General features: G+C 44.7%; 2 protein-coding genes across 7 annotated transcripts in view; both read right to left on the bottom strand.

Annotated features, from left to right (window-relative positions):
* Nucleotides 1–17902, bottom strand: part of LOC311147358 (plexin-D1-like) — a 79799-nt gene extending 61897 nt beyond the window's left edge. The window contains 4 exon segments of the mRNA XM_084184044.1: nt 7956–8056; nt 8743–8874; nt 12812–12988; nt 16566–17902. Of these exon segments, the coding sequence (XP_084040170.1) occupies nt 7956–8056; nt 8743–8874; nt 12812–12988; nt 16566–17795 (1640 nt within the window). The 5' untranslated portion in view covers nt 17796–17902.
* A 13593-nt stretch (nt 17903–31495) lies between these two features.
* LOC311147269 (transmembrane and coiled-coil domains protein 1-like) lies at nt 31496–94332 on the bottom strand. 6 transcript variants are annotated; one of them, XM_084183941.1, is made up of 7 exons: nt 94267–94332; nt 80553–80600; nt 79443–80220; nt 43804–44061; nt 40420–41117; nt 36093–36228; nt 31496–35411 (listed from the first exon to the last, which is right to left on the bottom strand). In XM_084183941.1, exons 2-7 carry the CDS (start codon nt 80585–80587, stop codon nt 35097–35099), a joined length of 2220 nt encoding a protein of 739 aa, XP_084040067.1. In that variant the 5' UTR covers nt 80588–80600; nt 94267–94332; the 3' UTR covers nt 31496–35096. The 6 variants fall into 6 exon arrangements, with proteins under 6 accessions (XP_084040067.1, XP_084040071.1, XP_084040069.1 ...); XM_084183945.1 differs by having other exon boundaries at nt 79443–79759; nt 80557–80600; XM_084183943.1 differs by having other exon boundaries at nt 79443–80320; nt 80557–80600; nt 94267–94312.
* Nucleotides 94333–144179: the final 49847 nt, after the last annotated feature.

The following is a 144179-nucleotide window of genomic DNA, read 5'->3' as shown; positions in this document are numbered from 1 at the left end:
CCTAATCTCATCTTGTTACCTGTATAAAAGACACCTGTCCACAGAAGCAATCAATCAATTAGATTCCAAACTCTCCACCATGGCCAAGACCAAATAGCTCTCCAAGGATGTCAGGGACAAGATTGTAGACCTACACAAGGCTGGAATGGGCTACAAGACCATCGCCAAGCAGCTTGGTGAGAAGGTGACAACAGTTGGTGCGATTATTCGCAAATGGAAGAAACACAAAATAACTGTCAATCTCCCTCGGCCTGGGGCTCCATGCAAAATCTCACCTCGTGGAGTTGCAATGATCATGAGAACGGTGAGGAATCAGCCCAGAACTACACGGGAGGATCTTGTCAATGATCTCAAGGCAGCTGGGACCATAGTCACCAAGAAAACAATTGGTAATACACTATGCCGTGAAGGACTGAAATCCTGCAGCGCCCGGAGTTCCCCCTGCTCAAGAAAGCACATATACAGGCCCGTCTGAAGTTTGCCAATGAACATCTGAATGATTCAGAGGAGAACTGGGTGAAAGTGTTGTGGTCAGATGAGACCAAAATCGAGCTCTTTGGCATCAACTCAACTCGCCGTGTTTGGAGGAGGAGGAATGCTGCCTATGACCCCAAGAACACCATCCCCACCGTCAAACATGGAGGTGGAAACATTATGCTTTGGAGGTGTTTTTCTGCTAAGGGAACAGGACAACTTCACCGCATCAAAGGGACGATGGACGGCGCCATGTACCGTCAAATCTTGGGTGAGAACCTCCTTCCCTCAGCCAGGGCATTGAAAATGGGTTGTGGATGGGTATTCCAGCATGACAATGGCCCAAAATACACAGCCAAGGCAACAAAGGAGTGACTCAAGAAGAGGCACATTAAGGTCCTGGAGTGGCCTAGCCAGTCTCCAGACCTTAATCCCATAGAAAATCTGTGGAGGGAGCTGAAGGTTCGAGTTGCCAAACGTCAGGCTCGAAACCTTAATGACTTGGAGAAGATCTGCAAAGAGGAGTGGAACAAAATCCCTCCTGAGATGTGTGCAAACCTGGTGGCCAACTACAAGAAACGTCTGACCTCTGTGATTGCCAACAAGTGTTTGCCACCAAGTTTTAAGTCATGTTTTGCAGAGGGGTCAAATACGTATATCCCTCATTAAAATGCAAATCAATTTATAACATTTTTGACATGCGTTTTTCTGAATTTCTTTGTTGCTATTCTGTCTCTCACTGTTCAAATAAGCCTACCATTAAAATTATAGACTGATCATGTCTTTGTCAGTGGGCAAACGTACAAAATCAGCAGGGGATCAAATACTTTTTTCCCTCACTGTAGAGTGTATGGAAATGAGATATTTCTGTATTTCATTTTCAATAAATTCGAAAAATGTCTTAAAACATGTTGTCACTGTCATAATGGGGTATTGTGTGTAGAAGGGTGAGAGCGAAAAATCAATTGAATCAATTTTTTATTCATGCTGTAATACAATGAAATGTGGAATAAGTCAAGGGTTATGAATAATTTCAGAATGCACTGTTCTTGTGAAAATTGCACCAAAGTGATTGAGTAAAACTGTAAGCTAAACTGAGTTAACAAAAGCAGCCAAAATATGAGCTGAGTAGAGAAGCTCATTCCTCACCAAGTGTCTGTGTGTCTGGCAGGTGAAAAGGAAGATAAGTTCTGATAAGAAGAATGTTAAACATCTTAAAACATAGATCTCTCTCACACATAGACAGATACAGTATACAGAGAGACCCACACACACAGACAGACAGACAGACAGACAGACACAGACCCACAGACAGCAAAAACCCAACACCCAAGTACAGATACAGACACTAAGACACATGCATACACACAAACATTTGAACACACACACACTCACAGAGACATACAGTAGACAAAGAACGCATAATCACAGGCAGAATAACACACATACCTACTATAAAACACAGACACTTACAGAGAGAAAGCCACATGATACAAAGGCATATAGACAGAGTGCTGATACACACACAGACAGGAGCAGATTCTACAGTGATGAGATAATTCTCCAGCACCCATTATGTTTGAGTGTGTGTGTATCAGAGAGGTGACGGAGAGGACCATCCACCCCCAGACACCGACCCCTGATGCCCTATGAACAGCCCCCCTTCCTGGGTACATCTGCCCTCCAGCCCTGGGCCCTGGGCCATACCACCAGCAGCAGTCCAGAGTGACCGCCCAAACACACCACTACACACAAACCTAGGACTCTCACACAAACGCACGCACGCACACACACACACAGTCACTCACTCATTCACTCACTCACTCACTCACTCACTCACTTACTCACTCACTCACTCACACAGACACACACACGAACACAGACAAAGACAATCACACATACAAAGAGACACACAGAAAAGCGCACACACACACACACACACACTCAGACTCAAAGAGACACAGGCACGCACATATGCATACACACACAAACACAGGCACAAAGTCACACTGACATGTGCACAGATACACACTTTGACATTTTCTTGTCAAAGGAGCCAGTGTGCACTCTCCCTCCCACCACCATTATCATCACAATCAACGCGCTTTTGTAGAGAGAGAGAGAGAGAGAGAGAGAGAGAGAGAGAGAGAGAGAGAGAGAGAGAGAGAGAGAGAGAGAGAGAGAGAGAGAGAGAGAGAGAGAGAGAGAGAGAGAGAGAGAGAGAGAGAGAGAGAGAGAGAGAGAGAGAGAGAGAGAGAGAGAGAGAGGACAGAACAGCAAGGGAAGAAGACAGAACCCAAAGAGACAAAGAGAGGAGAAGGGAAACCAAAAAGAGAGAAGGATGACTAGAGCCAGAGAGAGATGAGAGAATGAGAGTAAATGAGACAAAAAGAAAAGCGTAACTAACAGTTACTAAATAAAAAAGGAATGACTGACAGGGAGAGAGAGAGATAAATCGGAATGTTGTGATGCGAAAATCCTTGCGAAATGCATAGCACATAGAATAAAAAAGTTTTTACCAAATATTCTTCATCCTAATCAGACAGTTTTTTTTACATGGATGATACACTGGGAGATCATATACGACAATTACTTGAAACAATTGAACATTATGAAACATCAAAGATACCAGGCCTGATCTTCATGGCAGATTTTGAAAAGGCGTTTGATAAAGTACGACTAGAATATATATATATATATATATATATATATATATATATATATATAAAAATGCCTGGATTACTTTAATTTCGGTTAATCTCATATACAATGGGTTAAAGTTATGAACAGCAACCCTAGGTGTAAAACAGTAAATAATGGTTACTTCTCAGAAAGTATTGAGCTTTTAAGAGGAGTATAACAAGGCTGTCCGTTGTCTCCATATCTATTTATTATGGCCATAGAAATGCTAGCTATTAAAATCAGATCCAACAAGATCATCCAGGGGTTAGAAATCCAGGGGATAAAAACTAAAGTGTTAATGTATGCCAATGACTCAAGTTTTTCTTAAGTCCACAATCTGGATCCTTGCACAGTCTCATTGAAGACCTTGATCACTTTTCTAACCTCTCTGGACTAAAACCCAATTATGACAAGTGTACCATATTACGTATTGGATCGTTAAAAGACACAGTGTTTACACTACCTTGTAGTTTACCAATAAAATTGGCGAATGGTGAAGTAGACATACTTGGTATTCATATCTCAAAAATCAAATTAATTTACCACAATCAATTTCAATAGAAAATTTGCAAAAATAGATAAGATTCTGCAACCATGGAGAGGTAAATAATTGTCTATTTATGGAAAAATCACATTGATTAACTCTTTGGTCCTATCACAGTTTACTTACTTACTAGTGGCACTGCCTACTCCAGACGACTCGTTTGTCTGCCATATATTAAAGATACAAATTGGCTGAAAGGAATTGGCATAAATAGAAAAATATACCAGTTTCATTTGAGGACAAAAATGTTGACAGCTGCACCAAACAGGTTGCAAAATAAACAGGAAGAGATTTTCGATGTAGCAATTCCATGGCACATGGTTTATGAACTGGTACAAAAAACAAACCCTTGATTCAATACTTTGAGTTTTTCAATTTAAATTATTATATAAAATTCTTGCCACCAACAGAATGCTATATACAGTGGGAAGAACAAGTATTTGATACACTGCCGATTTTGCAGGTGTTCCTACTTACAAAGCATGTAGAGGTCTGTAATTTTTATCATAGGTACACTTCAACTGTGAGAGACGGAATCTAAAACAAAAATCCAGAAAATCACATTGTATGATTTTAAGTAATTAATTTGCATTTTATTGCATGACATAAGTATTTGATACATCAGAAAAGCAGAACTTAATATTTGGTACAGAAACCTTTGTTTGCAATTACAGAGATCATATGTTTCCTGTAGGTCTTGACCAGGTTTGCACACACTGCAGCAGGGATTTTGGCCCACTCCTCCATACAGACCTTCTCCAGATCCTTTAGATTTCGGGGCTGTCGCTGGACAATACGGACTTTCAGCTCCCTCCAAAGATTTTCTATTGGGTTCAGGTCTGGAGACTGGCTAGGCCACTCCAGGACCTTGAGATGCTTCTTACGGAGCCACTCCTTAGTTGCCCTGGCTGTGTGTTTTGGGTCGTTGTCATGCTGGAAGACCCAGCCACGACCCATCTTCAATGCTCTTACTGAGGGAAGGAGGTTGTTGGCCAAGATCTTGCGATACATGGCCCCATCCATCCTCCCCTCAATACGCTGCAGTCATCCTGTCCCCTTTGCAGAAAAGCATCCCCAAAGAATGATGTTTCCACCTCCATGCTTCACGGTTGGGATGGTGTTCTTGGGGTATACTAATCCTTCTTCCTCCAAACACGGCGAGTGGAGTTTAGACCAAAAAGCTCTATTTTTGTCTCATCAGACCACATGACCTTCTCCCATTCCTCCTCTGGATCATCCAGATGGTCATTGGCAAACTTCAGAGGGGCCTGGACATGCGCTGGCTTGAGCAGGAGGACCTTGCGTGCGCTGCAGGATTTTAATCCATGACGGCGTAGTGTGTTACTAATGGTTTTCTTTGAGACTGTGGTCCCAGCTCTCTTCAGGTCATTGACCAGGTCCTGCCATGTAGTTCTGGGCTGATCCCTCACCTTCCTCATGATCATTGATGCCCCACGAGATGAGATCTTGCATAGAGCCCCAGACCGAGGGTGATTGACCGTCATCTTGAACTTCTTCCATTTTCTAATAATTGCGCCAACAGTTGTTGCCTTCTCACCAAGCTGCTTGCCTATTGTCCTGTAGCCCATCCCAGCCTTGTGCAGGTCTACAATTTTATCCCTGATGTCCTTACACAGCTCTCTGGTTTTGGCCATTGTGGAGAGGTTGGAGTCTGTTTGATTGAGTGTGTGGACAGGTGTCTTTTATACAGGTAACGAGTTCAAACAGGTGCAGTTAATACAGGTAATGAGTGGAGAACAGGAGGGCTTCTTAAAGAAAAACTAACAGGTCTGTGAGAGCCGGAATTCTTACTGGTTTGTAGGTGATCAAATACATATGTCATGCAATAAAATGCAAATTAATTACTTAAAAATCATACAATGTGATTTTCTGGATTTTTGTTTTAGATTCCGTCTCTCACAGTTGAAGTGTACCTATGATAAAAATTACAGACCTCTACATCCTCCGAAGAGGATGGTTAATAAAAAAAATATATATATAATTAAAATATATATAATTAAAAAATATATATAAAAAATAAAAAGAGGTGAGAGAGAGATTAAAGATAGACAGACAGCGTTAGTCTGTCACATAAATCTCTCCTCAGTCCTCAAACAACAGTCTCCCTCCCTCTCTCTCCCCCTCGGTGCCCCCTGGCCATGTTAGCCCTGCCAGAGCCCCAGTCAGCCAGCGCAGCCCAACACATCACTAACCCCCATCTCATCTGTTGATCTGCTTTTTTCACCCAGCCATAACCAACACAGCCCTCAGACACAGAGATAATAGAGAGAGACAGATAGAGAGAGAGAGAGATACCCACATCACTGACAGACCCACATTCTTAATACTATATTCTCACTCCTTTCACAGCAATTACCATGATCTATAATGGCTTGCGAAAGTATTCACCCCCCTTGGCATTTTTCCTATTTTGTTGCCTTACAACATCGAATTAAAATGGATTTTGGGGGGGTTTGTATCATTTGATTTATAAAACATACCTACCACTCTGAAGATGCAAAATATTTTTTCTTGTGAAACAAACAAGAAATAAGACAAAAAAACTGAAAACTTGAGCTTGCCTAACTATTCACCCCCCCCCCCCCCCCAAAGTAAATACTTTGTAGAGCCACCTTTTGCAGCAATTACAGCTGCAAGTCTCTTGGGGTATCTCTCTATAAGCTTGGCACATCTAGCCACTGGGATTTTTGCCCATTCTTCAAGGCAAAACTGCTCCAGCTCCTTTAAGTCATACCACAGATTCTCAATTGGATTGAGGTCTGGGCTTTGACTAGGCCATTCCAAGACATTTACATGTTTCCCCTTAAACCGCTCGAGTGTTGCTTTAGCAGTATGCTTAGGGTCATTGTCCTGCTGGAAGGTGAACCTCCGTCCCAGTCTCAAATCTCTGGAAGACTGAAACAGGTTTCCGTCAAGAATTTCCCTGTATTTAGTGCCATCCATCATTCCTTCAATTCTGACCAGTTTCCCAGTCCCTGCCGATGAAAATCATCCCCACAGCATGATGTTGCCACCACCATGCTTCACTGTTGGGATGGTGTTCTCAGGATGATGAGAGGTGTTGGGTTTGCGCCAGACATAGCGTTTTCCTTGATGGCCAAAAAACTCAATTTTAGTCTCATCTGACCAGAGTACCTTCTTCCATATGTTTGGGGAGTCTCGCACATGCCTTTTGGCAAACACCAAACGTGTTTGCTTATTTTTTTCTTTAAGCAATGGCTTTTTTCTGGCCACTCTTCCGTAAAGCCCAGCTCTGTGGAGTGTACGGCTTAAAGTGGTCCTATGGACAGATACTCCAATCTCCACTGTGGAGCTTTGCAGCTCCTTCAGGGTTATCTTTGGTCTCTTTGTTGCCCCTCTGATTAATGCCCTCCTTGCCTGGTCCATGCATTTTGGTGGTCGGCCCTCTCTTGGCAGGATTGTTGTGGTGCCATATTCTTTCAATTTTTTAATAATGGATTTGATGGTGGGATGTTCAAATTTTCAAATGTTCAGATCTTTTTTTATAACCCAATCCTGATCTGTACTTGTCCACAACTTTTTCCCTGACCTGTTTGGAGAGCTCCTTGGTCTTCATGGTGCCGCTTGCTTGGTAGTGCCCCTTGCTTAGTGATGTTGCAGACTCTGGAGCCTTTCAGAACAGTTGTATATATACTGAGATCATGTGACAGATCATGTGACACTTAGATTGCACATAGCTGGACTTTATTTAACTAATTATGTGACTTCTGAAGGTAATTGGTTGCACCAGATCTTATTTAGGGGCTTCATAGCAAAGGGGGTGAATACATATGCGCGCACCACTTTTCCGTTATTAATTTTTTTGATTTCTTAGAAGTTATTTTTTTCATTTCACTTCACCAATTTGAACTATTTTGTGTGTGTCCATTACATGAAATCCAAATAAAAATCAATTTAAATTACAGGTTGTAATGCAACAAAATACGAAAAAACGCCATGGGGGATGGATACTTTTGCAAGGCACTGTACTCCAACACCACTTTTTACAGTAATCTTACAGTAAAGTACACAGTCACTCCTCATTAAACTCCTCACTTCTCCAACATCAATAATCAGCTCTCTCACAGTCCCTCTTCTCTCAGTCTCCTAAAACTCCTTATTTCACTAGTATAACATGTTATACTACTACACGACTGCACCTCACTAAAGTGAGGATTGATTGATTGGTTGGTTGGTCGGTTGATTGGTTTACATGGGTGGCCGTAGTTCTTACCTGCTCTCCAGTGTGCACCAGCCACAGTGAGCGTCGCTGGCCCCCAGACAATCACTGCAGGTTCTGTACTGTCCACATGCTGCTACCTTTACCCTCAGGAGCTATGGACAGAACCACACATACAGACACTCAACAAACTGTACATAATACAGTATATTATATATAGTATATTATATATAGTATATTATACACACTTCCTTTTCTCTTTTAGTATGTTGTGTACATTTGCACACTGTCATACACACTGACCACACATGGTCTTATCACGTTTATTACGCGAAACATGTCGCTTGGCTTTCAGACACATGCCAAGTGTCTCACACTCTTTGTCTAACATATTCTGATGTTGAATAGGCATGCCTTTGTGCATTGTTGAACGTACAACATCTTGAGACAAGGTGCCACCACATCCTCCTAAAACATCCGACAAGGCTATGCATATTTGCTCATCTAGCATTATTTGGTTTGTCAAATCAAAAACAGAAAGCAGACTGCTGAAATCTCCTCTTGAAAGTTGTTATCTATCTAAAAAAATATGTGCATTTATTTATCTGATGTGAAGTGCATGGATCTAATATAACTTATTCAGAAACTTGTAATAACTGCTAAATAATATCTGTTTTTCATTTAAAAAATATGACCACTCACTAGGCAAAACCAGAAAAATGCATTAACGAAAGGCATGATGAATGTCAAACAAACTAAACCAATGCCATTGTCATGGAGAACATGAATCAGTCTAACTGAGTCTAGTTGATGGATGAGAGTATTGATCCCACAGCCTTACATGGTGAGAAGTCATAAGGTAGAGGTAGTTCCTGTCTATGGGGTCAAAGGTCATAATGTGGTGCACAGATTCGCCGGCTGGGAGCTTCAGAGCCCACTGATTGGCCACAGTCAGGTTCTTCAGGAGGGTCAGCTGTGGGAGACAGGCAGAGTGCTTAGTACACACAAAGACACGTAACAAGTTAAGTAACAATTTAGGTCATGATTACCAGTGATTTAAGTTTTTTATTTGATGGATTTCATTCGTAAGAAGATTCATTAACTAGGCCATCTCACAGTTTCACTGGGCTGTGATTTAGCAAACATGCACTTCAGTCCACTCCTGCACAACTCACCCTCCATACTTTGAAAATACTAAAATGATATTAAGGCCTTTAACAAAGCGCTTCTTGAGGAAAGGCACAGTCGAAAAGATTACTGTAAGATGTACACAAGAGTACACAAAATTCTTTACAAAAATGATAAAGTCTTTGGAATCTTGCACATACATACTCCCATATACACACAGTGATCCATAGACCACAGACAAATCAATGCTACGGATGTGACTTCCTGTCACACAGACAGTGAGAGAGCTTGTTGTTGTGAATCGTTGCGGTTTCTGTCTCAGCTCTATGGACATCCTGCCATCCTGAGGAAACCAGCCAGAGACTGTTCTGGTGACAGTTACAGACTCGGCTGCTTTTCTAGTGACTAAACACAACACAACACAACACAACACAAGAACACACACACACAAACACATATGCACACAGGCACGTGCGCGCACACACACACACACACACACACACACACACACACACACACACACACACACACAGGCATGCCAATAAAGATCAAACATACAGGGTCACAATAGAGCCACCCAATAGCACACACCTGGGCAGATAGCAGGGAGCTATGGAGGGGTGGAGATGGGTTGGACACAGCTAGGTCAAACAACAAAACACCTGCTGTATACTGGCAGGTCACTCACTGCCTCTCTCTCCCTCTCCTCTGTCTGTCTACCCCAACATGAAAGACTCTATTCAACTCAGGAGTACTCAGCTGCTCCAAGCTCTCTCTCTCTGTGTGTGTGTGTGTGTGGTGGTGGTGGGGGGGGGGGGGGGGGGGGGGAGAGAATAGTGTGTGTGTGTGTTTGTTTACAATATAATCAAAGGACCCTTTTTATGGTTGAGATAGTGGACTGAGAGACAGAGAGGGAGAGGGACAATGAAAGACAAACTGAGATGGGAGGAGGTGGAGTGAGAGGGAAATAAATGAGAGACAGAGAAAGAGAGAGGGAGCAAGAAAGAGACAGAGACGGATACAGAAAGAGGAAAACAGAGAGACAGAGATAGAGACATAGAGAGACTGAGAGTAAAATAGAGAGACAGTGCTGAGAGACTTCGTTAAAAATGTCTGTAATTACTTCATTGAGGGTCTTCTACCCCCAGTAGCAGAGGCCTAACTCAATCTCTACCACTGTTCCCATGTGCTCTGTACTACTCAGCCTGAGCCAAGCTCACAGACAGAATCACATTACACACACTAACAGCACCATTACCCTCTGTTACAGTGCGGCCCCCAGGGCAAACACAAACACACACACAAATGTGCACACGCACGCACCCACACACAGCATAAAACACACAGACATGATACGTGTGCCCCAGGCACATACAACATGCTCTATATTGACACACACACACACACATCAGGGTTTCCTTTAGGAAAGTGTGGCGCAGGCAGCATTTTAATTTACCTGACATTTGAGAAATTTACCGGACCCATATGCATTGGGTGTGGAACCTGATTAGGGCGTCCACCCACGGTGCTCAGAATGACAGAAATCACATTGAGATTATGTCATTCACATTAACAGAACATGCAAGTCAAGGATGCAAAGATGTGCACTTTAAAGATGTTAGAACAAATGTCCACATTTACTTTTCCTTAGCCAACAAGACGTGTAACAAACAGCAAAATCACTAGCCTATCCCACATAGTAGAAAAATTTACCTATTCTATTGGTCAGCTTGTTGAGAAAGAAATAGCCTATTCCAAACCGACTCTGGGACAGTTGTGGGTGATAGATACCAAATCCATACAACTAGTAAGGCTACATTTAAAAAAGTTAAAAAGCAGTGAGTCTGATGCAACAGATCAGAACGTTTAGTTTAAAATGTTGATAAACTATTATTTCTTCACATTATAAGTGCAGCAATTCGCATAAGGCAGTAGGCTACGTGCGAATGTTCCTTCCATAATGCAATTAGAGGGGAAACATCACTGTCAAAAGCAAACCGCACTTGGGAGCGGTTTCATGTGACAGAGATGAAAATATCTGTTAGAAATTCTGAAAGAGGGGAGATCTAATATGAAACAACTAGAATGGGTTGCTAATATGACTAGGATTGTGCCTTTGGCTACTAGACAATGAAAGAAAATGTATTTAAAATAATTGCCTACAAGGATATGGTCTGATATTGGCTAGGCTACTTTGAAGCAAGTTAGAACATGCCTCATAATATGTAGTAAAATGTTCAGGTTTCAAACAATTAAGTAAAAGTTTTCAAAATGCATACTGCGTCCAGCTCATTGCAAAGGGGTGTTTGAGGAGCTGATGAACCCTGCTGATGAAGCCTGCCTTCCGTTCCCTTCTATTTGCTGTTTGAGATGCTGTGGCAGCAGCTCGCGCGCTGTCTGATAGATTTTCCGCTCAAAGGCTCTGTATCTGTATGCTGTATGGCGTGATAAATAAGTTATATAACGAATATAGCCTAGCCTACTGTACACACCCGCTCATTTAATTCCACTAAATTATACAAATTAATCTATAGACCGATAAGCATGACCAGTCAAATGTATTTCCATCGACTGGTATTTCCATCAATGAATAAGCTAAAAAGCATTATTTCACAATGGGATTTTTTCCATTGGCAGGGGCCAATTTTATTGATCAGCTTTTCAATTTTTTTATTGGCAGAAAAACAGCTATTACTGGCTAACCGAAACCCTGGTAGGTGAAGGTTCAGGTTAAAGATAAAGTGATGAACTATGAATCCACCTCAGCCATAGTGAATGAAAAAGTCTGTTTTTATTTTAAGTAATTTTTTTATGTGTCCAGATGTGGTCATAGGGGGGGACATGAGGCATCTGTCCAAAGCATCTGCTTTCCTATGTATTTTTTTTGTTGCATTAGACTGGTACCTTTTACAACATTAGAAATATGTTGCTGGAGGGTGTCTTGTTTTAGGCCTTGTAAAAGAGCTTTCTGTTGGCTTGCCGAGATGAATGGACTTTTTTTTGTTTATGCCGGATGTATGGTAGTGGTTAAGGTGGTTTGTTTGTGTGTGTCCAAATTGTCTGGCCTGATTGCATATTTAGGTTTTGGATGTGTTTTGGGTTGTCTGCCTGTGTCGTTATGCCACTGAGTGAAAGTGGTTTGGTGTTTACCCAGTGTGCATACCCCATACCCCATGATTATGTGCTGTGTGTGTGTTCTCACAGCATGTGTGTATATGTCTGTCTGTCTGTCTGTGTGTGTGTGTGTGTGTGTGTCACCCACATAAAAACAAATATTCTCTTGACTCTGTACACTTTCCCTCACTCTACTCAGATGCTCTCGCCTTGTCCTGCATAGCATTTTGTCATATGAGAACATTCATTTTTACTGTGCCTTGCATTTTAAATCTGCCATTCTTTACAATGAATGTCAGCACCCTTTTAGACCTACAGTACTTCTACGTTATTTTCTCATGTTAACAATGTCTCATCTTTATTTGTTACCTCCAAAATGCACTTTTCCCTGCAGTTCAATCTATCGGAATTTACACCTGACACTTCTCTGTTACTTCTTTTATAATTTCAATTAAGTTCCAGAAATAAAGAATGGCTGAATATCTCTGGCCCATTAAGTTTGCTCTTAAATTTATGCAGCATAGTTAGACTGTGAGGTAGTAGGCTTAGCAGTTGTATATTTCTTCCTTTACAAGAAAAAAGGATAACAACTAAAACTGCTCTCTCTACTTTGGAAATGTGAATATTCCTGAAAGAAAAATGGATGTCAATAAAGCAGTTCCTCTGACCTTGCGCAGTCGTCCGGTGCTGGTGCCCAGAAACACCACGGTGTGGTCATGTACATTGTCCACGACAACAGAGCTGAGGCCCAGGGACTCAAACAGGGGTGTGGCCCTCAAGGGCCTTCGTAGGGCCAGTGGGTGCTGCAGGTGGGCCGCTCCACAGTCCAGCTGCTCCGGTTGCAGCTGACAGATGGAAATAAAGAGACAAATAGCCAATGATCAAACTTTGAGTCAGTTTAAAATATCTCAATAAACAGGAAGCGAGACAGGCAGGCAATTATGATAAAAATATATATTTTGGACACAAGAAAATCAATTACGGGTCAACATCTAAATATTGCTCCCAGCGTTGTTCAAAATTCTTATATTCTTGAGTATACATGTGTATATATTTATCATTGGTTCTAATCGCGCCTGCCTTTTGCGAACAAGTGGAACCATGAACGGTGGTTTGTTCGTTATGTTTGCCTGTGTCCCCTGGATTTGCAACAGGATTTGCCTTTTTATCAGCACATTCACCAGTCTCTCAAACGTCTAACCCGAGGGTCTGAGACGTGAAACGAACTGCCCCAGCTCGGAGTCGGCTCAAGTAGGGAACTAGCGGCGCTGTTGACAGTGTGTTAGCAAGATGCCGGACAAAAGTCAATTGTAAAACCGTCCCGTGTCTCCTGTCAGGTCTACGCGCCGATGACGTGGATGTCCATTAATGCAGCCTCCCGCACCTCTCTTATTCAGAAGTGTTGGGTTAAATGCGGAAGACACTTTTCGGCTGAATGAATTCAGTTTTGCAACTGACTAGGTATCCTCTTTCCCTTTTCCCAGACATCCCCCAAACAATCATACACTGACTCTCAGAAAATGAGTGCACAACTGGTAAATAGTCGCTTAGATATGTCAGTCAGTCAGGTGGCTAGCTGCCGGCAGCAACTTCTATTGCAGTAATGTTGAAGGGCTCTGGCTAGTAGGCCTATTACTTAGCCAGCTAGAAGGATGAAGTAAGAAGCTAACGTTAAATGGAGACGCCTCAGCAGGAGCAAAAAATAGGCTACTAAGTTCTCAAAATAACTTTGCTTTACAGGCTTCTGAGAAAGACAGTGATGTGGCGCTCAGTGTTGAGGCTGAGGCAGGCTTCAATGCATGCAGGAGCAAGCAGAAGAGACAGAGAGAGGGAGGAAGCAGGCAGAGAGTGAGGTTAGTACAGTGGGGTCATATTAGTTTGTAGCCCAAACTGTTTGGACGCTACAGACAGAAGTTGGCACATCTGCGGTACCGACTTCAGACGAGTCCCGTGGGGCTTGTGGGGATCATAGAGCAAAACGGCGAACACCATCGTGCTCCTGCGAGTCTCATCTTTCCATAGAGTGGTCATATTAGTTAGTAGGCCTTTCGGACGCTACAAATGTTTTGTGAGAAGACTGATTTTCGAGATGTCTCCTGGTCTGACAAACAGCGATGTAGCTATGCCACTTTCCACCACAGATGCGGTGGATTGAGACACAGCCCATGCAACACAAAACATATATATCTCAAGCTTAAACTGATAGATTTTTATGTTTTTTTTTTTGCATTATGTTAATTAGATTGACAAACAGGTGAGTCATTAGACTCTTATGGATTTTGAAGCCAAATGAAGTCGGTTAAGATGGCGTCTCATAGAGACATAACATATGCAGTTTGAGCTACTCCAGGAAGTGACGTTGCAGGTTAGGATAAGTGCTGCCCTTCTCATTGAGTAACTGAAGTTGAAGGCCGACCACTGCAGGCTGACATCTTCTTCTGTGTGCGATTTTAAAATAATCAGTTCAAGTACATACATCTGGTGTATTACAAGTAATTATTGGCAGCATGATTGTCTTCAAAAAAAAAAAAAAAACATACACAAAGATTGCCCTTTTTCCATTCACTATAATGGGGGAATCCTGTTTTCTGATAACAATGCCTGCAGTACCACGGTCGGCTTTGAACTCTCGTGGCTTCAATGAGAGGGGGCAGTCGTTCTCCACTGGTTTTAAAACTGTTAGGTGTAAAGCCTTATTTGCATATTTTTTTCCAGGGTGCCTTTCGAGGGAATTTTAGAGGTACCAGTACCACCCATGACTGGGTTTGCTAGTGACAGAGACATTATTGTTGCATTTGATGGCTTTCAGTCATATAACCTTCACCAAGTTCATATTTTATCATAAAAATTACATTATTTATGACATTATATTACTTTTTTTGACAATACCATACTCCGACAGCCTAGTTTTACCCTAACACAGTGGTCTGAAACTCCGGGTTTGCAGGCCACATAGGCATGTCATATGATTCTGGCTTGCAAGGAATCCAGCAAGTTAGGATAGCCAACAGTTGGAACTTTTTTAATCACACACAACGGCAGTTAGAATGACTGCCAATGTGGGAAGATTAATAAATGAGACTACCTAAACCATCTAAACTGGAACAACCACTTACAAATTGGCTTAGTTTAGAATAATGTATATTATTTATCTTTGTGTGGTAGGCTATAAGACCAATTAATCAATCAATGTGCATGCAGAAACATAGATATTAAAACTAACTATTCTAAAAAGCAACCTGCAGCAAAGCATACTGGGAAATATGGTAATGAGCCCCTCCCATGTCTTTTTAACTCAGAGAGTTCATGGAAATTAACTCAACACAGTCAAGTAACAACAACACCACAAGGTGATGATTCAACTGTGATTCAGTGATTCAACTGATTCAAATAACACTTCATTTATTCACTGCAGGTGGTGTAAATTTCACTCACAACATTTTTTACCTCAACACCGAGATTTGAACACCCGCAAATGTGCTGTGTAGCATCTTTACGACCTGACTGACAACGCAATGGTCTCGAAAAGACCGGAGACCTGCCTCACCACAATGAGAGGATGGAATTTCACAGCATTCCTCAAAAGCGGCGAGAGGCATAAAGACATTTTATGAGACACTTTGTTTGAGTAATAGGGGTCCTTTAAATAATGAGAGGGGATTTAGTGTGAAAGTCATAGCCTTTATAGATATGACCTATAAGGTAATAAGTAGACACTTTTCTTCTTGAATTATGTACGTAAAAATGTGTTTCCTTCTTAAAAAATAAAATAGGCCTAATCTAAGAGCATGTGTTATGTTATTTGACACAATAAACACATTGTATACTGATTAACCTCGATTATGATTATGGCCTATGATACTACCATTTCGTAGAGAACGAATCAGTTTGCCCAGTGGAAAAATAATAATGTTACCCTACATTTAATTAAAAAAGTTGTTGAGTATTGACGATAAACGAATGTTTACTTTAAAAAACCAAAAGTCCATTCTATGTCTCCAGTAGAGGCCGAAAGCTTGAATGCACTGGCGTGGATGAGAGTTTAACAGAAGTAGCCTACCCCGCACGGTTCCCATAACCAGATCCTTCACACAATCACGGACCTGGGCGCGCTCCTGACAAGGGAACTTTTCCCACAGAAATGATACGGGGTGATTCATTATTAAAACTGTCTGTTGCCAAAATCAACATATTTTGAAGATGTATTTATTCAGGCCTGTAGTAGCAAGTCCAATAAACCCACATATTTCGGATTATTTTTTTTACAGCGCGTTCCATGCATAAGTGTAGCTCCTAAATTTATCTAAATCAAATAATATTAAATAAAATGAGTTCCCACCAAGTCTCACAAATATGAATAGTCCTACAAATCTCACTGAAGTTTAAAACAAAATGCAATGATAGTTTTCATCCTTGACTTACCACCAGAATCCCTTTGTGTATGCACGCTGCGCCCGAGCCCTGGATGACGCTGTCCAGTACCTGCACCTCGCTGCTGTGGGAATTGGAGCAGTTCCTCCGGCCCTGACGGATCTCCTCCTCAATGTCTGAGAACCGAAACGCACACAGTGCAGACTTTCTGTCTGATTTGGTGAATACTCCGAACAGGTACGACTCCAGCCCCTCTCCGGTCCCCGAGTGGATCTCCGCGGGGTGAACGGAGACGAGCCGGTTGTAGATGTTCCCGTTATATCCACACTGGAGCGGCATCTGGATGAAGGACTCAGTGAGTTTACGGCTCTCTGAGGTGGATTTTCGGGGGGTCTCGGTGTCCAGGCATATCCTGGCCAGGATGCTGTTCGGCTGGCTCTCCTTGTGTCCCATATTCGCGTCATTGTTGATAGCAATATAAGAGTAGGTCTTCTGAATGAAGGCATGGACGAAGTTTAGTTTATTCTTCTGCTTCACCTCCTGTTTGATCTTGAAGACGTTATCCTCGGACGGGTTGATGTCATAGGTGAACAGCCTAGATAAATCATTGATGTTCAGGGACCGAATAGCGATTTCGGGAGTGTTCTCGAAGCGCAGGTCCTCCTTGCTGTGGTTCTTGGGGAAAAACGGGGTCCCAGCGCCGGTGTAAGTGGCCCCGACGAGGAGTCGGGTGTTCCCCCCATGGCTCCTGAAGATGAGCCCCACGGTGGAAGCGTTGGGGTGGTTCGCGGCGATATTCAGCATGCTGGGGAACACGGTCTTCTCGCCCTGAGCGGGAAACTCCACCGCTATCTGAGAGATGTTCTCCATCTTCCTGAGCTCACAGAAGCCCTGGTACACCGAGCCGCATACCACCAGCACCCCCTGCTCCCGGTCCAGCTCGAGCAGCTTGTTGAAGTTGTCGGTGAGGGATTTGGGGTGCTCGCAGGGCGCTTGGGGCAGCTGCGGCGCATGGCACAACAGGTTGTCCTCCACCGGCCCCGTTCTCTTCTCCACCTCCACGCTCAGGGTCCCGTTAAGCTGGTAGACCATGTTTACCGTAGCCAGGTAGACTTTTCTACTCACCTCATCCACCACAAAGTTATTGGTCTGGTTTGGTGAGGCGAACGCCTGTTGGATCTGTAGCGCGCTGGCAAGCCACGGGCTGTGCTGGGCATTCCAGGACGATTCCAGCACCAGAACGCCAAGAATCAGAACAGCTATCTTCTCCGAAGGAGGCATTTTTCCTTCTGGCCGGTTTCCGCGTGTTCTGTGCTGAGGGGTGCATTGAGTAAGGAAAAAATATCGTGTTTGTTCCTACTGCGACAATCCAAGAGGAAAGGCTGTTTCCTGCTCAACGCCTAAACACAGAGTGACGTGATAAGAGAGTCGTGCTTCCTTTTCTCAGCGCAGCGCACATCAGAGCACAGCAGAGGAGGGCTGAGAGCGCAGAGCTGTCTTCTGCTGCTGCCCCTCTCTCTGCCCACTCCACTCCACTCCACCCCGCAGCCCCGTGCCCAGCGGCCGCACTCCTCAATCCTCCCCATTCATTCTTCTCCATATTATACGCCTTGGAATTTCATCATGTGAGATTTTTTTCCAGTCAAAGTTGATTGGAGTGGTTAGGGTAGGCTAATTGTAGGCTATTTGCGTAATGGACATCCACACACCAAGGCAGAACAATAATGGTGTAATTACTGTTAATTAGTTATCTATCTATAAAACGATGACAAAATAATCCCAAAATGATCAAAATAAAATTATAATTTGAGGGGGAATAATAATGTGAGAAGAAAATATAGCCTAGGCCTATTTTCTAAAATAAAAACCTATAACAGGCTACTACATTTAGATGGCCCAGTTGATCAGTGCTCTGCTCCTCTTAGGGTTGATGGTGGTGGCTGCTCTCACCTCCTGCGGCCAGTGGCCCCTTCCCACTGGGCAAAAACATGTTGAATCTACTTTTTTCCACGTAATTTCAACCCCAAAATAAATGTGATGACGTTGAATCAGTGTGAAAAACTGATTGGATTTAAAAGGGCATTTCATGTATTTTTTCCACCCAACTTTTAACCAAAATCCATTGACATGGTGACATTTGTTGTTTATTTCATGTTGAATTCACGTTAGTTGACAACTCAACCAAATGTAAATCAAAACTAGACGTGCAGATACGCAGAAGGCTCCATCTGCGCTCTGTGCACATATGGTGGGGTAAGCACCGTGAAAGTGCTACCAGATGGGTGTGCCCACCTTTCCGTTTTTTGACATTCACATCTATTTAGCTTTTGGATCTGCGCCTCATAAATATTCAAACGCAACACATGTGCACCTCCCAAAAATGTATGTCGCTTAAACATCCCGTTGAAATGAAGTGCTTCTTGTTCACAGCTCTGCAATGAGAAAACATGGGACATCTCAGTTGGATATCTATACAAAAAGTGGCAACAACAAACTGGGAGTGCGTCTTTTTGGATTACCCACGGACTTTTTCTCTCAAGGGCAGTTTAGATAGGCCAACATAATATAAATAAAATTACCCAAAGACAGCTCAGAAAGGTGGAAGAGAGATTAATCTCTGGAGTGAGTGAGAAACACGCCAATTTGATAGCCATCGTTCTATTTCAACGCATTCCAACCCGTGCGTCATGCCAGTTTGTGCACTAAAGCCCTGCTGGATCTGTTCTATCTCTCGCGGCCGGCGGTCACAGGGGACCTGTTATGTCCCACTTAGTTCCGTGCGCGCCTCCCATCACCACTTGGTGCTGTTATTTGCGCTGATAAGCACCGCCGGGGCCTATGCGTGTTTACCTTGGCCCCCAAACACGCGCATCTAATCGGACAGTGTGGAGGGGCAGGAAAGAGGTATGATAAGGAACCAGCTGACTGATCGCCAGGAGCAAGACTCCACCACACACACATATAGACTACACACACCCCCCAACACACCCACTAAAACCTCGCGTCTCTATTAAGAGTGAGAGGGATGCGAAGGGACTGAGGAGAGAAGGGGTATCACGGGTCACGGCTGTCAAGGATCAGATATTACTGAAGAGGTGTGACGGAGTGCTGCGCTCTGGTTAGACTCGATTTTTCGTGACACTTCACGGAAGTGTGGTGTGGTGTGGTGTGGTGTGGTCTGTCTGTCTGTCTGTCTGTCTGTCTGTGACTCAAGTAAAGGTGAAAGTCACCCAATAAAATACTACTTCTAAAAGTATCTGGTTTTAAATGCACTTCAGTAGCCTAAGGTGGTGGAAAAAGTACTAAAACTCATACTTGAGTAAAAGTAAAAAGTAGGCTAAAAGTAAATGCTATACATCAAATACCTTACATTAAGCAAACCAGATGGCACGATTTTCTTGTGCCACACTCCAACACTCAGCATAATTTACAAAAGCAGCATTTGCGTTTAGTGAGTCCGACAGATTAGAGGAAGTAGTGATAGGTGGGTGAATGGACCATATTGCTGTCCTGCCTGAGCATTCGTAACGGATACTTTTGGGAGTCAGGAAAAGTCTATGGGAGTAAAAAGTACATATTTTCTTTAGGAATGTAGTGGAGCAAAAGCAAAAGTGGTTAAAAATATAAATAGTAAAGTGCAGATGCTGGAAAAAACTACTTAAGTAGTACTTCAAAGTATTTTTACTTAAGTAGCCTACTTTACACCACTGTAAAAGGTGCAGTGAAATGCTTACTTGCAAGCTCCCTCAACAATGCAGTACAAATAGGCCTATCAATATAAATAATATTCAAAAGTCAAATAAGAAGAAGTAGAAGAAAGTCTTATACAAAGTCATAAAACTGATATGTACTCAATAGGATATACAGTATACATTTTGAATGTGCGGTCAAGTATGACAGTAATTACAATATGAAGTGGATAGTGTATTGGTCAAGCAATTTAAATAGTAGGCCTAAATGGAACAGCAGCGTAGACTGAGTGTGTGTACAGTGCTTTCAAAATCTATTCATACCCCTTGAATTATTCCACATTTTGTTGTGTTACAGCCTGAATTCAAAATGGAATAAATATATATTTTTTGTCACCCATCTACACACAATACCCAATATCACAAAGTGAAAATGTGTTTTTAGAATTGTCCTTAGAGCTCCGATACAGGATTGTTCCAAGGCACAGATCTGGGGAAGGGTACCAAAAAATGTCTGCAGCATTGAAGGTCCCCAAGAACACAGTGCTCTCCATAATTCTTAAATGGAAGAAGTTTGGAACCAACAAGACTCTTCCTAGAGCTGGCCGCCCGGCCAAACTGAGCAATCGGGGGAGAAGGGCCTTGGTCAGGGAGGTGACCAAGAACCCGATGGTCACTCTGACAGAGCTCCAGAGTTCCTCTGTGGAGATGGGAGAACCTTCCAGAAGGACAACCATCTCTGCAGCACTCCACCACTCCTCAGTAAGGCACATGACAGCCCGCTTGGAGTTTGCCAAAAGGCACCTAAAGGACTCTCAGACCATGAGAAACAAGATTCTCTGGTCTGATGAAACCAACATTGAACTCTTTGGCCTGAATGCCAAGCATCTAATCTGGAGGAAACCTGGTAACATCCCTATGGTGGTGGCAGCGACATGCTGTGGGGATGTTTTTCAGAGGCAGGGACCGGGAGACTAGTCAGATTTGAGGGAAAGATGAACAGAGCAAAGTACAGAGAGATCCTTGATGAAATCCTGCTCCAGAGCACTCAGGAAATCAGACTGCAGCGAACATTCACCTTCCAACAGGATAACGACCCTAAGCACAGAGTCAAGACAATGCTGGAGTGGCTTCAGGACAAGTCTCTGAATGTCCTTGAGTGAACCAGCCAGAGCCCGGACTTGAACCCGATCGAACATCTCTGGAGAGACCTGAAAATAGCTGTGCAGTGACGCTCCCCATCCAACCTGACAGAGCTTGAGAGGATCTGCAGAGAAGAAAGGAAGAAATACCCCAAATACAGGTGTGCCAAGCTTGTAACCAAGAAGACTCGAGGCTGTAATTGTCACGGACAGAAGAGGACCCAAGAGCGCAAGTTCAAATTCAGAGTTCTTTATTGAAGGTTTCAGGCGGGAAGAGGAGTGCCAGGGGTGTCAGGGGTTCCAGGGGTGCTTGGGGCTCTGGGGTTTTACAGGGTCCTGTGGGTACCTGTGCTCCGGGGGTCACCAAATGTCCGGGGGTGTCCAGTCCAAGTGCTTAGTGTGTGTGTTCCCCAGTGATGGAGCGGCGTATCGGGCTGAGGGTGGTGAAGCGTCTGGGCACGCTCATCTGGTGGTCGGAGACCGGAGGGGCTGAAGATCGGAGAGTAGTCGAGGTCCAGAAGGCAGGTCGGGATAGACGGGGCAGTAGAACAAGGAGGCAGTCAAGAAAGGATCGGTATCACAAACAGGAGTCAGAGCGCAGACAGGCAGGTTACTGGTCCGGGTTTGAAGACGATCTGACAGGGCTTGGCTGAAAAACAGGGCTTGATATACTGGGAGAGGTTAGTGGGGAAATGCAGTTCAGCTGGCAGAGTAATTAGAACAGAGTGAGGCAAGGTGAGGATGGTGAGTGGGAAATGCAGTGCAGCTGGCCAGGTAACAAGAGCAGAGCAGGGCGGAGCCAGGTGGAGCTCGTTAGGCAGAGTAGGGAGAGAGTGAGCAGAGTGGCAGAGAATTGAATGCAATTAATGTTGCTACCAGGGAGAGAGAGTGCTCATGACAGGACCCCCCCTCCAAGGGACAGCCCCAGAAGTCCCAAGAACAACATCATGCCGGGAGGGTGGAGGGGAGCAGGCGGCGGGTCAGAACTCCTCCGAGCGGTCCGAGTGAATCTCCTCATCCTCAGAAGGAGCTGGAGGGTCACGGTCGGGAGACAGGACAGGCACTGAGACAGGAGCAGGGTCAGGCACAGGACAGGAAGCAGGGCGGGCAGGACGGCTAGGAACCCCTCTTGGACGGCCCCTACGGATTGCAGGCTGATCAGGATGTAGTCGGTGGAAGTCAGTGATAAGGGTCCGGTCCACTATCCTCCTGGCCGGGATCCAGGTCCTCTCCTCTGGACCATATCCCTCCCAGTCAACGAGGTACTGGAGACCCCTACCCCTTCGCCTAGAGCGGAGCAGCCGCCGGACGGTGAAGACAGGACCGCCATCTACGAGGCGCGGAGGAGGTGGCGCCGGAGCTGCAGGGACCAGGGGACTTTCATGGACCGGCTTGACCTTGGAGACGTGGAAGGTGGGGTGGACCCGCATGGAAGCGGGCAACTGAAGTCGGACCGCCGTTGGACTGATGACTTTCTGCACAAGAAAAGGACCAATGAAGCGAGGGGCCAGCTTTCGTGATTCAACCCGCAGCGGCAGATCCCGGGCAGACAGCCAGACCTTCTGACCAACCCGGTAAGTAGGTGCTGGGGTCCTCCGTCGGTTGGCACCGACGGCGTAGCTGGTTCCAGACTTCAGGAGCACAGTGCGAGCCTGGGCCCAAGTGCGGCGGCAGCGGCGGGCATACGCAAGAGCAGACGGACAGGTAGCATCCGCCTCCTGGCTGGCAAACAGTGGAGGTTGATACCCGTAGACACACTGAAAGGGGGAGAGCCCGGTGGAGGAACTGGTGAGTGAATTATGGGCATATTCCACCCAGAGCAGGTGTTGAGCCCAGGCCCGGGGATTTTGGGAAGCCACACACCTCAGTGCCTTCTCCAGCTCCTGGTTCATGCGTTCAGTCTGGCCGTTTGACTGCGGGTGGAATCCAGACGATAGGCTGGCGGTGGCCCCAAGGAGATGACAGAACTCCTTCCAAAAGGTTGCTGAGAATTGCGGGCCCCGGTCTGACACTATATCCTGGGGTAGGCCATGGATACGAAACACATGTTCCAGGACCACCTGGGAGGTCTCTTTAGCAGAGGGTAGTTTGGGAAGGGGCACGAAGTGGGTCATATTACTAAAGCGGTCAACAATGGTAAGGATGACTGTGTGTCCGTCAGAGGGCGGAAGGCCCGTAACAAAGTCCAGTGAAACGTGGGACCAGGGCCTCTTGGGTATGAGTAGGGGTTGCAGCAACCCAGCAGGAGGCTGGTTGGGGGTCTTGTTTCGGTTACAAGTGGGACAAGCTCGGATGAATTCTCGGACATCCCGTCTCATCCGCCGCCACCAGAACCGCTGGCGGACCAGATGAAGGGTGCGAGTGATGCCGGGATGACAGGCCAGACGGGATTCGTGCCCCCACTGAATCACAGGTGACCTGAGATTTGCTGGAACAAACAGACGGTTGGGGGGCGCTGGTGCTTGGACCTGGCTGGTCCCGAAGAGCCTCCATGACCTGCTTCTCGATCTCCCAGGTGAGGGCCGCTACGACCAAGTGGCTGGGAAGAATGGGGGCTGTCATGGCGGTGGTCTCGTCCTTCTGAAACATCCGGGAAAGAGCATCAGGTTTGATGTTGCGAGATCCCGGGCGGTAGGAGAGCGTGAAATTGAAGCGCGTAAAGAACAGAGACCACCGCTGTTGACGGGAGTTCAGCCTCCTGGCTGTTTGGATATACTCCAGGTTCTTGTGGTCTGTCCACACTACGAATGGTTCCTTTGACCCCTCTAACCAGTGCCGCCATTCTTCAAGGGCGAGCTTGACAGCCAACAGCTCGCGGTTCCCAATGTCGTAGTTGCATTCGGCAGGGGTTAGCCGACGGGAGTAGAAGGCACAGGGGTGCATCTTGCCATCCTCAGCTGCTCTTTGAGAAAGCACTGCACCCACTCCCACGTCCGAAGCATCTACCTCCACCACAAACTGCCTTGCTGCATCTGGCATCTGGAGGATGGGAGCAGAAGTGAAACATGTCTTGAGGATATTGAAGGCCTTATCAGCAGCTGATGTCCATTGGTACGGTTGTTTAGTGCTGGTTAGCGCCGTGAGGGGTGCAGCCACTGTGCTATAGTTTCTGATGAATCTCCTATAAAAGTTGGCAAAGCCCAGGAACTGTTGCAACTTTTTCCGAGACTCAGGAACTGGCCAGGAAGTGACAGCCGACACCTTCGTGAGATCCATCTGAATGCTGCCCTCGGTCACCACATACCCCAGGAATGAAACGGTTTTGGCATGGAACTCGCACTTCTCTGCCTTCACGAAAAGAGAGTTCTCCAGCAGGCGGCGCAGGACCAACTGGACGTGGTGCGTGTGTTCTGACAGAGTCTTTGAGAATATTAAAATATCGTCAAGGTACACAAATACGAACGTATTTAGCATGTCCCTGAGGATATCATTCACTAGGGCTTGAAAAACTGCTGGGGCATTGGTGAGGCCGAAGGGCATGACGAGATATTCATAGTGGCCGGTTGGTGTGTTGAACGCTGTCTTCCATTCGTCTCCCTCCCTCATCCGCACCAGATGGTAGGCATTGCGAAGGTCCAGCTTTGTGAATACAGTGGCTCCCTGCAGCAGTTCGAAGGCAGACGAAAGTAAGGGCAGTGGGTAGCGATTCTTAACCGTGATGTCGTTCAGACCCCGGTAATCTATGCATGGACGAAGAGAACCGTCCTTCTTGCCGACAAAGAAGAATCCCGCTCCTGCGGGGGAAGATGACGGTCTAATTATCCCGGCGGCAAGAGAGTCATTAATGTAGTCCTCCATGGCCTTTCTTTCCGGGGCTGACAGTGAATACAGACGACCCTTGGGAGGTGCTGTGCCAGGCAGGAGATCAATCGCGCAGTCATAGGGTCTGTGTGGGGGTAGAGATGTCGCCTTGGATTTGTTGAACACCTCTTTCAGGCTGTGGTAACAGGCCGGAACATTGGATATGTCGGGGGTAGCGCTAGATCTTTCCCGGTGAACGGGCAGGGTGGCCCCCCTTAAACAGGTCTGGTGACAACTCCTTCCCCACTCACGGACTGTTCCTGTCTCCCAGTCGATGTGGGGGTTGTGCTGACGGAGCCACGGGTATCCAAGAATGAGTGGTTGGCCAGGTGAGTGTAGGAGGTGAAACTGGATGGACTCCTGGTGGTTTCCTGACAGCAGGATTGTCACAGGGGCGGAGATATGAGTGACAGTGCCAAGATGATGCCCATCCAGGGCTCGTGCAGGAATGGGTTGTGTCAGTTGATGATGGTTCACGCCCAGTTGCTGTGCAAGCTCAGGGTCCATGATGTTTGCTTCGGCTCCGGAATCCACAAGGGCGGCCAATGTATGAGTCTTGTCAGAAAGCTGAAGGCGGAGATGAAGCAGGGTCTTTCGGATGGAGGGAGACTGAAGGCTTGTTGAGCTCACCCGGATCTCCCCTACACCTGGTGAGCTGCGGCTTTTGCCGGACAAGTGGCGACACGGTGATTTTCGCCACCACAGTAGAGGCAAAGGTTGGAGCTTAGACGGCGCCGACGCTCCTCGGGAGTCAGAGAGGCACGGCCAATCTCCATGGGCTCAGGCTGATTGAGTTGGCTATGGGACTTGACAGGCAGGGGCTGGACAGAAGCGGTATCGACCCGAGTGCGGATGGCAGGTTGACTGAGACGGCCCTTCTCCCTCCTCCGGGTCTGTATACGGCGGTCAATGCGGACGGCAAGGTCAATGGCGGCATCAAGCGTTGAGGGCGGGTCATGGGAAACAAGCTCGTCTTTGATATAGTCCGCCAGGCTATGGAGGAAGGCTTGCACCAGTGCCTCTGGGTTAAACGAGCCTTGACTGGCCAGGGTACGAAAGTCAATGGAGAAGTCTGCCACTGTCCGATTGCCCTGACGGATGGTGAGCAGAGCTTGTGACGCTTCGGCTGTTGGCGAGCCTAGGTCAAAGACCTTTAACATCTCCTCCTCAAAGGCACTGAAGGAGGCACAGGCTGGGGTTTGCCGGTCGAATTCCGCCGTTCCCCACAACCGAGCTCGACCGGTGAGATGTGTGATGACATACCCCACCTTGGCTCCCTCTGTTGAGAAAGTCCTGGGCTGTAGTGCAAACTGGATTCGGCAGCTGCTCAAGAATGGTCTTACTTGCTTCTGGTTGCCATCAAAACGTTCCGGGTTCCCAATCTTTGGTTCAGGAGCGTGGGGATCTGGTGGCAGCACTGCCGGGCCTGCAGCATTGGGACCTCCAGCGGGGGGATGAAGGAGTGTCGGTGGTACAGGAACAGAAGGACCAGGGGGGGGTGCAGGTGGAGTAGCCGGGTTTGAGAGTAGTTGCAGGGCTTGGGCTAGCTGTTGTTGCTGCAGTTGGAACTGTTGTTGCTGCTGGTTGAATAGCTGGAGAAGGGAAGCGATGTCGCCAGCCATCCGATTTATGTCTCCCTCAGAGCGTTCCAGTCGCTGTAGGGCAGTCATCTCTGGCTCTTCCTCCATCGTGGTCAGGGAGTGCGCTGGGTCCATGATGGTCAGATCGTTCTGTCACGGACAGAAGAGGACCCAAGAGCGCAAGTTCAAATTCAGAGTTCTTTATTGAAGGTTTCAGGCGGGAAGAGGAGTGCCAGGGGTGTCAGGGGTTCCAGGGGTGCTTGGGGCTCTGGGGTTTTACAGGGTCCTGTGGGTACCTGTGCTCCGGGGGTCACCAAATGTCCGGGGGTGTCCAGTCCAAGTGCTTAGTGTGTGTGTTCCCCAGTGATGGAGCGGCGTATCGGGCTGAGGGTGGTGAAGCGTCTGGGCACGCTCATCTGGTGGTCGGAGACCGGAGGGGCTGAAGATCGGAGAGTAGTCGAGGTCCAGAAGGCAGGTCGGGATAGACGGGGCAGTAGAACAAGGAGGCAGTCAAGAAAGGATCGGTATCACAAACAGGAGTCAGAGCGCAGACAGGCAGGTTACTGGTCCGGGTTTGAAGACGATCTGACAGGGCTTGGCTGAAAAACAGGGCTTGATATACTGGGAGAGGTTAGTGGGGAAATGCAGTTCAGCTGGCAGAGTAATTAGAACAGAGTGAGGCAAGGTGAGGATGGTGAGTGGGAAATGCAGTGCAGCTGGCCAGGTAACAAGAGCAGAGCAGGGCGGAGCCAGGTGGAGCTCGTTAGGCAGAGTAGGGAGAGAGTGAGCAGAGTGGCAGAGAATTGAATGCAATTAATGTTGCTACCAGGGAGAGAGAGTGCTCATGACAGTAATCGCTGCCAAAGGTGCTTCAACAAAGTACTGAGTAAAGGATCTGAATACTTACGTAAATGTGATATTTCCAGTTGTTTTTTATTATACATTTGCAGAACTTTCTAAAAACCTGTTTTTGCTTTGTCATTATGGGGTATTGTGTGTAGATTATTGAGGGGAATTTTTTTTTTTAAATACATTTTAAAATAAGGCCGTAACGTAACAAAATGTGGAAAAAGTCAAGGGGTCTGAATAGTTTCCGAAGGCACTGTATGTATATTCTAATGAAGTTAGATTTATACACTTTTTCATATACAGTACCAGTCAAAAGTTTGGACACACCTACTCATTGAATGGTTTTTCTTTATTTTTACTATTTTCTACATTGTAGAATAATAGTGAAGACATCAGAACAATGAAATAACACATATGGAATCATGCAGTAACCAAACAAGTGTTAAACAAATCAAAATATATTTTATATTTGAGATTCTTCAAATAGCCACCCTTTGCCTTGATGACAGCTTTGCACATTCTTGGCATTCTCTCAACAAGCTTCCTGAGGTAGTCACCTGGAATGCATTTCAAATAACAGGTGTATTTTGTGGAATTTCTTTCCTTCTTAATGCATTTGAGCCAATCAGTTGTGTTGTGACAAGGTAGGGGGGGTATACAGAAGATAGCCCTATTTGGTAAAAGACCAAGTCCATATTATGGCAAGAACAGCTCAAATAAGCAAAGAGAAACGACAGTCCATCATTACTTTAAGACATGAAGGTCAGTCAATAGGGAACATTTCATGAACTTTGAACGTTTCTTCAAGTGCAGTCGCAAAAACCATAAAAAACATTAAAACTCTTCTGGAAGCAACGTCAGCACAATAACTGTTCGTCGGGAGCTTCATGAAATAGGTTTCCATGGCCGAGCAGCAGCACACAAGCCTAAGATCACCATGCGCAATGCCAAGCGTCGCTGGAGTGGTGTAGGTCCCCTGTAGCTCAGTTTGTAGAGCATGGCGCTTGCAACGCCAGGATTGTGGGTTCGATTCCCACGGGGGGCCAGTGTGAAAAATGTATGCACTCACTAACTGTAAGTTGCTCTGGATAAGAGCGTCTGCTAAATGACTAAAATGTAAAATGTGTAAAGCTCCCGCCATTGGACTATGGAGCAGTGGAAACACATTCTCTGGAGTGATGCTTCACCATCTGGCAGTCCGACGGACAAATCTGGGTTTGGCGGATGCCAGGAGAACGCTACCTGCCCCAATGCATAGTGCCAACTGTAAAGTTAGGTGGAGGAGGAATAATGGTCTGGGGCTGTTTTTCATGGTTTGGGCTAGGCCCCTTAGTTCCAGGGAAGGGAAATCTTAACGCTACAGCATACAATGGCATTCTAGACGATTCTGTGCTTCCAACTTTGTGGCAACAGTTTGGGGAAGGCCCTTTCCTGTTTCAGCATGACAATGCCCCCATGCACAAAGTGAAGTTCATACAGAAATGGTTAGTCAAGATCGGTGTGGAAGAACTTGACTGGCCTGCACAGAGCCCTGACCTCAACCCCATCGAACACTTTTGGGATGAATTGGAACGCCGACTGCGAGCCAGGCCTAATCGCCCAACATCAGTGCCCGACCTCACTAGTGCTCTTCTGGCTGAATGGAAGCAAGTCCCCGCAGCAATGTTCCAACATCTAGTGGAAAGAAGAGTGGAGGCTGTTATAGCAACAAAGGGAGGACCAACTCCATATGAATGCCCATGTTTTTGGAATGAGGTGTTTGACGAGCAGGTGTCCACATACTTTTGGTAATGTAATGTGTGCTTGTGTGTGTGTGTGTGTGCTTGTGTATGTGTGTGTGTGTGTGTGTTTCTGTGTGAGTGAGTGTGTGTGTGCTTGTGCAAAGGTTGGAAGTGTGAGGGTCTCTAAGTTGCAGGTCTGAGCAGGTAGACAGGAGCCTGTTGGTCCGAGACCCGATACTCCGATACCGTTTGCCAGATGGTAACGGAGTGAACAGTCCGTGGCTCGGGTGACTGGATTCCTTGACAATCTTGTGGGCCTTCCTCAGACACCACCTGGTGTAAATGTCCTGTAGGGCAGGGAGCTCGCCCAAGGTGATGTATTGGGCCGTCCGCACCACCCTCTGTAGTGGGCGGTGCAGTTGCCATACCAGGCGGTGATGCAGCCTGACTAGATGCTCTCAATGGTACAGCTATAGAAGTTCTTGAAAATCTGAGGGGCCATGCCAAATTTCTTCAGTTACCTGAGGTTGAAGAGGCGCTGTTGCGCCTTCTTCACCACGGTGTCGATATGAAGGGTCCACGTCAGGTCCTCGTGATGTGCACACCGAGGAACTTGGAAGCTTTTGACCCTCTCCACTGTAGCCCGATCGATGCAGATGGGGGTGTGCCCCCCCTTTCCTGTAGTTCACGATAAGCTTCTTGGTTTTGCTGACGTTTAGGGAGAGGTTGTTGTCCTGGCACCACTTTTCCAGGGTTCTAACCTCCTCCCTGTAGGCTGTCTTGTCGTCGTCGGTGATCAGGCCTACCACCGTCGTGTCGTCGGCAAACTGATGGTGCTGGAGTCGTGCGTAGACACGCAGTCGTGGGTGAACAGGGAGTACAGGAGGGGGATGAACACACACCTGAGGGGCCCCCGTGTTGAGGGTCAGCGTGACAGAGGTGTTGTTGCCTTCCTTCACCACCTGGGGGCGGCCCGTCAGGAAGTCCAGGATCCAGTTGCAGAGGGAGGTGTTCAGACCCAGGGCCCTGAGCTTAATGACGAGCTTGGAGGGGACTATGTTGTTGAAAGATGAGCTGTAGTCAATGAACATCATTCTCATATAGGTATTCCTCTTGTCCATGTGGGATAGGGCAGTGTGTAATGCAATGGTGATTGCGTCGTCCATAGATCTGTTTGGGTGGTATGGAAATTGTAGTGGGTCCAGGGTGGTAAGGTGGAGCTGATGTGTTCCTTGACCAGCCACTCAAAGCACTTCATGATGACAGAAGTGAGTGCTACAGGGCGATTGTCATGCATGGGTCACATAATATGTGCAATGTGGTGCATCATGAAAAGGTATTTAAACAATATTGGTGTGTGTGTGAGAGAGTGAGAGAACATACACTCCACTCACCAGGCAGCCTGAGCCTTCTCTGGGCAGTAGGGAAAGGGTGTCTGGCGGGAGAGACTGCTATTTTCTCTGAGGTCCAGGGACTGGGACTGTGCGCTGCCCACCAACCTGTTTCCTGCCAGATAAGAAACAACCCCTCCACAGGGACAGCGTCAGCACTCCACTGCCTCTCCACCCCATATGGACTGACATTCTGACATTAACAGCTAGGGAATATGAATGGAAAATAAATCAATGTTTAACACACACACTACATAAAGGACAAGGACACACACACACATTTCTAACCCACTGTAAAGACTGTGTTTCAAGGCTCAATTTGAGCATACAGATCATCTGTGGGTCATGTCAGGCAACTAAGGAGCTATAAATAGGAGAGGACCGCCATCTAGTGGCTCAATATGTGAACTTCAACAGGACTGATTCATTCTATAATCAATTCACATTAAACACTATAAAACACTAACAGTGCTTAGGCCTACTTTGTTCCTCAGTTAAACATTTCAAATGTATCTCATCCAGACAAAGTTTGGCCCAGGCTGTTTAAGAATCTCTTAATTCATTAATCTGTTTAACAACATGACTTTGCTTTAAATAATTGCCCTTCCTCAACCTGAAACAGGGGTTGGCCAGCATGGAGGAGATGATTGCTTACCAATCCTACGAGAGAACCAGAGACAGACAGACAGACAGACAGACACACATACACACACAAGCAAGACTATGAGTGTGCGTCTAGGTACAGGTACAAGAACACACACACAGAAACGCGCACACGCATGCACACACAAAGTCAGAGAGCCAGGAGTTAGTCAGGAATGCACTTTTATTGTCCCACACTTAGAAAAGGACATCAGAAGGCACTGGAGTGGTTTAGCCCACAACCCTATCCTACGCTACATCAGAGAGGTCACGGCAAGGTCACACCAAGATCAGAAGTCAACTCAGGAGCCATTCAATTCACCTGGGGCACGTTCAAGATCAAAACAATGAACAGTATCTTTAAACTGATTGGTGTGCAACAATGTCCATTGAATTTCATTAATTCCTATTTCTAGATGAGATTGACACAAATTCAGTGCAGTTTTTGGTTTAAATCTGTTTCAATGATCCGGAATCTAAGCCTAAACCGCCAGAGGGGCTATGTACAGTTGTGGTCAAAGGTTTTGAGAATTACACAAGTATTGGTCTTCACAAAGTTCGCTGCTTCAGTGTTATATATAATATAATATTTTTGTCAGATGTTACTATGGTATACTGAAGTATAATTACAAGCATTCCATAAGTGTCAAAGGCTTTTATTGACAATTACATTAAGTTCATGCAAAGAGTAAATATTTGCAGAGTTGACCATTCTTTTTCAAGACCTCTGCAATCCGCCCTGGCATGCTGTCAATTAACTTCTGGGCCACATCCTGACTGATGGCAGCCCATTCTTGCATAATCAATGCTTGGAGTTTGTCAGAATTTGTGGGTTTATGTTTGTCCACCCGCCTCTTGAGGATCGACCACAAGTTCTCAATGGGATTAAGGTCTGGGGAGTTTCACTTTTGCCTTATGGCAAGGTGCTCCATCATGCTGGAAAAGGCATTGGTCGTCACAAAACTGTTCTTGGATGGTTGGGAGAAGTTGCTCTCGAAGGATGTGTTGGTACCATTCTTTATTCATGGCTGTGTTCTTAGGCAAAATTGTCTCAGGATGCTTTACTGTTGGCATGATAAAGGACTGATGGTAGCACTCACCTTGTCTTCTCTGGACAAGGTGTTTTCCGGATGCCTCAACCAATCGGAAAGGGGATTCATCAGAGAAAATGACTTTACCCCAGTCCTCAGCAGTCCAATCCCTGTACCTTTTGCAGAATATCAGTCTGTCCCTGATGTTTTTCCTGGAGAGAAGTGGCTTCTTTGCTGCCCTTCTTGACACCAGGCCATCCTCCAAAAGTATTCGCCTCACTGTGCGTGCAGATGCACTCACACCTGCCTGCTGCCATTCCTGAGCAAGCTCTGCACTGGTGGTGCCCCGATCCCGCAGCTGAATCAACTTTAGGAGACGGTCCTGGCGCTTGCTGGCCTTTCTTGGGCGCCCTGACGCCAATTGAACCTCTCTCCTTGAAGTTCTTGATGATCCGATAAATGGTTGATTTAGGTGCAATCTTACTAGCAGCAATATCCTTGCCTGTGAAGCCCTTTTTGTGCAAAGCAGTGATGACGGCACGTGTTTCCTTGCAGGTAACCATGGTTAACAGAGGAAGAACAATGATTTCAAGCACCACCCTCCTTTTAAAGCTTCCAGTCTGTTATTCTAACTCAATCAGCATGACAGAGTGATCTCCAGCCTTGTCCTCGTCAACACTCTCACCTGTGTTAACGAGAGAATCCCTGACATGATGGCAGCTGGTCCTTTTGTGGCAGGGATGAAATGCAGTGGAAATGTTTTTTTGGGGATTAAGTTCATTTTCATGGCAAAGAGTGACTTTGCAATTCATTGCAATTCATCTAATCACTCTTCATGACATTCTGGAGTATATGCCATCATCAAAACTGAGGCAGCAGACTTTGTGAAAATTAGTATTTGTGTCATTCTCAAAGTGTACAAAGTGTTTCACAATCCTGGTCCCAGAACACTTGTCTCCAGTTCCCACTATCAGTTATTATCTTAAAACAAGCTCCTAATGGAGCTGCAGAATGGACTTTAGATGGACTCATTCATGTCAGCTAGCTCGACTGAAGGTCCTTGAGGAGATGAACGGGAGGATAAAAAGGCATATTCAGCAGAAATCAAGGACCCGGATTAGGAAACACACATCAGATCATTAGCAGAGTGTCTCAGAGCAATTACCCAGAAGTGGCCTTGTTAAGGTATATTCTGTTAGCCTGGTCCCATATCAGTTTGTGCTTTGTTCAGTAAATCCATCTGCAATGTCATGACCATGTGTCAGAGGAGTTGGCTAATAAAGCACAAAGTGATGATGATTTGTCATACACCTCAAATCCAAGCTGAGACATACAAGTAGGCCGTATGTACAATTGGCTGATCATCGAAGAGAACTATATGCTGGCACACTATTCTCTATTATACACAGTAAAAGTAGTGCACTACAAAGGGAATAGGGTGTAATTGACATTTTGCCTATGACCATCTGCTCTGCCCTCTCATCCCCACAAGGCTATATGACCTGCTCTGGGTCTTTTCTCTGTACATATCAAAGCAAGAAAGAAAATAAAAACGTCCCTATTTCTACACCAGGTGCAACAGGAGAGTTTTGGCACATAGGACAGAATGTTGGAGGAAACAGGGGGATGAAATGAGAGTGAAAGGGAGAGAGAGAACAGTAAGTGATGGAGTGAGTCACATTCGTAATACAGGCAGCGCATTGAACAACAGTAGCATGGCAGTGGATACAGTTGTCTATGTCTGGCAAAAGCAGCATTCCTTTTCAACATGGACTTCAGCTGACACAATGGGTGGGCATCAGTGAAAGCAGTATCATGGCAACTCCACATTTCCTGCAAAGTGGCCTTATTTGTACCTATGGTCTCTGGTGGCTCTGTGGTGAGTGGTCCTAACTGTTAAACCCTCCCTCTTGTCTAAGCTGATTCCACACTCTAGAAGTCATTATATCACCTCTCCTAATTAAAAATATGTATTCTCTCTTTCTATTTAAAAAAAATAAAACTTTATAAGGATGTAAATTATCGCTAGTAGAAACAGTACGGAAGCCCGAGGAGTCTCTAGATGTGACACTCAAAGTATTGTCCGGGAAACAATGATAATCAGTGGAAAAGGTTCCTTCTGATCTCAGAATCAACCCATCGTGGTGGGAAAAGTGCTAGGGCATTCATTCATCTTTTTATATTCTACCAATAACAGCCAGGTAGAGCACTTTCTTCCTGAAAGGCAGACAATCAGAGTAGCATTTCTCTGCAGAGGGCCTGAGCATCTGAGGTAAACGTCCAATCAGTTTCCTGACAAGCTTCTCTTTGTGCAGAGTGGGAGGAGCTTAATGCTACACGGTACTGAATAAAACAAATATGTATTAAAAATAATATTAGAAATAATAATAACGACAATAATATACTTGATTAACTCCTAGGAAATAAAAACAGTATGAGGATGCAACCTGTGAAAGAAAGAAAACACTATTTCTGATCTCCAAAAATGTAAACAAAGTCTAATTCTTCCTAAACGAAAGTCATAACTGAGTGGTATTCTCATCTTTCCTCCTACCCGGACTTTCTCCTCAGTCCAAATACCGCCTCACTGAGCTCAACCGATAGGCTCATTCCTCAGCGTCCGTCAAGACAACCCCCACATCCCATTGTCAGTTAGGCTCTTCCTGCTTCCTGTGTGTGCGTGTGGCCAGAGTTCCACCCCTACGCGTAGTCATAGAAACACACGTGGCCAAGCGGTCATCTGGGTGGCTGCAGGGCGCGGTGCGTGCAGCCCGACAGCGCGTCCCAGTTCCTCCAGAGGAAGGCGAAGAGGAGGATGAGGAGGAGGGTGGAGAAGGAGCGGGAGCGGGTCTTCATCAGGGGGACCACACAGTTGGCCACGGTGGAGACGAACACCAGGAGCACGGCCATGAGGGCCAGGAGGACGTTGATGAGTTTCCCCAGCAGGGTCCGGGCCGTGGCGTTCTCCAGGCCTTCTAGCTGGACCACCTGCTGCTGCTGCTGTTGCAGCTCCATCTTAGAGATACGTGTCTGGCACGCCTCCAGGGCTTCCTATAGGATAGGTCAAGAGAAAAGGGTTACACCTAGTAGTACACAGTACTACTACACGCAGTAAAGTAAAGACAGTAGCGTCTGACAAATAACAAAGATCATTACAATTAAAACTCTACATCCAAGAGAGGGACGTGTAGGTTAAAGACAAGGCAACGTTATGCACCCACACCCTCATGCAGGACAAAAGGAGATGTGTGTAACAGACACGGAAATGCTCTGTTTACAGATAAACAACCCACTGAGGTTATGGTACACAGACATGGTTTTCAGTTATTTTACAGTCCTGTTTTAGCTGGTAATGCCCTGGTATTTAATAAGAAATTACATTGAAACAAGGGTTACTTTTCTGGCACTGATCTGAACGAACTCAACACAATATCTAACTATCTGGTACATTATGAGGCTGGTTCTTATGGATTCCAATGAAACATAATATAAATATTAAGCCATTATCATGTATTATTATCATCCAATTTAAATACCAGGTAAATTGTGAACTGTAAAATAAACTGGTCCTCTCACACACAGAAGACAGATTATTGGCTTTTTTTTTTTTTTTTTTTTTTTTTTTTACTTCAGATGAAATTGTGTTTGTGAAATTAATCACAATCATACAATTGTCTGGCTATTTAGTTTGTATGTGTACAGTGTGTGTGTGTGGTTGTGTGTGTGACTGACCTGTGTGTCTCTGGCTCTCTCGTAGGACTGGTAGGCTATCTTCTCCTCCATGCTGGCCAGCTCCTGCTTCAGGTTTAGGATCTCATTCTGATGGAGCTCTGTCAGATCATTCAGCTGCTCCTCCAGACGCTCACACCTAGACATACCCAAATATAGACACCAATGTTAGTCTAATTGCTCACACAGACATAGACACAGACAGAAATACAGACACAGAGACAGATAGGCGGACAGTCACACACACACACACAGACAAACACACGCACTCGTGTGTGCCCCTTTAGAGAAACACAGGTCCCAGGTTTTCCTGGAAAAATAACCTAAAGAGCTTTCAGGTCAAATGAGGGCGGCAGGTAGCTTAGTGGTTAAGAGCGTTGTGGTTAAGAGCGTTCTAATCCCCGAGCCAACTAGGTGAAACATCTGTCGATGTGCCCTTGAGCAAAGCACTTAATCCAAATTGCTCCTGTAAGTCGCTCTGGATAAGAGCGTCTGCTAAATGACTAAGAAAATAAAATAAATAAATAAATGACAACTGACTGGACTGATGGCTATCTGTGAGCTGATTAGCACATGCTTACTCGTCTGCCGATAAGACTGACCAATGGCAGATAATCAGCAGGATGACACTGATCAATCACATACTCTCAGCAGGAGGGAGGAGACCAGAAAGATGGTATGGGTGTCATTAGTAGTGGAAAGAAACTGAACAGGTAAAAAAGAGAGCTGTATATGTCCGTGAGTATTTTTGAATATGTACAAAATGTGTCTCAGGAAATACGTGAATAAATGCACAATGTGCTTGTCTATGCATGCATGTGCGTGTGTGATTAGGTGAATCACACCAGCAGTCTGATCTCATTATGTCTCACCTAACCTGTTTAAGAGTCACATTTCAATAAGATCTACAACTCTTGCCTCTGGTACCACACCGGCACGCACACACACAACAGATACCCACATGCTCTGGTGGTTTAATGCAACAATAAAAAGATACAAGCACAACAGGTGAGTCAGAGAGAGGGGGAGGAGGAGCAACCGTTGAACATGCTGTACCATCCTAATACTGCTGACTGCACAGAACCTTTTAAGCAGGGTTACCCAACAGGTGGCCCGCGGGTCGTTTTATTTGTTGGACATAAAGAAAACACAAAAACACCAGGAAATCAGCTCCAAGTGATTTGAATTCAAGAAATCTGTTCCAAAGTATTACCACGCATAATAGAGATACGTGATCGTATACAAATGTAAACAAGGTTTGAAATGATTATGTTTCAGTCAAATATTATATCTGTTCGGGCTTCTTGCGGTCAATTTGCAATCCACAAATTATTTGTAATTATGTTCCGGCCCCCCGACCATCCGCTCAAGAAAAGAAATCGGTCCGCGGCTGAATCTAGTTGATGATCCCTGCGATAAAGTTTCCTCTAGGAGTTATTATACAGGTAGCAGTCTCAACACAGGAACTGTGTGAAATAACCAGTGGACTTAGTTCATTGGAAGTCATGAAAAGATCAAGACAAAGTCTTCAGTCCAGGCTGTATTCTCATTCATTCATTCATCCATTTCTTCATTAGTTATGCTTCAGACTCTTAGCAAATGTCAAACACAGTGGTTTAACCATAGCTGTGTGTTTAATTGCCAGAACATAGTCACCAGCAGACATGCTCAAACCTCATTAGGGTCCTTCAGTTTTGATGCTCCTTATTTTTTGTCTGAAACACACAGACTCTGGTAAACACATTTTAGAAGAATATATACAGTGGGGGAAAAAAGTATTTAGTCAGCCACCAATTGTGCAAGTTCTCCCACTTAAAAAGATGAGAGAGGCCTGTAATTTTCATCATAGTTACACGTCAACTATGACAGACAAAATGAGATTTTTTTTCTCCAGAAAATCACATTGTAGGATTTTTAATGAATTTATTTGCAAATTATGGTGGAAAATAAGTATTTGGTCAACAACAAAAGTTTCTCAATACTTTGTTATATAACCTTTGTTGGCAATGACACAGGTCAAACGTTTTCTGTAAGTCTTCACAAGGTTTTCACACACTGTTGCTGGTATTTTGGCCCATTCCTCCATGCATATCTCCTCTAGAGCAGTGATGTTTTGGGGCTGTCGCTGGGCAACACGGACTTTCAACTCCCTCCAAAGATTTTCTATGGGGTTGAGATCTTGAGACTGGCTAGGCCACTCCAGGACCTTGAAATGCTTCTTACGAAGCCACTCCTTCGTTGCCCGGGCGGTGTGTTTGGGATCATTGTCATGCTGAAAGACCCAGCCACGTTTCATCTTCAATGCCCTTGCTGATGGAAGGAGGTTTTCACTCAAAATCTCACGATATATGGCCCCATTCATTCTTTCCTTTACACGGATCAGTCGTCCTGGTCCCTTTGCAGAAAAACAGCCCCAAAGCATGATGTTTCCACCCCCATGCTTCACAGTAGGTATGGTGTTCTTTGGATGCAACTCAGCATTCTTTGTCCTCCAAACACGACGAGTTGAGTTTTGACCAAAAAGTTCTATTTTGGTTTCATCTGACCATATGACATTCTCCCAATCCTCTTCTGGATCATCCAAATGCACTCTAGCAAACTTCAGACGGGCCTGGACATGTACTGGCTTAAGCAGGGGGACACGTCTGGCACTGCAGGATTTGAGTCCCTGGCGGCATAGTGTGTTACTGATGGTAGGCTTTGTTACTTTGGTCCCAGCTCTCTGCAGGTCATTCACTAGGTCCCCCCGTGTGGTTCTGGGATTTTTTTCTTGTGATAATTTTGACCCCACGGGGTGAGACCTTGCGTGGAGCCCCAGATCGAGGGAGATTATCAGTGGTCTTGTATGTCTTCCATTTCCTAATAATTGCTCCCACAGTTGATTTCTTCAAACCAAGCTGCTTACCTAATGCAGATTCAGTCTTCCCAGCCTGGTGCAGGTCTACAATTTTGTTTCTGGTGTCCTTTGACAGCTCTTTGGTCTTGGCCATAGTGGAGTTTGGAGTGTGACTGTTTGAGGTTGTGGACAGGTGTCTTTTATACTGATAACAAGTTCAAACAGGTGCCATTAATACAGGTAACGAGTGGAGGACAGAAGAGCCTCTTAAAGAATAAGTTACAGGTCTGTGAGAGCCAGAAATCTTGCTTGTTTGTGGGTGACCAAATACTTATTTTCCACCATAATTTGCAAATAAATTCATTAAAAATCCTACAATGTGATTTTCTGGATTTTTTTTCCTCAATTTGTCTGTCATAGTTGACGTGTACCTATGATGAAAATTACAGGCCTCTCTCATCTTTTTAAGTGGGAGAACATGCACAATTGGTGGCTGACTAAATACTTTTTTCCCCCACTGTATATATTTCTCTCTCTCTCTTGTGTCTGTGTTAATTTGCCTGTCCTTTTCCTCATTCACTGAGTTTAAGCTTCAAATGCAAAACTTTCTAGCATCAAGAAGTTTATTGTCCTTCTACATCCTCCATCTAAACCTTCTCCATCTGATTGCCTTGTGAGGGTTAAGTGCATATTAATCATAGTGTCAATGGCCCTTAACATCTTAATACCCATTTAATCACATAGAGTAATAGATTCAGTTATTCTGAGAAAGGCTAAATATCTAGTAATACATGACTAACACAGTCTCTTTGAAACCTAGTAAAATGAACTGAATAGATACAATACATTTTTGCCTTTCACCAGGGTACAGTCATGGTTCCCTCCATTTCTACGGTATATGTTAAGTTTAAAGGTGCTGTCCCTTGACCAACACATGGCATGAGTACCAACACATGCCCTAAGATAGCTCTTTGATAGGGCAGGACAGATCCCTGTGCTCAGGACTCCAAGTGCTTCTTCCTGTTTCCTTTAGAGCAGGGATTTCGTCTGGCCACCTACATACACTTGGCAGGCTTTAAGGGAGTTTCAGGGTTTCCGCTTTAAGTCAGCGTTTTGACAAACCCTTTGAGACAGTGCAAAATAAATATACTTAAATGGCGACCTCTGTTCCTGTAGTGTCTTTACTAAAAAGTCTGTACAAACACCTCTAAAGTTTAGTAGTCTAGAGCTGTTCTCTCTGCCTGAATGATGCATAATGGCGATTCTGTAATTTGTGTGTATCTATAAGGTTACTGTCACTAGCTTTACAATAAACATACATGCATCCATAACACTTAGAGATAACCTCTCAAATGTTAACCTTATCCATCTTTGGATGGAGTTTTTCATGCAGGTCTCTCTCTCTCTCTCTCGCTAAGAAAGTCTGTTGTGTGTACCTGAGTTGTTAGTCCTGCAGGGCCCGCATGATGACTACAGTGATTCTTGATTCCGTACCTGAACCGTTCCTCCTGCAGGGCCTGCATGATGACAGTGTAGTCCCTCTGATAGTGGCTCTTCAGCCCCTCCAGACTCTCCTCTAGTCTCCCCTGGCCATCCCTCAGCTCCTGCACTTCCTGTAGCAGCATGTCCAGGCTGGAGCTCTGGCTCCTCTCCAGGGTGTTCCCCTTGGAGCTGGGGGGGCCTCCGGGGGCCCCCGTGGTGCTGTTGGCCCCTGCCGACCCTGACGTAGCGCTGGAGCAGTCATCCTCGCTGCCGTACTTGGGGCTGGACTGCAGGTGGTGGTGTGCTGCGCTGCCCAGAGACGTCCCCCCGGCCCCCATCAACCCCTCCTCGCCTCCTGAAGGGTCATCCAAGGAGTCCTTCAGCCCAGGGATGTTGTCGGCGCTGCCAAACTTGTTGCGGAACAGCGAGGCGATCTCTCGGGGCTTGGAGACGACCCCGGCGGCAGCAGAGTGTGTAGCCTGGGAGAAGCTGGTGAGGCCTCCCTTGACACTGTCAACCACGCCTTCGCTGAAGCCTGTGACCTTTGCCCCCACGTCCTTCAGGCCCTGCTGCATGTCCCTGAGGACATCCTTAGACTGACGAGGGATGCCGTTGTGCTCCACCTCCCTCAGCTTGCGGTGGTAGTGCTCCAGCTTCCTCTGTAGCTGCTGGATGGTCTGGGCTGACTTCTGGTTCTTCTTCTCAAACACCTGCAGTTATATAGGACATTTAGATTGCTGTGTTTTATATTACATTTACAATGAGTATACCAAACTATAGGAACACCTTCCTGATATTAAGTTGCCCGCAGCATTGCAGTTCTTGACACAAACCGGTGCGCCTGGCACCTACTACCATACCCAGTTCAAAGGCACTTACATTTTTGTCTTGTCCAAGGATATGGGTACGCAGACCCACGAGCCACTGCGGCCCCTCATGATGAGTTCAGTTTTTTTGTGGGTCCCACCCCCATTAAAGTTGCCCATCCCCGATCTACACTGATTTCAAGTGACAACAATAAGAGATCATAGCTTTCACCTGGATTCAACTGGTCAGTCTATGTTATGGAAAGAGCATGTTCTTAATGTTTTGTATACTTGTGGGTTAATATTTATAGCACATACGCATTTTATAGTACATGTATCAGAACATTTGCTCTGTGAAATATAAGGAAGGAGACAGGCTGACACACCCACATTGATCTGTGCCTGTGGTAATTTACACTGAATAAAATGAAACGCAACATGAGCTAAAATAAGAGACCAGAAATGTTCCACACAAAAAGCTTATTTCTCTCAAATTATGTGCACAAATTTGTTAACATTCCTGTTAGTGAGCATTTCTCACAATTCTCTTTTGCCAAGATAATCCATCCACATGACAGGTGTGGCATATCAAGAAGCTGATTAAAAAGCATGACCACTACACAGGTGCACCTTGTGCTGGGGACAATAAAAGCCCACTCTAAAATCTGCAGATTTTGTCACACAACACCACAGATGTCTCAAGTTTTGAGGGAGAGTGCAATTGGCATGCTGACTGCAGGAATGTCCACCAGAGCTGTTGCCAGAGAATTGGATGTTAATTTCTCTACCACAAGCCGCCTCCAACGTTGTTTAAGAGAATTTGGCAGTACGTCCAACAGGCCTCAAAACCGCAGACCACGTGCAATCCACATCTGGCTTCTTCACCTGCGGGATCATCTGAGACCAGCCACCCAGACATCAGATGAAACTGTGGGTTTGCACAACCTAAGACATTTTGCATAAACTGTCAGAAACCGTCTCAGGGAAGCTCATCTGCGTGCTCGCTGTCATCATCAGGGTCTTGACCTGATTGCAGTTCGGTGTCGTAACCCACTTCAGTGGGCAAATGCTCACCTTCGATGGCCACTGGCATGCTGGGGAAGTGTGCTCTACACGGATGAATCCCGGCTTCAAGCGTGTATGGTGTTGTGTGGGTGAGCGGTTTGCTGATGTCAACATTGTGAACAGAGTGCCCCATGGTGGCGGTGGGGTTATGGTATGGGCAGGCAAAAGCTACGGACAACGAACACAATTGCATTTCATCGATGGCAATTTGAATGCACAGAGATACCGTGACAAGATCCTGAGGCTCATTGTCATGCTATTCATCCGACGCCATCACCTCATGTTTCAGCATGATAATGCACGGCCCCATGTCGCAAAGATATGTACACAATATGTCGCAAGGATCTGTACACAATTCCTGGAAGCTGAAAATGTCCTAGTTCACCAGACATGTCACCCATTGAGCATGTTTGGAATGCTCTGAATCGACGTGTACGACAGCATGTTCCAGTTCCCACCAATATCCAGCAACTTCGCACATCCATTGAAGAGGAGTGGGACAACATTCCACAGGCCACAATCAACAGCCTGACCAGCTCTATGTGAAGGAGATGTGTCGCACTGCATGAGGCAAATGGTGGTCACACCAGATACTGACAGGTTTTCTGATCCAGGCCACTAACTTTTTTTCTAGGTAACTGCGTCCAAAAGATGCATATCTGTATTCCCAGTCATGTGAAATCCATAGATTAGGGCCTAATGAATTTATTTCAATTGACTGATTTCCTTATATGAACTGTAACTCATTAAAATCTTTGAAATTGTTGCATGTTGCGTTTATATTTTTGTTCAGTGTATATATACATATATACAGTACATACACATACATACAGAGAGCAAAGTACAGAGAGATCATTGATGAAAACCTGCTCCAGAGCGCTCAGGACCTCAGACTGGGGCGAAGGTTCACCTTCCAACAGGACAACGACCCTAAGCACACAGCCAAGACAACGTAGGAGTGGCTTCGGGACAAGTCTCTGAATGTCCTTGAGTGGCCCAGCCAGAGCCCAGACTTGAACTTGATCAAACATCTCTGGAGAGACCTTAAAATAGCTGTGCAGCAACGTTCCCCATCCAACCTGACAGAGCTTGAGAGGATCTGCAGAGAAGAATGGGAGAAACTCCCCAAATACAGGTGTGCCAATCTTGTAGCGTCATACCCAAGAAGACTCAAGGCTGTAATCGCTGCCTAAGGTGCTTTGACAAAGTACTGAGTAAAGGGTCTGAATACTTATGTAAATGTGATATTTACCTTTTTTTGCTTTGTCATTATGGGGTATTGTGTGTAGACTGATGATATATATATATTTTAATCCATTTTAGAATAAGGCTGTAACGTAACAAAATGTGGAAAAAGTAAGGGGGTCTGAATACTTTTCAAATGCACTGTATATTGTAGTCATATATTATATAATTTAGTAGCGCTGTTATCCAGTAAAAGTGGTTCTGTCTGGTGTATTGTCATTCAACTGTTTTGTGTTTCATATCAAAACGATAAAAACTCTGATCATAAAACTCTGCTCACCTGTTTGATGCGGGCACTCTGCTGCTTGTCAGCGTTGTTGGCCAGTTTGAGGTACTCGGCCACGTTGTCGTCTCTGGCTGTCTGCTCAATCTTGATCTGCTCTGTGAGCTTGAGGATCTTCTGCTGCAGCTGGGTGATAGCCTGCTTGGTGCGCTGGGGGTCCAGGGTGCAATCGTCACCCCCAGGGAAAGACCCATCCTCCCCACACGACACTGCCTGGGGGGTCTGAGCCCAGCCACCCACCTCCAACTGCTCAATCTGGTGGAGGAGAGGGGGAATTCATTATCACAATATTTCTATACCATGGGCTCCACAAAGAAAACAGAAAGAAGGAAGCAGCTGAAAAATAACCAATTTCCTTCCATATGCCCAGAGACACTACTGACTGTGTAGCATGGCATGTAGGCTGAACCATAGAGGAAATCCAACATTTCTTGTCAGTAGAAAATTGTTAATCATGGGTGGAGGTGGATAATATCGTTGAACCTAATCACTAGTGTGCACAGTACAATGTAGGACATCATGTTTGACAGGATGTCGGATTTGCGATTACAGTGTTGACATTGTTTCACAGATTAGGGCTACCTACAGACAACCTTTGCTTTTTCAGCCATTGACCTGATTTCTGCCAACAAACACCAGTGTAAAAAAAATTAACATCCTATCTAAATGGGAAACGTGGTATTCCAATAGCACTCCATGATCAGATAGTTAGGAGGAGTTAGAAAAGACAGGGAACCATGAATCCCCTGAGCACTACAACTCTAATAGGGATAAAGTCAAGGGCCATGCTCACTACTTAATCGAATTAAGAACTAGACTGACAGTGTGTAGGTGACTAATTCAGCTTGCATTTCATTCCTCACATTATTAGATCAATCATATGGCATAGCGACAGAAAAAGTAGTCTAACCTAACTGTCAACACATGCCCTGGGGCTATTCTCCTCATCCGAGACTGACACGTGCTACAGTGCACCGAAAATACAGGGGCAAGAGGGATGGGGAAGAGCCAGGGGGAGAGAAAGGCTGGTTGACTCCAGAATATTTTTCTGTCACTGTCAATTGTGCCCCCTGGTGAAATCACAGCGTGGCTGCGATTCATTTAGTTATCTTTCAATCAACAAGTATTTGTACACCGAAGTTGGGAAATACAAAACTGGCCAGTTGCTCACCTGTCTGCGCAATATGACTAACCGATGACAGGCATCACACTGTAATTACATGATTAAAAGACAAAACCACAGCATCCGGTAACTGAGACAGTTATACGAAACTAAAATCCAGTCTATTGAAACCATTATGCTCCAAAATACAGACACCTGATAGGTTCAAAAAGACAAGGGACAGAGAAACTGCAAGGCAGCGAAGACAATCTCTCACCTTGCCATTATCCAATCGGAGTACTTGTTCCCAATGCATGTTCTCTTATTCCCTCAGTCAGTTTTCATCTGTCCAGCGACTTAATTTATGTATCCCGCTCCGACGATTCGGCCATTGCTCACGCCAACTCCCCAAACTTGTCTATACAAACTTAGTGTACCTGGAACCTGACTGTCCACCTTTCCCCCTCCCCACCGAGCGAAAGTGGTGACATCATCCTCCTGCAATCGCTCCTAGAGCCAAGCGCAAGAAGTGCTGTCAATTACATTTCAAACTGCCCACGATCTGTACTGCTCATGTTTATTTATATCAAACAACTTCGGGGAAATCTGGGGGAAATGTACTCCTTATTTGAACATAGTAGCCTAGCCCTATAGTTTCACTATTTATGTTCACCTCAAGGTTCTCGTTTTCACTGTCACACATGAATATTAATCATATCCACAAAATCAGTTTTCGGAAAATGTTTTGCTCACTCTCAAGGCGCAAAAACAACAATTGCACAATGTTCTCCAAAAAAGGGCAAAAGGAAGAAATCTGACCTATTCTTTAAACAACTTTTTGACCTTGACATGAATTTATAGAAACGAAACCCTTGGAGATATAACTATTTATAATCAACCCCCTCCTTAATCTGGGTTTAATCTTTCCATTCTGAAAACTGTGCTTGAGATAAAACAGACATTCATTCAGGGAGGAGGAAAAACGGACTAATAGAGTGCAGAAAGCAGGGTGGCTGGGTGTGTAAATGAGATCATATGAAATATATGCCTCTCTATGTGCCAAACAGCCGCTGAAGAAAGGTGGCAGCGCGACAAGCTCAACCAGTCTGACAGTTTCAGAAATGCAGCACACATGCACAAATGCGCACGCCCGCACGCGCACGCACACACACACACACACACACACACACACACAAACGAGCACCAACTGGGACCAATTATAAATAATAAACCAATTATAAAATTTTGAAATCCTAATCATACAATGATGACTTAAAGACATGCTCTGGTACTTTGGTGACTAATAAAGTATTTTTTAAACCTGCTTCGGACTGGATGTCTCAATATGTAGTTCATAGCCTACATGAGTAATCTATGAGCAGAATTACTGTTTTACCTCAATTAGCCACGAAATCACTAGTTGGAAAGCAACTGTTTTCTTGAAGCTCTGCTGAGACATTTCCCCTACATTTCCCCCCACATAGGCCAGCACCCTAGCAGTTTGAGTTCTAGCCAATGAGCTTCAGCCCCTTGCATTTGAGTGACAGCTAGCAAAAGGCCTGCCCAGTGATATCCAATGAGGTTGCAGGGCGGGCACAAAGGCTCAGTGGACACAGCAGCGCGTTCAAAACAACTGGGAACTCAGAAAAATACAAGGTCAAATCATGACATCAGTGATATTCAGGTCGGAAAGTCAGCGCTCTAGAAAGAGGCCAGAGTTCCCGAGTTGGAATTCCGAGTTGGATGACTGTTCAAAGAGATTTTTCCCAGTCGGAGCTTATTTTTTTCAGTTCCCAGTTGTTTTGAACGCACTGAAGTCGGAAGTCAGAAATGTCAGAGTTCCCAGTTTCGTGTTCCCAGTTGTTTTGAACACGGCAAGAGAGAGACAGAGAGAGCAACGACGTGGTGCACATATCTGCACAATTTTCGGGGATCACTTTTGGCTCGTGAGTGCTACTTTCAGAACTACTGGCTAAAAAGTATACAAAATTACAGGCGAATCTCTTTATTGGTCCAATAAGAAAACAATCCTATTATTATGATGACAGCTAAAGTGAAAAGTCCCAATTAACAAGATGCGCTGCCGACTGACAAGGAAATGAATCAGAGAATGTGCCTTATCTCCATAATTATGTCCAATTACATTCAGAAAGTCTTCAGACCGCTTGCCTTTTTCCACATTTTGTTATGTTACAGCCTTATTCTAAAATGGATTAAATGAAAAGAAAAAGCGTCATCATTGATAAGACTAAGCTACATAGCTTTAACTGCAGAAGTGAGATCAAAGACATGATGACACGGATTAACTGTGGCCTCGGAAGCGGCCCACTAAAATAGCTGTCTGGCCGCTGACGGTGAGAGTGATAAAGGAGGGAGGCCAAGGAATGGCTGAGTCAGCTGACCACAGTGAACTTGAGTGCCTCACAAAGCAGTGCAGAGATACAAGCTTGCCCGTGATAACGAAGAGCTCAGAGACACTCACAGACTAGCACAGGAGTAATCCATCCATCCCCATACACAATAAGCAAGACTTTGAGCGTGCGTCCAGCTACAGATGCAAGAACACACACACACACACACGTGCATGCACACAAACAAACACACACGCACGCACACACACACACACACACACACACACACACACCAGAAAGAGGAGCATGGTTATCCCTCATTGTTCCAATGCCCTTCTCATTTATCTGAGAGTATGACCTAACTTCCATCTTGATAAAGAATGTCTGAGCTATAAGGGAGGACAGACCCTGTTAAGGGCTTTATGAAAGCAGACTCCTCCAATGCCCTAGAGATCCTCACCCACTCGGAACACATTACCATGGTCACAGTGTTCCGTCTGATCCACAGAAGCTAGGGGTCAAAGGTTATAAAGCTAATCTGAAGTGTGACATTCAGATCTCAAAGAAAGGAAGGAAAAGAGAGCGAGAGCGAGAGCGAGACCAAGAGAGATATACTTGGCCACGGAGAAAAGATACCCTAACCCAATACACCTGTGACGAGCACACGTTATTGTTTACGCCTAGACGGAGCATAACTCTGTCTGTATACAGTAGACATTCACAGAGCACATACACTTCACATTACAGTGCAACGTTTATCCCTGACTGCATCATAGGTTCAAAATATTATACATATATGGTACGATATACATTTGTGGTCAAAGGTTTTGAGAATTACACAAGTATTGGTCTTCACAAAGTTCGCTGCTTCAGTGTTATGAGATATTTTTGTCAGATGTTAGTATGGTATACTGAAGTATAATTACAAGCATTCCATAAGTGTCAAAGGCTTTTATTGACAATTACATTAAGTTTATGCAAAGAGTCAATATTTGCAGTGTTGACCCTTCTTTTTCAAGATCTCTGCAATCCGCCCTGGCATGCTGTCAATTAACTTCTGGGCCACATCCTGACTGATGGCAGCCCATTCTTGCATTATCAATGCTTGGAGTTTGTCAGAATTTGTGGGTTTATGTTTGTCCACCTGCCTCTTGAGGATCGACCACAAGTTCTCAATGGGATTAAGGTCTGGGGAGTTTCCTGGCCATGGACCCAAAATGTCGATGTTTTGTTCCCCGAGCCACTTAGTTATCACTTTTGCCTTATGGTAAGGTGCTCCATCATGCTGGAAAATGCATTGGTCGTCACCATCTTGGATGGTTGGGAGAAGTTGCTCTCAGAGGATGTGTTGGTACCATTCTTTATTCATGGCTGTGTTCTTAGGCAAAAATGTGAGTGAGCCCACTCCCTTGGCTGAGAAGCAACCCCACACATGAGTGGTCTCAGGATGCTTTACTGTTGGCATGACACAGGACTGATGGTAGCGCTCACCTTGTCTTCTCCGGACAAGGTGTTTTCCGGATGCCCCAAACAATCGGAAAGGTGATTCATCAGAGAAAATGACTTTAGCCCAGTCCTCAGCAGTCCAATCCCTGTACCTTTTGCAGAATATCAGTCTGTCCCTGATGTTTTTCCTGGAGAGAAGTGGCTTCTTTGCTGCCCTTCTTGACACCAGGTCATCCTCCAAAAGTCTTTGCCTCACTGTGCGTGCAGATGCACTCACACCTGCCTGCTGCCATTCCTGAGCAAGCTCTGCACTGGTGGTGCCCCAATCCCGCAGCTGAATCAACTTTAGGAGATGGTCCTGGCGCTTGCTGGACTTTCTTGGGTGCCCTGACGCCTTCTTCACAACAATTGAACATCTCTCCTTGAAGTTCTTGATGATCCGATAAATGGTTGATTTAGGTGCAATCTTACTAGCAGCAATATCCTTGCCTGTGAAGCCCTTTTTGTGCAAAGCAATGATGACGGCACGTGTTTCCTTGCAGGTAACCATGGTTAACAGAGGAAGAAGAATGATTTCAAGCACCACCCTGCTTTTAAAGCTTCCAGTCTGTTATTCTAACTCAATCAGCATGACAGAGTGATCTCCAGCCTTGTCCTCGTCAACACTCTCACCTGTGTTAACGAGAGAATCCCTGACATGATGGCAGCTGCTCCTTTTGTGGCAGGGCTGAAATGCAGTGGAAATGTTTTTGGGGGATTAAGTACATTTTCATGGCAAAGAGGGACTTTGCAATTAATTGCAATTCATCTGATCACTCTCCATGACATTCTGGAGTAGCAGACTTTGTGAAAATTAGTATTTGTGTCATTCTCAAAACTTTTGACCACGACTGTACAGTATGTGTCATACATTGGATCTATACCCTGCACCCCTCACCCAAGTAACTCTTGTCAGCCATAAATCAACTCCTGATAAGGGCACATACCAGTAAGTGGGTAAGTACAAACTCCATTTAGGTGAACTGCAGTTCACCAATTCACGTGCAGTATGTGTAATGGCTCTGGCTATCTGCAGGCTCAAGTTTAGTGCATGCATCACACTTATCAGGAGTTGACTGACGTAGCACCTCTTCACGTATATGGTAGTGAGTTACATACTGTAGTGCCATCCACTGTACTATATAGCCACACCCCAGAGAACTCCACCTGACTAACTACTGTGGATATCTCTGTGATTCCCCTGTGTGTGTGTGTGTCCACCTGGATGAAGCCTAGATAGAACATCAGAGCATGTGAGTGTAAATAATTGACCAGTAGAAAGTACACAGCAGACCTTACAGTGCAGGACTTTTCTATACTAGGACTAGGGAGAGCTTACTGCACAGCTCACTATAAGGTTGGCAGACTGGGAGACACTGTATTGGCTAAGGCCCTTGAATTCCCCTCTCTAGGGCAATGCAAGTCAAACTGATTAACACAAGTTCCCAATGCTTCTCCTTTCCTGATCTCCTCTCCCCCAGTCTTAATGACTCCCCTCTTCTCTTCTCCTCTCTTTAACCCTCTTCTGCTCTTTCTGCCCATTTAACCTCTCTCTCCTCTCCTCTCCTCTCCTCTCCTCTCCTCTCCTCTCCTCTCCTCTCCTCTCCTCTCCTCTCCTCTCCTCTCCTCTCCTCTCCTCTCCTCTCCTCTCCTGAAGGTCTCAGTTCCCACCCAGCCTTGCCAAATTAAGCAGCTCTGATAGTTTTTAATGGAAATCCGCTTTATTTGTGTCTTTAAGGGGTTCCAATCGGACAACAATGAGGTCCATTCAATAGCTACGGACAATTACATAACTCTGTGTGACGCTGGGCAAGCAGCAATTTACTAAACACACACACACACAGTTCAAGCTCGCCAGCAGCTAACTTTTGTTGTGTGGAGGAATTCAGAGGGGTCTGGGAGAAAAGCCTGTTGTGTCCACTTCCAACAGGAAAAAACACACAGACTAAACTAAACTAAACTGGGAGACTGTTGAAATGCTGTGGCTTTCCCTAGCCCAGCCATCACAACACAGGCTTTCAGTCCCCATGACGTAAAAAAAATAAAATCATCTCAAAGCTTCTCAGCACAGGCCTCTGGTCTCTTACTGCAACTCACAGTCATCCTCTCAAATGCTCTGTTATTGTTTCAACATGGGTGTGTATTGGTTCATGTAACGCAAGGACATTTTGAAACATTGCAGACAGATTAACATTCATTGATGCTGTATATGGATGGATACAGACACAGATGTGTGTACACATATAGATACAATGTACAACAACATTTTGAGATATACGTGCACATGGTTGTGAGGTCCAACATAGATGAACACACACACACACACACACACACACACACACACACACACACACACACACACACACACACACACACACACACACACACACACACAGGCACACGCTGTATACAGGTGAAGACTCACGGTGGTGGGGGAGAGAGGTGGAGAGGGGTCAGCGGCTATCAGGTTGAGGATGACCTCCATGATGGGGGGGTGCATGGAGCCTCACACAGCCTCTCAGAGGAGAGTGGTGTCTGTCAGTCTGTCCGTCTGTCCCATAGGAGATTGCCACAGCAGGGAGGAGGAGGACTGAGCCAAGGGTCCACTCATCACACTGGACACACTTACTGTCTGGTCCTCTTGGAACAAAGTCATCTTAACACAGGGAATCTAATAAGAGGGTCCACTAAGGTCCACTACCAATTAGACAAAGACTGTGAATAACCGCTGTAGGAGCCAATGGAATACTATCAAGGCTGAGTATCTGGACACAGCATAAGATCCACTGAGGCATAGTCCGCTGTCCAGCACAGGGCCTTCTTCAGAGCAGAGTCCATTGTCCAGTCTGTCCATCCAACAGCTAGCCTCTGCCGAGTCCCCAACAACCAGATGTTCCGGTTTCAGGGGAAATGGAAAGAGAGTCTGTGACGCGACATCCGCTTTTGGACGTTAACAAGGCGACGCTCCACATTAACTCCTCCTCCACATTTACTGGATTGGTTGAACAGTGCAGAACAGAACCTCTCCCAACAGTTTTCTTTCTTCTCGTCAAGACCAGTATGAAGGAGATCTAGTTTCAGGCTTTTGTTTTACGCCTGCTACATTAATCCAAGAGCAGACCCACTTAAACCGCTACTTAGTCCAGTCAACTGAGTCACCACTGAGTCCACAGCCCTAGGAGACCTTGCTACCAGCCTTTCCTGCTAGCAGCCTGAGAGACTGATAGAGCAGCAGCTCTGCTGGGTCCAGGCTTCACTGATCACACACACTCTATAGACTGGAGAGAGAGTCCAGCCAACGTCAAGCCTATGAAGCACACACACACGCTTCAGCGAGCACAACTCTTTCAGGCACAGCGCTCCTGGAAGAACAAGGAGTCCTCGCAGCGTTGGGCCGTCCTGATGCAGCCTCAGCATGACAAGAAGTGACAGTTAACTGACTAAAGTTAACTGCAGTTTGAACGCAGGGTGACAAACTTTAGGGTTAACTAAAAGAAGAGCTGACCGAATATTGAATACAGGTTTAACTGAAGGAAGAGTTGACTGCAGTTTGAACGCAGGGTTGCGTTTTTAAGTCCATAGGGTGTAAAATCCACTGAGGGAGAAAGAGAGAAAGAGATACCCTGAGGATGAATGTGATGGGAACAAGGGAGCAGGGAGGAGAAAACAGCCCACCAGGAGCAGTCAGTGTGTGTGTGAGTGAGAGAGGGGGAGGTGAGAGGGGGATCGAGTGCACAGGGAAGGGGGGCAAGGGGGAAAGTATTTTCATCCGTCACAGTTTCTGGGCCAGTGAAACTCCACAGTTGGCTAGTTGATGCAGAAAATATCTAAAAATTTAAAAATGTCAAGCCTGAGCCAATTATCTTTCACAGCTTGAATGTCACAGCCAATCAGCACTGATGGCCAGCACACTGAAGCCAACCAGAAATGAACATAGCCTACATACCCTGACCAATGAGCTATGATTCAACACAACTCTCAGCCAATCAGCTCACACAGCCAGAATGCCCTGCTTTCATTTTGATACATCTCATAGCCAATCACCTGCCTGAAATCCCAAATAGCCTTGCATCAGAATCCTATGATCTCATCTCTGTCCCTACTATACTGGCTACTGCCGCTGGGCCTGATGTCACTCACCACACATCCACAATCCACATACTGTAGGACACATGATGTCACAGTCCTAAACAAAAACAGCTCCACCATCAACCCCTTTTCAGATTATACAGTCATATGACCAACAAGACTGCAATGCAATGTGTGTGTGTTTTTTCGTATATACCAACTGCTCACAACCAATTAGGGGGAGAAACTAAGCAGGATAAGCAGGATGAGGGCTGCCAAATAATTTCTTTACATAAATGAACTGAGTTGAGGGAGGGAGAGAGGAGAGGGGATGAATACAGGCTTTAATGAGGACTGTGGGAGGGAGGAATAGAGGGAATGAGGGACCCAGACCCAGAGAGGCTAGAGTTTAAGGGAAAGATGGCTTACGTAAGAGTAGGCCTCAGTCATTCTGAGGTTTCTGTGTGTGTGTGTGTGTGTGTGTCCACTCGACTCAATTAGGGCTGTGGCGGTCACGAAATTTCGTCAGCCGGTGATTGTCAAGCAAATAACTGTCGGTCTCACGGTAATTGACCGTTAATTAACATAAACACATTTAGCATCTCCTGGCTTCCACACACTGCCTACAAGCCATTTTAAAAAGTGTTTTCTTTTAGACATGTCTAAAGAAGCATGGTATGAAGGAAATGTAGTCTATTTCAGAAGAAAAGAATAGCATACTCTGAGTTGTATTATTTTAGGTCCTGATGTGGCTATGCCAAATTGCTGTGGGCTACACTAGTTCATTTAGCAGACAAGATTAGCTTATAATTCCTTGGCATTATTTTATAATTATTTTAATAATGTTCTATTCTTTTATAGTATGAAGAATACAATTCTGTGTTGAGCGTTAACAAAGAAATAGGCACTCATATATGCTTATATATGCACCTTAGTAGGTGGTTTAAAGTCAGATACAATTCTGATTCCTAGCCATGCTATGGCCAAATCTTATTTATTTGCCCTCAAGTGGTTTTTAAACTGTTTGGCATATCTTGTTGCTTGCTAGCTACTCTGTTTGACAAGAACACGTGATAGCCAACTAGCTTGTTAATTGTTTACAAACAAATTAGTGAATGTGCTAGAAAGCTAAATAGCTACCTAGCTAGCTAGTTGACTGCTGTGGCTAGCCAAAAAATACTAGTTTTGAAAGTTGGATCTTTTTGTCCTTTGATGCATTAGAAGTGTTCTTACACTATGATTTTGAACATTCAAAGCAACTGGGAAACACCCATGAACATTATGAAACATCAAAGATACCAGGCCTGGTCTTCATAGCAGATTTTGAAAAGGCGTTTGATAAAGTACGACTAGAATTTATATATAAATGCCTGGACTACTTTAATTTCGGTGAATCTCTTATAGGTTAAAGTTATGTACAGCAACCCCAGGTGTAAAATAGTAAATAATGGTTACTTCTCAGAAAGTATTGAGCTTTTAAGAGGAGTAAAACAAGGCTGTCCGTTGTCTCCATATCTATTTATTATGGCCATTGAAATGCTAGCTATTAAAATCAGTTCCAACAAGAACATCAAGTGGTTAGACATTCAGGGGTTAAAAACAAAAGTGTCAATGTATGCCAATGACTCAAGTTTTTTCTTAAGTCGACAATCTGGATCCCTGCACAGTCTCATTGAAGATCTTGATCACTTTTCTAGCCTCTCTGGACTAAAACCTAATTATGACAAGTGTACCATATTACGTATTGGATCGTTAAAAGACACAGTGTTTACACTACCTTGTAGTTTACCAATAAAATTGGCGGATGGTGAAGTAGACATACTTGGTATTCATATCTCCAAAACTATAAATGAACTTACCACAACCAATTTCAATAGACATTTTAAAAAATAGATAAGATTCTGCAACCATGGTGAGGTAAGTACTTGTCTGGAAAAATCACACTGATTAACTCTTTGGTCCTATCACAATTTACTTACTTACTAGTGGCACTGCCTACTCCAGACGACTCGTTTTTAAAATCATATGAGCAAAAAATACAACACTTTATTTGAAATGTTATGAATATGAGTTTGGGGGGATACAAGTCTTAAATATTAAAGCATTACATCTCTCACTAAAAGCTTCACTCATACATAAGGTATACTTAAACCCGAACTGGTTCACCAGTAGGTTATTAAGAAAGGCCCATCCCTGGTTCAAAAATTGCCTTTTTGCCTTTATACAGATTACAACTTCTCATTTCCGACTAATTGTAAATTAAACTTTGTTTAAAGTATCGCCCTTTCTTGTTTAACGTATCGCCAATATTTCCAATCCCACTGAGCCGACCTTGTGAGAGCAAACCTCAGACACCCTATCTGTCTACAACAGGCGCATTTCTAAGTATGCAACAGGTAAAATATGTATGATAAGTGTGAGACACTGTAAGCAGAAAGAGACACAGTACATTTCCACTACAGCAACTTCTACCCCGAGCCGGACTGGGGCACTGAAATACAGATGAGTGATTCCTCATTAAACCAGGACATAAAAATACCATGATTTTGGGGATTTTCACAAGATTTAATCCATAGAATGGTCCTTTGGAGGAAGCATTGTTGACCTACAGTATATTTGACATTTGTATCTAAAAGCATAATTTAGAAATCATGAATCAAAGTTGGCATATTTATGACATTGTGCCTTACCCAGGCCTCATTTAAGACTCCATAAAGTTTCATCTGTAGGTGCTACATAGCAAAAATTGGTGTCATATGAAGCTTAACCGCTTGCCCTGTAATATGAGTAGTATTTTACTTTCATAACAATTTTCTTACATTAACTTATGAACATTGAAAAAACAACATTTTTGATTGGCCTCATGGTGAAATCCCTGAGCGGTCTCCTTCCTCTCTGGTAACTGAGTTAGGAACGATGCCTGTATCTTTGTAGTGACTGGGTGTATCGATACACCATCCAAAGCCTAATTAATAACTTCACCATGCTCAAAGGGATAATCAGAGTCTATTTTAGTTTTTTTACCCATCTACCAATACAGCAGGTGCCCTTCTTTGCGAGGCATTGGAAAACCTCTCTGGTCTTTATGGTTGAATCTGTGTTTGAAATTCACTACTCGATTGAGGGATTACCGATAATTGTATATGTGAGGTACAGAGATGGGGTACTCATTAAAAAATCTACTATTGAACATAGAATGAGTCCATGCAACTTATTCTGCGATTTGTTAAGAACAATTTTACATTTTGCCGTAACAAGGGGTTGAATACTTATTTACTCAAGACATTTCAGCTTTTAATTATTTTTGAATTTCTAAAATGTTATTTGGGGTATTGTGTGTAGATCAGTGACACAAAATCTTAATTTAATAATTTGGCCAAATCCAAAACAACACATCACTGAGTACCACTCTTCATATTTTCAAGCATGGTGGTGACTGCATCATGTTATGGATATGCTTGTCATCGGCAAGGACTAGGGAGTTTTTTTTAAATAAAAAGAAACAGAATACAGCTATCAGCGCAGGCAGAATCCGAGAGGAAACTTGGTTCAGTCTGCTTTCCAACAGACACTGGGAGACAAATTCACCTTTCAGCAGGACAATAACCTAAAACACAAGGCTAATTATACACTGGAGCTGCTTACCAAGATGACATTGAATGTTCCTGCGTTGCATAGTTACAGTTTTGACTTAAATCGGCTTGAAAATCTATGGCATTACTTGAAAATGGCTGTCTAGCAATGATAAACAATGAACTTGACAGAGCTTGAAGAATTATTTGAAGAATAATGGGCAAATATTGTACAATCCATGTGTGCAAAGCTCTTAATTGCCGCCAAAGGTGCTTTTACAAAGTATTGACTCAGGGGTGTGAATACTTATGTAAATGAGATATTTCTGTATTTCATTTTCAATACATTTGCTAAATTTTCAAAAAACAAGTTTTTACTTTGTCATTATGGGGTATTGTGCGTAGATTGGTGAGAAAATAAATATATTTATTCCATTTTGAATTCAGGCTGTAACACAACAAAATGTGGAATAAGTCAATGGGTTTGAATACTTTCTGAAGGCACTGTAAGCTTATGTGCAGAAACACGTCATCGCGTCTAACGGTCGTCATGTTTATATTTTTCAATATTCATAAACTAATGTTCTTGAAATCAAACTACTACTCATACTACAGAGCAAGCGGTAAAGCTTCATATGACACCAATATCTGCTTTGTAGAACATACAGATGAAACATTATGGAGTCTTAAAGGACACCTGGGTAAGGCCAAAATGTCAGAAATATGCCAACGTTGATTAATTATTTTTCAATTATGCTTTTAGATACAAATGTCAAATATATTTCAACAATCCTTCCTCCAAAGGACCATTCTATGGATTAAATCTAGTAAAAATCCCCCAAATCATGGAATATTTTTATCCTGGTTTCGTGAGGAATCACTCAGATACTGCTGACAAATAGGAACGGTATGTCACAGCTGGCCTAAAGACATGGCTGTGTTTACTGGACTGTTTGTTGACAGATTTTACTGTGTGTGTTTATCAGGTCAGGGTGAAACAAAAACTAATTCTATAGCTAGCCATTGTTCCCATCAGTGGAGGCTGGTGGGATGAGCTGTAGGAGGACGGGCTCATTGTAATGGCTGGAATGGAATCAATGGAACGGAGTCAAACGTGGTTTCCATATGTTTGATGTGTTCGATACCGTTCCATTTATTCAATTTCAGCCTTTACAATGAGCCCATCATCCTATAGCTCCTCCCACCAGCCTCCTCTGGTTCCCATAAGCCTTAGTCCTGTCTCATTTAATGGGCTTGTGGGAGACTTATACAGCAACCACAACACTTACCCATTTGGACACACACACAAACACACACACATACACACAGTGAATAAGAATGCATGGGTTAAGAAAAGCTGAGCAAGAGTAATCTTTTAATAGACCAAAGACCAAAACATTAAATAATCTGACTGATTTAGGTCAGATATCCATTTGGATTTCATTCATTTGGAATAAGATGCCAAACCTCTTTGTCACATAAGATCACTACAATGTCATGACTATTTAGCAGAGGCTAAATAGAAGGATCTGGATTTCAGAGTAGGTTTGGGATTCCAGAATAGAAGGCTCTGGGGCGTGTGAATTCCAGAGGATTGCCCTCAGCCAGGGGACACAACCTCAGAACTAGAATGATCATCTTACTCATTCTGATTCCAAAGACAGAAGCAGGTCCTGAGCAGCTGCCAAGATGGAAAACGCCAGAAAGTTCTAGCGGAACCCAGGAACAAACCACAGACAGAACAGATACAGGACTGGTGAGGGAACAAGAGAGAAGAGGGGGAAAGAAAGGAGAGGGAAAGAAAGGTTGAAGAAGAGAAACAAATAAATAGAGATAGTGGGGGAGGGAGTGGGTAGAGGACAATTAGGAAAGAGAAGGATAGGGAGAACAATCAGAAAAGCCCCATAAACAATACTGTCCCAATTGAGAACAGGCTCATTTCAGCCCCTTTGTCCCAGCCCTGCACCCCCCAGCCCCTCATCTCCCATCAATGGGCTGATTAGGGGTTGCATAAACCACTGGGCAGATTATTAACAGAGGCTTTATGATTGAAGGACAAGGGGCGGCCATGCTCCTAATGACTAACCCAAACAACAAGACCAGAGTAAAAAACGACGACAACAACAACAACAACACACAGGATTACTGCTCAGTCACATTCTCTGGCGGTTGATATAGAAATGAATAGGTGCCCCTGACCGTAGCCATTTCCTATGCTATTTTCTTGTCAACATTCCTCTTCCTTGTTCAACCTGTGACCGATGTAACACATATCTAAACTTTAAAGCCCTTTACACAACATTATTGAGACTCTGCGTATGGACATTACATAAAAACACGTGTGAGATGGTGAGGTGGATTCTCACTGGGAGAGTGTCACGCCCTGGCTCTGGGGACTCTAGTATGTTGAGCCAGGGTGTGAGTTTTCATGTGTTTTCCATTCTAGTGTAGTATTTCTATGTTGGCCAGTGTGGTTCTCAATCAGAGGCTGTATCAGCTGTTGCTTGTTGTCTCTGATTGGGAGCCATACTTAAGCAGCCAGTTTTCCCACAGTGTTTGTGGGATCTTGTTCCAAGTAGGTTGTGTTTGATCCAAGGACGTCACGTTATCGTTTTTGTTCGTGTGATCTTTATTTAATAAATATGTTCGCAAATAACGCTGCGCATTGGTCCTCTGTTCCCGACGATCGTGACAGAGAGGGTAGAGGAAAGACTGAAGAGAGCAAAATACACAAATGGTAAGATGGGGATGGATGATTGAATGCAACAGCAATTTGAACCATAGCTATCATGCTAGATGGGGCTAAGTGCATATACTGTATTTGCAAGAAATACAAACACAAACACTGAAGTGTCCTTGAGTGATGTACTTCACCTACACTACTCCAGGAGCTGGAAAGATGGTCCTATATATATATATATAGATGAGCAGTGAGAAAGGCAGAGTGCAGCCACAGCCATCCATCACCAATATGGTAGAAATGCATTATTATTACTTACACCTATTCCGTCCGTTCATACAGTATCTGCACACACCGAAGGGTAAGGGGGCTAGGATAAGGAGCTAGGGGCCTTAGAGAGTAAATGAAGCTCTCTGATATGAGGAGACAGTGTGAGAACATGGTGGGCTGCATTCAGATTGGTGGATCCACTTGCGAACAAGGCATGGGCATGACAGGTCAGACGATGGTTACTGGAGGTGTGTGTGAGAGTGTGTTTCTGTGTGTGTTTGTGTGTGTGTGTGTGAGTGCTCGCCTGTGTATTAACTGGGTTAGTGGAGCAAAGTTGCAGAGCTGAGCTCAGCGATATATATTGTCATCTATTATTCATTAAACACACACACACATACACACACACAAGTATATACAGGGAAAGGCAGAGAGAGACAGAACACTATTTCTCTCCATCTAAGAATGTTCTCATAGTCTGCAGTAGACTATGAGGGAAGGAGGACCAATCACAGTAAAATGCTCACAAACATACAGTATGATTTAAGTAATCATGGTCAAATTAACTTTAACATGGAGTAAGGGAGGACTTTATATTGTCTAGCCAACCTTGACACAGAGACAGAGTGAAATGGAACAATGACAGTCAAGTTCTCTTTAACACAAAGACCGGATGGACCAATGACAGTCAGTTGTATTTGGCACAGAGACAGAGTGGACCAATAACAGCTGAGTGTTGTCATATGCCAGTGTTATTTGCCAGTGAGCAGACATGTGGGTGAAGGTTGACCAGCATATCCTCACATCCTCCACAGAGAGTAGAAATGTGGCAATGCTCAGTGACCAAAGAGGAAGTACAGCTGTGGACCCCCCCAAAGAAAACACACAAAGGATGACCCACAGTGACTCCCTGAGATTCCACACACGCGCACGTACGTGCGCATGCACACGTACACACCCACATACACACAAAGACACACGCACACAAACAACAGCAGGCAAACACAAACACTGGAGTGTCCTTGAGTGTTGTACTTCACCTACACTACTCCAGGAGCTGGAAAGCTGGTCCTATATATATAGATGAGCAGTGAGAAAGGCAGAGTGCAGCCACAGCCATCCTACCCAGAAAGCCTATAGACCAGGGAATAAAGGGTCAAACAGGCTCTCGAGTCTCCATACATGTTTATGCTACCTACTGGGGACACCTGTTGTGGCACCACATTCTGGGTCAATGTCCCCAGAAGGTCAGCAAAACAAGAACATACATGCACACACACACACCCAGACAGACAGACAATCACGCAAGTGCATACACATGCACGCACACAAACACAATATAGAGTTCATATACACACAAGGGCATTTGAAGTTCATACATCAACATAGTGTTACAAAAGGGCATTCATTAGAAGACAAAAAACACGGACTGATCATGCAGGTCTTTGAAGTGAAATGAGGAAGCACCATTGAAGACTAGTTCCATTGATTTATCTGTTATCATATACAGATGTAGGATCTTAATTTGAGCCAGTTTGCTACAGCAGGAAAGTAATCCTGCAGCAACAGGAAATGTTAATTATGTGGATTATAATTAATGGACATTTTTGTAGGGGTTGATACAAACTTTAGAAGCCTTTTTAAAACTCAAATACACTAAAATACACTTTCTGGTTAGCAGGAAAATTCTCAGCAATTAAAGAGTGATCAAATTTAGATTCTACATCTGTAGCTTTCATTTATCTTCCTCAGTGGTTTTCTGTATATAATGAGCCTTATTGATAACCCTCTACCTCTCAGGCTCTATCATACACACCCCATCTCCTATTCCACACACTCAATAATGTGGCCTGATTGGACAATGAATGAATGGATGTAGGTCTGTATGAATAACTATGCAGTGTGTAGGGAAACCTAGTTAGTTGTACAACTAAATGCATTCAACTGAAAAGTGTCTTCCGCATTTAACCCAACCCTCTGAATCAGAGAGGTGTGGGGGGCTGCCTTAATTGACATCCACGTCATCGGCGCCCAGGGAACAGTGGGTTAACTGCCTTGCTCAGGGGCAGAACGACAGATATTTCCCTTGTCAGCTCTGGGATTCGATCCAGCAACCTTTCGGTTACTGGCTCAATGCTCCTACCCGCCAGGCTACCTGCCGCCTTGTGTAGTGTGCGTTTGGGGGGTGGGGGTGGAGAACAGCACCTAGCGCTGGCTTTCGCACTGACATTGAAAAGTGTAGGTGGCTACTGTCAAAATATCAGAGACGTGATGGGCGTCCAGTCCATCTAATCAGCATGTGTTATGGAAGTGCGTTTTTTCACAAAGATGCTACAGGAAGTAAGAGATGTGGTAATGGCTCACAGACTGGGCTACGCCAAGTTAATTGATTACCCATCTTGTGTGCTAGGGAAAAAGCGCACATGGCCCGGTAGCAAACTCTACGCGGCCCGGTACCAGTCCGGGGCCCGGTGGTTGGGAAACCCTGTACTGCAACGTTTCCTCTGCTGCTTCATACACTGCTCAGTGTTGTGCTCTGTGGAGATATGATAGGACTGTAACACTGTCTGTGGAACCAGCACATCTACACTTCCACCACAGGAAAGAGGAAACAGCTGAGTGTCATTCTCACACTGAGAGATCAGAGAGCGGATGACACACACACACACACACACACACACATGCACACACATTAGGGTTGGGCGGTATCCAGATTTCCATACCTTCATACTAAGCCTGTGCCATCCCGGGATATCCAGTATTACTGGCAGTGCACACAAGGGACGCTATTCTTTTTTCAAGCTAAACAAAAAGCTCCCAAAACATCAGTTACCAGAATGCTAGCAAAATGTCAGCCAACCCAGCTCATAAAGTTCTGCAAGTATCTCGAAATGCAGTTTGCAGCATGCACAAAACAAATATTAGACAGCAGGGATCTTAATCCACAAGGGGATTGTCTCTGCAGCTGTTACCAAGCTAATGTTAGCCACTTAGCTAACATTAGCAAGTTAGCAAAACCCAGCTAGAGAGGATTTATTTGGCACATCTTAGATAACCTAATAGTTATAAGATATATAGCTGGCAAACATTAGTAGTGGCGTCATACCCTGGGTTGTTCTGAACAGAATCAGCCAATGTGTGTCTATTGTGAAGAGAATTCGCAGCGGAACACACATCTGCATTCACTAATAACTCCTTTCTATGCGCACAAAAATTATGATCTGCTTCTCTGAAATGCCTTGAAAGCCTAACACTGTAAGGTCGTATTTTATAACAGGGTTATGTTCCAAACAAAACAACTACAAGTGTGCTTGCTCTAGTTCCTGAACGACACAGCTAGGAGAGCTCCTAAAAGCACCTTATAGTTGAAGACTCTTCTTTGAGTCATAAAAGTGCATTGAAATTACTTAGGAACTGTGCACGTTGGAGCGGTGTGTGGCCACTTGGAGACACCACTTAGTCCTCTCAGTCAAACCTTTTTTTTTGTCTTATGTTGCACCTACCCCACATTTTCCAGGAATATTCTTATCATGTTACTGAAGGTATCCAGAATATTTTCAGATTTCGTTCTCAACAAATGCGGCGAAAATACACATAAAATCAACAGTGTAATGTTTGGATTCAGTCTTGTGTCAGGTGAACTGTTGTGTCCTGAACTTTGGTCTAATAATTTTCCCATAATCTCCAAACTGTTCCCTTTCAATTGCTACCATGCTTATGCATTTCATATTTCTTCTGTAAGAAATATTTAATTTAGCCCTATTCATTTAGGCCAATTCCCAAGAGTGTAAAGGGTTAACATTCTTAATCCAACATCAATACCAATGTTTGCTTTTCTATTCAATAACACCTAAATCAATACACTCACACAAACGGAACAAAGAGCTATCATAAAACTAACATAGATACAGTATATAATGCTATCAAAATCAAACACACAATCTCACACCCACAATGGTCAGTCTAAGCTCAGGCAAAACACACACACACTCACACACACACTCTCTGCCAACTCAGTGGACCAGCAGCCCACGGCAAAAAGCAGGCAAGGAAATATTTACATTTTTAGCAGAACATTTGTACAACGCTCTGGGAGAGATAGAAGTCTGTTTGTTTGAGAATGAAAGAGAGAAACAGGGAAGGAGATAAGATGGCAGAAGAGGGGAGAGAGAAAAGAGGACAAGTAAAGAAAATGCCTGAGAGTAAAGAGAGGTAGGAGAGCAGGCATGAACCCAGATAAGGATAAAGTGTATCTTACTATTTCTCTGATGAGAAGAATCTAGGCTCAGCAAAAACAACAAACCACAAAACCATGTGGCTTAGTGTTTCGCCAGCCCACTACAGAACTCTGCCTAAACGTATCCCTTTAACTGTAAATACTGTGGGTTGGAGAGGTAGGTGTTACATCAACTAACAACAGCTTTCAACCACTAATGCAGAGTGGGGTGATGACAGGGCCACATCACACACATGCACAGCACAAGCACACTTGTTTTTATCTATTCAACCTTCACCTAACCTTAATTTATCGAGGTCTGCAGAAACAGCAATAACACACACACTGCAGTTTAATTGAAATGACACAACAATGGATTACATCATGTCCTGGTCACAGGTCACATGGACTGCAAAACACACACCTCATCCTTGTGTATGTCTGCTGAAACTCAAATCGAAACTCTGCTGTTTGATGAGTGTGTGTTTGCCTGTCATAAACACAAAGGTCAACAATGGCAGTAATACTGGTCCTCCAAAGCTGCAGACCAGGGTGTGGCGTGTGCAGGCTTTTGTTCCAGCCCTGCACTAACACACCAGCTCTAGCTAATCAAGCATGTGGCGATATAGTACATTGCTTAGCTGAATCAGGTGTATTGTAGCTAGGCAAGAACAAAACCCTGTGCACACTGAGGCCCTCAATGACCAGTTCCAATCAACCCTTTCTACCAGCATGACAAAGACGATGCATCCATCCAAAACAATACAAAGCACCAGACCTGTAGTTATGGACATCATGTTCTGTCTTTCTAATAATATTGTAGGTAAACAGAGAGAGTACATGCCCTTGTTTATTTAACCAGCATCTACAGGCTTTTAGAAAGAGGGCAGGTGTCAATGTGTGTGTGTGTGTGTGTGTGTAGGTGAAAATAGCTGGACCTTATTACTCCTGAATATTAAGTGCTTTTTACTCCTGGATATGATTGCATGATACCAAAACTGCAGATATTTATGTATGTCTATCGTACTGCATGTTCTCACGGAGACATTGAGGAATAACAGAGTAGAATAAAATGTGTGGTTGAGGAGAGAGTAGCAGGTGGGTAGGTGGAGAAGTGGCCTAAGAGGAGCCGGAGGAGGGACTGGAAGGAGGAGGGGAGGATAATATAATCCCGTAGCTCTCTGAGGGGAGGGATGAACAGACATCTTCAGAAAGGGCCTGAGGAGGCTTTACCCCACCACACACAAAGGACTTACTGCTGTCAGAGGGAGGTTCTCCCCTCAAGGTATGACTGCCTTTGCATCTCCACCCAATAATACAGAGACCCCCTCCCAAAGCGACCCCTTTTTCCTTACAAACCTCCCCATAATGCTCTGCCCCAACCCTCCCCTTCCCTCCATCTCTCTACCCCTACCCATCCCTCACTCCCCAACAGCTCAAGTGAGAGACCAGACCCTCCACTCGATCAATGTGGAATCATCAGCTACAGGCCATCCTGCTAGACAATGTGTGTGTGTGTGTGTTCTTAGACAATGTGTGTGTGTGTGTTCTGGTGAATAATACGAACGCATACATCAACTATTGGCGCAGTGAGGTCGAAGGTCAGAGAGAAATTGAATGCTACCGAACATTGGAAAGAGACTTGACTTTAGCTGAATAATTAACCCGTGTAAAAGACCACAAACAAATAAAAACCTTAACCAATTACAGAATTAGTTATAATAGCCTGGAAATATAAACCGGACACCATCAAAAAACACGGTTCGCCAGAAAGGACAGACTATGTCATCACTGTTGGTCAGGAGAGATAGAAAGTGAAGAACACTTTCTAATCACCTGCCCCAAATATATATTAATTAGAGATTCCTTATTTTCCAAATTCCAAATGAAAAGTTCTACATTCACAGAACAATCCAACAAAGAGAAACTTGGTATACTTTTGGGGAAAAGGTCTGATGTTATAGAGTTGGCAGCACAGTATGTCACAGCTTGCCACAAGCTAAGGGAGGAAACATAAACACGTAGAATTGTATTGTAATGTGTTGTACACTCAGTGTATATCTTTTTCTTTAGTATTATAGCTACTATTCTTATTGCTGTCATTGTTGCTTTCATCATTTTTATTTGTATCACTTTGCTTTGTCAACATTGACCTTGTCATTCATGCCATTAAACCATAATGAATTTGAGAGAGAGCGAGAGAGAGACACAGACAGACAGACAGACGACACGGACAGAATCAACACAGTGATGAGACAGATTTTCTTTGGACAGATTAACTGAAAATGATGGGCAAAAGAGAGAGACATTCAGCAACTACAGATGTACATGCATTTTGAAAGTATACTCTTGAAATAACCACTAGATTTAATTTGAAGTATCATAGAGAAGAACACTTGCTTTTACATGACAGATTAAATAACATATCGACTCAGAACGAGTGAGAGACACAACTTTTCCATGACCTCACAGATAGCAGGTACTAAACGTATAATGTCACATGTCCCCAATGACCAGACTAATATGGGGGTCCCCGCAATGAAGTCAATTTAATGTATTACGTTTAGTTCAGTGGGTCACTTTACAGCTGTTAGCAGACTTACCTTGGAGTACTGTCTGCGTAGACTGAACCTCTGAACCATCCTGACTGATGGAGCGACTGACGATGTGCTCTACTCCACTCCACACACAGAGCTCTTCTCAGTAGGAACACACACATCCAGAGCAGGTACACACACACACATAGCACATAGACACACAGGCTACAATCTACGTCACGCAAAAGGAAATATGCAGGTGCATACTCACAGAAAAGCACACACATGCAAACACACTTCTCTCTGTTCCAAACTGCTCTAGACCATGCTGGTTCATCTAGTGAGAAAACACAAGTGAAGAGAGAAAAGAAAGCGAGAGGGAGGTGAGAAGGGAGGAAAGGGGAGGGAGGGAGAACTGACAGAGATAAAAGATGCTACCCTCTACTCACACAGCATGGTTTCCAGCGCGCTCTCTCTCTCTCTCTCTCTCTCTCTCTCTCTCTCTCTCTCTCTCTCTCTCTCTCTCTCTCTCTCTCTCTCTCTCTCTCTCTCTCTCTCTCTCTCTCTCTCTCTCTCTCTCTCGACACAGGGTCTGACACACACACATACACACACTCTCTGTCTAAAGCTCCGTCACATTTACTGTAGGAAAAAGAAAGGTTGCGTCATGCTTCCTGTCAGTCAGTGGAGGGGACAGGACAAAGGGAGGGTGAGGGACTGTCTGACTGTCTGTGCAACACCTCTCCTGGGAGGGTGAGAGAGAGAAAAAGGTAGGGAGAGGGAGGGAGGATAAGAGAGAGGGTACACAAACAACAAGTGTGAAGTTAAAATTGGCAAGAAACACACACATTTCTTTCCACAGGGCCGTGGGGTGAGACAGAGATGCAGCTTGAGCCCCACCCTCTTCAACCTATATATCAACGAATTGGCGAGGGCACTAGAACAGTCTGCAGCACCCGGCCTCACACTACTAGAATCTGAAGTCAAATGTCTACTGTTTGCTGATGATCTGGTGCTTCTGTATCCAACCAAGGAGGGCCTACAGCAGCACCTAGATCTTCTGCACAGATTCTGTCAGACCTGGGCCCTGACAGTAAATCTCAGTAAGACAAAAATAATGGTGTTCCAAAAAAGGTCCAGTTGCCATGACCACAAATACAAATTCCAAATTGAGACTCAGCATGCAGAATTCTGCAAAAACATCCTCTGTGTACAACGTGAAACACCAAATAATGCATGCAGAGCAGAATTAGGCCGATACCCGCTAATGATCCGAATCCAGAAAATAGCCGTTAAATTCTACAACCACCTAAAAGAAAGCGATTCCCAAACCTTCCATAACAAAGCCATCACCTACAGAGAGATTAACCTAGAGAAGAGTCCCCTAAGCAAGATGGTCCTGGGGCTCTGTTCACAAACACAAACATACCCCACAGAGCCCCAGGACAGCAACAGCAACACAATTAGACCCAACCAAATCATGAGAAAACAACAGGATAATTACTTGACACATTGGAAAGAATTTACCAAAAAACTGAGCAAACTGGAATGCTATTTGGCCCTAAACAGAGAGTACACAGAGGCAGAATACATGACCACCATGACTGACTCCTGGAAACAGGAGACAAAGGGCTGTGAGACATAGGTTTAATCCTAGACACATGAAAAGTGGGATGTATACGGAGGGTTCGGGGAAACAGAAGATGAACAGCAGAGGGGCTAAGAATCTTGGAGATGGGGAAAAGGCCGATAAAATGGGGGGAAAGTTTGCGGGACTCTACCCGGAAGGGCAGATCCCGAGTGGACAGCCATACCCTCTGCCCGAGACGATAACGGGGACCGATGGCGGTCCGCCTGTCGTTGATACCTGGAGGTGGTCTTGAGAAGAGCCGACCGTGCTCTCTTCCAGGTACGGCTACAGCGGCGGACGAACATCTGGGCCGAGGGTATGCTGACCTCTTCCTCTTTGTCCGGGAAGAGTGGGGGCTAATATCCTAGGGAGCACTCAAAAGGAGAGAGACCAGTGGCTGAGCAAGGGAGGGTGTTGCGGGCGTACTCTACCCACACGAGCTACTGGCTCCAGGTTGGCGGAGACAAGGCAGTGAAGAGCCGTCTCCAGGTCCTAATTGGCTCGCTCAGAATGGCCGTTAGACTGGGGGTGGAACCCGGAGAACAGGCTGGCCAACGACCCATGAGCGTGCAGAACGCCTTCCAGAACTGGGACGAGAACTGAGGATCCCGGTCGGAGACCATGTCCATCGGAAGTCCATGGATCCGGAAGACGTGCTGTACCATGAGCTGGGCCGTTTCCTTGGCTGAGGGTAGCTAGGAATTAAATGGGCAGCTTTGGAAAACCGGTTCACCACGGTAAGGATAACAGTGTTGCCATCAGACGGGGGGAGACCAGTGACGAAGTCCAGGGATATACAGTGGGGAAAAAAAGTATTTAGTCAGCCACCAATTGTGCAAGTTCTCCCACTTAAAAAGATGAGAGAGGCCTGTAATTTTCATCATAGGTACACGTCAACTATGACAGACAAATTGAGGAAAAAAAATCCAGAAAATCACATTGTAGGATTTTTTATGAATTTATTTGCAAATTATGGTGGAAAATAAGTATTTGGTCACCTACAAACAAGCAAGATTTCTGGCTCTCACAGACCTGTAACTTCTTCTTTAAGAGGCTCCTCGGTCCTCCACTCGTTACCTGTATTAATGGCACCTGTTTGAACGTGTTATCAGTATAAAATACACCTGTCCACAACCTCAAACAGTCACACTCCAAACTCCACTATGGCCAAGACCAAACAGCTGTCAAAGGACACCAGAAACAAAATTGTAGACCTGCCCCAGGCTGGGAAGACTGAATCTGCAATAGGTAAGCAGCTTGGTTTGAAGAAATCAACTGTGGGAGCAATTATTAGGAAATGGAAGACATACAAGACCACTGATAATCTCCCTCGATCTGGGGCTCCATGCAAGATCTCACCCTGTGGGGTCAAAATGATCACAAGAACGGTGTGCAAAAATCCCAGAACCACACGGGAGGACCTAGTGAATGACCTGCAGAGAGCTGGGACCAAAGTAACAAAGCCTACCATCAGTAACACACTACGCCGCCAGGGACTCAAATCCTGCAGTGCTAGACGTGTCCCCCTCCTTAAGCCAGTACATGTCCAGGCCCGTCTGAAGTTTGCTAGAGTGCATTTGGATGATCCAGAAGAGGATTGGGAGAATGTCATATGGTCAGATGAAACCAAAATAGAACTTTCTGGTAAAAACTCAACTCGTCGTGTTTGGAGGACAAAGAATGCTGTGTTGCATCCAAAGAACACCATACCTACTGTGAAGCATGGGGGTGGAAACATCATGCTTTGGGGCTGTTTTTCTGCAAAGGGACCAGGACGACTGATCCGTGTAAAGGAAAGAATGAATGGGGCCATGTATCGTGAGATTTTGAGTGAAAACCTCCTTCCATCAGCAAGGGCATTGAAGATGAAACGTGGCTGGGTCTTTCAGCATGACAATGATCCCAACCACACCGCCCGGGCAACGAAGGAGTGGCTTCGTAAGAAGCATTTCAAGGTCCTGGAGTGGCCTAGCCAGTCTCCAGATCTCAACCCCATAGAAAATCTTTGGAGGGAGTTGAAAGTCCGTGTTGCCCAGCGACAGCCCCAAAACATCACTGCTCTAGAGGAGATCTGCATGGAGGAATGGGTCAAAATACCAGCAACAGTGTGTGAAAACCTTGTGAAGACTTACAGAAAACGTTTGACCTGTGTCATTGCCAACAAAGGGTATATAACAAAGTATTGAGAAACTTTTGTTATTGACCAAATACTTATTTTCCACCATGATTTGCAAATAAATTCATTAAAAATCCTACAATGTGATTTTATGGATTTTTCTTTCTCATTTTGTCTGTCATAGTTGACGTGTACCTATGATGAAAATTACAGGCCTCTCTCATCTTTTTAAGTGGGAGAACTTGCACAATTGGTGGCTGACTAAATACTTTTTTTCCCCACTGTATGTGACCAGGGACGGTGAGGGACAGGAAGTGGTTGAAGGAGGCCAGCCGGAGCTTGCAGAAGAGTCTTATTCTGGGCACACACGGTGCAGGCGGCGATGAACGCGGAGACATCAGGAACCAAGATGGGCCACCATAAATGTTGTCATACAAAGGCCACGGTTCGACGGGAGCCAGGATGGCAGGCCAGTCGAGAGGAATCATGGAATGGGCAGTGTAAGGGACAAACATCCAGTTAGCCCCCCCCCCCCCCCCAAGGTAGACGAATAAGAACCAGTTCAACATGTCCCGGAGAACATCGTTTACCAGGGCCTGGAACACAGCAGGAGCGTTGATCAGTCCGAACGGCATTACCAGGTATTCGTAGTGCCCGCTAGCCGTGTTAAAGGCGGTCTTCCACTCATCCCCTTCCCGTATCCATACCAGATGGTAGGCGTTCCAGAGGTCCAACTTGGAGAAGATGGTAGCCCCCTGGAGAGGCTCGAAAGCTGAGGCAATGAATGGAAGCAGGTAACGGTTTTTAACCGTGATGTCATTCAGGCCCCGGTAGTCGATACACGGACGCAGGGTTTTGTCCTTCTTCTCCACAAAGAAGAACCCTGCGCCGGTGGGGAAGGCAGAAGGACTGATACCCCTGCAGCCAGGGAGTCCTCAATATATGTCTCCATCGCCTTGGTCTCCGGACCTGATGGGGAATAAAGCCGCCCCCGAAGCGAAGGCCGGGAGAATGTTGATGGCGCAGTCCTAGGGCCGATGCGGAGGAAGCGAGGTGGCCACGGGCCTTGCTGAACACCTCCTGGGGGTCCTGGTACTCCGCGGGAACAGCGGAGAGGTCCGGGGCTTTTCCCAAGCCCGCAGGACGATGTCCCGGGGCAGGCAGCGCCGACTTCAGGCAATGCACATGTAAAAACGGGCTCCAACCCAGGATAGAACTAGTAGCCCAGTCGATCAGAGGATTGTGCCTCTGGAGCCAGGAAAACCCCAAAACCATGAGTGCGTGAGGGGATTCAATGGGCAGGAACTGCATAGACTACCCTACACTCTCAGGTTAATGGGAAACGTAGTGTGGGTGACTCTGCCAATAGAGCACCCATCCAACGCTCTGCCGTCCATGGGAATGGAGAGGGGTTGTGTAGGGATTCCCAGCTCCGACACCAGGGTGGCGTCCATAAAGCTCACGGCGGCCCCAGAGTCAATGATCACCCGGAGAGATTTGGACCGGTCACCCCACAACATGGTAGCATGGAGAGGGGTACGAGAAATGGAAGATGGGAAACTGTCACGATCGTCTTGACGCGAAGTAGACCAATGCGCAGCGTGTTGAGCGAACATGATACTTTATTATATTAAAGCACAAAACCAAAACAATAAACGACTCGTGAAGTCCACGGTGACAAAGACTGACAAGGAACAAAAACCCACAAACACAAAGTGAAACACAGACAGTTAAATATGGCTCCCAATCAGAGACAACCAGCCAAACAGCTGACACTCGTTGCCTCTGATTGGGAGTCACTCAGGCAAACATAGAAACAGACAAACTAGAACCCCCAACATAGATATACACCACATAGAACAAACCCACTCTGGCTCAATAACTAGAGTCCATTAGCCAGGGTGTGACAGTACCCCCCCCTAAAGGCGCGGACTGCGACCGCGCCTCAAAAAAAAAACGCGAAACAGGGGAGGGCTGGGTGGGCATACCTCCTCGGCGGCGGTTCTGGCTCCGGGCTTGTCCACCACCCTCCAATAAACCCCCTATAGCGCCCCTGGTCCGGTCTGGTCCCGCTGGCTGGAGCTGACCTGGACGTAGCAGGAGCGGCTAGCTTCAGCTCCGTTGTGGAGCCGTTGGCCGGTACCTGGTTAGGCACCGGTGACCCAGGCACGGGTTGTGCCGGACAGACGACGCGCACCCCTGGCTTGGTGCGTGAGGCAGGAAAGGACCGGACCTGGCTGACAAAGCGCACCCCTGGCCTGGTGCGTGGAGCAGCAACGGGCCGGACCGGGCTGACGATACGCACCCCTGGCTTGGTGCGTGGAGCCGGAACGGGCCTCACCGGACTGACGACTCGCACCCCTGGCTTGGTGCGTGGAGCAGCAACGGGCCGGACCGGGCTGACGATGCGCACTCACCGGACTGACGACTCGCACCCCTGGCTTGGTGCGAGTAGCAGGAACGGGCCTCACCGGACTGACGACTCGCACCCCTGGCTTGGTGCGAGTGGCAGGAACGGGCTGGACCAGGCTGACGACTCGCACCCCTGGCTTGGTGCGAGTAGCAGGAACGGGCTGGACCAGGCTGACGACTCGCACCCCTGGCTTGGTGCGAGTGGCAGGAACGGGCTGGACCAGGCTGACGACTCGCACCCCTGGCTTGGTGCGAGTGGCAGGAACAGGCCGGGCCGGACTGGCGACGCGCACCGTAGGCTTGGTGCGTGGAGCAGGAACAGGCCGGGCCGGGCTGGCGACGCACACTGTAGGCTTGGTGCGTGGAGCATGGACAGGCCGGACAGGGCTGGCGACGCACACCGTAGGCTTGGTGCGTGGAGCAGGAACAGGCCGGGCTGGGCTGGCGACGCACACCGTAGGCTTGGTGCGTGGAGCAGGGACAGGCCGGACAGGGCTGGCGACGCACACCGTAGGCTTGGTGCGTGGAGCAGGGACAGGCCGGGCTGGCGACGCACACCGTAGGCTTGGTGCGTGGAGCAGGGACAGGCCGGACTGGGCTGGCGACGCACACCGTAGGCTTGGTGCGTGGAGCAGGGACAGGCCGGGCTGGGCTGGCGACGCACACCGTAGGCTTGGTGCGTGGAGCAGGAACAGGCCGGGCTGGGCTGGCGACGCACACCGTAGGCTTGGTGCGTGGAGCAGGGAGAGGCCGGACTGGTCTGGCGACGCACACCGTAGGCTTGGTGCGAGGGGCAGGAACAGGCTGGGCTGGGCTGGCGACGTGCACCGTACACTTAGTGCGGGAAGCAGGAACGGGCCGGACCGGACTGGTGACGCACACCACTTGCTTGGTGTGAGGAGCGGGACTGGGTTTCATCATAACCCTCCGCTCCCTCAGCTGTCTACCGAGTTCCTCTCGCCGTGCCTCATTTCTCACCCTTTCCCTAATCGCCTCCAATAGCTCCATCCTCTGCAACACTAACTCCTGCTCCCTCTGCGCCAGTAGCCCCCTTAACCTGGTGGCCTCCTCACCTAATCGCCCTGTGGCAGCCTCCTGCTGCCCAGTCGCCCCTGCCGTGTGCCCCCCCCTACATTTTTTTTGGGGTTGCCTCTCGACCGTCTGACGCTGCTCCCACGTCCAGGCTGCCTGTTCCTGGACACGCTGCTTGGTCCTGTGTTGGTGGGTTTTTCTGTCACGATCGTCTTGACGCGAAGTAGACCAATGCGCAGCGTGTTGAGCGAACATGATACTTTATTATATTAAAGCACAAAACCAAAACAATAAACGACTCGTGAAGTCCACGGTGACAAAGACCGACAAGGAACAAAAACCCACAAACACAAAGTGAAACACAGACAGTTAAATATGGCTCCCAATCAGAGACAACCAGCCAAACAGCTGACACTCGTTGCCTCTGATTGGGAGTCACTCAGGCAAACATAGAAACAGACAAACTAGAACCCCCAACATAGATATACACCACATAGAACAAACCCACTCTGGCTCAATAACTAGAGTCCATTAGCCAGGGTGTGACAGAAACTCCCCGTACAGCTCACCAGCGTACTAGTACCTACTTGATGAGCCTGGTTCTTTAATGGGCAGGTAGATAAAAAATGTCCCAGGATTGCTCAGAGGCAAGGTGGAAATCGAGGACGAGAGTCGGCGACAGGGAACAGACTCCCTCTCCCTCCTACGTTCCCGTAGCCGCCCATCAATCCAGATGGTCAAGGCTATGAGGGAGTCGAGGTCCAGGGGCAGCTCCCGGCTTGCAAGCTCGTCTTTAATCACCTCCGATAATCCGTGAAGGAATGCGTCGAACAGGGCTTCTGGGTTCCAGGCACTCTCAGCCGCCAACGTGCAAAAATCCACCGCGTAGTCTGCCACACTACGGGAATCCTCAAAATTGTCAAAGATTCCAGCCACCCTAGTCATAGACTGTTCTCTCTGCTACCGCACGGCAAGCGGTACCGGAGTGCCAAGTCTAGGTCCAAAAGACTTCTCAACAGCTTCTACCCCCAAGCCATAAGACTCCTGAACAGCTAATCATGGCTACCCGGACTATTTGCACTGCCCCCCCACCCCATCCTTTTTACGCTGCTGCTACTCTGTTAAGTATTTATGCATAGTCACTTTAACTCTACCCACATGTACATATTACCTCAACTACCTCAACTAGCCGGTGCCCCCGCACATTGACTCTGCAACGGTACCCCCCTGTATATATAGCCTCCCTACTGTCACTTTATTTTACTGTATATATAGCCTCCCTACTGTCACTTTATTTTACTTCTGCTCTTTTTTTCTCAACACTTTTTTGTTGTTGTTGTTTTATTCTTACTTTTTTTGTTTAAAATAAATGCACTGTTGGTTAAGGGCTGTAAGTAAGCATTTCACTGCAATGTCTGCACCTGTTGTATTCGGCGCATGTGACCAATACAATTTGATTTGATTTGATTTGATTTGAGTTGGAGCAGCTTATGAGCCGCCTCTCTCCCGGACAACGGAGAATCAAACACTTTACGTACCTCCGCCACAAACTCCTCCAATTTCAGACAAACGGTAGATTGTCGCTCCCATACCGCCTTGGCTGGGCAAGAGCCCTCCCGGACATCAGCATTATCACGTACGCTATCCTCGAACGATCTGAGGGAAATGAAGAGGGCTGCAGCTCAAAGATGAGAGAACACTGGGAGAGAAACGCCCGGCAGGATCCGGTATCTCAAGTGTAGCGCTCCGGAGGAGGTAAGCAGGGTTCTTGGGAAGCCGGGGTAGATTGGGGAGAAACGCCGCAGGTAGCGGGGTAATTGACAGTCTGGGGGGTTACTGTAGTGGCAGGCTGCCTCACAGACAATCTGCGGAATTGCTCCAGCAATGTGTTGAAGGAACGGTCCTGGCGTTCCACCAAGGTCTGGAATCCTTCCATAAGACCTTGAAGTAACTCCTTGTGTCTTCCAATGGTGGCTCCCTGGGAGGAGACAGCGTTGCGGAGCTGGTCCGAGTCTGCTGGGTCAGTCATGGCCAGTTCATTCTATCACGACTCTGGATAAGACCCAGATGCAGAAAGTTCGAAATAGCAAAGGTTTATTTACAAAAACAGGGGGCAGGCAAACCACAGGTCAAGGGCAGGCAGAGGTCAGTAATCCAGAGCAGAGTCTGAAAGGTACAGAAACGGCAGGCAGGCTCGGGGTCGGGGCAGGCAGAGGTCAGTAATCCAGAACAGTGTCACAAGGTACAGAACGGCAGGCAGGATCAGGGTCAGGACAGGCAGAATGGTCAAAACTGGGAAAAACTGTAAAACAGGGGCTAGAGCAAAACAGGAGTACGTGAAAAACGCTGGTAGGCTTGACGAGACAAGATGAGCTGGCAACAGACAAACAGAGGTATAAATACACAGGGGATAATTGGGAAGATGGGCGACACCTGGAGGGGGGTGGAGACAAGCACAAAGACAGGTGAAACAGATCAGGGTGTGACACCCATATCTGTTGTGTGAAATACCACAGTGTGCCATCACAGCAGCAATATTTGTGACCTGTTGCCACAAGAAAAGGGCAACCAGTGAAGACAACCCATATTTATTTTTATTTATTTTCCCCTTTGTACTTTAACTATTTGCACATCATTATAACACTGTACTTAGCCATAATATGACATTTGAAATGTCTCTATTCCTCTGAAACCTTTGTGAGTGTAATGTTCACTTTTGTTTATTATCTATTTCACTTGCTTTGGCAATGTAAACATATGTTTCCCATGCCAATAAAGCCCTTTCAATTGAATTGAGCGAGAGAGAGAGAGGGTGAAAGAAGACGACAGAGGATGAGGAAGCAAGAGAGGGAGGGGTAGAATATGAGACAGAAAATGAGAGAGGAGGGGAGGAAGGCAAAAGAAAGATAGTGGGTCATAGAGAGATCGAGAGCGGTAGCATTTGGGTAGGGTATGGCAACGTGGAATCTCAAACACACACACACACACACATTTCACTGCTCAAGCCTCTTCAAATATCTTCAACAGCATGACCTCTGACCCTTTCCAACCACGGGGGGTGGGGGGGGGGGGTTAGACTCTGCCAAGGTCATCCTTGCCATTACCATGGAAACTACAGTAGGGCGTCGCTTCAGCCAGCTCACTTTGAGCCTGAGGGTTGTCACGAAGACCGCTCAGATGACCTGAATGACATTGCTGCATTGGCTGAGACACGGCTCTCTGTGTGTGTGTGTGTGTGTGTGTGTGTGTGTGTGTGTGTGTGTGTGTGTGTGTGTGTGTGCGTGCATCTGTGCGTGCATCTGTGCATGTGTGCGAGTTACCAACAGAGTGTATCACACATACATAATATGCAGTGAGGAGAAAGAGACTAATGATCTCTCTATTCCAGCAGTAATGACACAGTAATGCACAGCCAGGCCAACGGGAGTCTATTCAGCCTGCTGTACTGTAACACACATGTTGGTTGGATATTAGCTAGAAATATAGACCTATTCATCAGTACTGGCCTCTCTATTACAGTATTACTAACACACACACACTGTAAAATAAATCTAGTTTCAACTAATTATTATTAAGTAACTAGTTCCACAGCCTTTTTTAGTTTATTCAACTTTTTGGTGAAAGTGTTACCTGAACTTAAAACATTTTTGGCCCAAACTTAGCTCCAACTTGAGAAAACTTAGGCAAAAATTCCATCATTTTAAAATGATATGTTCATTCATCTAGAAATTATTTGGGCAGCTTCACTAAAAAAGGCTGTGGAACTAGTTACACAAATGGTGCTTTTGACATACAATGTTTTCAACTTACATATTTGACACACATTGTGCATGTTCATTTATACAGTAATTATTATTCAACATGTACTCATCTGGGATTTGAACTCACAACCTTTTGGTTCATGGTGTTCCGATCTTCATTCTATGCCACCATGTCTGTGTCAATTACAGTGTTGGGGAGTAGTGAACTACATGTAATTCAACAAGTACTTTAATTACATTTTGCACTACCTTAGTGGTAGTTGAACCAAATTCAAATCTCTGAAGTGTTTTCAGTAATTAATAACTTTTGTAACCACTGGAACTACACACTATTGTTTTTGCAAAAATGTAATATGGTCGAAGTAGGCAATCATTTCCTTTCATTTTCGGCATCAGACCTGCCTCATTCTCAATTGAAACACTTTTTGTGTGCCTAATTCTCACTTTTTGTGTTTAATAGGCTAAATTGCACATTCTGTTAACATATGACACCAGAGTGATCTGTTCTTGCAATTTGTATGAGACAAGTAGAGCAAACACATCATTTTAAGTTGACTGAATTCTTGCCTTAGTTTTCTCAAGTTGGAGCTAAGTTTGGGCCAACTAAAATGTTTAAATTCAGGTAACACTTTGATCGAAATGTTGAGTAAACTAAGAAAGGCTGTGGAACCAGTTACTTAATAATAAATAATGGTATTTGAGGAGGTCCAAACGTTATTCTCTCTCAATTAAAATAGCTATGTATACACACATGCACGCACACGCACACGCACACACACACACACACATCAGACTACAGCCATTATCTGATATGACACCGCCATCTTGTGGCAGTCAGGACAAACATCAGGCATTTACATACTGGTTTGGCTATAGCTATCCTGTGTAAAGCTATACTGTACTCTGAGTCAGAGGAGAACAAGGCTGAAAATCAATATTCTCTCACCGGGGCCAGTCTGTTTCTCTTTCAGCCAACGTCTATCTTGGCAACAAGAGGTAGTAGTGTTGTTGAATGACAAAATAGGCTGGCACCCAAACTAAATACTGATGTTAGAACACAAATGAACACAGTTCACACCTACTGTAGTGAGAGGCTCCTTTACCAGAGGGTATAAAAAGAACATAGCACACTAGATGAGCAGGAGAATACTGTATGCACTTCCTCTTTGTCAGCCTTCCTTTGTTAAAGAGCTCTGTCCTTTCAGACACAAGTGGCTTATTGTTACACACTGTCCAGCAGGCTGTGTCTCTGGGTGTGTGTGTGTGTGTGTGTGCGTGCATGTGAATGTGTTGTTTGTTTGTGCGTGCGTGTATGTGAGGTTATAGCAGTGTCTGGTACAGCTGTCCAACATATTGACCTCTCAATGCAAAACCTGAGAGGTCCTCTGACCTATCTTACCAGACGGACAAACATCTCCTCTCTGAGAGGTCATACACACATACTGTACATTCTGAACCCAGAACAACACACATGGATGCAGAAAAATAACCTCCACATCTTGCGTGATGTAGCATGTCAAGCATTTCCAATTTCCAAAAAATGACATAAATTCTCATAAAATCTCTGTGCTCCTACAACACAAGGAGCTCTTCTTGATACATTATGTTGATAGACAGGGTTTCTACTTTACTGTTAAAATCCAATTTATCTTCTTGATATGACAAAATGTCACGCATTTAGAACATTCAGCACTAGTTCTTCCTCCAGTGGATAATTCATCTTCACACGTCTCATATCATGTAAAAAATTACTGATAATATGAGAAGCCCTGCGCAGCAGAGTAGTCCGGTCTAAGAGACAGTGTCTGTTGACTGCATGACAGTCAGCAATTACAGTGGACCATACCATTCTCAAACATCCTGAGAGGGGTGTTTGGCTTTCTTGCCAGGATAATGCATACCAGACAGATGCGTCGCTCCAGACGTATTTAGGACACTCTTTGGGCAGCCGGGGCTCCGGAATACCAGTTCTGACTGATCTGAGTAGACGTGTGTGTGTGTGTGTGTGTGTGTGTGTGTGTGTGTGTGTGTGTGTACCTCTGACCTGAGCCTGGATTAGCACTGCCTCTGCTCAGGAGCCTTTAGCATTACAGGACAGAAACATTATTACACGCACATGGCATCACGTGTCATACTCTTGCAGATCCCCATAAACCTCCAGTCAATGTGCTAAAGCTAGTTAGCATTGGCTCGCGAAACTACCTCTAACTTCCTTCATACTGGACACAGAGACACAAAAATGGTATCCACGAGTTCATCTGACTTTAAGCCTCCTCAATATTTAAGAGCAGGCCTGTTGGATGATGTAGAACACCTGAGAAGGACAGGATTGTATTACATCCATTACCAGACAAAGCATGACCACAAACCAAAGACCCTAATATGATTGACAGCTGACATTGCTCACCTTATCTATCTCCTCCATGGACTGGTATCCTGACAACAGCACCACATCGTCTGACTTTGCGTATCCAGGGTGGTAGCCAGGGGAGGGGCTACTTGGCATGGTGTTGTCCGTGGTGGAGGAGGAGCGCAAGCGGTCAGAATGCTTCTGTGCATCATAGGTAGAGTGGCGGTGGGAGGCCTGAGGGCTGCCTCTCAGAGGTGGGTCCCGGTCTCCTCCCCCTGCCCCTGCCCCTGCCCCTGTCCCGTTCCCCCCACGGTGCCGGCTCTGCAGGATGGTCCCACGCCGCATTGTGCCCACAGGGCCGGCACTCTGACCAGCTGGGGGTGCAAGGAGACCACCAGAGGGGGGGTCAGAGTCAGGACAGGCGAAGGGGGCTAGGAGGGGGGTGAGGTAGTCCTCGGGGGGGTAGCGAGAGGGGCTACCCACTGAGATCGCCGAGGATGAGGAAGAGGAGGATGCAGAGGAGGAAGAGGAGGAGGCTAGGGTAGAGCGAGCGAGGGACAGGCGTCTGCGTTGCTGCTGGAACAGCTGCTTCAGACCCTGGCCCAGGACGCCCTTGCTCTCCCGGGCATTCTGGGTAATTTTGGAGGGGGCGTGGTGGTCTGAGTGAGAGGAACACCTCTTGAGGCCTGAGTCCTGCGCCCCTCCTCTACCCCCCGACCCCCTTAGGTGCCTCTCACTACCCCCTCGCTGCATACGAGGGTGCAGCACTCTCATAGACAGGGGAATGGGGGTAGGATAGGGGAGTAGAGTAGAGTAGGGTGTGTGTTTCTGGGTTCTGGGGTGAGACAGGAGAGGTCAAAGTTCAGCGGCGACCAATGGGAGTCCACAACGGGGCATGCATCCAATCAGCTCAAAGATAATGCTTGTCTAGTAGTCTACCACAGAAAGAGAGGAAATGGGATTTAAGGGGTTGGAAACAAGGGACGGACAAGAGGAAGCACACAGGAAGAAGATGCTCTAAAACAGATAATGCTTGAAGTTGCCCCTCGACTTGACCCTGGGCCAGATGTTGGGGGCAACTTCTACTAACACCCCAGGGGATAAGAGAAAGACACAGACACACAGAGATGGAGCAAACAAAAGAGAGAAATAAGTGAAAAAACCCACCTACCATCAGCCCAACGCTGCCTTGCCTCACTCATTGTCCAAGATCACCTGTAGAGAGAGAAAGAGAGAGGGAGAGAGCAATCAATGTCTCAATCAACTAATCAAAATCTACTTACGCAATCTATGAACAGTCAAACATTACACCCAAGTATTGTGTCTGCTGGTGGATCCTCTGGGAGCTCAAATGACGTCACTAAACACTAAACGTCACTAAATCCTTCTGCTTACCGCTACAGTGGTGTCTGGAGAGAGGGGCTTCCTCAAAAACTACAACACACAGCAACACAGGCTCACTATACAAACTCACCTACCCTGCAGCAACCCATAAAAACCTAAGCCAATCTATGCTAAGCAACATGGTTTCCTTTGAGCCTGAGGAGTGACAGTAATGGCCTTAGACACATATTCCTAGTGTGAAGAGAAGGCAGTCTGTCAGACAGACAGAGTGACTACTGGCACTGAGGAGAGGAAAACAAGTCCAAGTCAGGAACATTCTGAGCTCTGGGGGTGACTGCTATACATGCTAACTATATTCCCTCAGCTGCACAGTCATAAGAGTCTACTGCATCACACACACACACACACACACACGTGCGAGGGCGCGAACACACAAACACGCATAGCACACACACACACAATGTAATCTACACAAATGCAGCTGTGATACGCTGGGCCCACATCACAGCTAGTTAGCACAATCAGCTGTTCAGTTTCACAATGGGCCCAGAGAGAGGAGCGAGAGAGCAGCACACGGCAACACTGACACATTCACAAAGCAGCATAATGACCATTGACCACCCACTAGCCTTCAATACAATACACTCTTAGAAAAAAAGGTGCTATCTAGAACCAAAAAGGGTTCTTTGGCTGTTCCCTTTGAAGAACCCCTTTTGGTTCCAGGTAGAACCCTTTTGGTTCTAGGTAGAATCCTTTTAAGTTCCATGTAGAACCCTTTCTACAGAGGGAACCCAAAATAGTTATACCTGGAACCAAAAAGGGTTCTACATGGAACCATAAAGGGTTCTCCTATGGGGACAGCCAAAGAACCAGTCAACAAACATGGCCTTCTGAACAATACTGTAGAGAAACACATGGCCAGCTGGAGAGTCTCAATGAGTGCAGCGGTTTGATAAGCGTAATTTACGTTGTTTAGATCAGGAGAGTGCTGGGCTGTACCTACACAAACTCTCTGTCTGTGGCACTCCAGCACCATAGTTTGCCAGCCATTAGCCTTAGTACTCTACAGAAATAACATGGCCAAGTGGAGTTTCTTAGCTAGTGCAGGGTTTTGTTTCAGCAGTGACAAACCTGATTAAAATAATTGTGGTCTAAATCATGATTAGTTGCTAACCACGATTAGAGATTATTAAATCAGGTGATGTAGCACTGGGCTGGAATGAGACTTTACACACTCTGTCTGTGGCGCTCAAGGACCACAGTTGGCCACCTGGTAGTAGTGTTTGAATGGAACGCAGTGATGAAAGGTTGAATATGACAGAGAGAGAACAGATGGGGGACAGGACAGGTTCATGCTCACCGCCAGTCAGTCACTCAGTCAGTCACCTGCTGCCAGCCTGGCACTCTCTTTATTACAAACACTCTGAGTGACACATTCAATGCATGACAAAATGCCCCTGTAATCTGAAAAGAACAGCTCTGTCCGACACACCTTGAACCCTATCTCCTTCACCACCCGAATACTCAGAAAGGTATGTGTTCCCCACATAACACAACACAACACAACACAAGCATGCGCACATAAGTGTGCAAACACAGTGTTTTCCCTATATTCAAATAAAAATATTAAGATCTAGGGGAAACACTGCGTACACCCATTCACAATACAGACACACATACAGAAATCAAATAGAACCTAACAAGCATCCTAAATGATTGCTATTGTGTTTATTTTTTGGAGTTAGGGGTGGAATTGTTGTACTGTTTGAATCTGGTCCTAAACCTACCTCTGGCTGCTAGCCCTCTCTCTCTAAGCTCTCTATCTCATCCTCAGACTGATCTCAGCCCAGCTGATTGGGTCTTTTCGTTATTGCCTACTGTTTTATATGCATGCTAAATCCTCTTTCAGGAGCCTTTAGAGGACAAAGACCCATTTTGTGTATGTGTGTGTGTGTGTGTGTGTGTGTGTGTGTGTGTGTGTGTGTGTGTGTGTGTGTGTGTGTGTGTGTACAGTATGCAGTCCTAATGCATAATTTCATTAGGCAAGGCTTGGCTTTCCACCTTGGTGAGGTCACGAAGCTATAACAAAATCAAATGAAATGTACGCGTCAGTCGCCAGATGGGCTGTTGAGTGACATGGCTGTGCTGTTCTGTCCTGTTCTGACCCTGACCCTCAGAGCAGGGGCTGCTGGAATCACAGAGAGGGTCTTGGTACACTACTGAGGCTACAGACAACACATGACCATCCACTACAGCACAGACCACCTCATACAGGCCTATCAGGACTTAGACAAACACTCACACAGACACAGGCACACACAAGCACACAGTGATGATTATACAGACAACAGGTGTCAGAGCCTGTGTGAGCAGGGCAGCCATGATGAGTCAGCACATTGCTCAGAATCACTGCGGCTGCGTCCCAGTCAAAGGTAAACCAGCAATGACCACAAGGACAATGGCCCTTCTGGAAGCCCCTGGCACACGCACTCACACACACGCGCACACACGCGCACAAGCACACTCACACATGACCTGGGCCATTCATTGGCCAGTTTTCCTGTTGCAGTTGTTGATACCATTGTCTCTGCATGGCCAGCTGAATCATACAGATGGAGACAGCTCAGCCTTGATTAGCAGACAGGCAGATACACCATCTCACTGACAGCCTGGAGCCTGATTCAAATATATTAAATCAATGCACTTTTGACTTATCAGCAACAGCTACTCAGTTAGGCTGTTAAGCAGGGAGCCTATGCCATAACTGTGACATCCCCAGTTCCGTCAATTAACAGAATTCAAATTTCAAAACGATGTCCATTCCAGGCTAGTAAAGCTTTCTTTTGGTTGGTCAATCTGGACCCTCAGTTGTGGCATTGACGCACATATTGTTGGTCATTGTTGAACTTATAGGCTCACTCCCCCAAAAGATCACAGTGTGCTAAAACAGGCCCATACAGTTCCAGAGGAGACAGGGAGTTGACGTTGAACAGGCTGCTCTTTGTTCTGCTCAGAGCCACACACAGCCCTATCGCTGGTCTTTGTGTTCTGTCTCTATCACTGACACATCAACAAGAGAGGTATTAGACCAGAGAATTCTGGCAGCGCTGCCGTTGAGAGAGAGAGGGGGGGGGGGTTAAACTGAGAGCTGAAAGGGGAATAGTGGGGGTTGGGGGGTGAATGGGCAGGTATCCTCCTGATAACACCAGGCGCAACACCCTCTCCTAATATATGAAACCTACAGGGAGCCTTCACTGCCAAGTCTCCAGCTTTCTAGGAACAAGACGAATAGACACTCACTGCACCCGCACACACACACACACACACACACACACACACACACACACACACACACACACACACACACACACACACACACACACACACACACACACACACACACACACACACACACACACACACACACACACACACACTTATGAGAAAACAGGTGCAGTGGGTGGAGAAACAGCAGAGCTTCAGTTATACCTGGGGGCTGATACACAGCTATGTGATCTCCCCGAGGAACAGAGACACTGAGGTACAGGTAGACAGACAGTTATTCATTACCTGTAGAGGAGGGGGGGGGGAGGGTGCTACCCACCCAGTCACGGTTGGCTTGTTTTTGTTCTAGCAGAGTGGATGCCAAACATGTCATAGATCTGTTAGGTAAACAATGACATGAGTTCAACAACATCCTTTGAATGTTGACACACGTGTATCCTCTTAGATGAATGTGGACAGGAGACAAGAAACACACACGGTGACACTCAGGACTTAATGCTGGTCAGCAGCTTTGATGTTAAGCACAAAGCACAAACACACACACACACACAAACACACACCGCTCTCTGGTGCAAATCAGCCTGGTTGAGCGTTGTTTAAGGAACACCTAGGCGTCAGTGGTAAATGCTGCAGTGAACATACATTATTCAATAGGGTGTGAAAGAATGGACACTGCACCCTGTTATAGACCCTGTTTAATGTTTGATCTGGAGGAAACCTTGACAGTATAGGGCAGCAACATGTATTTTAGAGTGGTATGATAGCACAATTCATCAAATGTGGAACATGGTTCCGATAGCATTGTTTGGAGCATGCCGTTGTGTCAAAGAAACACTGATAGAAATGAGAGATTGTGGGATTAAAGCACACTGTGTCCTCATAGAGTGGGCTTCCAGGCAGAACAGCCAGGGCATCTACTCTATGTGAAGCCCCAGCAGGTGAGTATAACTCTCAACTCGAAATCCAAGCCACCAACTATCAGACAGAAATAACTCCTATCATCACCTATTTAAAGGCCCAATGCAGCCTTTTTTATATCAATATCAAATCATTTCGGGGTAACAATTGAGTACCTTACTGTACTCCTGAGTGGCGCAGTGGTCTAAAGGCACTGCATCGCAGTGCTAACTGTGCCACTAGAGATCCTGGTTCGAATCCAGGCTCTGTCGCAGCCGGCCGCGACCGGGAGACTCATGGGCGGCGGGAATGGCTGGCAGGGATGTAGCTCAGTTGATAGAGCATGGCGTTTGCAATGCCAGGGTTGTGGGTTCGATTCCCATGGGGGGCCAGTATAAAAAATATATATGTATTCACTAACTGTAAGTCGCTCTGGATAAGAGCGTCTGCTAAATGACTAAAATGTAAATGTAATTGATTTCCATTAAAATGGGCAAAAATAGTGTTTTAGCACAAAAATTCACAAGCAAGAATTTAGCTAGGACTGTCATGGGAGTGGTCTGAGTGGGGAGGGGAAAACTGAAAACGAGCTGTTATTGGCAGAGAGGTTTGTAACTTTCTTTGTTATTGGCCTATTAACCAATTTACCGCATGGTGATGTCACCATGGTAAGCCAAAACTCCCACTCATGCAAACCTGCTGATTAGAAGGTCCTATGTAGATTGTATTTTCAATCAGCAACTATCAGGAAATAACACTGATAAAATGTTCTCACTTTTACAGTGTTAGTTTCATCAGCTGTTGTACAATATGATATAAAACAAAGTAAAAACTGAATTTTGACTGCACTGAGCCTTTAAATAATCTCTAAACCAGCCAGCTGGTTATTCCAGTCCCAGAACACCTGACATGACCAGGCAGCCAGACACCACCCCGGGCCAGGACCTCAGCACAGCCTGCTCAGAGAGTGTGGATCAGCACATTACACCACCAGTTCCAGCCCCCAACTCAATGAGACAAATCTTAACTAGAGATGTACTGTAAAGGCGCCTAAATATCCTATTGACATCAATGCTTGATCTACGCTTAAGTCTTAGTTGTGTTCATATAGCAAGTTAAGATCAAATCAAATCGTATTGGTCGCATACACATGTTTAGCAGATGTTATAGCGGGTGTAGCGAAATGCTTCTGTTCCTAGCTCCAACAGTGCAGTAATATCTAACAATACACAGCAATAAACACAAATCTTAAAAGTAAAAGAATGGAATTAAGAAATATAGAAATATTAGGACGAGCAATGTCGGAGTCCAGAGTATAAATATATACACTACATGACCAAAAGTATGTGAACATCTGCTCGTTGAACATCTCATTCCAGAATCATGGGCATTAATATGGAGTTGGTCTCCCCTTTGCTGCTATAACAGCCTCCAATCTTCTGGGAAGGCTTTCCACTAGATGTTGGAACATTGCTGTGGGGACTTCCATTCAGCCACAAGAGCATTAGTGAGGTCGGGCACTGATGTTGGGCGATTAGCCCTGGCTCGCAGTCGGTGTTCCAATTCATCCCAAAGGTGTTCGATGGGGTTGAGGTCAGGGCTCTGTGCAGGCCAGCCAAGTTCTTCCACACCGATCGCGACAAACCATTTCAGTATGAACCTCGCTTTCTGCACGGGGGCATTGTCTTGCTGGAACAGGAAAGGGCCTTCCCCAAACTGTTGCCACAAAGTTGGAAGCACAGAATCATCTAGAATGTCATTGTATGCTGTAGCGTTACGATTTCCCTTCACTGGAACTAAGGGGCCTAGCCCGAACCATGAAAAGCAGCCCCAGACCATTATTCCTCCTCCACCAAACTTTACAGTTGGCACTATTGGGGCAGGTAGCGTTCTCCTGGCATCCGCCAAACCCAGATTAGTCCGTCGGACTGCCAGATGGTGAAGCGAGATTCATTACTCCAGAGAATGCTTTTCCACTGCTCCAGAGTCCAATTGTGGCGAGCTTTACACCACTCCAGCCGACGCATGGCTGCTCGGCCATGGAAACACATTTCATGAAGTTCCCAATGAACAGTTATTGTGCTGTCATTGTTTCCAGAGGCAGCTTGGAACTCAGTAGTGAGTTTTGCAACCAAGGACAAATGATTTTTACATGCTACGCACTTCAGCACTCGGCGGTCCCATTCTGTGAGCTTGTGTGGCCTACCACTTCACGGTTGAGCCGTTGTTGCTCCTAGACGTTTCCAGTTCACAATAACAGCACTTACAGCTGACCGGGGCAGCTCTAACAGGGCAGAAATTTGACAAACTGACTTGGTAGAAAGGTGGCATCCTATGAAAGTCATTTTACAGTGACAGATACTGGGCGGAGGCCGGCTAGTGGTGACTACAGGTCGTGGCCCAAAGGGGTGGAAAGATCACCGCATAACACTGTGATATGGACCTGATGCTGTGGACCGCGAGAACGACTTCAACCTGTGGGGCAGTGGTCAGCATGCCAGCATCTACAGCAGGGGTACTAGACAACTGATTTTTGTCTGAGCAAATGGTCAGGGGGGCCATTTGTACACTATAAATTGACCACAAGTAAGCCCAAAAGAGATTGTATTTGAAAATAATAATAATTTCATGCCTTGATTCAATAGAGACATGATCACATCTCTTTTTTATATGTGTGTATACCTGGAAAATTCCTGGTGATTTTATAGTCTTTTTGTGTCCCAAAAACTATTTTTGTATTAGAGAAATTCAACTGCTAATCCTCAAAATAATTCCACATCTGGCTGTCTCTCTCCTATCTCTCTCTCTCCCCTCTCTCTCTCTTTCTCTCTTACTCACTCACTTGCTCTGAGACACAGGCTAGCGATGTCACCCACATAACCACATTTTTAATTACACTAGCCATTTAACAAAAACACACTCTACAGTGGACAGCAATTGGTAGTTGTCATGGGTTGCAGCTATCTGGGACATCCATCCCACTGGGCACACACTGGTAGAATCAATGTTGTTTCCAAGTCATTTCAATGAAATGACGTTGAACCAATGTGGAATAGACGTTGAATTGACGTCTGTGCCCAGTGGAATGGCATGCACATTCACATATCCACAGATATACTGATGATAAGCATAAAGACAAGACATAAAACTGAGGTAAAGTAAAAGTAGGCTAAATAATAGAAGGTAATAAAAGTACAACTTTACAAAACAGCAAATTATCAGATAATTAAAAACATGCATGCAGTGTTTTATTAATATGGTAGGCTACTAACACATAAAGCAGATATCACAGCATAGAAGTTACAGCGTAGAAGTTACACTACTGGCCAGTCAAATGATGTCAAAATGACTGTAGCAAATGGAGATAATAATCTAGGGTTCATTCATGATTATGGAAAATAACATGCATAGTTGACATGACTGTGAAACGTTACTCCAGTATTAACCTACAAGTGTAACAAATTTACAACATCAACATGTGGCTAGAAGGCAACGGAATCATAGCCTATGAATGGATTGCATCAATAGAAGTTTATAATGTAGCGAGCTAGAATAGGGAGGGGAGAGGCTATAAGGACACGCCTGGTGCCCAAATTGATAACATACAGTATGTCGCGCAGCTGAGAGTCGAGTGTGGAGACGAATGGATTCGGTTCAGTCAGTCTTCCAGATGAGCCCTTCCCAGCTAGCTACCTAATGGACCCATAGCCACAGGAAGTAGTTTGGCGGTGCTGTGATTTTTTTGCCGGACCGCTAATACAGGACTAGAAAAGGGCCAATGCACTACTTTTGTGAAACTAAATGAATTTGAGTGTTTACCAGCATTTGCAACTTGAGTCTGATAATTATCTGTACAAAACAGTTCATCTGATAATGCTTGTGGAATATAAAAGTACTTACATGTGATATATGTTTTCCAGTTTCTTGAAATACTTTGCAAACGCAACTTATTTCTATGTGAAAACTGAAATGGTCTATTCATTCCATTTTAATAGACACTCTTATCCAGAGCAACTTACAGTAGTGAGTGCTGTAGCATTGCAAGTGCAATGCTCTACCAACTGAGCTACATTATCAAATCACATCATCACAAACCACTTGATGCCTCAATGTACTCAATTACTGTATTGTGCATTGTTTTTCTTCATGGTGATGGAAAGTCTACAGGTACAAGCCTAGATGACCAGCTTATGTACAATACAGTATTGTACATTTACAGGCCCTAAAAATTGTCAAAGACTCCAGCCACCCTAGTATAGACTGTTCTCTCTGCTACCACACGGCAAGAGGTACCGGAGCACCAAGTCTAGGTCCAAAAGGCTTCTTAACAGCTTCTACCCTCAAGCCATAAGACTCCTGAACAGATAATCATGGCTACCTGGACTATTTGCCAATTTTATTTTATTTGATTAAGTGGTTTGTAAGGATGGTAAATTAATACTGTACAAATAGTGGTTGTGGACGTTTTGTGTCTTTGACCATAACTTTGCACCTTTGATGTAAATGTTTGAGGACAGGGTATTGTTCTTTCTGGGATCCATTAGAATGACAATCACAGAGAAAGGGACAGGGCAACAACTCTTATAATTCCAAATATTGAATCCTGCAAGATACTGTTCTTAGTTATACAACTACCTTTTTGCCAAAGCAGAGATGCTGAAAAAGTTGTTTTTCCAGTGCTACAGACATCTATATAAACTCAGCAAAAAAAGAAAGGTCCCTTTTTCAGGACCCTGTCTTTCAAAGATAATTCGTAAAAATCTAAATAACTTCACAGATCTTCATTGTATAGGGTTTAAACACTGTTTCCAATGCTTGTTCAATGAACCATAAACAATTAATGAACATGCACCTGTGGAACAGTCATTAAGACACTAACAGCTTACAGATGGTAGGCAATTAAGGTCACAGTTATGAAAACTTAGGACATTAAAGAGGCCTTTCTACTGACTCTGAAAAACACCAAAAGAAAGATGCCCAGGGTCGCTGCTCATCTGCGTGAACGTGCCTTAGGAATGCTGCAAGGAGGCATGAGGACTGCAGATGTCGCCAGGGCAATAAATTCCAATGTCCGTACTGTGAGACACCTAAGACAGCGCTACAGGGAGACAGGATGGACAGCTGATCGTCCTTGCAGTGGCAGACCACGTGTAACAACACCTGCACAGGATCGGTACATCCGAACATCACACCTGCGGGACAGGTACAGGATGGCAACAACAACTGCCCGAGTTACACCAGGAACGCACAATCCCTCCATCAGTGCTCAGACGGTCTGCAATAGGCTGAGAGAGGCTGGACTGTTGTAAGGCAGGTCCTCACCAGACATCACCGGCAACAAGGTCGCCTATGGGCACAAACCCACCATCGCTGGACCAGACAGGACTGGCAAAAAGTGCTCTTCACTGACAAGTTGCGGTTTTGTCTCACCAGGGGTGATGGTCGGATTCGCATTTATCGTTGAAGGAATGAGCATTACACCAAGGCCTGTACTCTGGAGCGGGATCGATTTGGAGGTGGTGGGTCCGTCATGGTCTGGGGCGGTGTGTCACCGCATCATCGGACTGAGCTGGTTGTCATTGCAGGCAATCTCAATGCTGTGCGTTACAGGGAAGACATCCTCCTCCCTCATGTGGTACCCTTCCTGCAGGCTCATCCTGACATGACCCTCCAGCATGACAATGCCACCAGCCATACTGCTTGTTTTGTGCGTGATTTCCTGCAACACAGGAATGTCAGTGTTCTGTCATGGCCAGCGAAGAGCCCGGATCTCAATCCCATTGAGCACGTCTGGGACCTGTTGGATCGGAGGGTGTGGGCTAGGGCTATTCCCCCTAGAAATGTCCGGGAACTTGCAGATGCCTTGGTGGAAGAGTGGGGTAACATCTCACAGCAAGAACTGGCAAATCTGGTGCAGTCCATGAGGAGGAGATGCACTACAGTACTTAATGCAGCTGGTGGCCACACCAGATACTGACTGTTACTTTTGACCCCCCCCCCCTTTGTTCAGGGACACATTATTCCATTTCTGTTAGTCACATGTCTGTGGAACTTGTTCAGTTTATGTCTCAGTTGTTGAATCTTGTTATGTTCATACAAATATTTATACATGTTAAGTTTGCTGAAAATAAATGCAGTTGACAGTGAGAGGACGTTTCTTTTTTTGCTGACTTTATATACACTACTGTTCAAAAGTTTGGGGTCACTTAGAAATGTCCTTGTTTTAGAAATAAAGCAAATTTTTTGTCCATTAAAATAACATCAAATTGATCACAAACACAGTGTAGACATTGTTAATGTTGTAAATGGCTATTATAGCTGGAAACGGCAGATTTTTTATGGAATATCTACATAGTCGTACAGAGGCCCATTATCAGCAACCATCAGTCCTGTGTTCCAATGGAACGTTGTGTTTGCTAATCCAAGTTTATCATTTAAAAAGGCTAATTGATCATTAGAAAACCCTTTTGCAATTATGTTAGCACAGCTGAAAACTGGTGTGCTGATTAAAGAAGCAATAAAACTGGCCTTCTTGAGACTAGTTGAGTATCTGGAGCATCAGCAATTGAGGGTTCGATTACAGAATCAAAATGGCCAGAAACAAATAACTTTCTTCTGAAACTCATCCGTCTATTCTTGTTCTGAGAAATTAAGGCTATTCCATGAGAGAAATTGCCAAGAAACTGAAGATCTCGTACAACGCTGTGTACTACTCCCTTCACAGAACAGCACAAACTGGCTCTAACCAGAATAGAAAGAGGAGTGGGAGGCCCCGGTGCATAACTGAGCAAGAGGACAAATACATTAGAGTGTCTAGTTTGAGAAACAGACGCCTCACAGGTCCTCAAGTGGCAGCTTTATTAAATAGTACCCACAAAACACCAGTCTCAACGTCAACAGTGAAGAGGTGACTCTGGGATGCTGACCTTCTAGGCAGAGTTGCAAAGAAAAAGCCATATCTCAGACTGGCCAATAAAAATAAAAGATTAAGATGGGCAAAAGAACACAGACCCTGGACACAGGAAGATTGGAAAAAAGTGTTATGGACAGACAAATCGAAATTTGAGGTGTTTGGATCACAAAGAAGAACATTTGTGAGACGCAGACCAAATTAAAAGATGCTGGAGGAGTGCTTGATGCCATCTGTCAAGCATGGTGGAGGCAATGTGATGGTCTGGGGGTGCTTTGGTGGTGGTAAAGTGGGAGATTTGTACAGGGTAAAAGGGATCTTGAAGAAGGAAGGCTATCACTCCATTTTGCAACGCCATTGGAGCCAATTTCCTCCTATCAGGCCAGGGTGACACTAAAGAACGTTTATTGCAGATTTAAACTGAATTATTCTACACTCTCTCAAGTCCCGACTTCGGCAGACAAGTTTAAAATTCTGGCAGAAGTTTCTAGCCACAAGCATAACCAACCATACCCTGTGGACGGCGCTTGATTGGAGCCAATTTCCTCCTACAACAGGACAATGACCCAAAGCACAGCTCCAAACTATGCAAGAACTATTTAGGGAAGAAGCAGTCAGCTGGTATTCTGTCTATAATGGAGTGGCCAGCACAGTCACCGGATCTCAACCCTATTGAGCTGTTGTGGGAGCAGCTTGACCGTAAGAAGTGCCCATCAAGCCAATCCAACTTGTGGGAGGTGCTTCAGGAAGCATGGGGTGAAATCTCTTCAGATTACCTCAACAAATGGACAACTAGAATGCCAAAGGTCTGCAAGGCTGTAATTGCTGCAAATGGAGGATTCTTTGACAAAATAAAAGTTTGAAGGACACAATTATTATTTATATTAAAAATCATTATTTCCAACCTTGTCAATGATTACATTTCCTATGCATTTTGCTATATTTCCTATTCAATCTCATTTCATGTATGTTTTCATGGAAAACAAAGACATTTCTAAGTGACCCCAAACTTTTGAACGGTAGTGTATATTTTTTTAAACAATTTATTTATTTATTATATATATTTTTTAATACAGATTTTTCAGGGGATACTGCAGCACCCTCAGCACCCCTACTTCCCGTGGCTATGCATGGACCTAGGTCATGCTGGGTAGCTGGCAACAATGGTGCTTGTTAAAACATGTAAAAGAAAGTAATGTTTATTTTGATGGGCGAGGGAGTATTGGTCACCATCTGGATGTCACCGTTACGTGCCAATTAGCTAACTTAACAACAGGCCGGTGCAAATGACCAGTGCAACGGTGTTGTATCAAGGTGCTTGCCGATGTGAGTTGCTTCAGTTCCAACCTTGCAGCAGTTGTTTCACACCGGGCAGCTCTTGGTTATCACATGTCACCGGCAGAAGCTAAAGTGGCCAATTTGCTCCATCCCACTTGATTTCATTTCGAGGATAGCAGCTAGGATATTGGTAGTAATACAAAAAGGTCACTCGTGATACAAGTCAGTATTCGACTTCCATCCATGTCTGACGACGTCGGGAGATAATGTGGACACCGGCCACTAATGGCAACAGAGAACTCATCTGCCTCCGATTCCAAAAGTTGCAAATTGCTGGAATCCAGCTATAGAAAGTTGTTTTTTATATTTTTGTTTTAAACCTATCCCAAACCTTAACCCTTAACCATTTGGAGTTAATGCCTAAGCTTAAGAATTTGGAATTCATGCCTGAACTTAACCTTAAACACTTAAAAATGTGAAGTTTGGAACAACTTCGAAATTTGATGCTTGAGAAACATGGATGAACGTCTAATTCTTATTTGAGACTGAGCGAAACCATCTGGATGTCACCATGATACAGTCTACTGCTCAAAGGGGAGAGTTTGCGCTGCAAGCAGGCAACACCGGGCACAGTGTCCTTGGCTCCCGGTTGCCGCTGTAAGGAGAGTGAAGTAGCTAGTATAGTGTAGCCAATATCAGGCCAGGGTGACACTAAAGAACGTTTATTGCAGATTTAAACTGAATTATTCTACACTCTCTCAAGTCCCGATTTCGGCAGACAAGTTTAAAATTCTGGCAGAAGTTTCTAGCCACAAGCATAATCTAGCTAGCTGGGAAGGGCTCACCAGGACGACTGACTGAACCGCTCGCCTCCACTCGACTCTCGCTGCGCGACATAGGTAATCAATTTGGGCACCAGGCGTGTCCATTTAGCGGATCTTCTCCCAATAGGAGGGACAGTCTGTATCACTGAAACAGACGCAGTTTGACAGCGCTTGAAGTCATGTTAGATTGTGTCATTATAAACCCAGATTTATGAAACATTGTTTTGCGAAAGAAACAACAGTTATGTCTAAAATAGCCTTTAAACCGCAATACAACAGAGTCAATAACTGTAATTTACATTATATTACGATATTATATCTTTAGCGGTAAATTGGCACTTACATGGGCGATGAGAAAACTGTTACAGCCGACAATAGGCTGCCCTCCCCATGCTGATGTCGGACTGCGCGTTTCACTCAAGACATGGGCTACTGCAGCGGAGGGCACGGGTATGGCCGGACCAAACCATTTGTTTCGATTAGGGGAGTTAGTGCTCAATTCGTTATACAGCATGCTTCAATAACAAAGGTTACTCCAGCTATATTGGTCATTGAAACAAATACATTGTTTAAGAATATTGTGCAGATTTTGAAATTATTTTATTCATCATCTATTATAGAACGTTTTATTCAACTTCATTATTACAGAGGACATTTATTTTATTGATCTATGGCTTGTGTTTGTTTCCTGGTCATTGTCACCTGGAGTGGACAGACAGTTGATAGGCCCAAGGCAAACCTGAGAGAAACCGCACATAAGCAGTGCCCCAAAAAGGCAGAGTCAACCAGATCATAACATGTTATTACAGTAATTGTGGAGAGACATTACATAAGGAGTTTGGCTTCATCTATCCCCTCTCCATTGACATCACACCTATCCAGTCTTCACTATAGAGATCCTATTAAATTATTATTCTAATTCCTAATTCTATGGTCTTCACACTCTTCACTCACACAGTATGGGACTGTCATGATTTGTCATGATGAGCCTATCATCAAGTGCAAGACCCCTCTCTTAATGGGCCATACACACCCTACGCAAACAGAGCCGTGGAGTGTCATAAAACGTCTGTTCCAAACTGTTAGCAGCAAAACGATGCTCTGTCGCGGCATTTGCTTAAAGTGTGTAGCTGCTGTTAAGGCCATCCATTTTAGTAACTACGGCAACATAAGATCTCTTCTAAATTTCTCTGTGTTCAAAGCCTTTTGAGTTCCTCCTCCCTTCATTAGTTTCTGGCTGGAGTTGGTTTTTACTGCATTCTGCAGTGTGAGTGGTCAGGGGAGGTGGATCAATAGACCACAGATAATTTGTTTCAAACGAAATATTGTTAACAGTTATAATTACAGTACACAGCTATGTAGGCTACCTTCCCACCTACACACACCTTGCATTTTCACACGTACAAGTACACATACACACACACCAGTATTTCCCCTGTATTCATTTAGCAGCGGCGGGCCACCACTGCTAAATCGTTGGCGACACTCCAAAATATATGATAAAAAAACGTTTCATTTTCAGATTTTTATTTTATTTCTTCCATTTTTACTTTCTGAGAGTCAGATGAACATGGGTACAATTGTTGTCTCTGTAAGCAGTTGGAAAGAAGTTGCTAACTAGCGTTAGCGCAATGAAGTCTATGGAAACAGATAACATGCAGTCATTGCTCTAACACTAGTTAGCAATGACTCGCAACACTACCTTCAACTTCCTTCAAACGGCACACAGAAACATAAACATGGTTTCCATGAGTTCATCTGATTCTGGGTAAGTAGAAAAAGTATGAATTGCCAATATCTCATACTATCCCTTTAAGATTAGCAGCATTATTCTAAAATTGATTAAATAGTTTTTTTTCCCTCATCAATCTACAAACAATATCCCATAATGACAAAGCAAAAACAGGTTTTTAGAAATGTTTGCACATTTATAAAAAATAAATAACTGAAATATGACATTTACGTAAGTATTCAGACCCTTTACTCAGTATTTTGTTGAAGCATCTTTGGCAGCGATTACAGCCTCGAGTCTTCTTGGGTATGACGCTACAAGCTTGGCACACCTGTATTTGGGGAGTTTCTCCCATTCTTCTCTGCAGATCCTCTCAAGCTCTGTCAGGTTGGATGGGGAGCGTCGCTGCACAGCTATTTTCAGGTCTCTCCAGAGATGTTAGATCGGTTCAAGTCCGGGCTGTGGCTGGCCCACTCAAGGACATTCAGAGACTTGTCCCGAAGCCACTCCTGCATTGTCTTCGCTGTGTGCTCAGCGTCATTGTCCTGTTGGAAGGTGAACCTTCGCCACAGTCTGAGGTCCTGAGCACTCTGGAGCAGGTTTTCATCAAGGATGTCTTTGTACTTTGCTCCGTTCATCTTTCCCTCGATCCTGACTAGTCTCCCAGTCCCTGCCGCTGAAAAACATCCCCACAGCATGATGCTGCCACCACCATGCTTCACCATAGGGATGGTGCCAGGTTTCCTCCAGATGTGACGCTTGGTATTCAGGCCAAAGAGTTCAATCTTGGTTTCATCAGACCAGATAATCCAGTTTCTCATGGTCTGAGAGTCCTTTTGGTGCCTTTTGACAAACTCCAAGCGGGCTGTCATGTGCCTTTTACTGAGGAGTGGCTTCCGTCTGGCCACTCTACCATAAAGGCCTGATTGGTGGAGTGCTGCAGAGATGGTTGTCCTTCTGGAAGGTTATCCTATCTCCACAGAGGAACTTTGGAGCTCTGTCAGAGTGAACATCGGGTTATTGGTCAACTGACCAAGGCCCTTCTCCCCCGATTGCTCAGTTTGGCCGGATGGCCAGCTCTAGGAAAAGTATTGGTGTTTCCAAACTAATCCCATTTAAGAATGATGGAGGCCACTGTGTTCTTGGGGACCTTCAATGCTGCAGAAATATTTTTGTACCCTTCCCCAGATCTGTGCCTCAACACAATCCTGTCTCGGAGCTCTACGGACAATTCCTTCGACCTCATGGCTTGGTTTTTGCTCTGACATGCACTGTCAACTGTGGGACCTTATATAAACAGGTGTGTGCCTTTCCAAATCATGTCCAATCAATTGAATTTACCACAGGTGGACTCCAATCAAGTTGTAGAAACATCTCAAGGATGATCAATGGAAACAAGATGCACCTGATCTCAATTTCGAGTTTCACAGCAAAGGGTCTGAATACTTATGTAAATAAGGTATTTCTGTGTTTTATTTTTAATACATTTGCAAAAATGTCTAAAAACCTGTTTTTGCTTGGTCATTATGGGTTATTGCGTGATTATCATTATTATTTTTAAATCCATTTTAGAATAAGGCTGTAACGTAGCAACATTTGGAAAAAGGGAAGGCGTCTGAATTCTTTCAGAATCCACTGTATTTGTAACAAACAGAGCGAGCAGTGGCGCGAATGACAGTGCGGTTGCGCACATGTTATATTTCAGATGGTGTCAACATAATTACATTTTTATGCATTTTGGAGTAGAATGTCTTTTAAAAAAGTCACCAGAAGTGACCTTCTCACAGTCGTTAGACAAAAAAAGATTTCCCCTGCAAGAGCACCACCCCCGCTACCTTTGCCACCGCTGCTGAAAAACCCCCAAGGGAAACACTGCACACAGATAATCATTGAAAGTAATAACTTGATAATAAACTCTCAAATGTTTTCATCATTACTGGAAAATCTATTTAAGACAGTGTGTTACTGTAATGTGAATATTATTTATATCTAAACATCAGGGTGCAGTATGGGCATGAACATGAGTTGCAGGTCAAGCTAGAAACAGACATCTTCAAAACCACATACAGTGCCTTCAGAAAGTATTCACACCCTTTGGCTTTTTCCACATTTAGTTTTTTTGCAGTCTGAATTTAAAATTGATTAAATTGAGATTTTGTGTCACTGGCCTACACACAATACCCGATAATGTCAGTGGAATTATGTTTTTATACATTTTTACAAATTAATAACAAATGAAAAGCTGAAATGTCTTGAGTCATTAATTATTCAACCACAGTGAATTTCAACCACAGATTCAACCAGAAAGACCAGGGAGGTTTTCCAATGCCTCGCAAAGAAGGTAATCTATTGGCAGAAATTGAATATCCTTTTGAGTATGGTGAAGTCATTAATTACACTTTGAATGGTGTATCAATACACCCAGTCACTACAAAGATACAGGCGTCCTTCCTAACTCAGTTGCCGGAGAGGAAGGAAACCGCTCAGGGATTTCACCATGAGGCCTATGGTGACTTTAAAACAGTTACAGTGTTGAATGGCTGTGATAAGAGAAAACTGAGGATGGATCAATAACATTGTAGTTACTCCACAATATTAACCTAATTGACAGAGTAAAAAGAAGAAAGCCTGTACAGAATACAAATATTCCAAAACATGCATCTGTCACGCCCTGGCTCTGGGGACTCTAGTATGTTGAGCCAGGGTGTGAGTTTTCATTTGTTTTTGTTCTAGTTTTGTATTTCTATGTTGGCCAGTGTGGTTCTCAATCAGAGGCAACGTGTATCAGCTGTTGCTTGTTGTCTCTGATTGGGAACCATACTTAAGCAGCCAGTTTTCCCACAGTGTTTGTGGGATCTTGTTCCAGTGTGGTTTGTGTTAGACCGAGGACGTCACGTTATCGTTTGTTGTTTTTGTTCGTGTTATCATTATTTAATAAATATGTTCACCTTTCACGCTGCGCCTTGGTCCTCTGTACCCGACGATCGTGACAGAAGATCCCACCAACACTGGACCAAGCAGCGTGTCCGGGAGCCAGCGCCAGAGGTATCGCTAAAGGACATCAACCTCGGCTGGGCCTGGCCCACGGGGAGGAGAGACCCCCAGAAATGTTTTAGGGGGGGGCTCACGCCGTGGATGACGGGGCAGCAGGAGGCCGCGATGGAGCGGTCCAGCGGGGTTGCAGAGGAGGCCGCCAGGTTAAGGGGGCCACTGGTCACAGAGGAGAGGGAAAGTGTAGAGGCACGGCGAGAGGTACTGGGGTGTGTTACCAGTCCGGTCCGGCCCGTTCCTGATCCCTGCGTAGGGCCAGTGGTGTGTGTCCCCAGTACGGTCCGGCCTGTTCCTGTTCCTCGCATCGAGCCTGTGGTGCGCGTCGTCAGCCCGGCCCGGCCTGTTCCTGCTCCACGCACCAAGCCTATGGTGCGCATCGTCAGCCCGGCCCGGCCTGTTCCTGCTCCTCGCATCGAGCCTGTGGTGCGCGTCGTCAGCCCGGCCCGGCCTGTTCCTGCTCCACGCACCAAGCCTATGGTGCGCATCGTCAGCCCGGCCCGGCCTGTTCCTGCTCCTCGCATCGAGCCTGTGGTGCGTGTCGTCAGCCCGGCCCGGCCTGTACCTGCTCCACGCACCAAGCCTATGGTGCGCATCGTCAGCCCGGCACGGCCTGTTCCTGCTCCACGCACCAAGCCTATGGTGCGCATCGTCAGCCCGGTTCGGCCTGTTTCTGCTCCCCACACCAAGCCAGTGGTGTGCGTTGTCAGTCCGGCACAGCCCGTGCCTGTTCCACCGGTGCCTGATCCGGCACCGGTCAGCTGCTCCACGTCGGAGCTAGAGCAATCCGCTCCACCGGTGTTCAGTCCAGCTCCGGCCAGCAGGGTCAGACCGGACCAGGGGTACTTTGGGGGGTTGGAGTGGGAATCATGTTCGGAGCCGGATCCGCCGCCAAGGCGGAGTGCCCACCCGGTCCCTCCCCTGTGGTGTTTGGTTGGCGCGGCCAGAGTCCGCGCCTTTGGGGGGGGGGGTACTGTCACGCCCTGGCTCTGGGGACTCTAGTATGTTGAGCCAGGGTGTGAGTTTTCATTTGTTTTTGTTCTAGTTTTGTATTTCTATGTTGGCCAGTGTTGTTCTCAATCAGAGGCAACGTGTATCAGCTGTCGCTTGTTGTCTCTGATTGGGAACCATACTTAAGCAGCCAGTTTTCCCACAGTGTTTGTGGGATCTTGTTCCAGTGTGGTTTGTGTTAGACCGAGGACGTCACGTTATCGTTTGTTGTTTTTGTTCGTGTTATCATTATTTAATAAATATGTTCACCTTTCACGCTGCGCCTTGGTCCTCTGTACCCGACGATCGTGACAGCATCATGTTTGCAATAAGGCACTAATGTAAAACTGCAAAAAAATTGGCAAAGAAATTAACTTTATGTCCTGAATTACAACGGGCAAATCCAACACAACACATCACTGAGTACCACTTTCCATATTCTCAAGCATGGTGGAGGCTGCATCATGTTATAGGTATGCTTGTCATCGGCAAGGACCAGTGGCGATTTTAGCATGTCAATCTTGGTGGGGAAAAGTCCCCCAATTTTTTTTAGATGCATCCCAGCAAAGCCACTACACAACACAACACTAAACAATACATTAATTGCACTATACTACTATGTTGTATTCGGCGCATGTGACAAATACAATTCGATTTAATTTGACTATAACGGTGACAAACGGTGCCCACAAACTGTTAGGGCCCACATAAAGCGGTCCCAACAGCACAGCTTTCTTTTCAGCACCATGTAGTGAATCCTTACCACTGCTACACCTGGCTATCAGCGGAGCTTTGTCTGGCAGCGAAAGAGTTCATTCAGCCTCATTTACTGCCTTCTAAAAAACATAGTTGATATGGCAGATTGCTTAAACAAATGTGGTTTCTACTGTCAATTGAGATATACAAACTATGGCATAAGGGAATGACGAGCGGATAAGAGGCAATCCGTCATTTCAATTAAGACATTTATGAGCGAGCTAGGACAGACGTAGTCAATATAACTATTTGTTCAGCACTTTTGAAATGTACAGCGACAGTATTCAGAACATGGGCCGTTCTTGGAGTATTCTCCCTGTACACCAAGTCAGAACTGTAGGATAAATAAATGGGGCATAGAAGCAGATCATGAAAGCTCTTACAATATTCAATGACGACATTTGTCTAAAACAGGGTATAGGCTACATGTGTACCACCAAGTGAGAACAGTAGGCTAAATTATGAGGGGGAAAGGGACCAAATTATTAGGGTGAGGCACATGGGCTACTAACAGCTTACTACACAACATACACTAAGTATTACTTTCTTACAGTGGCTTGCGAAAGTATTCACCCCCTTGTTTTTTTTCCTATTTTGTTGCCTTACAACCTGGAATTAAAATGGATTTTGGGGGGGTTTGTATCATTTGATTTACACAACATGCCTACGACTTTGAAGATGCAACATGTTTTTTATTGTGAAACAAACAAGAAATAAGACCAAAAAAACAGAAAACTTGAGCGTGCATAACTATTCCCCCCCCCCAAAGTCAATACTTTGAAGAGCCACCTTTTGCAGCAAGTACAGCTGCAAGTCTCTTGGGGTATGTCTCTATAAGCTTGGCACATCTAGCCACTGGGATTTTTTCCCATTCTTCAAGGCAAACCTTCTCCAGCTCCTTCAAGTTGGATGGGTTCCGCTGGTGTACAGCAATCTTTAAGTCATACCACAGATTATCAATTGGATTGAGGTCTGGGCTTTGACTAGGCCATTCCAAGACATTTGAATGTTTCCCCTTAAACCACTCAAGTGTTGCTTTAGCAGTATGCTTAGGGTCATTGTCCTGCTGGAAGGTTAACCTCCATCCCAGTCTCAAATCTCTGGAAGACTGAAACAGGTTTCCCTCAAGAATTTCCCTGTATTTAGCGCCATCCATCATTCCTTCAATTCTGACCAGTTTCCCATTCCCTGCCGATGGTGTTCTCGGGGTGATGAAAGGTGTTGGGTTTGCGCCAGAAATAGCATTTTCCTTGATGGCTAAAAAGCTCAATTTTAGACTCATCTGACCAAAGTACCTTCTTCCATATGTTTGGGGAGTCTCCCACATGGCTTTTGGTGTCACGATCGTCGAAAGGATTGGACCAATGCGCAGCGTGGAATGCGAACATACTTTATTATTATATTCACCACACGAACAAAAACAACAAAACAATACTTGGGTACATACACAAACCAACACGGAACAAGATCCCACAAAACACAAGTGCCAAACGGCTGCCTAAGTATGGTTCCCAATCAGAGACAACAAGCAACAGCTGATTCACGTTGCCTCTGATTGAGAACCACCCTGGCCAACATAGAAACACATGAACTAGAAACTGAAACAATGAACACAAAACATAGACTCTACACACCCTGGCTCAACATAAAAGAGTCCCTAGAGCCAGGGCGTGACAGTACCCCCCCCCCAAAGGCGCGGACTGCGACCGCGCCAACATCAACCGAACAGGGGAGGGCCGGGTGGGCATTCCTCCTCGGAGGCGGATCCGGCTCCGGGCGTGACCACCACCCTCTAATAACCCCCCCCCGTAGTGCCCCTGGTCTGGTCTGGCCCCGCTGGCTGGAGCTGGACTGGACATCGGTGGAGCGGATTGCTTAGGCTCCGGTGTGGAGCAGCTGACCGGTACCTGACCAGGAACCGGTGAAACGGGCACGGGCTGTGCCGGACTGACAACGCGCACCACAGGCTTGGTGCGGGGAGCAGGAATGGGCCGGACCGGGCTGATGACGCGCACCCCTGGCTTGGTGCGGGGAGCAGGAACGGGCCGGACCGGGCTGACGATGCGCACCACAGGCTTGGTGCGGGGAGCAGGAACGGGCCGGGCTGGGCTGGCGATGCGCACCACAGGCTTGGTGCGGGGAGCAGGAATGGGCCGGACCGGGCTGATGACGCGCACCCCTGGCTTGGTGCGGGGAGCAGGAACGGGCCGGACCGGGCTGACGATGCGCACCACAGGCTTGGTGCGGGGAGCAGGAACGGGCCGGGCTGGGTTGACGAAGCGCACCACTGGCTTGGTGCGGGGAGCAGGAACGGGCCGGACCGGGCTGACGAAGTGCACAACTGGCTTGGTGCGGGGAGCAGGAACGGGCCGGGCCGGGCTGACGACGCGCACCATAGGCTTGGTGCGGGGAGCAGGAACGGGCCGGACCGGGCTGACAATGCGCACCACAGGCTTGGTGCGGGGAGCAGGAACGGGCCGGGCCGGGCTGACGACGCGCACCCCTGGCTTGGTGCGGGGAGCAGGAACGGGCCGGACCGGGCTGACGAAGCGCACAACTGGCTTGGTGCGGGGAGCAGGAACGGGCCGGGCCGGGCTGACGACGCGCACCATAGGCTTGGTGCGGGGAGCAGGAACAGGACGGACCGGGCTGGCGACGCGCACCATAGGCTTGGTGCGAGGGGCAGGAACAGGCCGGGCCGGGCTGGCAACGCGCACCATTTGCTTGGTGTGGGGAGCAGGAACAGGCCGGGTCGGGCTGGCGACGCGCACCATTGGCTTGGTGCGAGGGGCAGGAACAGGCTGGACCGGGCTGTGGAGACGGACTGGAGGTCTGGAGCGAAGAGCTGACACAACCCGTCCTGGCTGAATGCCTATCTTAACACACTCTGTGTGAGGCATCAGCACAGGACGTACAGGGCTGTGTACACGTACTGGCACAACAGCATGTGACACTGGCGCAGGATATCCGGGACCGAGGAGGGGTACTGGAGGCCACGAGCGTTGAGCCGGCACACTCCGTCCTGGCTGCATGCCCACCTTAGCACGACACATGCGTGGTGCTCGCACAGGACGTACCGGACTGTGCCGGACCACTCGCGGCACAATACGCAGCTCCGCATATATCGGAACCTGCCCAGTCTCACGCTGCCTAGCCTGAGTACGGGGAGTTGGCTCTGCTCTACCTCTAGGCTCCGCCAACCTCCCTTCCGGCCCCCCAAACCCGGTGGCCTCCTCTCCTAATCCCCAAACTCGCCCTGTAGCTGCCTCCAGCAGCTCCGTCATTGGCGGTTGGCGCCGCTGCTCCTCTCTACGGCGCGCCTCCACCGTCTCCTCCCACGGACGGCGATCCATACCGGCCTGGATCTCCTCCCAAGTCCAGGACCCTTTCCCGTCCCAATCAGAGACAACAAGCAACAGCTGATTCACGTTGCCTCTGATTGAGAACCACCCCGGCCAACATAGAAACACATGAACTAGAAACTGAAACAATGAACACAAAACATAGACTCTACACACCCTGGCTCAACATAAAAGAGTCCCTAGAGCCAGGGCGTGACATTTGGTGAACACCAATCGTGTTTTCTTATTTTTTTCTTTAAGCAATGGCTTTTTTCTGGCCAGTCTTCCGTAAAGCCCAGCTCTGTGGAGTGTACAGCTTAAAATGGTCCTATGGACAGATACTTTGCAGCTCCTTCGGGGTTATCTTTGGTCTCTTTGTTGCCTCTCTGATTAATGCCCTCCTTGCCTGGTCCGTGAATTTTGGTGGGCGGCCCTTTCTTGGCAGGTTTGTTGTTGTGCCATATTCTTTCAATTTTTTATAATGGATTTAATGGTGCTCCGTGGGATGTTCAAAGTTTCTGATATTTTTTTATAACCCAACCCTGATCAGTACTTCGCCACAACTTTGTCCCTGACCTGTTTGGAGAGCTCCTTGGTCTTCATGGTGCCACTTGCTTGGTTGTGCCCCTTGCTTAGTGATGGTGCAGACTGGGGCCTTTCAGAACAGGTGTATACAGTTGAAGTCAGAAGTTTACATACACCTTAGCCAAATACATTTAATCTCAGTTTTTCACAATACCCTGACATTTAATTCTAGTAAAAATTCCCTGTCTGAGGTCAGTTAGGATCACCACTTTATTTTAAGAATGTGAACTGTCAGAATAATAGTAGAGAGAAGTTTACATACACTCAATTAGTATTTGGTAGCATTGCCTTTAAATTGTTTAACTTGGGTCAAACGTTTCGGGTAGACTTCCACAAGCTTCCCACAATAAGTTGGGTGAATTTTGGCCCATTCCTTCTGACAGAGCTGGTGTAACTGAGTCAGGTTTGTAGGCCTCCTTGCTCACACACGCTTTTTCAGTTCTGCCCACACATTTTCTATAGGATTGAGGTCAGGACTTTGTGATGGCCCCTCCAATACCTTGACTTTGTTGTCCTTAAGCCATTTTGCCACAACTTTGAAAGTATGCTTGGGATCATTGTCCATTTGGAAGACCCTTTGCGACCAAGCTTTAACTTCCTGACTGATGTCTTGAGATGTTACTACATAATTTCCCTTCCTCATGATGCCATCTATTTTCTGAAGTGCACCAGTCCCTCCTGCAGCAAAGCACCTCCACAGCATGATGCTGCCTCCCCCGTCCTTCACGGTTGGGATGGTGTTCTTCGGCTTGCAAGCCACCCCCTTTTTCCTCCAAATATAACGATGGTCATTATGGTCAAACAGTTATATTTTTGTTTCATCAGACCAGAGGACATTTCTCCAAAAAGTATGATCTTTGTCCCTATGTGCAAACCGTAGTCTGGCTTTTTTATGGCGGTTTTGGAGCAGTGGCTTCTTCCTTGCTGAGCTGCCTTTCAGGTTATGTCGACATAGGACTCGTTTTACTGTGGATATAGATACTTTTGTACCTGTTTCCTCCAGCATCTTCACAAGGCCCTTTGCTGTTGTTCTGGGATTGATTTGCACTTTTCTTACCAAAGTACGTTCATCTCTAGGAGACAGAACGCGTCTCCTTCCTGAGCAGTATGACGGCTGCGTGGTCCCATGGTGTTTATACTTGTGTACTATTGTTTGTACAGATGAACGTGGTACCTTCAGGCGTTTGGAAATTGTTCCCAAGGATGAACCAGACTTGTGGAGGTCTACAATTTTTTTTTTGTTCTTGGCTGATTTCTTTTAATTTTCCCATGATGTCAAGCAAAGAGGCACTGAGTTTGAAGGTAGGCCTTGAAATACATCCACAGGTACACCTCCAATTGACTCCAATGATGTCAATTAGCCTATCAGAAGCTTCTAAAGCCATGACATCATTTTCTGGAATTTTCCAAGCTGTTTAAAGGCACAGTCAACTTAGTGTCTGTAAACTTCTGACCCACTGGAATTGTGATACAGTGAATTATAAGTGAAATAATCTGTCTGTAAGCAATTGTTGGAAAAATTACTTGTGTCATGCACAAAGTAGATGTCCTAACCGACTTGCCAAAACTATAGTTTGTTAACAAGAAATTTGCGGAGTGGTTGAAAAACAAGTTTTAATGACTCCAACCAAGATTATGTAAACCTCCGACTTCAACTGTATATACTGAGATCATGTGACAGATCATGTGACACTTAGATTGCACACAGTTGGACTTTCTTTAACTAATTATGTGACTTCTGAAGGTAATTGGTTGCACCAGATCTTATTTAGAGGCTTCATAGCAAAAGGGGTGAATAAATATGCACGCACCACTTTTCCGTTGTTTATTTTTTAGAGTTATTTTTTTCATTTCACTTCACCAAATTCATTTCAATTACAGGTTGTAATGCAACAAAATAGGAAAAACACCAAAGGGGTATGAATACTTTTGCAAGGCACTGTAGCTACAGTATACATATCTCCCTGGCATATTACATAATTTATTGATTTTCCAGTCTGGGCTAGTTCATCCGAGTTCCCAGTTGTCTTGAACTCACTGAAGTCTAAGATTTCCCAGTTCCGAGTTTCCAGGTAGATCATTTTGGTGTGTGCTTGTGCCTCTTGCTTCATGGTGTTCATCCCAAAAGTCTGTCCCACACATCTTTCAAGATCTCTACGTGGCGGGATGTCTCAGGCTGTGGGGGTGGAATGATTTCAAGGACATCTTCAAACAGGTACCAGTGGATGTCATCACGAGCAGACCAGAATAATCTGTTTGATCTAACGCGATCCACTTTACTTAGACATGCATTTCATCTGTGTTAAGGATGATGCCTGTATATAGGTCTTTGTCTTATTTGAGCATACACCACTGCCCAAGCAGCCCTGGACTTCCCTACTGGATTTCCTTCACTGGCTGTGGCTGTGGCGTTCCTTCATTGGCTGTGGCTGTGGCATTCCTTCACTGGCTGTGGCTGTGGCGTTCCTTCACTGGCTGGCTGTGGCGCAGCAGTTGACACCTTCTTGCTGAAACCGAAATGCTGTGTGTTGAGCACATGCAGCTAACATCACTATATATCAGATGGCATATCCACATATATATATAGATTTTTTGGGCAATTTACTGAGATGTGAAGACCTAAGCAGAAATGTTGATTGACAAGAATAGAATGCTTTCCTGTGACAACTCTAGTTGGCCTATATACATCTGGACTACTGTACAGTATATATTCTTAAAATCGACAACATTACAGTCAATTATGCATGTGGTTAAAAGGATGAAGATAAACAATAATCAATTTGAATAATTGGATAACTTCACAAACAAAGTGACAACAACCAACTTCACAGATCTTTAAACAAATGTAAAAGAATAATGTGCAAATATTGTCTTAAGAGACTTACCCAGAAAGCTCACAGCTGTAACATGTATTGACTCAGGGGGTTGAATACTTATACAGGGGTTGGTTGTATAGCAACAAAACTGACGAGTGCACAACTATGGGGCAAAACAGACAGTGTTGGCTTTAGAACTTTGACAAAATGTAAGCTATAATTCATCTCCAATGTTTATTGAAAACAGAAATTAATTTGCACAATGAGCACTTGCCATCAATCTTGCCATCCAGAATTACGAAACACTGACTTCTGCCCCATTAAGCGCGCACATCGTTTTAGTGACGTTGTCAGCTAACCCATCTATCTTAGTAGATATATTCGTTTTTTATTTTTCATGAATTTTTTACAAATGTAAGAATTATTCTTACAATTTGACATTATTTTGTGTAGATCGTTGCCAAAAAACATGACAATTAAATCCATTTTAATCCCATTTTGTAACGCAACAAAATGTGAAAAAAGTAAAGGGGTGTGAATACTTTCTGAAGGCACTGTAGCTGTAGATCAACAACACAGCAATGAACGCAGGGTTTTCCTTCTTATGTTTCTGTCCTTCATCCTTTGTCACAAATTACATGAGAGACTGAATAGGATGGTGTGAAATGTGTTTGTATATGACTCAAAGCTCACTTACAGACATGTACATGTATTATCAACTATGCCCAACAGAGGGCAACAGTGTCAAATATATATTAACTTGTGTGTTGCTACGGTATTAGGCCTACCATTCTAGTAAATAAATATACACAATTCTGAAGCTTATGGAAAATTTGTTCAAAATCTAAATAATCTGTTTACATGTTAGGCTACCTTTTCATAAAGCACACACACATTCGATCATATCAAAGACAGACTGAGCAGTGGCAAAAATACACTATCGGTAGCAAACACATCAAAGGAACAGTGGGCATCTTCATCATCATCATTGAACTGTAGGACAGGGAGTCCAAAATCATGGCTCTTAGTTTCCGCTTTGCCGTTTTGGGCAATTCCATTATAAAGGAATTGGTCTGATACTCAAATTTTCCACTTAAAAATGTATGCCAAACAAAGCACATTGATTTCAAAGCATAAGGACTACTTTTAACAATTTACCCTGAACATTTTACAAAAACACATTTACTGGAAGATCCGGTAAAATAATTTCTGTAAAATCTCCCTCCATTTTTTTTATGTTTTCCAAAAACGTGTCGGCTATGACATGACATATTGAAAATCTTTTTGGTTTATTGAACTACATTAAGTGAAGTGGATTTACACCTGGGGTCCCTCATCTGTACGACATAATTATGGATATGAATGTCATTCTCTTCATGGTGATGTATCCTAAATAGGTACAAAGGTATAAATATGCCATATCCTCCTTTGCATATTCAGGTATTATTATACACACTGGCTATTCTTTTAATTAGCTCCGCCCTCCAAAAAGACCAACTTTAGTTGGCCTGGACTAGACCAAATCTGAACCAATCGTAGATGTCTATGTTTCACAAGTTTGGACATAAAAGTTCAGCACAGAAGAGCTCAGTAGAGTACAGAACAGCACAGAACAGTAGAGTACAGTAAAGTAGAGTATAGTTCAGCACAGTACAGTAGAGTTCAGTGCGGTAGAGTAAAGTAGAGTATAGTTCAGTACAGTACAGTACAATACAGTGTGCCTAACTCTAGTGTGCACTACTGTGTACTGTACCGAACTCTACTCTAATCTATTCTACTATACTGTACTGTACAGTAAAGAACTGTACTGTACTGAACTATACTCTGCTCTTTTGATTTTATTTTATTTTACTGTACTGTACTGTGCTCTCCACACTTGTGAAAGATAGACGTTTATGATTGGTTCAGATTTGGTCCAGCCTGGACTGAATCAATCATGGATGTCTATGTTTGGGCCAAATCAAGGCCGGTCCTGACCATACCAAAAACCAAAAATAACGTATTTGGAAGTTGAAATGAAGGCCAGGGCGGATTGACCAAATTTCAACAACTTTTCATCATCCATGGATGTCCGGTGTCGGTCGTGCTCAGTGGGTAAGGATGCTGGTTACAGTGGAAAGAGAGGGGGCTCATGGGTAGGTGTCAGTAAGAACTGGGATGGGTGACATAAACTGAAGAGAGAGAGGCAGAGAGAGAGAGAGAGAGAGAGAGATGGAGGGGTTATCCAGACTGTATTCACACTTGCTTAGACCACCAGACAACAGAAAGAGATCGAAAACAGTTATGAGTTGAAGGTAACAGAATGCCAGTGGAAGGGAGGACTGTAGCAGGTGACCCAACTGTGGTTTGTGATTGCTATCATTTCCCATTGTAGCCAATTCAATTGCAGTAATTCCGTTACCGATTTCGTAACATAATTTAGAGTTTTAATCACTTAATAATTCATAAACTAAATACATATCAGTTAAAACACTATAAGTAATTGGTAGGTCTACCTTTACTGATTACTTCTGTGAACATTCATTATCCTACCTCCTCACGAGGGAGAGAAATTAGAAAATATCTTAAATATATGTGGGTTTTTGGTAACGGAATTTCAAGGCACAGGGCAATGTTTCTTCAACTTACACAAGGCAAATAATTTCTCCAAAACGACTTTAGTTGGCAGGGGTCTTTACTTTACCTTTTAAGACTTTTTCTGGTAGATGTTTTCTAAGACCCCTTTTCCATCTGTTTGACCAGAAATCAAAGCCATTGCTTATTCCTAACATTTAGAATAGAACATGGTTGAAAACGTATATATGCCTTAATCATTTAAAAAAAATAGACTCTTAGCTTTCAATTGACACCAGATTTGACATCCTCCTATGTACTTCACATGTTGGTGCTCATGGGTCCTTTTACATGGCAATTACCTTGTCTGTGTGAGAATGGGCTTCAGACTATGTTAACCTGTTTGAATTTGAGGGTAGTAGCAAAGCAAAAATAGACAGGTTGTTCTAAATCCATTTCTCATGACGCTGTCAATATAGTGATTGAGTATGCAAATTGCAATTGCCACCCTCTAAATAACTTTCAGTTTGTAATGAAAATGATCAATTAAAATTTTAAGGGGTAGGAAATTGATTTTGATATGAGGAAATATGAATGACTGGGTCTCTTAGTCAATGATTGACCCTCCTGGAACCTAAAGTGGCTACATATTATGTTCTCAGTAGCTCAAAACATTTAGCATCATAACGGCAGGTGGTTTGCGCCTATAGAGCTGCCTAAAATAAATTATATCTAAAGTTTATAGAGTGCATTTAGTGCATGGTTCCATAACCCTTGACATTGGCCATGCAAGTATCAGACACTCGTTAGGCTAGTTGTTAGCAGATGAAACACCAGCAGTAAAAGGTATTGATGAGTGCTTCATTCTCCTCCAGTGGTTTCCAGTGTTCATGATACAACAGGAAGTACTTTGCCAAGCTGCTGAGTGACAAACACTACACCTGACAAACAGACAAACAGACAAATAACAACATAACACAAAAACAAGCAGGGCTTTCTAGCAACTGCTCAGCCCTGAAAACACCTAGCTGACAAGGATCGAATGCTTTGACGTCATCCCTACCCTTAACCTCTATGTATTTCTGTCATTCTGAAAAACCCAAACACACACACACGCACACACACACACACACACTCCAGTGGTCTGTTTTTCTTCCTCTCACAACATCAGAGAGAGGTGGATAATGGGAAACATTAGTGTGAACGGCTGCTGCCAAGCGACCCTCTCTCCCCGAGCACGCTAGACATGAATGCCATCTCCCCACGGCTCCTGCCAATTACAGGAGCCCCTCCAGCAGGCCTGGCCTAATAAAGAGCCTGGAGCATGGTGGGGGAGGGGGGCAGGCAGGTATCGATCCCCCAGCCTCGTGAGGGCACAGCTGGAGAGCCCACAGATGATCCTTTGGGGAAAGTTACACCATTCTTGTCAATGTACTCCCTTCTTGACCTCTCAACTTCATTATTTTAACTTCCTGTTGTGTGTTGGTGCCATTGCCAACACAAAGTACAGACTCGGAGGAGGCTGCAAGTGTGAAAATGTCTGTCAGACCTGTCCCTGTAACAAGTCCAAACACAACAGAGTGCTCTAATGCCAATATTTGGAAGTAATCAACCTGGGAAAGGTGATTTTTAATTGGCTGCTATTTGGCCATCATTTTGCAATCATAGTCCAAATAATGTCTGTACACAGCAGGGATTCAAATTGTGCTCACTGTATTCCTGCGCCGTGAGGCAAACATTTCCATAAAATACTATTTTGTAGTGGAAACCAAGGAAACGTACTCGTGTGTGTGATGCCCCCTCTGTGTTCTCTGATTATGTAAATCACTGGTCAATGAAAGTATGTGAGCATGGTCATTACTGAGTGAGTAAAATAATAGGTCAGTGGGTGTCTAAGGTTATCAAGTTCAATCCTAATAACTGCTCTGGCCTACACAGCTACTCCACAACATCCAACCCAATTTACTGACATAATGTTTTTCAAGAAACAAGGGAAAAACAAAGAAAAAACACATCCTGTCACAGTAATATATACTCCCAGGACCCTGGGACTAAACACCTCCCTCTGCAACTGGATCCTGGACTTCCTGACGGGCCGCCCCCAGGTGGTAAGGGTAGGTAACAACACATCTGCCACGCTGATCTTCAACACGGGGGCCCCTCAAGGGTCCGTGCTCAGTCCCCTCCTGTACTCCCAGTTCACCCATGACTGCATGGCCAAGCACAATTCCAACATCATTAAGTTTGCCGATGACACAACAGTGGTGAGCCTGATCACCGACAACGATGATACAGCCTATAGGGAGAAGTGTGGTGCCAGGATAACAACCTCTCCCTCAACGTGATCAAGACAAAGGAGATGATCGTGGACTACAGGAAAAGGAGGGCTGAGCACGCCCCAATTCTCATCAACAGGGCTGTAGTGGAGCAGGTTGAGAGCTTCAAGTTCCTTGGTGTCCACATCACCAATGAACTATCATGGTCCAAACACACCAAGACAGTCGTTAAGAGGGCACGACAACACCTATTCCCCCTCAGGAGACTGAAAAGATTTGGCATGGATCCTCAGATCCTCAAAAAGTTATACAGCTGCACCATAGAGAGCATCCTGACTGGTTGCATCACTGCCTGGTATGGCAACTGCTCAGTATCCGACCGCAAGGCACTACAGAGGGTAGTCCGTACGGCCCAGTACGTCACTGGGGCCAAGCTTCCTGCCATCCAGGACCTCTATACCAGGCGGTGTCAGAGGAAGGCCCTAAAAATGTCCAAAGACTCCAGCCACTCTAGTCATAGACTGTTCTCTCTGCTACCGCACGGCAAGCAGTACCGGTCTAGGTCCAAAAGGCTTCTTAACAGCTTCTACCCCCATGCCATAAGACTAACCAAATAGCTACCCGGACTATTTGCATTGCCATTTTCTTGGTGACCATGGTCCCAGCTGCCTTGAGATCATTGACAAGACCCCCCCGTGTAGTTCTGGGCTGATTCCTCACCGTTCTCATGATCATTGCAACTCCACGAGGTGAGATCTTGCATGGAGCCCCAGGCCGAGGGAGATTGACAGTTATTTTGTGTTTCTTCCATTTGCGAATAATTGCACCAACTGTTGTCACCTTCTCACCAAGCTGCTTGGCGATGGTCTTGTAGCCCATTCCAGCCTTGTGTAGGTCTACAATCTTGTCCATGACATCCTTGGAGAGCTCTTTGGTCTTGGCCATGGTGGAGAGTTTGGAATCTGATTGATTGATTGCTTCTGTGGACAGGTGTCTTTTATACAGGTAACAAGCTGAGATTAGGAGCACTCCCTTTAAGAGTGTGCTCCTAATCTCAGCTCATTACCTGTATAAAAGACACATGGGAGCCAGAAATCTTTCTGATTGAGAGGGGGTCAAATACGTATTTCCCTCATTAAAATGCAAATCAATTTATAACATTTTTGACATGCGTTTTTCTGGATTTCTTTGTTGTTATTCTGTCTCTCACTGTTCAAATAAACCTACCATTAAAATTATAGACTGATCATTTCTTTGTCAGTGGGCAAACGTAAAAAATCAGCAGGGGATCAAGTACTTTTTTCCCTCACTGAATGCATAAGCATGGTAGCAGTTGAAAGGGAACAGTTTGGAGATTATGGGAAAATGATTAGACCAAAGTTGAGGACACAACAGTTCACCTGACACAAGACTGAATCACACTGTTGATTTTATGTGGATTTTACATTTACTGTACTTTTCACCGCATTTGTTGAGAACTAAATCTGAAAATACTAACATAGTAACATGATAGGAATATTCCTGGAAAATGTGGGGTAGATGCAACATAAGATAACACAATTACAAGGGTTTGACTGAGAGGACTAAGTGGTGTCTCCAAGTGGCCACACACCTCTCCAAAGTGTGCATAGTTCCTAAGTAATTTCAATGCACCTTTATGACTCAAAGAAGAGTCTTCAACTTTTAAGTGCTTTTTTGAGCTCTCCTAGCTGTGTCATTGAGGAACTAGAGCAAGCACACTTGTCGTTGTTTTGTTTGGAACAGAACCCTGCATCCCCGGCATCACACAATTACTGTTGTTGTTTACGCATTCCAAAATAACGGCCCATTATAAATCTCAATCTGGGTTAGGTGGGCATAATTTGAAAGCTTGTTCTAATGCCAACATGACTAGCTAAGACGTAAAATACGATCTTACAGTGTTAGGCTTTCACAAGGCAACTCAGAGAAACAGATTGTAATTTTGGTGTGCATAGAAAGGAGTCATGAGTGCATTCAGGTGTTCCGCTGCAAACTTTCTTCACAATAGACAAACATAGTCTAATTCTGTTCATTACAACCCAGGGTAAGAAGCCATGTCATCTTGTAACTGTACATAGTGATCATAAACGTTGACACTGTATTTTATATCCTCTAGTGGACATCAGTTCTTGCTCTGTATCTCTGAGGCCATAAAAGCCACTGTATTAAGTCCTGTTGTCATGCACTTAAGGAAATCACGAATATCATGGATATATTGGAACTAGTGTATATATGGAAGCTTAAACATCCTGACCTAGTGAGATACAGTATACACGACGGAGGCTCAATCAAGCTAGTCGTCTTGACTACCTTCTTATATCATTCTCGCTGGCACCAAAAGTTTAGAAAGTGTTGATAGGGGACAGAATGCGGTCGGACCATCAAATAATCTTGATCTTGTCTCATCACTGCAGCTCCCCAACGGGCTCGGGAGGCGAAGGTCAAGTCATGCGTCCTCCGAAATATGACCCACCAAATCGCGCTTCTCAACACCCGCCTGCTTAACCCGGAAGCCAGCCGCACCAATGTGTCGACGGAAACACCACTCACCTGACGACAGAGGTCAGCCCGCCACAAGGAGTCACTAGAGCGCAACAAGCCAAATAAAGTGCCCCCCCGGCCAAACCCTCCCCTAACGATGCTGGGCCAATTGTGCCCCGGCCTATGGGACTCCCAATCACGGCCGGTTGTGATACAGCCCGGGATTGAACCCGGGTCTGTAGTGAAATCTCTAGCACTGCGATCCAGTGCCTTAGACCGCTGCGCCACTTGGGAGGCCACAATATATTAAAAATGTAATCAAAGCCTATTGGATGATAACTTGTTTTTAACTTTTTCCAACATAACATAGGTACAGCTGATCCCCTTAATGTATGGGACACTTTTAAATGTGCCTTTAGAGGCCATGCAATTCAATACTCATCTCTAAAACAAAAGCAATTTAGGTCAAAAGAGTCCATATTAACAAAGAAAATGTAAGGACTAACAGTACAGATAGATAGCAACAAAAACTGTACCATAGAGGCACAGAATAAGTTAGAGGAAAAACTAAAATAAATGGAGGAACTTATTCAATAAAGATCAAGTGTAATACATTATAAAAAATAAAGCAAACTGGATGGAATATGGGGAAAAACATAGAAATGCTACCAAAAGGAATTCACTGAAACTTGTTACAAATGACGGAGTCACCCATGATTCACCAAAGATATTTTGAAAGAGGAAGCAAAGTACTTTAAGCATATGTTTTCAGTCTCCTCCATCTCCACTAACCGAAATTAATTGTATGGATATTTATTCTATGAATAATGTAAAATGAAAGGGTGTACTGAAAGACTCATGTGAAGGCCAAATTAAAGAGGAGGAACTTATTGATGCCTTTAAGTCCGGGAAAACTCCAGGGCTGAATGGCATACCAGTTGAGGTATACCAAACCTTTTTTTATGTACTCAGAGGACGATTATTAGCATGTTTTAACCACTCCTATAAAAATGGTAGATTTTCACATACTCAACAAGAAGGTCTGATTTCATTGATACTGAAACAGCATCCAAGTGGTAAATCTAAAAAAATTGTAGGCCCCTTACACTTCAGCATTGTGATGCAAAAATACTAGCAAAATGCATAGTGCATAGAATTAAAAAGGTATTGTCAGATATTAATTACACTAATCAGACAGGTTTTTTACATGGACATTTTTACATTTTTACATTTTACGTCATTTAGCAGATGCTCTTATCCAGAGTGACTTACAGTTAGTGAGTGCATACATTATTTTTTATTTTTCATACTGGCCCCTCGTGGGAAACGAACCCACAACCCTGGCGTTGCAAACGCCATGCTCTACCAACTGAGCTACATCCCTGCCGGCCATTCCCTCCCCTACCCTGGACGACGCTGGGCCAATTGTACACCGCCCCATGGGTCTCCCGGTCGCGGCCGGCTACGACAGAGCCTGGACGATACATTGGAGATAATATAAGACAAGCACTGGAAAGAATAGAACACTATGAAAAATCTGCGTAACCAGGCCTGGTATTCATAGCTGACTTTGAAAAGACTTCTATAAAAGTATGACTGGAATTTATATATAAGTGCCTGGAATATTTCTATTTTTCAGAATCTCGTATACAATGGGTTAAAGTTATGTATAGTAAACCTAGGTGTAAAATAGTAAATAATGGCTACTTCTCAGAAAGTATTAAACTATCAAGAGGAGTAAAACAAGGTTGTCCACTATCCGCATATCTATTTATTAATGCCATCGAAATATTAGCTATTAAAATCAGATCCATCAATAATATCAAGGGGCTAGAAATCCAGGGTTTAACAACAAAGGTGTCATTTTACGCTGATGATACATGTTTTCTTTTAAATCCACAATTTGGATCCCTCCACATCCTCATAGAGATCTAGATACTTGTTCTAACCTCTCTGGATTACAACCAAATTATAAATGTACTATATTACATATTGGATCACAAAATATTACAACTTCTACATTACCGTGTAGTTTACCAATAAAATGGTCTGACGGTGATATGGACATATTCGGTATTCATATCCCGAAGGAAAGAAATGATCTCACTACAATACATTTAATACAAAGTTAGCAAAAATATATAAGATCCTGCTACCATGGAAAGGATTATTATTATTTTTATTTTTTACTATTTGTGGAAAAATCTCCCTGACTAACTCTTTAGTCATATCCCTGTTTTCATACTTATGCCTACACCTAGCGACATGTTTTTGAAATGATATGAGCAAAACATATTCAATTTTATTTGGAACGGCAAGACAGACAAAATTAAACGGGCCTATTTATATAATGACCGCTGTAGTTTACAACAATTATAGTTTCTGAGGTGGAAGTTGGTAGAGTTACATTAGGGTGTTTCAGTGAAACGTAAGTGAGGGAGACCCCGCTCTCTCCTTTGCATTATTGTAGCCATTTTCTGTAGCCTGTCAACTATGCCTCTGTCTATCCCTGTTCTCTCCTCTCCGCACAGGCTATACAAACGCCTCACACTGCGTGGCTGCTGCCTCTCTAACCTGGTGGTCCCTGCACGCACGACCCACGTGGAGTTCCAGGTCTCCGGCAGCCTCTGGAGCTGCCGTTCTGCGGCCAACAAGGCAGAGTTCATCTCAGCCTATGCTACCCTCCAGTCCCTCGACGTCTTGGCGCTGACGGAAACATGGATTACCACTGAGAACACTGCTACTCCTACTGCTCTCTCCTCGTCTGACCATGTGTTCTCGCATACCCTGAGAGCATCTGGTCAGCGGGGTGGTGGCACAGGAATCCTCATCTCTCCCAAGTGGACATTCTCTCTTTTTCCCCTGACCCATCTGTCTATCTCCTCATTTGAATTCCATGCTGTCACAGTCACTAGCCCATTCAAGCTTAACATCCTTGTCATTTATCGCCCTCCAGGTTCCCTTGGAGAGTTCATCAATGAGCTTGACGCCTTGATAAGTTCCATTCCTGAGGATGGCTCACCCCTCACAGTTCTGGGTGACTTCAACCTCCCTACGTCTACCTTTGACTCATTTCTCTCTGCCTCCTTCTTTCCACTCCTCTCCTCTTTTGACCTCACCCTCTCACCATCCCCCCCTACTCACAAGGCAGGCAATACGCTTGACCTCATCTTTACTAGATGCTGTTCTTCTACTAATCTCACTGCAACTCCCCTCCATGTCTCCGACCACTACTTTGTATCCTTTTCTCTCTCGCTCTCCTCCAACACTACTCACTCTGCCCCTACTCAGATGGTAATGCGCCATCGCAACCTTCGCTCTCTCTCTCTCCCGCTACTCTCTCCTCTTCCATCCTATCATCTCTTCCCTATGCTAAATCCTTCTCCCTCCAATCTCCTGATTCTGCCTCCTCAACCCTCCTCTCCTCCCTTTCTGCATCCTTTGACTCTCTATGTCCCCTATACTCCCGGCCAGCTCGGTCCTCCCCTCCTGCTCCGTGGCTTGATGACTCATTGCGAGCTCACAGAACAGGGCTCCAGGCAGCCGAGCGGAAATGGAGGAAAACTAGACTCCCTGCGGACCTGGCATCTTTTCACTCCCTCCTCTCTACATATTATTCATCTGTTTCTGCTGCTAAAGCCACTTTCTACCACTCTAAATTCCAAGCATCTGCGTCTAACCCTAGGAAGCTCTTTGCCACCTTCTCCTCCCTACTGAATCCTCCTGCCCCTCCCCCCCTCCTCCCTCTCTGTGGATGACTTCGTCAACCATTTTGAAAAGAAGGTTGACGACATCCAATCCTCGTTTGTTAAGTCAAATGACACTGCTGGTCCTGCTCACACTGCCCTACCCTATGCTTTGACTTCTTTCTCCCCTCTCTCTCCAGATGAAATCTTGCGACTTGTGACGGCCGGCCGCCCAACAACCTGCCCGCTTGACCCTATCCCCTCCTCTCTTCTCCAGACCATCTGCTGTGACCTTCTCTCTTACCACACCTCACTCATCAACTCATCCTTGACCGCTGGCTATGACCCTTCTGTCTTCAAGAGAGCGAGAGTTGCACCCCTTCTCAAAAAACCAACACTCGATCCCTCTGATGTCAACAACTACAGACCAGTATCCCTTCTTTCTTTTCTCACCAAAACTCTTGAGCGTGCCGTCTCTAGCCAACTCTCTCTCCTCTGCTCTTGTCCTTCTAGACCTGTCTGCTGCCTTTGATACTGTGAACCATCAGATCCTCCTCTCCACCCTCTCCGAGTTGGGCATCTCCAGCGCGGCTCACTCTTGGATTGCGTCCTACCTGACCGGTCGCTCCTACCAAGTGGCGTGGCGAGAATCTGTCTCCGCACCACGTGCTCTCACCACTGGTGTCCCCCAGGGCTCAGTTCTAGGCCCTCTCCTATTCTCGCTATACACCAAGTCACTTGGCTCTGTCATATCCTCACATGGCCTCTCCTATCATTGCTACGCAGACGACACACAACTAATGTTCTCCTTTCCCCCTTCTGATAACCAGGTGGCGAATCGCATCTCTGCATGTCTGGCAGACATATCAGTGTGGATGACGGATCACCACCTCAAGCTGAACCTCGGCAAGACGGAGCTGCTCTTCCTCCCGGGGAAGGACTGCCCATTCCATGATCTCGCCATCACGGTTGACAACTCCGTTGTGTCCTCCTCTCAGAGTGCGAAGAGCCTTTGCGTGACCCTGGACAACACCCTGTCGTTCAGTTGATGTTGAGATGTGTCTGTTACTTGAACTCTGTGAAGCATTTATTTGGGCTTCAATCTGCAGCAGAGGTAACTCTGGGTCTTCCTTTCCTGTGCCGGTCCTCATGAGAGCCAGTTTCATCATAGCACCTGATGATTTTTGCGACTGCACTTGAAGAAACTTTCAAAGTTCTTGAAATGTTCCGTATTGACTGACCGTATTGTTGTAAACGACAGACAATGCAAATAGTCTGGGTAACCATGATTAGCTGTTCAGGAGTCTTATGGCTTGGGGGTAGAAGCTGTTAAGAAGCCTTTTGGACCTAGACTTGGTGCTCCAGTACCGCTTGCCGTGCGGGAGCAGAGAGAACAGTCTACAACTCGGGTGGCTGGAGTCTTTGACAATTTTTGGGCCTTCCTCTGACACCGCCTTCGGTCTTCAAAGCATTTTATTACAAGTTATACCAATCAGAAAATAAAGGTTATAACGAGTATTTTTAAATAACACTAATTTGCCTACATTGTCAGATGATGAGACAAATTCTAATTAAAGATATTAGTACGTCGTATGGAACCAATAGTTCATAAGGTAATTCATATTGATCAAACTGTATTTATCCAGGGTCGCTCAGATAATTTATGCAGGTAATTTAACAATATCTACCACTCTAAGGATCATATTACTCCCAAAGTTGTAGTATCTCTTGATGCCGAAAAGGCTTATGGTAGAGTAGAATGGGATGATCTTTTATTGGTTCTACAGAGATTTCATTTTGTCTATGTTCTGCTCATGGGTCAAGACTCCTAAACCCCTTGTTAACACTAATGGGTGGAGCTTTAGTCATTTCATCTTATTGCGAGGAACAAGACATGTTTGCCCTTTATCTTCCTATCTATTTGCCCTGGCTATCGAACCGCTAGCATCGGCCATCCATCATTCAACCGATATTACTGGAATTCAAGTTGGGGCTGAGTCACAGGTGATCTCATTATATGCTGATGATATTAACTATCTGTTCCAGACTATTCCTATTGTGGCACTGAAAAATGTAAGGTTACTTGCGTAACTCTGGTTCTCTGATAATATGGGTGAGATGTATCACATATGGGATTCGCTCAGCGGATCACTTACGAAGAGACCAATCATGTCGGAGACAGACATGTCATGTGGTGAATGAGGTGAGCCCTCCCTCCCTCTGGTCATTCTTGAGCATGCCTCTATTCCTTGTGCTCTTGCGAGCAGGGAAATGTGGTGATACATGTCACTAATATTAACAGAGAACCGGGGTTACGCAAGTAACCTTAAGTTCTCTTTCAAATACTTGTTTTGATGTACAGTGCATACGGAAAGTATTCAGACCCAATGACTTTTTCCACATTTTGTTACATTACAGCCTTATTCTAAAATGGATAACATTTTGTATTTTTTATCTACACACAATACCCCATAATGACAAAGTGAAAACAGGTTTTTAGACATTGTTGCTCATTTAAAAATATATATTTTTACATAAGTATTCAGACCCTTTGCTAAGAGACTCGAAATTGAGCTCAGGTGCATCCTGTTTCCATTGATCATCCTTGAGATGTTTCTACAACTTGATTGGAGTCCACCTGTATTCAATTCAATTGATTGGACATGATTTGGAAAGGGACACACCTGTCTATATGAGGTCCCACAGTTGACAGCGGTCGAAGGAATTGTCCGTAGAGCTCCTTTACAAGATTGTGCTGAGGCACAGATCTGGAGAAGGGTAACAAAACATTTCTGCAGCATTGAAGTTCCCGAAGAACACAGTGGCCTCCATCATTCTTAATTGGAAGAAGTTTGGAACCACCAAGACTCTTCCTAGAGCTGGCCGCCCGAGAAAAAGGAGCTAGCAATGTTACTGTATGTGCAGGTAGGGATGCTCGTGTGGGTTGGCTGGTTAGCAGCTACCTTGTGGCAAAGGTGTGCTGTAGCTAGCACAGTGCTAGCTGAAGGGACGCACGTGGTGGCAGAATTCTACTTCGGGTAGGTGTTTTCCCACAACAGTGGAGCCGTGAGGCTAAACCAGTCGATCAAGTTAACACAAATGAGTGTACGGAGGTTAAACTAAACAAGAGAAGGGAGCTAGCAATACTACCGTATGTGCAGGTAGGAGTGTGGTTATCTTGCTTTCCAGTGAGCTAACCAAGTTAGCTTAAGCCTTAACCAAGTATCAATAGCTAGCCGTGTGACGCTAGCTGTCACCGAAGACAGAAAATTAGAAAACCAATATTACTTGAAGCAAAACTTTGCTTTCTTTCAGTACTCAACACTATAGATAGGAGCTGAGGTCCTACGTTCGACAGCGTTAACCTCGCAGGTCACGTGAGAACTGTTAAGCAGGAAGACAGGATTCCAGTCTTGCTGAGGAGAGCTTCAGGAGCCTTAATGATACTTCTACAAGGAAGAGAGGCGAGAATGACCAGAGGACGGACGAGTGGCGCACCTCATTCACCACTCGACCTGTCTGTCTCCGACAGCCGTTGTGTGATTGGTGTGATCAAACCCCTACGTGATACATAGAAACAAGTATTTGAAAGATAACTTATTTTCCAAGATCTAAAGCCTATTTATACATTTTATTTAGAAAAACAGTACCCCAAGGGTTCGAATTAGCCTTCTATACCTACCATACAAAGCAGGATGTTTGGGTCTACCCCATCCGAAATTGTACTACTGGGCCGCTCAGTTAAACAATTAGACAATTGGTGGTGGAATCATCGGAGTCCTGGGTAAAGATGGAAGCCCACTGAGTTAAATCATATTGTTCACTTTGGGGCCAAAAAAGGGAAAGTTATTGCTATAATCTTGAACTCCTTAGAGATATGGGATGTGGCCTATAAATTCATGAAATGTATGCCCTTATGCCGTTATAGCTCTATCTGGAAGAATACATCTCTACTTAAGATATTAATCTTCTTGATAAATGGGAAGCAGACTTAGGGGAAAGTATTATAAATGAGTAATGTGGTCCTCTGTAGCTCAACTGGTAGAGCACGGCGCTTGTAACGCCAAGGTAGTGGGTTCGATCCCCGGGACCACCCATATACAAAAATGTATGCACGCATGACTGTAAGTCGCTTTGGATAAAAGCGTCTGCTAAATGGCATATTTATTTTTTTATTTTAATGGGAAAATATTTGGGATACCACACACTCATGCTCTTACAATCTGAGGCATAAAATGTTACAATTTAAGATTCTCCATAGAGTATATTTGACCCCTATGTGAAATGTCCTGGAGATGTAAGAAACAAAAGTAGACTATTTTGCATCTAAGTATTGGGACTCCATAATATTGGAAATATCTCTGTGTGTGAGAATCCACTTACCAAGGTCCCCTTACACATGTATGTTGGGCAATACAAACGTGGGCGACCTCTATCAACAGAACTTCTGTAATTTAGCCCTTATAGCAGCATTTTAATTTTTTTACTCTGCATTGAAAATCACCTAATCCTCCAACAGTTGCCCATTGGTTTGTAGAGTTATTGAGCAATGTTCCCTTAGATCATGTGCATTATAATATTACAGGTAATATTATTACAAGTTATTTGAATGTATATGGGCAGAATACCTGTGATGAGTACTGAGGATATGAAGAGGTAGGACGCAGACGCAGGAATCAACAATGTAAAGGTTTACTTAACACTGAGCAAGAGAACAACAAAGAGCGAGTACACGAAAAGACACTAACAATCACACACAACACTGAACAGTCCAGGGGCTATATAGGGGTGGTGATGAGATAATAATAAGCCATTTAGCAGACGCTTTTATCCAAAGCGACTTACAGTCATGCGTGCATACATTTTTGTGTATGGGTAGTCCCGGGGATCGAACCCACTACCTTAGCATTACAAGCGCCGTGCTCTACCAGCTGAGCTACAGAGGTGCAGGTGCGCTGGAGGTGATTAGGGTGCGTTGGGTTTCCATTCCGGTGTTGCGGAGGTGGTGCACTCAGACCGGTGGCTCAGTAGACCGGCGAATCAGAGCGCCGGAGGGGAGCAACGGGAGGAGACGTGACAATACCTGGAATATGTTAAACAGAAAGGGTTCAATGCATAACTACATATTTACCGACCAACAACCTACTCAGACGGGTGCTTTCAGGTCCAGCACTCGCGATCCCCGGCTGCTCCGGGTGCTCGGTCCGTCCCAGTCCGTCCACACCAGATTCAACTAGCCACTTAATTAGCGAGCCCTTGACCTGCAGGGTCTGGTGTGCTGGTGTTGGGGTGGATCGGGTAAGTGGATTGGCCGGGGGTCACGGAGGCCGGGCTGGGAGGCACTGTCGCAAACCATCAAATAACTATTTTAAAAAATATATATAGTGGCATTAAAGATATACCACTAAATGAACTATATCAATCTATTTCATGCCAATGGTTGAATAATTGTATTTACCCTTTTTTACTGTTTTATTTTTGTATTATTATTTATGTTTATGACTTGTTTGCTGTGATTTGTCTGCTCTTCTCCCAGCCATGGGGAAGATATGGGTGGGGGAGGGTGGGTGGGGTTATGGGTGAGAGGGTTGAAGTGAAGTTGGGTGGGTGGGGTTAAAGGTGGGTGGGTGTGTGTGAATGAAAAGCTAATTCCTGTATTATGAATTAGTGTGCAAATGTATATTATTTTTTGGTGCAGGAATGATTATAAAAACATAATACATATATATTTAAAAAAGTGGCTCTCAGGAAATTGACCTTGCCTCACTCAAGAGGAATTGTCTTACCTGATAATTACCTAATGAAACTTGTAGTCATTTGTTTTGTTCCCTTGCAACCACGTCACACACACTGAATAACAAACTCCCACACCTACACCTACACACACACACACCTTGGTTTCACCCCGGTCTCTGCCTCTGTATTCTGAACGCACCAAGTACAACTAAGCCTCTGAAAAGGTCAGGATCCCTCCCAACAGTGTTCCAGCATCGCTGAGGCGACTCAAATGCTAATGAGGCTAATTGCAGTCTCAGAGGCGGAATTAGCATTTAGTGTGACAGGTTGACCATTGGCAGGCGGCCAGGCAGGGAAGAGCAGAGCAACCCATGTTAGCACTGACAGATGCTAAGATAATAGGAGAACACTAGGATAAAGATCATGTTAATTAAGAAAGATCATGTTAATGATCCCAGCTAGCACATAGTGTTCTGAGAACCATAGGTTTCTTAGAGCTTGGTGAGAGCGTGGTTGTCCTGTGGATATTTTGCATACAACCTTCCCACAACTTTCTGGGAATGGTACAGGATAGTTGCTTGGCTTTGGAACATTCTCAGCACATTTAAGGAAGTTGACAAAAAAAAAAAAATCTTGGTATTTCGTTACTTTAACAGAACGTTTCCTAAAAGTTCCAACATGGTTACATTTCATTTCAATTTTAGTAATGTTCTAGGAACGTTCTCCAACTGGTTTGACATTGGGAATGTTCTCAAATAGTTTAGAGCGCGTTAAGAAACAACGTTCTTCTGTGGGAATTTCAGTACTTCAGCATAACATTTCCTACATGTTGCATCGTGGTTCTATTTAATGTCATTTATTCTGAGAACGTAAAGAAAACTTTCCATAAAAACCACAAGAAACCTTTAGTAATGTTCAGAGAACGTTCTAAGAATGTTATTTAAAAACATATACATTCTGTTTTCAGCATCAACAAAACTGGCCACACCTGATCTTAATGAGTGCTTGTTTCCTTTGAAACGGGGTCTGTTTCAATAGACTAAAATTAACACATTGTATGCGTAAAAAAACCTCCATCCTGGTGGCGCAGTGGACTAAGTCCATGAATAGAGAACAGACTGAATCTCACTGATGCCGTGTCACAATAAAAAGGAAATATGTTTGCATGATTATTACCTTAGGAAATTCATTTCCATGTGTCCTATCTGTGCTTGGAGATCAAAAAAGTTAACCCAAAATAAGCTAGCAGTGTTAATTGTTTTTTGTATCGCTTTGGTACTAATTTCACAAGTATGTGGTACATTTTCACAACTACGTACAAAACTCCAAACTGGTCACACTTGTAACGCAGCCAGTCTTTCATTCAAAACCTATGATTTTGCATTCATTTGGATTATAAACATCTCTCACCACACAACCATTGATTCAAATATATATGTTTATTGTGAAATGTAATGAGAACATTACCAAAACACAACATAATGATATATTTTCAATGTATTTGTTTAAACTACCAGTTAATCCAATAGCAAACAATCTAAGATACGTGTTTCAAATCACCCTTAGAAGTGCTGAAAGTAATATGCAACAAAAATATACTTGTGATGGTTCACAGCAGCATCAAGCACCATCACCCTCTAAAAATATATTTGTTAGTTATTTTTCCAGTATAGCTCCAATATGATATTCTGAGGTAGAATGTGCATCAAAAATTAACAGTAATACAGTATATAGTGCTGTACCTGAACATACTCAGCCTGCAGTTGTTTCATCCAGTCATTGTTTCTCTCAAAAGGCACCATGTAAATGTGTTTCATAGATACCTGGTGCCTCTTCAAAAGACGGGCGATTGTTGGTAGGCTGATGTATGCCACATTGGCAAAGGTGTCATCGTTCTCCTCAATGGCCAGCTTTATTTCGGACAGCCATATGTCATTCCTGGCCCTTACCATTTCCATCACTGCCCAGTCCTGCTGGTCGGTCAGCACACGGCCACAGCCACCACCATGAGGTCTTCTGTCAATTCTGAGGGTAGAACAGAGTATACTGTCAATAAATCATACTGTAAGAATACTGTAACATGTTTTATGAATTTACATGCATTACAATCAGTGGTGGAAAGTACTTAAGGAAAAAATACTTTAAAGTACTACTCAAGTAGTTTTTTGGGGTATCTGTACTTTACTCCACTACATTCCTAAAGAAAATAATGTACTTTTTACTCCATACATTTTTCCTGACACCTAAAAGTACTCGTTACATTTTGATAGGAAAATGGTCCAATTCACGCACTTATCAAGAAAACATCCCTGGCCATCCCTACTGCCTCTGATCTGGCGTACTCACTAAACACAAATGCTTTGTTGGTAAATTAATGTCAGTGATGGAGTGTGCCCCTTGCTATCTGTACTTTCTTTTAACAAATCTGGTTTACTTAATATAAGGAATTTGAAATTATTAATACTTTTACTTTTACTTTTGATACTTAAGTATATTTGAGCAATTCCATTTTCTTTTGATACTTAAGTATATTTAAAACCAAATACTTTTAGACTTTTACTCAAGTAGTATTTTACTGGGTGACTTTCACTTTTACTTGTCATTTTCTATTAAGGTATCTTTACTTTTACTCAAGTACCACTGATTACAATATGTAATTTACTGTAAATGTAATGGTAAAGCATAGTGCATACTGTATCCTGCAGACTTGCCGGTTTTCTTGGCAAAATGTTCTCATGAACGAATTGACAGTTGAGCTTTTCAGATTGGGGTGAACTAATCTGTCAGCCTCTGCTATGGAAAGGTTTCTGTTTACCACATGGTCAATGACGATGGCCCGGACTTCATTAGACACAACAGTTCCCTGCCGTCTGTCTCCCTCCCTCTGATGTACACCTCTTTGATGTGGCCCATGCCCACCTCTTTGACCTCTTTGATGGGGCCCATGCCCACCTCGCTGACGGACCGCTTGTCCCACGAGCTCTTTGATTTCCTCCTCTCCCTTGCTGTCTATCCTGCTCCATGTTGAAAGAAATTGTAAATGTTCACACACACCCTTTATATGAATTGTGAAATCTATTAGCAATAACGAGTAGTCATTATGTATGATTATCATGTATCATACATGTAATTTAGATGTTTATACATTACAAACACACATTTTATTTTACCACATACTTGTGAAAATAGTACCAAAGCGATAAAAAAAACCTGTAACAAGTAATACCAAAAAAACAAAAAAAAAGATAGATGTCAAAGTTATTAACACCCCTGTTTTCAATACTTTGTGCATCCTCCCCCTGTGAGGATAATGCCACTCAGCCTTTTTCTATTATGTTTTATGAGATTGGAGAACACATTGGGAGGGACCTTTTTAGGGGGAATAGGTTTTGTTGTGCCCTCTTCACGACTGTCTTGGTGTGCTTGGACCATGTTAGTTTGTTGGTGATGTGGACACCAAGGAACATGAAGCTCTCAACCTGCTCCACTACAGCCCTGTTGATGAGAATGGGGGTGTGCTCGGTCCTCTTCTTTTTCCCGTAGTCCACAATAATCTACTTTGTCTTGATCACGTTGAGGGAGAGGTTGTTATCCTGGCACCACACGGCCAGGTCTCTGACCTCCTCCCTATAGGCTGTCTCGTCGTTGTCGGTGATCAGGCCTACCACTGTTGTGTCATTGGCAAACTTAATGATGGTGTTGGAGTCATGCCTGGCCAAGCAGTCATGAGTGAACAGGGAGTACAGGAGGGGACTGAGCACACACCCCTGAGGGGCCCCCGTGTTGAGGATCAGCGTGGCGGATGTGTTGTTACCTACCCTTACCACCTGGGGGCGGCTCGTTAGGAAGTCCAGGATCCAGTTGCAGAGGGAGGTGTTTAGTCCCAGGGTCCTTAGCTTAGTGATGAGCTTTGAGGGCACTATGGTGTTGAACGCTGAGCTGTAGTCAATGAATAGCATTCTCACATAGGTGTTCCTTTTGTCCAGGTGTGAAAGGGCAGTGTGGAGCGTAATAGAGATTGCATTATCTGTGGATCTGTTGGGTGCAATATACTAATTGGAGTGGGTCTAGAGTTTCTGGGATAATGATGTTGATGTGAGCCATGACCAGCCTTTCAAAGCACTTCATGGCTACAAACGTGAGTGCTACGGGTTGGTAATCATTTAGGCAGGTTACCTTAGTGTTCTTGGGCACAGGGACTATGGTGGTCTACTTGAAACATGTTGGTATTACAGACTCAGACAGGGAGAGGTTGAAAATATCAGTGAAGACACTTGCCAGTTGGTCAGCGCATGCTCGGAGTATGCAGCCTGTTGAATGTTGACCTGTTTAAAGGTCTTACTCACATCAGCTATGGAGAACGTGATCACACAGTCATCCGGAATAGCTGATGCTCTCATGCATGTTTCAGTGTTACTTGCCTCGAAGCAAGCATAGAAGTAATTTAGCTAATCTGGTATGCTCGTGTCACTGGGCAGCTCACGGCTGTGCTTCCCTTTGTAGTCTGTAATAGTTTGCAAACCCTGCCACATCCGACGAGCATCGGAGCCGGTGTAGTACAATTAGATCCTAGTCCTGTATTGACTCTTTGCCTGTTTGATGGTTCGTCGGAGGGCATAGCGGGATTTCTTATAAGCTTCCGGGTTAGAGTCCTGCTCCTTGAAAGCGGCAGCTCTACCCTTTACCTCGATGCGGATGTTGCCTGTAATCCATGGCTTCTGGTTGGGGTATGTACGTACAGTCACTGTAGGGACGACATCATCGATGCACTTATTGATGAAGCCAGTGACTGATGTGTGTACTCCTCAATGCCATCGGAAGAATCCCGGAACATATTCCAGTCTGTGCTAGCAAAACAGTCCTGTAGCTTAGCATCTGCTTCATCTAATCACTTTTTTATTGACCGAGTCACTGGTGCTTCCTGCTTTAGTTTTTGCTTATAAGCAGGAATCAGGAGGATAGAATTATGGTCAGATTTTCCAAATGGAGGGCGAGGGAGAGCTTTCTATGCGTCTCTGTGTGTGGAGTAAAGGTGGTCTAGCGTTTTTCTTCCCTCTGGTTGCACATTTAACATGCTGGTAGAAATGAGGTAAAACAGATTTCAGTTTCCCTGCATTAAAGTCCACTAGGAGCGCCGCCTCTGAATGAGGGTTTTCCTGTTTGCTTATGGCCGTATATAGTTCATTGAGTGCGGTCTTAGTGCCAGCATCGGTTTGTAGTGGTAAATAGACAGCTATGAAGAATATAGATGAAAACCCTCTTGGTAGATAGTGTTGTCTACAGCTTATCATGAGATACTCTACCTCAGGCGAGCAAAACCTCGAGACTTCCTTAGATATCGTGCCCCAGCTGTTGTTTACAAATATACATAGACCGCCACCCATTGTCTTACCAGAGGCTGCTGATTTATCCTGCCGATACAGTGTATAACCCGCCAGCTGTATTTTATTTATGTCATCGTTCAGCCACGACTCAGTGAAACATAAGATATTACCGTTTTTAATGTCCGGTTGGTAGGATATTCGTGCCTGTAGTTCGTCCATTTTATTATCAAGTGATTGTAAATTGGCCAATAGTATCAATGGCAAAGGCAGATTAGCCACACGTCGCCGGCTCCTTACCAAGCACCCCGATCTCCTTCCGCGATATCTCCTTTTCTTTCTACTGCGAATGACGGAGATGAGGGCCCTGTCGGGTGTCTGGAGCAAATCCCTCTCGTCCGACTCATAAAATAAAAAGTATTCGTCCAGTTTAAGGTGAGTAATCTTTGTTCTGATGTCCAGAAGCTCTTTTCAGTCATAAGAGACGGTAGCAGAAACATTATGTACAAAATAATGCGAAAAAACACACAAAATAGCACGGTTGGTTAAGAGTCCATAAAACTCAATAATCTATTGATAAACTAAATATTGACCAACAATTAGTATTTTGAATGCCGTGGCCTAATGCCAATAGTTCCAAATTATACAGCAAACAAAGGGCGTTATTGTCACCATAAAAGGTGAATGGAGGTGTTTTCCAGGTGGAGTTTAATGCTCGTTTAAGCGCACACAGTTTTACGACAGGCCTGACTTATAACCAGAAATATGGGTATGTATGGCGTGCGCCAAGTTTATTCATCTCAATATTTTTGTACGTGCGCACGCAGAAATGTTGTGTGAAATTTTTGAAACAGTTATAAATGAGGCCCCTGGTACTTGGTAGAGTTCATGATGCCGTTGACCTTAACAAGGGCCCCAGGACCAGTGGAAGCAAAACAGCCCCATAACATCAAAGATCCACCACCCTTTTTTACAATAGGTATGAGGTTATTTTCTGCATATGCATCCTTCTTTCGAGGCCAATACCCACCACTGGTGTGTGTGGCCAAAGAACTCTATTTTCATCTCATCTGACCATAGTTTAGAGAGGCTCTCATGTCAAATGTTGTTGAAGTGTTGTGGTTGCAAGTTCACCTGCCTCATATAAAGCATCTTCTTTTGTGGTGCTGCTATAGGCCACCAAGTGCTAACAGTCAATGCTTGATAGTGTGTGTGATGTTAACAGAGAGGTCTATTTTCTGGGTGACCTGAACATTGACTGGTTAGCCACTAGCTGTCCTCTCAAGAGGAAGCTTCCAACTGTGACTAATACCTGTAATATGACCCAGGTTATCACTCAACCAATTAGAGTGCATACCAATAATGTTGGATCTGTGACATCCACTGATTAGGGTTGCGGCGGTCATGAAATTTTGTCATCTGGTGATTTACCATTAATTAACATAAACACATTTAGCATCTCCTGGTTTCCACACATAGCCTACAAGGCCACTGATGCAGACCTTCTAATAAATCAATTTTATATAGCCTACACCATCACAATAAATCCATTATTTATTTTAGACAGGTCTAAAGAAACATGATATGAAGAAAATGTAGTCTATTTCAGAAGAACAGAATAGCATACTCTGAGTTGTCCTCATGTTAGACCCTGAACTGGCTATGCCATATGACTGTGGGCTACACTAGTTCATTTAGCAGATAATATTGCTTATAATTCCTTGGTATTGTTTTATATTATTTTATAGTATGAAGAATACAATCGAACATAGCTGAATAAAATAGAAAGGATATTTTCTCCAAATTATTTCTGATATAGTGCGCACATGTCTGTGTTGAGCGGTTAACAAAGGAACAGGTCCTTCTATATGCTTAATTCAGAATTATTTATGCAACTTCAGTTGTGATACAAACGTTCAGCTACAGTGCCTTGCAAAAGTATTCATCCCCCTTGGTGTTTTTCCTATTTTGTTGCATTACAACCTGTAATTTAAATTGATTTTTATTTGGATTTCATGTAATGGACATACACAAAATAGTCAAAATTGGTCAAGTGAATTGAAAAAAATAACTTGTTTCAAAAAATTCTAAAAAATAAATAACGGAAAAGTGGTGCGTGCATATGTATTCACCCCCTTTGCTATGAAGCCTCTAAATAAGATCTGGTGCAACCAATTACCTTCAGAAGTCACATAATTAGTTAAAGAAAGTCCAACTGTGTGCAATCTAAGTGTCACATGATCTGTCACATGATCTCAGTATATATACACCTGTTCTGAAAGGCCACAGAGTCTGCAACACCTCTAAGCAAGGGGCACCACCAAGCAAGCGGCACCATGAAAACCAAGGAGCTCTCCAAACAGGTCAGGGACAAAGTTGTGGAGAAGTACAGATCAGGGTTGGTTTATAAAAAAATATCAGAAACTTTGAACATCCCACGGAGCACCATTAAATCCATTATTTAAAAAATGGAAAGAATATGGCACCACAACAAACCTGCCACGAGAGGGCCACCCACCAAAACTCACGGACCAGGCAAGGAGAGCATTAATCAGAGTGTCACGGTTTCGGCCGAGGCTGCCTCTCTTCCTTGCTCGGGCAGGCTTCGGCGTTCGTTGTCTCCGGAATACTAGCTGCCACCGTTGCATGTTTCTATGTTTGTTTGCTTTTGTCTAATTGTTGTCACACCTGTTTTCGTTTAGTGAATTAGTGTCCTATAAGTTCTCCTTGGGTTTGTGTTAGTGTTGTGTGTGATGGTTTTCACTGTCGTGCTTTGTTGCTGGATGTTTTGACTATTTGCTCGGTAGAGCTGTCCTCCATAGTTTGGAGAGTTTTGTCGCACCTGTCTGTGCGCCCGTTTTGTTTCGCCTGCGCGCGGAGTTTCGCCTTCGGGCTATTTAGTGTTTGCACGGGTAGAGTTTTCACTAAAGTCTTTGGAACTATACTTCTGCGTCCTGCGCCTGATTCCACCACCACACCCACTTACAACATCCTTGACACAGAGAGGCAACAAAGAGACCAAAGATAACCTGAAGGAGCTGCAAAGCTCCACAGCGGAGATTGGAGTATCTGTCCATAGGACCACTTTAAGCCGTACACTCCAAAGAGCTGGGCTTTACGGAGGAGTGGCCAGAAAAAAACCATTGCTTAAAGAAAAAAATAAGCAAACACGTTTGGTGTTCGCCAAAACGCATGTGGGAGACTCCCCAAACATATGGAAGAAGGTACTCTTGTCAGATGAGACTAAAATTTTGCTTTTTGGCCATCAAGGAAAACGCTGTCTCATCACCCCGAGAACACCATCCCCACAGTGAAGCATGGTGGTGGCAGCATCATGCTGTGGGGATGTTTGAGCAAAAGGTGGCTCTACAAAGTATTGACTTTGGGGGGGTGAATAGTTATGCACACTCAAGTTCTGTTTTTTGGTCTTATTTCTGGTTTGTTTCACAATAAAAAATGATTCAAACCCCCAAAAACTATTTTAATTCCAGGTTGTAAGGCAACAAAATAGGAAATATGCCAAGGGGGTGAATACTTTCGCAAGCCACTGTATATGTTTTGATTTTTAAAACATTCTAAGGCTGCATGATGTGACTCTAACAATGATTTGAAAAAAGTCATATGAAAGGCATTAGCTCTGCTTTGTTTCTTGTGCAGGCTGTACACACTTCATCAGTCTCTCATTCACAATTTGAAAAGCACTTGATAATATTCTCACCAGGCCTCAAACTTCTCTGCCACATCCCCCTTGTGTGGCCGTAATGCACCCTTTAAAAATCAATGCCTTTTGCAGCCAAAGTGGCCGTTGTGCCCTTGGGCTTAATATAATAATTATAATTCCCTTCTCCCGGCTACCAATCAATTCTTATTAGCCAATGCCCGTCACGTGATTGGGTCCTTCTCACAGGCATCTCAGCTCCAAAGTTATCTACAAGTGCAGACAGACCCATTGTGTACGCAACTGCGCGCATTCTTCTTATCGAATTCCGAGGCGCATATTGAAGATAATAATAATGTGCCATTTAGCAGACGCTTTTATCCAATGCGGCTTACAGTCATGCGTGCAAACATTTTATGTAGGAGTGGTCCCGGGAATGGAACCCACTACCATGGCGATGCAAGCGCCATGCTCTACCAGCTGAGCTACCAAGGACCACATTTACTTTTCGTCAGCCAACAAGATGAGTAGGCCTAACGAACAGCAAAAGCACTAGCCTATGTCAATCTACTATCCCCCATAGTACAAAAGTTGACCTATTCTATTGGTCAACTTGTCCTTCTGTGCGAGAAATAAATATTTCAAACATACTCTGGGACAGTTGTGGGATGTGATATATTAATTAATACAACCACTCACATCAAAAAACATTTTAAAAGCAATGAGGCTGATGCAACAGATCAGAACGTTTAGCTTAAAATGTTGATAAACTATTAGGCTATTTCTTCACATTATAAGCGCAGCAATGCGCACACGGCAGTAGGCTATAAGTGCGAATGTTACAAAATGCTATCAATAATGCTTTATTATAAAGATGCATTTTTATGGTGAAAATTATCTTCCCCAAACTTGAAACTCATGCGCCGCCTATGTATGCCAGTTAGGCTCTACACCCCTTGTAAAGCGGATTAATGTGCTTAATTCTAAGAAGTTATTTGGCCACTTTAGTTGTGATACAAACCTTATCAACATAAAAGGCCTATGGGCTAGGCTACATGAGCTGTGCGACTATGATTAGAAAAAGTTTGGGGAAAAAGGCATGCATTGTTTCTTGCCTTACTGCACACACTGGGCATCATTCACAAGTGATAATACATCATTCACAAGTGAAAGGCTAATATTGTCACCCATCAGACTATTCTTAATTTAATCTTGTCTTTACATATACTAAATATTATATGTTTGAAATTAGTTTTGATTTAGAATGGACCATTATCATGCACCTGTCTTGGAACAGGGGCAGGGGGAAAAAATACATGTCATAAATGCACTTAAATAGCAAGTGGAGGACGCTTTTCCCGTGGTTCATTTTCATGCCAGCCAGGTAGGCTATACTCCTGTTGTAAAGCAAGCAGTGTGCTTAATATTAGGAAGGTTGAGAAATAAATATAGAGGCCTAGCCTATAGAAAGCTAAAGGGACCCTCCTTTTTTTAATAGAGGCCATCAAAAGTCTGTTTTCTCATGCAATTGCGTAGCCTACAGAAATGTTGCGCAACATAAGCTCATGGGCTCTCAATTAGTATTTGATTTGATTTTCAATTACATTTGCATTGATGTCAGAGTGATTAGAGGGACAACAGAGTGCTGAGTACCAGGCAGTTAGCAAGTTTGGTAGGCTACTAATGACCATCAGCAGCATCAGAGCTTGGAGAAGCCTAGTTACCGTGACTGCGGTCATGACTCGTGACTGCCAGTGTGGCGGTAATACGGTCACCATAACAGCCCTAATACTGCTCAATCTTCACTAATGTTGCAGAGGTTTGCTCCTGTAGTGTCGAGAACTCTGCTGAGATGCTGTGAGAACAAGATATCCGCTGACACTGTCCTCGATTATAATTATTTATTACATTGAAGATCTCAGCGCCAATTTACAGACTTCTGCAGACATCTTGAGAACAACCTGCCCAATCTCTTAATATGTTATTCTCCCCTCCTTTGTCCCAAACCATAGTATATATATCCTATGTAACCTGATATGGGTGTTTTCCCCTACAGACCAATCCCAGGACTCCACATAACAGACTTCCTCTGTTTTAGGGTTCCCCTATAGAAATGCTCTCCAGATGCTTCCTCAAGCTGAGTCAACATCCTCTAAGACACCATTTGCAGACGTCAGCAAAATTGTAAATTGTCTAGATACTACACTCCAAAGCAATATGAGATCCCATTGTCTGTAGTGACCATAACATTGTGGCAATAACAACGAAAGCCAAAGTGCCAAAGGTTGGGCCTAAAGTAATTTATCAAAGATCATCAAAATGTTTTCTCAGGACTCTTGTTGAAGCTGTAAAAAATGTATGTTGGTCTGATGTGTATGAGGAAGTGAATCCAGATGCAGCACTGGAAGTATTTGAAGTATTCATGGCAATTGTTGACAAGCTGTCACGCTCGTCGGGAACAGAGGAGGACCAAGGCGCAGCGTTGAATGCGAACATATTTATTTAATTAATGATCACACGATCAAAAACAACAAAACGATGACGTGACAGTCAATGGTCAAACACAAACCAACACGAACAAGAAACCAAAATGAATGACTGCCTAACGGCTACCTAAGTATGACTCCCAATCAGAGACAACGAGCTACAGCCGTCTCTGATTGGGAGCCACCCTGGCCAACATAGATATACACCAACTAGAACCAACACACATGAAAACTCACACCCTGGCTCAACATACTAGAGTCCCCAGAGCCAGGGCGTGACAGTACCCCCCCCTCAAGGCGCGGACTCCGACCGCGCCAACCAAATACCACAGGGGAGGGACCGGGTGGGCACTCCGCCTTGGCGGCGGATCCGGCTCCGGGCATGATCCCCACTCGCTCTCTAACTCCCCAAAGTACCCCTGGTCCGGTCTGGCCCTGCTGACCGGAGCTGGACTGCACACTGGTGGAGCGGATTGCTATAGTGCTATATACGGCGTGAAGCAGCTGACCCGTGCTGAACCAGGCACCAGTGGAACAGGCACGGGCTGTGCCGGACTGACGACGCACACCACTGGCTTGGTGTGGGGAGCAGGAACGGCCCGAGCCGGGCTGACGAAACGCACCCCTGACTTGGTGCGGGGAGCAGGAGCGGGCCGAACCGGGCTGACGAAACGCACCACTGACTTGGTGCGGGGAGCAGGAACGGGCCGAGCCGGGCTGACGAAGCGCACCACTGACTTGGTGCGGGGAGCAGGAACGGGCCGAGCCGGGCTGACGAAGCGCACCACTGACTTGGTGCGGGGAGCAGGAACGGGCCGAGCCGGGCTGACGAAGCGCACCACTGACTTGGTGCGGGGAGCAGGAGCGGGCCGGACCGGGCTGACGAAGCGCACCACTGACTTGGTGCGGGGAGCAGGTACAGGCCGAGCCGGGCTGACGAAGCGCACCACTGACTTGGTGCGGGGAGCAGGAACGGGCCGAGCCGGGCTGACGAAGCGCACCACTGACTTGGTGCGGGGAGCAGGAACGGGCCGAGCCGGGCTGACGAAGCGCACCACTGACTTGGTGCGGGGAGCAGGAACGGGCCGAGCCGGGCTGACGAAGAGCACCACTGACTTGGTGCGGGGAGCAGGAACGGGCCGAGCCGGGCTGACGACGCGTACCATTGGCCTGGTGCGGGGAGCAGGAACAGGCCGGACCGTACTGGGGACACACACCACTGGTTAACGCAGGGATCTGGAATGGGCCGGACCGGACTGGTAACACACCCCAGTACCTCTCGCCGTGCCTCTACACCTTCCATCCCCTCTTCGACCAGTGGCCCCCGTAACCTGGCGGCCTCCTCTGCCAACCCGCTGGGCCGCTCTGCCGCGGTCTCCTGCTGGCCCGTCGTCCACGGCGTTAGCCCCCCCCCCCTAAACATTTTCTGGGCGTCTCTCCTACCCGTGGACCAGGTCTCCATGTCCCTCGCCAGCCTTTCGCCCTTCTGCTTCCATGTCAAGCCCTTCTCTTCCTCACCCGGCTTGACCCAGTCGAGGAGGCGAAGGAGATCTGCTAGAGATCTCCCTGGCGATGGCTCCTGGACACGCTGCTTGGTCCAGTCTTGGTGGTTTCTTCTGTCACGCTCGTCGGGAACAGAGGAGGACCAAGGCGCAGCGTTGAATGCAAACATATTTATTTAATTAATGATCACACGATCAAAAACAACAAAACGATGACGTGACAGTCAATGGTCAAACACAAACCAACACGAACAAGAAACCACAATGAATGAATGCCTAACGGCTACCTAAGTATGACTCCCAATCAGAGACAACGAGCTACAGCCGTCTCTGATTGGGAGCCACCCTGGCCAACATAGATATACACCAACTAGAACCAACACACATGAAAACTCACACCCTGGCTCAACATACTAGAGTCCCCAGAGCCAGGGCGTGACACAAGCATGCACCTGTTAAGAAATTAACTGAGAACTGTTAGAGCCTCCTGGATTGATGATGAATTGAAACATTTTATGGTTGAAAGAAATTATGCAAAAGAGGTGGCAAACAAGTCAGGCTGCTCAGCTGATTGGTTGGTTGACATACTGTATAATTATAACTGATATAATTTGCGACTAAACTTAATAAAAATAATCCGAAATTATATTACCAAATCAGGATAAATGACATAAAAACACAATGGAAAAATACTTTGGAGTACCTTAAATGATATCATGGGTTGAAAACCTAATTCATCTCCATCGTTCATTGAAGGTGATAGGTCATTTATAACAAAACCTTTTGATATTGCCAGTCATTTCAATGACTATTTCACTAGTAAAGTGGAAAAACTCAGAAGTGAAATGACAACATTGAACAGTGAACCATCATATTTTTGTATAATAATGAAAGAGAAGGTTTGCTGTTTTGAATTTGGTCAAGTTAGTGTGGGAGAGTTGGAAAAACGATTATTATCCATCAATAATGATAAGCCACCAGGTATAGACAACCTTGATAGGAAACTATTGAGAATGGTAGCAGACTGTATTGTCACAACTATTTGCTATTCTGTTTCTTTAACCAAAGCCTAAAGGAATGTGTGTCCACAGGCGTAGAAGGAAGCTAAAGTAATTCCACTGTCTAAAAATAGTAAGGCACCCTTTGCTGGCTCTAACAGCAACCCAATCAGTTTGCTGCCTGTTCTTAGTAAACTGATTGAGATAATTGTGTTTGAGCAAATACAATGCTATTTTTCAGAGAACAAGTTTACTGACTTTCAACATGCATATAGTGAAGTAGGGTTGTCACGATACCTGTATCGCGATACTACGATACCTGATTTTCTTGGCAAAAAGAAAAACACAAAGCAGACTAAACTCTTTGATCCTTTAAAAAACTTACTGTATGTAAAATATGGTGTGCTATAGCTTGGAAAATAAATGTGATACTGGGTGACAACGTAAGGCTGTTTGTTTCCAACATTAGGACTGTTTTCCTCAGGAAATGCAGTCCTCTTCATGTTTTGTTTCCTTGCCACGATATTTCTGAGTATCGCGATACTGGTATCATGACAAACCTATAGAGAAGGGCACTCAACTTGTACTGCACTGACTCAGATGACAGACGATTGGTTAAAATAAATGGATAATAAGATGATAGTTGGAGCTGTATTGTTAGATTTCAGTGCAGCCTTTGATGTTATTGTTCATAAATTGTTATTGAAGAAACTCACTTGCTATGGCTTTACATCATCTGACATTACATGGTTGGATAATTATTTATCCAATAGAACCCAGAGAGTGTTCTTTAATGGAAGCTTCTATAACATCAGATATGTATAGTGCGGTGTCCCTCAGGTAGTTGTCTTGGGCCGTTACAAATTATTTGGCACTGGTCTTACACGACGCTAGAATGACTATGTATGCGGATGATTCCACACTCTACATGTCAGCACCCAAAGCCAGTGAGCTCACTGAAATTCTAAATAAGGAGTTACAGTCAGTATCAGAACTAAAAGCATTGTATTTGGTTCAAAACATTATCTAAGGCCTAAACCTCAACTACAGTTGTGAATAAAGGGTGTGACCATTGAGCAATTTGAGGAAGCTAAACTCGTAGGTATAACATCGGATGGTCAATTATAATGGTCAATTCATATTGACAAAGTTGTTGTGAAGATGGGGAGGGGTCTGTTATAAAAAGATGTTCTGCGTTTTTTACACAAAAATCAACTGTACTAGTTGTTCAGGCTCTGGTCTTGTGCCATCTTGATTACAGTCCAGTAATATGGTCAAGTTGCAGCAAAGAAAGATCTAGCAAAGCTGGCCTTGCCCTTAACTGCACATACAGAACTAACATCAACAACATCCATGCCAGTATTTCCTGGTTGAGGGTTGACGAGAAATTAACTGCATCTCTTCTAGTTTTTATGAGAAATATTACTGTGATGAAAATTCCAGATTGTCTGCATAATCAAATAACATTCAGCTCAGACACCCATACATACCCCACAAGACATGCCACCAGGGGTCTCTTCACAGTCCCCAAGTCCGAAATGAATTCACAGCAACGCACAGTATTATACAGAGCCATGATCGCATGGAACTCCCTTCCATCTCCAATTATTCAAGTAAACAGCAAAATCGCCCTTAAAAAAAGGATTACACAACATTTTATGGAACGGCAGGCACTGTGAGGGGACACATACACAAACACATGCACACACTCTAACACACATATTTTTTCCGTTGTAATGTTTGTATATCGTATTTTACATTTGTGTGATTGTCCTTATCTATTAGTGTATCAGTACTGGTTACTTGTCATGTTTTCTGGCGTCTAATTGGATATTGGAGACTTGGTGACACCAAGATGGGACCAAATTCTCTAATTCTCCAACTGTGGCCCTTGGACTTTTCTTTGCCTCCCAAGCCATCTTCCTTAATGTGCGTGGGGACAAGATACACTTGGGTCCTCTACCAGGTAAGTTTACCAATGTTGCCCTAATAGTGTTAAGTGGAATATTTGTTTTTTCAGTTGTATGAAAGTCAACAACCATTCATCTTTTTTTTAAAATATTATTTGCCTTTGCCCATGTTGATGGATGACAAAGGGATTTTATATGTGTGTTACCTCATTTTTATACCCCACTGAAACAGGAAGCCATGGAAGTCCACAATACAGTTCCTTAAGCTGATATATATATTAAATAAAAAATAAAGTAGAATGCTAATGAAGATTTAATTTTGTCTGCTTTTATTTATAAGAATCTTTAGGGGTGCCAATAATTTTGACGCCTATTGTTTAGAGAATTTGTTTTTTCTTTTTCTTTTTTCTCTGAGCCATTGTATTAGTATAAAACTGGTATAACATGTGGCTGAAGGATGTTACATTGCTGTTGTGTCTGTATTGAATGACTGCACTATAGATCAGGCTGTGTCAATACAGAGAAATATATTGAAATATACTTGAGTAAGGAGAGAAACGTATTTGTGCATTTTTCACAGACTTAAATAGTAAATTCTATCATGTTGAGAATTATTTGGGGAAAAGAGAGAAAGAAAATAGAGAAAGAGAGAAAATGAAGATGGATTGTCAGGGAAGAATTAATTCATTCCGACTTATGAGAAGGAGATAAAAGAAAGAGAGACAAATAGAGGAATTGAGAGACGATGATCAGGGTGATAAAGAGTGAAAGAGAGAGGAGAGGGGAACCAAGTGACAGGAAGCGTGATGGGAGGCAGATGGCTGGAGGTAAACCAGACACCCATCCCCATTTGGTTTTCCCCAAAATAAAGATTCACAGTGAGTCCATTCCAGAGGGGAAATAATTATGCTGTGGCAGAGGCCTCCTCCACAGGATCCCTGTCAGTCTGTCTTTCTGTCCCTTGTAATCTGATCAGAAACACACACAGACAGTCTGAGCCTCATACCCATCAAACCCCAGAATAGGGATTAACAATATACCGTAGAACAAATGACACCGTACACACTCCGATTTTTTTCTTCTTCTAGTTAGTACCAAAAAAGCGTTATTCATTTTGCCCCTTTAAGGTATACCTTTTTTGGGGCTTTGGAGAACCTTTTAATAAAGGTTCTTTGTTTAACCATTTGCCGACGGTTTTACCATGATCCATAGGGTTCTTCATTAGAGGGTTCTACATAGCACCCAAACAGGGACAAAACAAAGAACCCTAATTTGGTTCTGCCTGGAACCCAGTTGAAAGTTCCTCATGAGAGAGTTCTACATAGCACCCAAAAGGGTTCCGAACATTCTACTGTTTGATGCAAATTTTCTGCAAAGTCATTATGTATGCAAATTAGATCAGGTTTTTGGCTACTTTGTGTATAACAACATTAAACCAAATCACATATAACTTTAAATGAACTTGCTTGTCACAGAGAAAACTAAATTATAAACATAAATGTATTAAATATACTAAACGTATTCAATGTCTGATAACAGATAAAAATAAATCCAATACAACTTGAAAGCAAAGACTGAATATTTTCCAAATAAATGGTTTATTTAATCTTTGCATTTGCTTACCTTATCAAGCTTGAAGACGATATGCTCATTTATTACAAAAAAAGTGTTATGAGTGAGTGCACCACAAACATATTTCCAGGGTGTTGATGCATCCTCTTCCCAATGCAGCCTCTTTCAACACCACAGGTAGAGGAAGGGTATCCATCTGCAAAAGGGAAGTTTTGCTTTGATGTCAAGTCAGCTCATATTGTTGCTACCTTAGCTGTTGTGCTAGCTAACATGCTACTGAACAGTGACACTAGCATATTGCCATGTATATTGGTATTAAAAGACAGCAACGTATTCACCTAAAAATATGTGTTTAGGCAAATCATTAGTTAGCTAGCTTGATATCACATTAATTGTGCGAAAATATGATAGCTAACATTAGCTAGCTAGCTAAGCGCTAGCCAGCTAGCTAGGTAAGCGCTAACATTAGCTTGCTAGATAACCAGTCAGTGACACTGATGGATTGAAACTGACATCAATAAAATGTGTTTCACTCTATCCCATAAAACATGACATTGCTAACTAGGCATCAATTAGCTAACACCCTTTTAAAGTTTATTAGGTGGTAGGTAGCTAGGTAGATAGTTTGGTTTCCATTTTCCAAAATATTTTTCTTCTCCCCCTGACTGGTCGTCAATGGTTACTGGTCTTCGAACTCATGTGTTCACCAGAAACGGCTTCTGGTAAACTGTTTGCCTCTAGTGGCAATACATATTGTTACTAAAGGGTGCCACAGATTCAAATAGAATCTTGAGAGAATTGTTTGCCAGAAAAAAAACTCTGCCGAACTGTTTGCCACTAGTGGCAATAAATATTATTGTTGCCAAAGGTTTGCTGCAGATTCACCACTAGTGGTAAACGTTTGCAAATGTCTGGCAACATTTTGTGGCACACTATTTAGTTTGCAGCAAACTTGCCACAACCTTGCAGGAAATTTGCTGCAACAAATTCATTTTTGTAAGGGTTGCCTCGCAGGTTAATGAGTAGCATTTCATGGTATAAAAAGAACACATGGTGAAGAGGGGAAGAACAGGATGTTTTTTCACAACCATCACAGCAGTAAAGAACCCATCCTGACATGCAAATAAGTATTTGGTGAAAATCATTATTAAACATATAACCCTCACCCCTGACGAACCCCTCAATCAGCTTTTTTTCTGAGAGTGTATTCCATATGGGAATAAAGTTTCGTTAGAGATTTGCCCTAAGAGAAGGTCCCATTTAGGCCAACACCCAAGACGCCATCTAACGTCACCACTCACAGTGGCCCTGACAGCCTAATACCTTTTAATAGCTTTTAATTTCAACAAGGTATAAAAACAGCTGGATCACTGTCATCTGATATCATCTTTTTATCTAAAAACCCAACGGTCCAGCTCAGATAAGAAATATTTGTATAATTACACTGTGTAAAAGCGCAAGTCAACTTTACATGAAACTGATTAAAGCAAATAATAAAGATGAGTCAAGGTGTCTCTGGGAAAATGTGCATTGTTGAGGAATAATACCTGTTCCTTGGCGGTTTTCTCTCCGTTGAGTCTCTCCTGAGGCTGGCAGGTTGACAGTCACTTAACCAGCACTGAGCCACAGTTGGATAATGAGTTCCGTGGTTGCCACGGTGCCGTGAGGTCACCTACGCAGAGAGCTCCTGTAAATGTGTAAACATTTTATTGTTTTTGTGTTTTTGATTACATTTAAAAAGATATATACACTACCGATCAAATCTTTTAGAACACCTACTCATTCAAGGGTTTTTCTTAATTTTTCTTATTTTCTATATTGTAGAATAATATTGAAGACATCAAAACTTTGAAATAACACATATAGAATCATGTAGTAACTAAAAAAGTGTTAAACAAAGATTCTTGAGATTCTTCAAATAATCACCCTTTGCCTTAATAATAGATTTGCACACTCTTGGCATTCTCTCAACCAGCTTCATGAGGTAGTCACCGGGAACGCATTTCAATTAACAGGTGTGCCTTATTAAAAGTTAATTTGTGGAATTTCTTTCCTTTTTAATGTGTTTGAGCCAATCAGTTGTGTTGTGACAAAGTAGGGGTGGTATACAGAAGATAGCCCTATTTGGCAAAAGACCAAGCCCATACTATGGCAAGAACAGCTCAAATAAGCAAAGAGAAACGACAGTCCATCATTACTTTAAGACATGAAGGTCAGTCAATACGGAACATTTCAAGAACTTTGAAAGTTTCTTCAAGTGCAGTCGCTAAAACCATCAAGTACTGTGATGAAACTGGCTCTCATGAGGACCGCCACAGGAATGGAAGTCCCAGAGTTACCTCTGCTGCAGAGGATAAGTTCATTAGATTTACCAGCCTCAGAAATTGCAGCCCAAATAAATGCTTCACAGAGTTCAAGTAACAGACACATCTACACATCAACTGTTCAGAGGAGACTGTGTGAATCAATCCTTCATGGTTGAATTGCTGCAAAGAAACAACTACTAAAGGACACCAATAAGAAGAAGAGACTTGCTTGGGCCAAGAAACAGAAGCAATGGAAATGTGTCCTTTGGTCTGTAGTCCAAATTGGAGATTTTTGATTCCAACTGCCGTGTCTTTGTGAGACGCGGTGTGGGTGAACGGATGATCTCCACATGTGTATTTCCCACCGTAAAGCATGGAGGAGGAGGTGTTATGGTGTGGGGGTGCTTTGCTGATGACACTGTCTGTGATTTATTTAGAATTCAAGGCACACTTAACCAGCATGGCTACCACAGCATTCTGCA

This window comes from Coregonus lavaretus, assembly GCF_964263955.1.
Source record: "Coregonus lavaretus genome assembly, chromosome: 20".
NCBI lineage: Eukaryota > Metazoa > Chordata > Actinopteri > Salmoniformes > Salmonidae > Coregonus > Coregonus lavaretus.
This window is presented reverse-complemented; position numbering and strand designations above follow the sequence as displayed.

Excerpts from the sequence above, each read along its gene's own strand:
- LOC311147269 (XM_084183941.1), bottom strand. The coding sequence starts at position 80,587 with ATGAGTGAGGCAAGGCAGCGTTGGGCTGATGGTAG. Across the intron at positions 80,221-80,552 it reads CAGCGTTGGGCTGATGGTAG|AACCCAGAAACACACACCCT; the intron begins GTGGGTTTTTTC and ends GTCTCACCCCAG. Across the intron at positions 35,412-36,092 it reads AGAGAGCCAGAGACACACAG|GAAGCCCTGGAGGCGTGCCA; the intron begins GTCAGTCACACA and ends CCTATCCTATAG.